Here is a 144,179-nt window from a genome sequence, read left to right on the forward strand (position 1 = left end):
TTTTCCCAATTTTATTGTTAAAGGATTTCTTTTCTTCTTTCAGTTTTTGTGGCAAGACTTTAGCTTTCTCTTGCATTTCTTTTCGCAATTTTTGCATTTGATTTTAAAAATACTTGCTGAGCTTTTCTTAGAAGTCTTTCTATAGTGAAGAAGATCAATTCACACTATCCTCCAAAGCTTCACATGTGGCATGCTTTCTGCCTATCCTTATCTCCAAGGTAACTTTACATAGATCTTGCTTTTCTCTGACTTTTCTTTTTCATTTTGGGATTTGTTGCCTATCCCAGTTGTTTTGGCTTGCTCACAGCCCTTCAGTGTTGAGAATCCTAAAGCTTGCTTAGTGGCCCATAAGGAGTCTGAGACTCTCGTTGAGCCATCTGCATTGGGATGTCAACCACCACTCCCTAGGTCATTGGGAATTCCTGGAGCCGTCTCTGGGTTGTCTGCACTGGCAGCCCAGTCACTGGACGGGGCCCTCTGGACTGGAAACAGAGAGAGAGAGAGAGACAGTCACTGTTGAAGAAGTAAGCCACCTACTCCCTGGACTGTTGGGAAAGGTGGGAACACATGGGACTTCTTTCTCTGGGATGTTTGCACGGGAATGTCAGGCCTTCCCACAGGGGTATGCTAGGGATTCTGGGCTCTGGGTTGGGTCATATAAACTAGCCATGTTGGCTGAATAGGGTTCCTGGGCACCTGTCCTGAAGCTCTCTCAGTCCTTTCACTGCCCAACCTGAACTGCAATAGGCTCTGTTCCCACTACTGAGGATCCCAGATTAATCTCCACTTCACCCAGCCACTGGTGCAATGGATCTCTGCTCTCAGCCCTAGAGCAGTGTTCTCTCATTCCCCCCAATGACATATCTCACTGGAAGATGTCCTGCTCTGTTCTTTTGTGGGTTCCATCACTATAAAATTTGTTGAGAGACTTGATTAATGTTGGCTCTGAGGAAAACCTAGGAAAACTTAATCAAGTTCCTGGCTTCTCTCTACCATGTTGACCACAAGTTCCTTGTCACCAAATCTTATTGTTTCTGCCTTACGGCTTCTCTCATACACATCTCCTTTTCTCCTCTTGCATTGCCACCACTTAATTCCCTCTTATACGGACTTTCATGTTAACCTTCAAATTGGACTCCCTGCTTCATTTCTCTCTTCTCCATAACACATTCTCTGCTGTGCCATAAGGCTTTCATTTACCTGGCTCTCCCACTTTTTCTGTCTTCTCACTTTCCCACTTACCTTTTGCAACTCCTGTGTTGTTGTTCTTGAGCAGGTCACTTTCATTATGGGACTTTTCTGGTTATGCTTCTAATTCCCTCCAATCCCCTTGCCTTTGATATTTATAGATCACAAAGGTCATATAGATCACAGAGGTCATATCAATAATAAGGTCATAGCTTTTGAGTTTTCAGGATCCTCAGAAGCATCTAATTTAAACTCCTAATTTTACAGATGAGGAAACCAAGGCTGAGGGAGGCTGACTGTCTAAGTTCACATAAGTTTGTTACCATCAGAAGTGGAATTTGAACTCAAGGCCTTAACCTCTTTGAATCAAGATACAATACACTTTCCATTGTATCAATTTCTAGCAGCTGACTTGACAGTGCTCCATCTCAAAGGCTAGAGGCATGGGAAAATCTCAAAGAGGCATATTTGATTTTGATGTAAGGAAAAACTGCCTAATAGTGAGAAATGTATATAAATGGGATGGGCTACCTCAGGATACAATGGATTATCGATTACATTTCTCATCTTTCAACCCCTCCCCGAACTAAAAAAAGTTGGATGACAACATAATCATATTAATAATAGAAATTTGCAAGATATATAAAAATCAACTCAAATTATCTCATAATAATCCTGTGACATTAAATCTGGGAGGGAATAATATTGTCATCCCTATTGCATAGATGAGAAAACTAAGACTTGCCCTGTGAGAGACAAACAGCAAGTTTCTGATGTAGGAATTGCATCTCAGACTCTCTTGATTCCAAATTTAGTATTCTTTTCCCAGTTTCAAAGATACTTTGTCCCTTAAGGGTGACTGAAGGATTAGAATTAGAAGGGACTTTATGAATCATCCTATCTAAGCCATTCATTTTCTAGGTTGTGAAACTGAGGCTCAGAGAGAGGAAATTCTTCAATGTGGTCAACACTGAAGGGTTTAATTATACAGATATATATTGGAGTTGATAGCATGGGACATCCCAGAAACAGAGGCAGAGAGTTATGGACATGGCACATGCCCTTCTTGTGTAAGGTAGAGCAAGTTGACCAATGTCATTGGATCATAGAGTATGAGGCACAGTGGCTGGGGTGAGGGGTTGAAGGGGTAAGAAGACTGGAAAGATGCCCAGATCATGAGGGAATTAATGGTCAAACAAAAGATTTTCTATCTGATCCTGAAAGTAATGGGGGGGGGTCATAGGAATTTATTGAAAAATGGAAAAGCTTTGTTAGCCATGTGATTTAGGAAGACATTTTTGATTGCTGAATGGAGCATGACCTGGTGTGGAGAGAGAATGAAGGCCGGGTACTGCAGTAGGCTAAACTTGAAGAGATGAGGACCTGTACCAGGGTGGGGGCAGTATCAGAAGAGAAGGGGACATATGGCAGAGATATCACAAAGGTAGAATCTGCATGACTTGGAAACAGATGGAATATGGAGCATAAGTTATTATTCATAGATTTCTATCTTTGACTCATTCAGTGTCCTTGTGTAAATCACATCTTTTAACTGAGTCTCAATTTCACAACCTGCAAATAACTTATAGATTGGACTAGATGATTGCTGAGGTGCTCTCCATTTATGAGTCTAGAGGAGATTCTGCAACAAGTCTGAGGCCACATATTTTAATATTTGATAATAATGAGACCAAGATATGAATTTTGGCTATATTACTTCCCCCAAGTCCACAGTGCTCCAGTTGCTTCTGGTAGAGTCAATACCTCTGTCCCCTGAGTGCCTTGGACTGTGTTGTATGATGAAGGAGGTAAGCCTTGGGAATGTGGGTGGCTGGAGAGGGAATATGTCCAGGCTTCTACAAAATAGCACCAGGTATGCCAATGGAGGGGAGGAACAGTTGGTGAACAGTTGGTGAATGGATATTTTTATGCAAGGGTTGCCTAGAGGAAAAAAAAAAGAGAGAACTGAAAAACCTGTTCAAGAAACCACAATGAAAAAAAGGTCTTTGTTTGCTTTTTGGATTTTTAGCTTTTCAAGTCTTTTGCTTCCATTTCTAAAAGAGAGTGATGATGGTCCCTGAGAAGCTAAGTTCCCGAAACACCAGAGATATTTAGGAAATCAATCCAGCTTGGCAGGGGGTGGAGTGTTTAATTATTCAGCAAAGAGCCCAAAGACATTGGGGACTTGTTTGGATGTTTTCATGTCAGAATTGTTTCTGTCCACTGTGTATGTGATTCATGCACCTGTGAACTGTAAAGTGACAAGTCACAGTGTCGAAGAGGACAATGAGGATTGTTACCACCTAGAACAACACAGACTGACTAATGAGATGAAGAGGCTAGAGGAATGTGGGCATGCTTCCCCTTCATGAGAATATCATCCCACTCCAGTCTCAGAGATTCTCAGTCACAAAAGGCTGCTCAGAATTCAGAATTTTAGCAGAACTGAAACTAGGGTGGAATGATATGGGTTTTGAATTTAAAAGTCTATAAAACTTACCTCTCTGTTGGCAAGGTATGTGTATTTATGTGTGACCACAAGTTATTTTTATTATTAAGATGCTGCTAAGTTATATCATGAATATGAACACTGGACCTGGAGTTAGGAAGACCCAGATTCAGAACTGGCCTCAGATAGTTACGAACTAGTTGACCCTGGGCAAGTCACTTAAATTTCTTTGCCTCAGTTTTTTAATCTGTAAAATGAATTTGAGAAAAAAAAATGGCAAATTACTCTATTGTCTTTGGTAAGAGAACTCCAAAAGGGGGTCAAAAAGAGTCAGATGAGACAGCAAAATAACTAAATAACAAAGTGGCCGCACTAGTGATAGCAATAGAAGCAGCAGCAGCAGTAGCAGTAGTAGTAGTACTAGTAATATTAGTGGTCATAGTAGTGGTATTAGTTGTAGTAATAATAGTAATAGCATTAGTGGAATAGTAGTAGTAGTAGTAGTAGTAGTAGTATTAACAACAGCAGAAATAGTAGCAACAGCAGTAGTAGTAATAGCAGTATGGTAGTGGTAGTAGCAGTCAGACTAATAGTAATAATAGAATGTGTAGTAGTAATAATAGGGTGGTAGTACAGTGGTAGTGGTAGTAGTAGTAGTAGAGGTAGTAGAAGTAGAAGCAGCAATAGCTGCAGCAGCAGCAGTAGTAGTAGTAATAGTAATATGGTAGTGGTAGTAGCAGTCAGAGTAATAGTAGTAGAATGAGCAGTAGTAATAATAGTAGTAGTGGTAGTAGTAGCAATAGCAGTAGTAGTAGTCGTAATAGTATGGTCGTGGTGTAGCAGTAAGAGTAATAGTGGTAATAGAAGGAATAAGAGTAATAATAGTGTGGTAGTGTAGTAGTTCTCCTGGCAGGAGAAGTTCCCAAACACTGAGGTCCTTTCTCAAGCTAAACTGCATAGCATTGCAACATTACTTCAGAGAAGGCAACTACAATGGCCTGGACACATTGCCAAAAAAATTATTTTCTGGAGAACTCACATAAGGGAAACCTCTCATAAGGGCATTAGAAGAAGTGATACTGAGATGCCCTGAAGGTCTCATTGAAGAACTTTAAAACTGATTGCAGAACATGGGAGACACTGGCACAGGGCCACCCAGCATGGCATGCCCTCATCAGTGAGAGGGCTGCATTCCCTAAGGAAGGCAGAATTGAAGCAACTCAAAGGAAACGTGGCATCCGTAAGTTTAGAGTAACCAGCCCAGGTTCACATGGACTATTTGTACCCAACCTGTAGTACAGCAATCTGAGCCTAAATGAGTTTGATCAGCCACAGTTGGACACACTCATTTGTCTCAAACAGAGTGATGTCATTTTGGTCTTCTTTGATAGTGAAGGGCAAGAACCTGATCTAACCTATTATAGTAGTAGTGGTAGTTGTAGTAACAGCAACAGCAGTAGCAGCAGTTGTAGTAGTAATAGTTGTATGGTAGTGGCGGTAGCAGTAAGAGTAATGGTAGTGTGGTAGTGTTGTAGTAGTAAGTAGCAGCAGCAGCAGCAGCAGCAGCAGCAGCAGCAGCAGCAGCAGCAGCAGCAGCAGCAGCAGCAGCAGTAGTAGTAGTAGTAGTAGTAGTAGTAGTAGTAGTAGTAGTAGTAGTAGTAGTAGTAGTAAATAAATAATAGTAATGTGGAAGTGGTGGTGATACTTAGAAGTTAGACTGACACCATGACTTGATTTCAGAAGTACTTGGGTTTAAATCCCAGCTCGGATTCTTACTGACTTTGTGATCTTGGGAAAATCCCTTAACTTCAGTTATGCTCAGTTCCTTTATCTATAAAATGGGTGTAACAGTGCTATCTATATCATAGAATCATTGGAAGGATCAAGTGGAACAGTGAATGTGAAATGTTTTTCAAGACCCTCATGCCACATATAAATGCCAGCTATTATTTCCTAAGCCATCTCTCGGAATATACAATTCAGGGGATCAATCCTATAGTTATACCCATTGCAGATGATGTACACATTGCTTCTGTATTGTTTCTCTATCTGACAGAAAGATTAATAACTAAAAGCCTGATCCTGGTCTCTGTGACTTTCCCCATCGATTTTTGCTCATTCTTTCCTTCAGTTTTCCCAGTTTGGGACAACATGCTTCCATGGGATCTGTAAAGCATTGTACTCTATAATTTGTAGTCAGATAGCTTCCTCATTACTTGGAGTGACTGTGGGGCTAATTTTGGCTGTATTCTCTATTTCAGTCTTTTGTTTCCAGTTGTTGAGAACAATGAGGCTCCTTGTTTGATTGCTTTCCTTTATGGGATTCTAAGGTCATTCTAGAGAGCATCAAAATCTTCAGAAGTTCATTTCCATTCATGTGTGAGATAGTATGTTCTATGTACCACTCCATCATTACTGGGAACACCCAAAAGTCATTAACTACATAGGGAATTTAATAGACATTTATTAAGCCTACTATGACCATGGCATTGGGTACTTAATAAGTGAAGTATGGTTGTGCTAAGTGTTGGGCATGAAAAAGCCCCTGCCCAAAAAAAGTCCCTGTCCTCATAAAGCTTATATTCTATTAGGGCTATATAAAACATGTGCATAGATAGAGAAAAGCAAAATTTATACATATGTATGCAAAGTAATATAAAGAGGGAGAAGGGATGAACTAGTTTGTGTCAGTGGGAGTGTGAGTGTGAGAACAGGAACGCCTCCTATAGGAAATGACACTGTGTCTTTCCAGAAGTCACTGAACTTCTTGACCCTTCTTCCCCCATCTCCCTGCCCAAATCCTCCAATTGATCAGCCTTCTCACATATGATTACTTGATCATCCCTGCTCACCAGCCACAAGTCTGGTCATACCCTAACATTTTCTAGTTATGAGATCTAAAATCCCTGGAATTCCTCTCTCTGGAATTAATCTCCTATAACTCCCTACTTTACTCGTTCTCAGGTTATTTTATTTTTATCTTCATATGATGCCTTTCCTCCAGGATTCTCTAAGGTTTTACCACCTACTTCTGCTTCATTTTTTGTCTTTTCCTCACTGGCTCTCAGGTAGGTGAGCATCTTCTAGGTGAAGGGTCAGCATGTTAAGGCTGACTCTGGCAAGAATTTTGTTGTTAATGACTAAGAGAGCAAGAAAATCTATTTCCTTTTCCCTTACAGATATAGACAATAGAAACATCCTTGATCTTCTGGGGATAACCTCCTCTTGCCATATAATTAGCTTTTGTTTAAGTAGCCCATTTCCTGATTTTTACATCTCTACTGGAATGGCACCATCACCAGAGGAACCTAATGGAATTCAAAACCAATTCTTTAGTTGGAAATTTGACTTCTACTAAGGTATATGGTTAATGTCTTCAGCATTAATTGATACTAATCTTCTGGGGCCACTATGGTAGTGTTTAGCCCATCTGTCCATGATCATGCTCTCATCAGTAACCAATGTGGTTCCATCAACACTGAGTGGTTGAGATGCACAATAATCCTTTGGTCTATAAATAGCCTTCAAAGCTATAGAAATGTTTTGGATTGTTATCATCAGTGTATAACTGAATCTCATCTGTCTTCTTACTGAATCAAGAATCCTCTAATCCTCTAAGCTATTTTACTTTTAAAAGAGTTAAAACACTACCTTCTTAAGGATAGATGAATTATCTTGCTGGTAAATCCTGTGAAGTGTACATTCCAAACAAGGCATGGAGTCCTTGCAAGGAATGGAATCAGGAACAGCAATAGCAAAGGTCATTTAATACTGAGGACTTGAGTATCTCATGACCTCATCTCCAACAGTGCCTTCCATTTATCTAAGTACAATTAAACTTCATGGATTCACTCTCACAGCAAACATTAGGTTTCAATTGACTGTCATTGTAGGAAGAGTTCGACAGGATCTGAGAGTGATGAAAGTGATATGTGTGGTACAGAGTGCTGAACCAAATTTAGACTTATCCTCTCTAAGCTTAAAAGTTCTCATTGAACAGAAGCTGAAGTTCCAAGGAAAGATGATTACCAGAAGATTTAATGGCAACAGGTTAGAGTGTTTCTTCTTGCTTCAAGAGTTTCCTGCTGACTTAGAGGGATTTGTTGGGCAACCAACACATGGTTGATGTCAGTGGAGCAGAAAAAGATTGAACAGCTTCCAGAGATTTGGTGTATTTTCTTATCTGGACCAGAACGTTTCCAAATATCAAGATTGGTTTGGTGAAAATTATGGAGAAATTCAGTACTAGTTAGAAGAATAACCACAGTGGACTGTGATCATTTCCCAGGTGGTGGACAAAGGCTCTAGCAGATGATAGGAGGTTGCCTTCCTTAAAAGTCAGTTTTACTATCTTCAAACAGAAAGGCAGGATGATATTAGAAGATGATTTGTCATCTTGAAATCATCTTTGATTCTTTCCTCTTTTTTATCCTATTATCAGGAAGTTGTGAAATCTTCTCCATTTCACCTTTATAATCTCTCTTGATCTGTTCCTTTCTCACTACTCACCCAACTATTGTCCTTTTCATCTTTCACCTATAGTATTGCAATAATCTTCTCATTGGCCTTCTTGCCCCTCGACTCTTCATTTTCCATACTATCTTCTACCCAACTGCCAATTGATGTTTCTTAAATCTAGTTCTTACCATGTTGCCCCTCAACTCAAAAAACTGTCAGTGGCTCCCTAGGTGGCACAGTGGATAGATCACTGGTTTTTCAGTCAGAAGGATGGAAGTTCAAATCCAGGCTCAGACACTTGTCACGTACTAGCTGTGTGACCTTGGGTAAGTCACTTAACCCTGACTGTCTCACATCCAGAACCATCTCCAGCTGACCAGATTCATATCTGGTCTCTGGACCCAGATGACTCTGCACAGCACCGCCTCACTCAAATCCAAATCATATGCTTGTTGTGACATCATGTCCCTGATGTTGTGGTCTTCTTCAAAAATGAAGGACAAAACATTTGTTATTTATTACCTATAGCATAAAATATAATTCCATAAACTGATTTTAAAGCCATTTTTAATTGTATTTCTTAAAATTTCCTTCACATTTTTTCTATGGCGGTTCCCTATAAGTAGTATTTTATCTCTTACCTCTATTCATTTTTACAATCTGTTCTTTGTTGATAATATACTCCCACTACCAATCTGTCTTTGAGAATCACACCCTTACTTCCTTCAAAACCTAGTTTAAGATACCTGCTCCTAAATGAAGCCTTCCCTTGCCCCCCAAATTAGTGCTCTCTCCATCTTTTAAATCACTTTGCACATACATTATACTGACTTATTTGTGAACATGTCATCACAACAAGTAGAATGGAAACTTTTTGAAGGCAGGGTCTGTTTTTTGTTTTTCTTTTGCCTTTTTATGCCTTACTCTTTTTTTTTTTAGGTTTTTGCAAGGCAAATGGGATTAAGTGGCTTGCCCAAGGCCACACAGCTGGGAATTATTAAGAGTCTGATGCCGAATTTGAATCCAGGTACTCCTGATTCCAAGGCCGGTGCTCTATCCACTGCACCACCTAGCCACTCCCTTTGTGCCTTACTCTTAAAAAGATATTTAATAGTTGTTTTTTAAATATAATACAAAATATAGTTTACTTGAAGTTAGTGTACTTGAGTTCAAATTTGGACTCTGTTCTGTGACTTTGAACAAGGCTGAAATTCTTTGTTTCTCAGTTTACTATAAAGTAAAGGGACGGTATTTGATGTTTTCTGGTCTCATTTATTCTGGATGGTATGGTGGTCTTCCCTTTCCTTACCTCCTCCACATATGTTCCAAGCTTCTACCTATCAAACCATTTTGGGAAACTAATCATTTCATGATCTTGAACAGGAGAAAAATTTAGTCTCATTGCTCAGTTTTATAGCATCCATGTAAAAGGGGAAAATGATCAAGAAAAATCTTCTTTTCAGTGAGTTTCGGAGAGCCATTCCAGTAGATACTTTAAAGAAAGATACTTGGCATATATAAGCTATCAACAATTATGTGAAAAAATACTACTAATCAGTTGTCAAAGTATATTCTAGATTCCTGTGGAGATCCATGAGATACTTTCAGAAGGTCAAAACTATTTTCATAATAATAGTAAGATGTTTTTGCTTTTATTATGAGAAATATAAAAAGTATAACCCACATAAACAAAACCTCTTTGGGGAGTCTTCAGTATATTTGAGGAATTTTAGAAGGTTATAAGATGAAATGTTTTACTACTACCATTCCAAATTGGTAGTAATATAACAAATGCAAATTAAAATAACTTTGAGGTTTCATGTCATTTCTCAGATTAGAAAATGTGATAGGAAATAGGAACTAGATTTGTGATTTTTGTTGAAAAGGGGCATTCCTCACTTGACAAAGGGAAGTAGACACTTTCCTGGCAAATCATGAAATTAGGGGTTTGCCTACAATATTGAGAGACTGTGACTTTTCCAAGGACACGTAACCAGTGTGCATCAAAAATGGGACTTAAAGTTGGGTCTTCTTAACTCTGAAGCCTACCATCTCTCCACTACACCATCTTATATGGAAATGATCCTAGATAGAAACAGGTAACAGACTCCAGGTCTGGTAATCTCTTCAACCACCTAGCTGCCCTAAACCCTAAATATACCCTAAGTATGGACTTAACACATGTTTATTGACTGGCTGATAGCTCTCAGTTTCCTCTATTGTAAAATGAAGTGCTTAGAATGGACAGTTTCTAAGCCTGTGGCCCTATGGTTTATAAAATTAAATAGTTTGACTCTACTGCTGTGTTCTAAAACTCTATATCTGTGCTCTAGAAAATGACTCCTAGGTTTCTCCCAATTGTAAATTTTTGTTCCTGAGAAATTGTAGAGGGGAGGATTTATCAATTATACCTTTGACTCACTCTGTGACCCTGGACAAGACCCTTCTCCTCCAAAAACTTCAGTTTCCTCTTTTTTTTTTTTAAAGGAGGAAGGTGGGTCGGATGATTCTGAAATTATCTTCCAGACCTACAGTTCTGTGATGTCTAGACTGTTCTGTGTAAACATGTGGTGTAGTTTCTGATCTCCCAGGTTGCTATTGGCCTGGAGATTTAAGCCACCTCTCCATTTCACTGATGCCACATTTCCATGCTGAGATCTACCCAAGGAGTGATCGCTGCATGGGGTTGGCCTCCCCCCAAGCTTCTTCATTAGTGGCCTGCCCCTTGCCAGCATGAAACTTGGGCATCTGACAGGCATCCAGAGATGGGCAGATGCTGAGGAGCTGTTTCAGTTTGGGGAGGAGGGCATGCTCCCATTTGAAGGGGGGGTACTGAGAGCTGAGTCTGGCTGGCAGTGGCCATCATCGATTTATTGGTGTGAGGAGTTAGGGAGGCTTTCCACTAATGCTGTTTAAAGGGGAGGGGAGAAGAGGAAGGGGAGAGAGTGACCCTCCCAAACAGATATAGAAGAGAGACAGAGACATTGCGACAGAGAGAAAGAAATAGAGACAAACAGATAATGGAAGATGGATTACCAAGGAGGCTAGTCACCCTCCTTCCCAAGTCCATCCATAATTGTAACTTTTAAGAAGCAACCAGTTCAATCATAGTTGTCCAATGGGCTCTGTATCTGAATCTTATATTATCTAAATCTCACAGATTCATAGAGCAGAAGAAACCAAAGTTCCCTTTAATAACATTTGACAGGTAAGGAAACTGAGGCCCAGAGGACTTATGGCTTGCATGGGTCCACACAATTCATAGCAGAGCAACCCCTAGATCCCAGATGTTCTGACTTCCAGTTAAGTCATGTTTTCCTCTTCCTACCCCTGGCTTCTGAGCACTTATAAACACTAGGTTATCTTCCAACCAGGGAAGAATAATTCATTAACAATGGCATTTATTTTGTTTCCACTTGAATTTCTAACAATTAAAAAATTACTAATTTAACTATTCAGTTTTGATTAGAGGCTCTATCTCTAAAGCAAATGATTGACTGGACCTGAGTGTGTTCATACAGGAGAATTTAAACGTGCAGAATTATAAACTCTATTTTATGGGAAGATGGAGGCAGCATATATTATTATAATTTTTTATTCCAAATATTCCAAATATTTTATGGAGGCAGCATATATTATTAAAAGTAAAAATGCAATTTATTTTTAGAAATAGAGAAAAAACTTTACTCCAAAAATTCTTTCTTAATTTCCTGAACCTCAATATCCAGAACAACAAAATGGGCACAATAATTCTTGCATTTCTCACCTCTGAAGATTGATGAGAAGAAATTAGGTTTAAGCTCCAAAATTCTCTGGAAATATTCTTCTTAGTTTTGCCTGAACCGAGGGACTTTTTGGGGGTGGGGAATTCTGGTGGGGGCTCAATGTAGTGGTAGTTCTAAAAGATCAGATTTAAGTACAGAGCAAGCTTTCTAGATGCTACAAGTAAGCAATGGCTTGGAAAGATTGATTGATTGACTTTATAACTCTGTTGTCCAAGGAGCAACTTAGAACTAGTTTCCATCAAGGGAAAAATAGAGAAGTGAGAGAAAGAAATCTTGGATTAATTTAAACTGTTGCCATGTCCAAGGTAATTGCTTGTCATACCAAGAGATAAAAAAGAGTGTAAACAATCTCACAAATGGCAGGGGGGACTATCTTACTGCCTCATTGGTCACTGTGAAAAGGATCCTGGTCATTACAAAATTATAATGGAAAAAAACCATGAAAATAAAACTGGGAGGGGAAAAATATCCCAATACAAGGGAATGAATGTGACTTACTCAATTTACATTGAGTGGTAAATAATTCTAAAATGACATCTCTCACATCAAGAACATAAAACTCTTAGGACCTTTTTTTTGCTTCTATTCTTTTCTAACAATTTAGATCAGCATCTATTCACATTTTATACCCTTAGAACTTAGTCTGGGAGCATTGAGAGGATAAATAATTTATTTAGGGTCATATAATCAATATATGTCAGAAATGAGGTTTGAACCCAGAACTCCCTCACTCCCAAGACAAACTGTCTCTCTACTATTTTTCAATTTAATCATCACATTTTATTCTTTTATTATTTCTTCCTCTTCTTCATTCCAGATTCAGGGCTTTATTCACTAAACCAACTATTTCACCTCCTTGTCTCTGTAAGAAATCTCATTGATTTAATAAGGAGATGGGGGTTGTTCATACACTGAATTTCTCTCTATAAATCAGGAGAAATTGCCCCTAGTCTTAGAATGGCTCTAGTGCTGTTGTAAATCTCTTAGTGAATGCAGTGGATGGTGGGTTTGGATAATTACATAATATAAAATGGAGTTTCCCTTTCTCAACATGGAAAGAATTGCTAGCTGTGTATCTGAGTTAGTGATTTATGCTATTTTCCACAAGCTGATCATTTGCAGGCCCACTTCATACAAATCACGGGCATCCCCACTAATGAAAATTTCTGATGGGTGATGACGATCATTTCAATTTCTATAGGCCATATTGAGATGTACACAATCCTTCCATCTCTGTATTATCAAGAAAGACGGTGAACATTGAAAGGAGAACTCACTGCAAACAGAGGAACTGGCTCAGATCTTGCCTCTGATGCTTAGCTGTTTGACCTAAGTCAGATAATCTTCCTGGTCCTCAATTTCCTTATTTATAAAGTGAAGGGATTGGGCTAGATGGCCTCTGAGGCCCTTATGACTGAGTGTATGAATCACTAAGTTTTCACTCAGGCCCATTTGGGGAAAGATCTGAATCCCCAAATCTCACAGAAACCTTAGCAGCCACCTTGTCCAACTGGTAAATGGAATAAAAGACCCTCTCAGAATCATACTCAGCAAGTAGTCCTCTAGCCTCTGCTTGAAGACTTTTCTTTTAAAAGAAAGAGTTTATTTATTTTTAGTTTTATAATTTTCCCCCTAATCTTACTTCTCTCCCCCCACCCCCCCCACAGAAGGCAATCTGTTAGTCTTTACATTGTTTCCATGGTATACATTGATCTCAGTCGAATGTGATGAGAGAGAAATCATATCCTTAAGGAAAAAAAATAAAGAATGAGATAGTAAAATTATATAATAATATATTACTTTTTTTCCTAATTTGACAGTAATAGTCTTTGTTCAAAGTCCATAATTCTTTCTCTGGATACAGATGGTATTCTCCATTGCAGACAGCTCTAAATTGTCCCTGGTTGTTGCACTGAAGGGATGAGCAAGTCCATCAGGGTTGATCATCACCCCCATGTTGCTATTAGGGTGGACAGTGTTTTTCTGGTCCTGCTCATCTTGCTGCTTGAAGACTTTGAACAAGGGAAATTCTTCATTTCTGAGTTAGTTTTCATGGTTAAGAGATGTTCCCCTTGGAATCTGAGCTACAGCTTTGGCACGGGGCAAGGTTCCTTAGTACTGGATGCTCCTGATATCGTCCACCAACATTTGCTTTCTAGATTCCTTTTGTTTAGTTATTGTTATTGTTGTCTTCCTCCATTCGATTGTAAGCTTCTTGAAGGCAGGGGCTGTCCTTCTGGCCTTTGCCCCTCCAGCTCCATTCCCCCTCCTCTATTCCATCAAGCAAAGGATGTCAGACAAATCTTCCTGAAGTACCAACTCATCTTGTCACCTTTCTGCCCTTCTGTAAGACCTTCCTTAAGCCTTAGACTTGGAATCACAAGGCCTGGTTTCAAATCTTGCCCCTCCCATTTGCTAGTTATATGCCAAGCAGACAGGCAGCAAACATTAATGGCGGGCTTTCAGATACTGTACTAATCACTAGGAATACAAATACAAACAAAAAGAAAGACATCCCCTGTCCCCAAGGTGCTTAGATGCTAATGAAGTTAGTCAATACCAAATGGCAGCCTCAGAAGGCGTTCACAGTGGGAAGAGGGGGGCAGGTGTGGTAGAGGTCTATTTCAGGGTAAGAAGACCCCTGGCTTCCTAGGTAGATCACTTTGTCTCCATGGGTCACATTTTGCTAACCTGTAAAATAAGCTAGTTAAACTAGATGGTTTCTAAAGTTCCTTCCAGTCATATATACCTGTGAATTAAAGAAGCATCAACTACAAATATACAAATTGTTTCACAAAAAAAAAAACAGCTAAATTTTGGGAAGGACACTAGCATTTGGGAAGGTTGGGGGGGAAATCATGTAAAATGTGATATTTAATCTGAATCTTCAAAGAAATCAATTATTCTAAGAGGCAGAAGGTGAAGAGGGAAGGCATTAGGCATGGAGAAAAATCAGTGCGAAATAATGGAGATGAGAGACTTTGCATTCTACTTGAGGAAAAGCAAAATGATCAATTTGACTGGACTGTGGGATGGAAGAAGGAAAATAATATCTAATAATCTGAAAAAGTAGGTTACAGCCATTTTGTGAAGTAAGTCATGTCAAGCAAGGGACTTTATTTTTGATCCCAGAGGAAATAGGAAGCCACTGGAATTTATCGAGGACAATGATAAGCTTCTACGGATACTTAAGAAAATTCACTTTGCCATCTGTCTGAAAAATGAGGAGGAAAAACTTGACGCCAAGAGAACAATTAGCAAATAATTAGTCCAAGCACATGGTCCAATGGTCCAAGCAAAAGGAAATAAAAGCTTGGGTTTATCAGTCAGAAAACTTTATTAAATACTTACGTCCTGGGCAGCTAGGTGACACAGTGGATAGAGTGCCAAGCCTGTAACAAGGAAGACTTATTTTCCTGATTTCAGCCTCGGACCCTTCCTAGTTGTGTGACTATGGGGTAAGTCATTTAACCATGTTTACCTTAGGGTTTTTTTTTCCATTTATAAGAGGGGCTAGAAAAGAAAATGGCAAAAACCACTCCAGTATCTTTGCCAAGAAAACCCCAGATGAGGTCATGAAAGGCTGGGACTAACTGAAAGGAGGAAATACATTCATTTATAGGTTATGTTTTAGGTATTATGTAAAGTGCTAGGGAAAAATATAAACTAGTCTCTGCTTTAAAGGAACCCACATGATAATGGGAGGGGGAACAAAGGACTCAAAAGTATATCTAGTGTGGAAGCAGATACAAAGAGACAGATGTCTAAGTTGTGGTTCCAGTATTTTATTAGTCTGGGATTCAAAGCCTTCAACATTCTTCCTCCTACTTCCCACTCTTCAGATGGAGCCACTTCCTGTTCTAAAAATGCTTTCACATTACCCTGTTTGATACCTTTGTTCATGGGTATCCTTTTAGGGTTCTCAAATATCCCCCCAGTAATGATGATGATGGCATTGTTGATGAAAGTAATTCAAGATTCTAGAATGCCTTCAAGTTTCTAAAGATAATTTTTGTAGTAACCTAGGAAGCCTTGACCTCTTTTTTCTTGATCCACTCTCCACCAAGCCTTCAGTCAGTTTCCTCTTTGCTTTTACCTCTTAGAACATTAAAATAAGAGATTCTGAGCCAACAGCTGATATGCCCATCCCACTTGCTAAAGATTTGACTGAGTCAGTTCTTCCACCACTCATCCTAATCAGGCTCTAAATAAATGGACTTTAGATAAGCGTTCTACCTTTGACTCCCCAACTGCCTGCTTTGTTATGAAGAGCCAATCAGATAATGCACGCAGAGCGTTTTGTAAATCATAAACGGCTCTACAAATGTAAGTGATTATTATTTTATCTTTGGCAAGAGCAGGTGCCCTTCTGTTTCCTTAACTACCTTTGCTAAATGTTTCCCTTGAATGTTAGGAATGAGGTAACAATTACTCTCAAAGTAGTCTCACTTTAACTTATGATTTAGAGACAAATGGTTCCTTTGAGATCATCTGCTCCATTCCCTTCATTTTACAAAGGTGAAATTATAGGTTTTAAAAAAAGAAGCAGTTTCCCAGGCAGTGGAAGTACTAGTCCTGCCATTGTCTACCTTGGTCACTCTCTATTTGGAGTGTGCTCTTTCTGAAAGGGCAATGACAAACTGGAGAATATCCAGAGGAAGGCAATCATCGTGGTAGCAGCTATGGAGTTCAGGCCATATGATGATCAATCAATGGCAAGGGGTGATGTCTAGATTGGAGGAGACTCTGGGGGTGTAAGTAGGGGAGCATGATATCTGTCCTAAAGTACTCAAATCACTGTCAGATGAAAAATGGTGTAGACTGGTTCTCCTTTGTCCCAAAGGATGGAACTAAGAAAAATGGGTAGAAATGAAAGGAAAACAGATTTAGGCTCAGCATAAAGGGAGAAAAGGAAAGAAAAAAATACCTACAACTAAAGTAGTTTGCTAGTAGAAAGGGCCATACTGGAAGATGGTAGGGTTATCCTCAATGGAAGTCTCCATGCAAAGACTGGATGGCCCCTTGTTTGGTTTGTAGTAGATAGGATTCTTGTTTAGGGATGGATTAAATGAGTTCGTCTCAAATGTTTCTTTCCAAACACAGTTTCCAAGAAATTGGGTCCTAAATTGAATTGTGGAAGAAAGTCCAATAACCTATCCATAAATATTTTTATTTTTTGTGAGTCAAGATTTGCAACCATCTCCTTCATCCCTGAGGCTACTCTGTTACTTTGCTTCTCTCCCTTCCCTCCCTTTGTTTTTTTTTTTAAGCTGTACCCCCTACCTCAGGAGGATCCATGTAGAATCACTGATATCAGTGACAAAGGCTATATACCTTCTTTCATGGTCCACTGTGCCCCATTCTCCCCATGAGATTATATGCAATGATTGATATCGACATTCCCATTCCTAGATCAGTCTGGTTCTGGGAACAAATCCTTTCTTGTTTAACTACAGGGTTCTCTGATGGCATTCATGGAAACCTCATGGACAGCAAAAGATACAAGGAAACGTGCTTTTCCCAAACACTACTACCTCTGATTGCCATCTTGATTTTATTCTGGGAAAGCTGAAATTTAACAAAAACCCAGGATGTTATCTATCCGTTCTATGGACCAATTTGAAGTGGGCTTGGTTGGGAGAAAAGAAAAGTTGGGGTCCATGAGGTTATATACTGAATGGAACAAAGGGAGATAACATTCTTTACAAATTTAGCAGTCTAGGGTCAGCCCAACACAGCTAGCTAGCTATGAGTACATCAATCAGTAACAGGTTATATAATGACAAACAGGAGTTTGGTGTCAGTCACTGTAATTATGGATTTATCAGTCATTTTTTTTCTTTTGTCTACACATTACTGTCCCCTCCTTACTCAGAGCATGAAGTCTAACTAATCAGTCAGTGCCAGTTCCTACACCTGAGATGCCCTGACTTCATTTAAGAAATTTTATCCATCTTTCCAAGCCTAGCTCAAATGCCAGTTTCCGCAGCATGACTTCCTTGTTTGCCCTATGAAAATATTCTTCCCATCCTCAAATTTTTATAGTCTGTTGAGGTAATCTGGCATAAAAGAAAGCGCTCATCTTGAAGACTGTTTGAGTTATATCTATTATTTTAGTTTTTGCTTTTTTTTTTGCAAGGCAAAGGGGTTAAGTGACTTGCTTAAGATGACACAGCTAGGTAATTATTAAGTGTCTGAGGCCAAATTTGAACTCAGGTCTTCCTGACTCCAGGGCCAGTGCTCTATCCACTGCCATTTAACTGCCCCCTCTGCCTATTATTTTCAAAATATTTGACCCTTGTCAAGTCAATTTTCCTCAGTATCCTCATCAATGGATTGTTGATGCCTACTTTGCAGGATTATTATTAGACTAAAGTAAAAGTAAAAGTAGGTAAAAGTAGGGTAAATGCTTTCTTTGTAGACCTTAAAGTTATATAAATATCAGTTATTAATTATTATTATTATTATTTCTATGCTTCTTACATTCTCTTCTAGGTTTCTCTTTTGTGTTATAAGGGCAGGGCCCATAACTTCTTTACACTGCTGGACTGTAAGCCCTCTGAGGGCAAGGTCTATATTTTATTTATCTTTGTATTACACCAGTAAATGGCACTGCTGACTGTGCCCGTTTTTTCCTCTATCCCTAATTGTTCCTAATCTTTCCTTCAGGATGTAGACACTTTTTCCTCTCTCCCTTCCCTCTAACCAAATAAAGAATGGAATCTGTTGCTCCACTGCTGAGCTCAAGACCTATCTCTGGACTGTATCTCACATCCGTTGTCTATTTGACAATCATTTTTCAGGCCTCAGTGACCTTTTTGCTAAGACCATTTCAGCAAACTCAATTAATCAATTGATTAGCACAGTTTTTGGTCACCAGTTACAAGTTACAAGGCTATATCCTGATGATGTTTTCTATAACTTGCTAAGGTATCTAATTCACTTCCATATTACAGATGTGAAAACTGAGGTCCAGGGATGGGAACTGATATTGCCTCAAGTTCTAAGGACCTTCTCACCCCTGCCATTTTATATTTTAAAGGTCAGCCCCTTTCAGATCTAATTTTCTAAAAATTTAAGTCCCTTCCAGTTTAGACATTTTTTGTTCTAAGGGCTGACATTCCATGTTCTAACATTCTCTGCTCTAAGACCTCTCTTCACTCTGAAATGATCTATTTCTGTCTTGGGATGATTTGCCTTATAGTATGCCAAAAAGAGCTCTTTAGCAATAGATTGCTCCTGGGCAATGAATATTCATCATTATGCTAAACAGGAAGCAAGATTTGCCTTAACATAGATCTTCCACTTTATAGTCTCTCTTCACAATAAGAGTTTCATTACATGATTCTCGAATTTTACAATCACTAGAAGAATGGAACTTAAAATACACATTCTATGGTTCTGATGGAGATTTCTCTCCATATTGAGTTTTGATGAGAATATCAACTTTTCTTTGATGATACAAAAAGCCATATTTTCTTCTGCAGTCTAGTGATTTAGGATGTTGTCTATCTGAGAATCTTCTCTAGAATCTCCCATTGTCTGAGAAAGAGTGTAGCCCAGGTGGCATAGTCCCTATATTGGAAGCTAAATAAAATGACAATTCTATTATTATTATTATTATTATTATTATTACTATTATTACTATCCACACCTGCCTTATGTCTGAGTCTACATTTAAACCAAGGTCTCCTCATCTGAGTCCCACTACACTCTCCTTTATGTCACACAAGTAACAGGAATGCTATGTAATAAAATTTGATCCTTGTTGTCAACATAGAACATCAGAGCTTAGAGGAAGCTTTAGGACAAAGGAGGAGAGGGATTTGGGAATAAAAACTGTCAGAGTAAGGAGGTGCTTGAGCATTGAGAAGTTCTCCTGTGTTCTGGATTGCAGAGGCAAAGATACTGTTTGACATGGGTATTGCTCTCACCAGGATTCTATGATCTACAAAGAATGGAAGATTCAGAAAACTTATGAGTTGGTGGGGAGCTTAGCAGACATCTAGTCCACTCACGCTCCCAGAAGAAACTCTACTGCAACAGATTTTACCAGTGATCATCCAGCCTTGACCTATACACAAATATAGGGAAGGAAAAAACTAATGAAAGGACCAAGCAAAATGTTGTGGGGGGAAAATATCAGAAGGGATAGAAAGGGAAATCTTCAAGGTAAAATCTGGAGTTTATATTTTATTCAGTAGGATATAATTGGACTGAAGGCAGGGAGAAATACTGATGACTTTTCTGTAGAATATAATGTAATCAAGGGAATGCATTTGGAGAGAGCTAGGTGGTCTAATGGATAGAGTGCTGATCTTAAGCATGGAGAACACCCAAGTTTAAGTTCCCTGTCAAACATTTAGTTGAGATTATTTCTCAATCAATTTCTACATTTATAAAATGTGGATAATAATAGCTCCTACCTCACAGGATTGTTCTAAGGAGTAAATAGGGTTATACTTTATAATTTTATATAAATATATATAATTTTGGAAATCTTAATGTTAAAAATATTAGTTATTTTTATTGTATCTATTATTATTATTATTATTATTACTGAAATTATTCTGAAACTGAAGGAATAAGATTGAATAGAGGGAGAGAATGAATAGAAGCAGAGAAGCTAGTCAGGAAGTTATGCTGCCGTAATCCAGAAAGCATAAATAACTAAATCTCTCTAATTATGGTAGAAATGAAAGGGAAGGGATTGACATGGGCTTAGCACTATGCCTCATAATGCACAATTTGCCTTATATCTTTTAATGTTTCACCTAGTCACCCAACCCTGACTCCTTATTCAGTATCTAACCAAGATTCACAACTACAAGTGCTTATGGGACTGACACCCACATTCATCTATTCATAACAACTAATGGTCATAATGAAGACTGATCTTCTTACATAGAATAATTAACATTGGGAATAGATGTGTCAATATATACATCCTTGAAGGTTTTCTCATTATTTTCCTTGCCTCCGGCTTTAGTTCAGTAGGGGACCAGAGTGAATCCATGTCTCAATTCAACTGTTTGAGTTTACATTTCACAACAGACACATTCAATTGAGACTTAGTTCTTTCCACCCCAGAGAAATCGAAGCAGTAAGAAATGACTTGCCCTAGGGGAAGCAAGCTAGGATCTTCCCTAACTGGCCTCCGATCTTTCTTTCTGCTCCCAGGCAGTGAGCTGAGGCAGCAGAAATTCGACCATCTCCTCTTGAGTTTGCTCAATGGTAATCTATGTGCCTGAATGCCTAAGTAGAATTCCCAGGAGAGAATTCTTGACTCCTGGGGTTTTGTAGCTGGGCTTTTCTGCTGTTTCCCATCTTGTGCCAGGGCCATTGAAGGATAACTGAAATGCTTCCTGGTCACCATCCACTGTCTCCTCTCTTCCCCAACCCCTGTTGCCAGTGTAACTGTGAAGAGAAGACAAAGAAGGATACCAATTAGTAATGGAACTCATCCTGGGGATGCTGCTTGTAATGAACTTTTAGATTTTCTAATTTTTATAGATGCTCAAGCCCTTTTCCTTTGAAATGAATTTCTTACACTTCAAGATTTTGGACAGAGAGAAAACTCAGAGATGGGAAGCTTCAGGAGCCTTGGACAATGAAGGCTTCTTGGGTGTGTTAGATTTTTAAATTTTTTCTCCATAACTTGAATGTCTCATGAAAGAATCTTTATGAGTATAGTCAACTCCTGCCTTATAAAAACTTAGCTTTAGAGATTAATCAGATATAACAGTTTTGTGTGTGTGTGTGTGTGTCTGTGTGTGTGTGTCCCTATATCTGAGCATTAAAGGCAAGAGCATGAGATTGAGTTCCAAGTTCCATAGGAATTGTTGTGGCATTACCCTTTTGTTTCCTAATTCTGAACCCAGGAGGATTGATTAATCCAAGGAGGTGCCTTCTCATACAGAGGTGGAGGTCTGGAGCTTTCCTCTTTATTTTGTTTGCTTTTGTTTTTGCTTTTTCAAGGCAATTGGTTTGAGTGACTTGCCCAAGTTTACACAGCTAGGTAATTATTAAGTGTCTGAGGTCGTATTTGAACTCAGGTCCTCCTGACTCCAGAGCCACTGCTCTATCCACTACGCCACCTAGCTATCCCCTGGTATCCTCTTTTATAATACATATCAATATGTGCACACCATCTCTGATACAAATATATCATCTTCATGTATAGGAATATGGAGGTATATGGAGCTGTATCCCCTCTTACAAGATTATGGTAGTGTCTTCTCTTAAACAGACGGGAAGGTATGGAAATACTTTGTAAAACACCAAAGAAGTATGGAAAATAGTGCTAGATATTGAGTCAGAGGAATTGGATTCTAGCTCTGCCAGTAAATATCTCAGGAACATCAAGACAAGCAGCTTGCTTTGCCTGGACTTCAGTTTCTTAATCTATGAAATAAAGGCGTAAATAATAAGTAAGTAAATAAATAAATAAATAAATAAAATAAAAAATAATCTATGAAATATTCAGAGTGTCTTAGCCCTTTTTGTGGCCTGATACCCTTCAGTAGGTTGGTGAAGCCTATAGAACTCTTCTTAGACTTTTTTCCCAAATAATTGAAGGAAATGCTAAATTTCAGTTAGAGAGCAGTAAAAATAAAGGTGTATTTTTTTTTCAACCAAGTTCCCGGACTTCTAAAGTCTCCATTGACAACTTTGGGGTTTGTGGAACTCAAGGTAAGAACCTTGAGATTAGGTCATCTTAAGGATCCCTTCTGTTTTTTCATTCTCTGATCCTTCTTTTAGACAGGTATGGAATTTTCTCATTTTGTATGGATAAGAAGACACAGATTTGTACAGATCTTTGTATTTGTGCTTCCTTTTGTTAAAAAACTTCATAGATTTGAACGTGGAGAAGGGAACATTTTTTTCCTATGAATATATAGATAATTATAAATTTCTACATCTATCCCTCTTAAAGAGGGATCTACCCTTGTTAAAGATGAAGCCCCCATTCCCTTAGACTACAGAGTGAAAGAATGAAAGGTGCTTCCTTCTTCATCCCTCATTGGAAGTCAGAATACATTGTACCATTAAAACAAGGTTTAAGTGGGGATCAGGTAGAGGGGAAATGATAATGTTTTTATTTTAGTTATTCTGGGAAACCAAACCTACTTACACATTATTTCCAAGGGAAATGGCCTCTCAGATTCAGAGTCATCAATTTGTAAATGGACTTTTGTTTCATAAATTGAAGACTTCCTTTCATAACTATCTTGAATAACATATATGAGATGAGGCTTGTGACAAAATGAAAATAGAAAATTCCGAGGTTAGGAAGTTCCCTATATAGATGCTGCTTATTATCTTCTCTGTAATTTAGAGCCATAAAGAATTGTCCACAACAATGAATGGCAAAATGACTTCCTAGAGTCACACAGCCAGTATGTAATAGAGATAGACTTGAGTGCAGGTTCAACCCTTTATCCACTTTGCAATCCTGCCTCTTCCACCAAACTATCTGACCATGATGTTCATATTCCAAAGCATTTTCACAGCCAAAACTACAGTAGGTTGATTCATCTGCGGTCAGGCAAATATTACTCTCATCATTTGGACAAGGAGAGTTGAGACCCAGGGCATTTGAAATGATCTACCTAAGGTCGCACACCTAGATAGTGACTGATTCAAGATGAGAACCTTGGTCAGTTAGTTCCCTGGTGTATAATCTTTCTTCAACCATTTCTTTCCTCTTATTAGATACTTCTGGACTCTCTGAGTCCAGGCAAATTTACATGGTAGATTTAACCGTTATGTGAAATCATGGATGTACCCGGCGGGTGCCCAGTGTCTGATGTGAGGCTAATGAGATTGAATGCAATTTCCCTTGTGTTACAAAGGAGGACAGTCCTCAGGGGGACAATAATCACAGAGTCTTTTTTTTTTTACTGTGACTTTTATGTCCATGGCTTCATAATCCATCCTCACAATGGGCAACGATTCTTGGAAACTCAAATTTTTCTCAATATTCCTCAGTCATAGGAAGGACATTAGAGATATTGGCCTTGGGTTGTTCAGAGTCAGTCAATCAATCACCATCTCCATCACACAAATGAGAAGAGAACCTTGACTTTTCAGGTGACAGTTGAGGTGGTGAGATGATGACATGTGCTAGATAATGTCTTTTTAAAGACCCCCAAAAGAGTTCCTACAGGGAAGCTAAATGGACAGGAACACTGGCATTCCCACCTTGCATTTCTCCTTCAGCCTCATCTTCCCTTACCTCCCCCACATCTACAGCTAACCTTCCTATCTGATTTGTTTTTCACCTTCTACTCTGTTTCAATCAAAGAGAATTACTCATTTTCCTTTTTTTAAAACAGATATAGAAACCGAGGCCCAGAGAGGTACAAGTAGGTTGCAAACCAAGCATCTCTAAGTCCACATATTGAATTCCTTTGTCTACAAACCAAGTGAGCAAGACTGGGCCAGACAGAAAAAATTGGGGTTCTTAGTAAATCTCAAGCCTATTGAGTCAACAGAGCCTTATAGTAGCCTGCCAACCCAATGCCATCACAAACTGCATTGAAGGAGGCAGGAAACCTTTCCAGATCTCCCTAGCTCCCAGTACCCCCTCACACTCCATAATGCACTGGTGGTGCTGGGTGTGGACATGGCAGCTCCTTGAGGGCAAGGACTATTTACTGAACCTGCATATTATATATACCCTCCCCTTTAAATGGGGCTAAATACTTTCATGACCTTGTGTTTGTGCAGACATAAGTATTATAAACTCACACATAAGTTTAAATATATGTGAAATCCTATGAACTTGTATCTTATCTATCTATCCATTTATACATATTGTGTATCTGTGACCTTGTGTTTGTTACATACATGCTGTAAACATATACATACATATAAATATATGTAGAGCCATTTGGCTTATATTCTAAATGTAAGCATGCACATGTGTGTGTCTATGCACACACACACACACAAGTTCATGCACTCCCAAGTATATATGCAGTGTGCTATTGTTGCTGTTGTTATTCAATCATGTTTGACTCTCTGTGACCCTATTTGAATTTTCTTGGGAAAGATATTGGAGTGGTTTGACATTTTCTTTTCCAGCTCATTATACATTGGAAGAAGCTGAAGCAAACAGGGTGAAGTGACTCTTCACCAAGGGTCATCCATGCAGATTTGACCTGATGATGAGTCTTCCCAATTCCAAATCCAATGCTCTGTCTACCACACCACCTAGTTGCCTCTTATGGGTTAGCTGTAATTATTGTCATTATTTTTATATAGAAAAGATAATATGGAAGAAGAGATAGAATGCTGAACCAAGGAAGTCTGGGATTCTAATTCCACCTCAAAGACTTACTAGTTTATTGACCTCTGGCAAGTGGTCCCATTGCTCTAAGTCATAGTTTCTTTATATTTTTAATGAGATGGCTGTACTTGCTGGCCCCCACATTTCCTTCCAGCACTGAATCTATGGTCCTATTTTGCTGTGAACAAGGGATATTCCCCAGGATCGAACCGGTTATTATGATATCTTTTTACTCAACAGTTGCTGAATATGCTGCTATGTAATTGTTTTTGATATCGTTCTTGTGTGTATTTTGTCTAATTTCCCACTGAATCATAGTTTTTTTCTTTCATTCTCACCAGTAGTCTTAAATACTTTTCTACTGTGGTAGCACATCCCTCATCCACTTCAACACAGGGTCCTGCCTCTCCCTATCTCTGATGTAGTCAGTAACACTTTGTTTCTGTCTTATTGATTCTTCTCCCCTACTACTACTCTCTTCTGTCTTCCTCATGTATTCTTTACCTCATTATATAGCTAGCATGGAAAGCTGACCTTTCTGAGGCTTTCAATCATGGAATTTCATGAAAAATCCCAACTAAGTCTTAGGAGCCAACAGAGATAGACCTAAAGTATAAATGAAGACTTTGAGATGGATTGGAGTCATCTCTGGGGTGAGTGAGGACTTAAAGCATCCTACTTCAGGGGCCACAGGTGGAGTTACAAACCTCCCTTGGTCTGAGTGTCAGTTTTTGGGCTTTGATCTTGTAATAGAGTGGGCAGAGCTTGGGGGGGGGTCCCTCACGGCTATGTCTCCATCCCTACAACCTGTTTCCATCAAGCCAGGCTTACAAAGGCTGGGCCATAATGAAGTGCTCTCTGCATCTCCTGACAAAGTTAAGGCCTTGTGATTCAGGTCTTGCTAAAGGCTAATGAGAATTTGTTGCCAGAGCAGGCTGTGGGCCAACATGTCACTCACATTGGTTGGTCTGCTGCAGTTCTTACTTCCCTTCTCGTTGATTGAGGACAATGAGATTTTCTACATTCTCATTTCCTCCCTTTTCATTCACAGTTGGAAAGCCAAGCTGGGCAAGGATGTAAGCCTCTGAAAATGACCAGTGGGAACCGTATAGTGCCAATTTATATTGCACTGAGACTTGGTCTGCTTTTGGGTCCCTAACAAAGGATCTTGTAATAGGGAAAAAAAGGCCATGTAGAGAGGCAATAGGGATGAGTGGTCCTCAGTGCTGGAGTTGGGGTTTGAATTCCAAGTCATTCTCTTTTCTTATTCAACAATCATTCATTCAATACTTTTTCTGTATCAAATATCAGACCAGATGTGGGAGATTTAAAAAAAACAATAGCCCAGAGTGACCTTATCCTGGAGAGGAGGGGAGAAGGCAAGAAGAGGAGAGGTGAAAATAGCAATGGGCATCAACTGTTAAGGAGATGGACTATGATCCAGCAGAGGATAGTGAGAAGTGGTAAGAATCGTAAGAGAAAAGAACAGGAGAGAATAATCCCTCAAAGAATAAGAGAGGAGAGAGGATCTAGCAAGAATAGATAATTAACACTGTAAAATGTTGCCAAGAGATGAGGACTAAGAAAAACAACAGCATAGAATCCAACAATTAGTGAAACAATTGTGAGCTCAGAAAGACCAAATTCAATTGAGTATTGAGATTACAAATTGTTGAGAAGTGTTTGAGAGGGAAAGGAATAAGTATTTCTATAGCGCCTACTGTGGACTACTAGGAACTGTGCTAAGTACTTCTTTTAAAAATAGACTTGAGGGGTGGTTAGGTGGCGCAGTGGATAGAGCACTGGCCCTGGAGTCAGAGCACCTGAGTTCAAATCAGGCCTCAGACACTTAATAATTACACAGCTGTGTGGCCTTGGGCAAGTCACTTAACCCCATTGCCTTGCAAAAATCTAAAAGAAAAAAGAAAAAACTGATAACTACATAACTTAAAATACACTGAAACAAATATTTGATTTTTACAAAAGCTCTGGAAGATAGGTATTATTAGTCACATTTTACAGATGAAGAAACTGAGGCAATTAGAAGTTGAGTGACTTGTCTAGGGTCACATAACTAGTAAATATCTGGGGCTTTGAACTCAAGACTTTCTGACTGTTTTCCCAGCTGCCCCAAGTGGGAAGAGAGGAAGCAGAGGCAAAGTATTGATTAATGTTAGATTTTTTCCTCTTAAAAGTTTGGTTGTGCAGGAGAAGTAAACTAGAATATGGCAACTTGAGGGGTAAGAGGGTCAAGGGACATTTCTTTAAGGATGGAAGAGACCAAAGTATGCTTCTAGGAAGCAAGAAGGGAAACAGTAAGAGATAAGAGATAGATAAAGAGAGGAGGAAGAGGGGAGAGTAGGAAGAAAAAGAGACCCACACAGATAGAGATAGAGAGACAGAGACAGAGAGAGAAGGGGAGGGGGGAGGAGAAAGAGAAAGTTTATAGGATTGTAGGTTGAGAGCCAGGAGAGAGCATAGATGGTTCAATCTATTCAGTCTGCAAAGGAGGAAACTGAGGTAATCATGGGTTAAAGTAGTTACCTGTGATCATAAAGGAGAAGAGTCGTACCTGGAAATGAGGGTGTCTGCTGCCATAGAGGACTGGACTTAAGGAAAGAATAGAAGTGAATTGGATCAAAGGCTTCTGGAGACTGCGTCTCCTAGGGAAGGTCAAAAGGACTTCAGTGCCTCGGGGAGGTCTTGGCTGAAATTACTTACCAACAGGTTGTGGCAATCTTAGTCCATACGATTGTTTGGCTTTATCCAAAGAGCAAACAGGAACAGAGGAGATGGATCTGGTGGAGGTAAGCCGAGGTTAGAGTCTAACAAGGCATGGCCAGGGATAGGTCAGGAGCTTTGAGAGTACCCTAATGGTGAATGTACTGCTTCTTTCCAAGAGGGGTCAAACTGACTGCGTATTAGTTTGCATCATGGTGATCTAGAAATTATAGCTTAAGAGATAAAAGGGGCTTTAGAAGCCATCTAGTCCAACCTTCTCAGTTTTCATCTGGGGGGAACTGAGACCCATAGAGATTCCATGCCTTATCCTAGAACACATGGTTGCTTGTTGTTTTTGTCATTCTCAAGGAGGACCCAAATGGCATTACTATGTGAGAGCCATGTTACAGCGTGTCCAACTGTGGATGCTCAGACCAGTATGAGTTTGCAATGCTCTCCATGGATCAGACATAAATAATCAGTGTGAACTTATGGGTGGATTCTCTAACATGTGTACCTCTTGTTTCCTTTGAGCTACTTCCATTCTGCCTTGCTTATAGACCACAGCACCCTCTCTGATGAGGGCAGTCCTGAGCCAGGGTCTCCTGCGCTCACAATCAATTCCACAGTTCTTAAGAGACACTTGGAGACAGTCCTTGTATCTCTTTTTCTGACCCCACTCTGAGAACTTGTCTTGTGTGAATTCTCTATAAACAATCTTTTGGCAACTGTATATTTTGCATTTGAACAATGTGACCAGCTATCCGAGTTGTGCTCTCTGCCAACTTAGTGTCAGAGCCCTGACTCCAGGCAAAGTCCATAGTCAACACTCTCCATTTATGAAGTGGAGACCAAAAGGAGGAAGGGGTAAAGGAATAAGCATTTCTGGCATGCCTACTGAACGCTTTATCTCATTTGATCCTCACAACAACCCCAAGAGGTAGGAATTCTAATTATCCCCATTTTACAGTTGAGGGAATTGAGGCGAGCAGAGCTTGAGTGACTTGCCTATGGTCACACATCTACTAAGTGTCTGAAGTTGGATTTGAACTCAGGTATTCCTGACTCTAAGCCCTACCCACTGGGACACCTTGCTGTTTCTAGCTCCTCACAGTCTATAAATAAACAGTGCTAACTGAATGGAACCCAGTTGGGAGCATCAATGCAGATGCAGTCATGGCAACCAAACCATGTTTTCAGTCTCCTGTGGGATAGTGTGCACATCATGATTTCAACAGATAGACTTCTGAAGATTGAGGCTATTTTAGTGATCTCCCAGTAACCTGGGGTGTTTACCCACTCTCCTTTTTTTGCCATAGATTCCTTTGACAGTCTGATGAAACCTATGAACCCTTTCTTAGAATATTGTTTTAAAATACATAAAATAAAATATAGAATACAAAGCAAATAAGTTACATGAAAATGAATTCATATATATATGTATATATATATATATATATACATATATAAAACAGGTTACAGACACTAGGTTAAGACTCTAATCCTCCCTTTTCACAATGAGATCCAGAGATGGAGATCACCTTGAGTTCCCTAGAGGGGAACATGAACCCTGGGCCTTGTGATTCCATGACTAGAGCAAATTCAAATTCAAACTCCTGCCCCAGTGAATCTGAGAGCTTTCACCTGCCTCAATACCCTCATCTGTAAAATGAGACTAATGCCACATGCCTCATGATAATTTCAATGATATATCATAGAGCTAAATGAGATAATACAACTCAAGCCCTTATAGTAAACTTATAAATCTGACTTAGATAGTGAAGAAGAAAGTTCTGTTCTCAGAAGCAGTTATAATTTCCTTTCCACTCAACACTCCTAGAATTCTCTTTTCCATAACCCCCAAAGAACAGTCTTTCCTAAGAGGATTCAGACTTTTTAAAGGACATTTTGGTTTCAATAACCTTGGGCTAGTCACTTCTTTTCTCTCTCAGTTTTGTTTTCTCGTTATCAAAATGATAGAAATAAATTAAGGGATATCTAAATTCCTTCTTGGCTCTAAATCCCAAGATACTAGGTTTTATAAAGATCTCTTTGTAGTTTTGTATATTTTTCTATCTTGAGGATTTCATTTTTGTATCACCAAGTCAATGTGTATCACTCCTCTTTCCCTATCACCCTAATAATAATAATAAAGGAAAAAGACAATAAAGAAATGAGTAGTATGTTTTCCTCTCTCTTTGAGGGAAAACGTGGCCCTCAGAATTACTCAGGTTTTAGTTTCCTTTCATTACAATTGTTATTTGCACATTATATTGTTGATTTCACTCAGCATCAGTTCATATAAAGTGAATAAAAACAAAGACCAAAAGGAAATAAGTTTTGTCCTTAAGCAGTTTAGATTCTTCTGCAAGAGGAGGTTCCAACCCAATAAGGAAATTATTTTTCATTATTTTGATGACTCTGAGAATATAAATAACATTTGTTTCTGTTTTGACCAGAAACTCAGAGTTTTCTCCTTACAGATTTTCTTTTCTTTTTTTTTTACTAGGTAAAAAAGGGCATTCTTTGACTCATTTCTTACGAAGTTATAGCCATTGAATAGGCTTTGTCTCAGTCATTCTGAGACCTGGAAAAGATATTAACTTTTATTATGTTTATTTTATTTTATTTTTTGGAAAGATCTTAACTTTAAAAATATGACCACACCCCAGTCATCTCCACTCCTCCTGTTCTGTAGCTTTCCTCTGGACGCAGATGGCTCTGGAGGAGAGGGTGAGGCTGGTGACTTTGCACAGACTTCCCTCACTTAAATCCAATTCACTTACAAGTCATGGAACTGCCTTTCTGTTGTCATGATCTTCCTCTAAAATGAAGGACATCAGTTCATGACTGTTTTCTCACACTCCCCAGAATTCATAATATTCTTTGTTTGCAAAACACAATAATTACCCATCCTGTTCATCTATCACAATTTCTTTCACTGTCTACCAATTGATATGGCTATGGATTTTGGTTCAAATATTGTGGCCTTCTGAGAGGCAGTTACTTGTTCTACTCATATCCTTGGTTTCTTCTTCCGTAAAATAAAGGAATTGGACTAGATTAGCTCTATAACTTCTTACAGTTCTAAAATTCTTTAAGCCTACAATTAAAAAAATAATTCATATTCACAAAGTCCTCCCTGATCCATCAGAGACCTGATAAGGTTATACTTCCCTCCAGAGTGATTCTGTGCCTGTTTAATAAAGGCTGATGCAATGAGAAGACGCACAGGGTTCAGGATCCCTTGAGTTCAAATCCTGCCCCAGATATTAAAATGAGGGGTTGAGTGGGTTTGCAAACCTCTAAGCCCTCCCCTGCCATTTCAAATCTGTTATACCAGGCTTGTTGGGGTGGGAATTATTGTTGGTATTCTTGTTTTTTAACCACATAACAAGAAGGACATATTCCCCGTAGCCTGGGGGAGCTAATATCAATATAGGACGTGTCCCTGGATCTTGGGCACCCAGGGCGCTGCCTGGAGAGTTGGCAAGAAAACTGGAAGCATTCTCTTTAGAGACAAGCAACTCAGCCGTGGGGAGCCCTCCTTTCCAGATGTCAAAGGGCTAACCGAAAATTCCACTCGGAGACAGGCTAACAGTGTATCATTAGGCTGTTTCCCCATAATGTTAGACTTCAGACTTGTTCTCAAAAAAGAGGCTCATTCTGGAGATTAACTCCTGCCACATGTGGGATCTTCCCCTTCTAAGCTGAGCTAAAAATTGGACAATTTGTTGGAAATAGTATGCGCAGGCCTCTGAGCCACAAGGATCACACGCATTTCCCTGCTCCTTTCATTCCCCCACTTCTGTAAAGCTTCCCCCTGCCCCCAACCCTGTATACCCATAATATAAGGTGTCCAGGCCATTTCTGACTTTAGCCTGCTCCCCGAGCAGGGCTTGGGTGGAATTCAGTGCCCAATAACTCCCGAAGATCAAGGGCTTTCAGGAAATATGTCAGCTCAGAAGATGAGCTAGAGAGAATTGAAAGCCTGGCTGGATGCTTTGATGTCTTAAGTATGAAATTTCAATGGATTATGGGCCAAGGAGCTGTGGTATGAGAACAGTCAGGGTAAGATTTAGGGCAGTCATCACATCTGATATCCAAGGGTCGGCTAGGGCATGGAGATAGGGGGTGGGGAATCTCAAAGCCAGTCCCTTCGGAGTATTCTGAACTATGCAATGTCACAGGCACACAATGTCAGAGTGGGAAGGGTCCCTGGAATATGAAGTTGGAAAATAAAGAATGCCAGTGATGGAAAGGGCCTCAGAGGATATGGGGCTAGAATAGAGAATAATGAATTTTAGATCTGGAAAGATATTTAAAATAAATTATAGAAACATAGAATAGAGAAAGGGGGTTCACAGAAAAAAAAACCATTTAACCATAAGGTCACTGAATATTAGAACAGAGAAAATTCAAGCTGCTTAAGTGGTTAGATTATAGACCGTTAACATGTAATTCATTGATAGAATTGCATGGTATTTTTTTTCCCAGTATATGCTGCTTAATGTGTTTTCATGTACAATGCATTCTTTTGACAGTCTGGGAAAGTCTTTGAACCCTTTATCATCATCATTTTTTAAAATTCATAAGATGAAATACAAAGGTTTGTAAAGGAAAGCAATTATGTTGAAATACAATTATCAATATGAATTTTTTTTCTGTAAATGCCATTTGATCCAGTAATACCACTGCTAATCTATATCCAAAAGAGACAAAAAAGGGAAAATAACCTAATTGTACAAAAATATTTATAGCAGTTTTTTTTTTGTGGTGGCTAAGAAATGGACATTAAAGGAATACCCATCAATTGGGGAATGGCCAAATAAGCTCTGGTATATCATTGTAATGGTATATTGTTGTGCTGTAAGGAAGGATATATAGGATGGTTTCAGAAAAATCTGGGAAGACTTATATGGACTGATGCATAATGAAATGAACAGAATCAGACCGTTTTGTATATAATAACCACAATATTGTTCTGTGAAGAATTGTGAATGACTTTCATTATTCTCAGCAATACAATGATCTGTCAGTCCCAAAGGATTAATTAAAAAAGTGTATGAACCTTCTCCAGAGAAAGAAGTGATATGAATTGAATACAGACTGAAGCTTTCTATTTTTCACTTTCCTTTTTTTGGTCTTTTATTCAGTCTTCTTGAACAAAATGACTAAATGGAAATGTTTTGCATAATTGCACTTATATAATCTATATCTGTTTACTGTAACAAGGAGGGTGTGGGGAGGGAAGGATGAATAGAATTTGGAACTCAAAACTCCAAATAAAAATGTGAAACACCTGGAAAAATATGATTTATTTTTTAATTTATAGACCCTAGGTTAAGATCTTTGATCCATCCTGCTGAAATAAAAAAAAAAAAAAGGGATGTGTCAAAGATCAGCATAGGAGGGGCGGTTGGGTGGTACACTAGCTGGGTGGTGCACTAGATAAAGCACTGGCCCTGGAGTCAGGAGTACCTGGGTTCAAATCCGGTCTCAGACACTAAAATAATTACCTAGCTGTGTGGCCTTGTGCAAGCCACTTAACCCCATTTGCCTTGCAAAAACCTAAAAAAAAAAAAAGATCAGCATAGGAATTCAGACCTTCTAACTTTCCAGTCTATTATTTTTCATTATAGAATTAACCTAAATTTACATTTTTTAACCTGGGGCTTATGGAGCTGTGCATAAATTTCACAAGGTCCATGAACTTGGATGGGAGGAAAATCACAACTTCATTTTGACTCATTCTAATTGAAATTTAGCATTTCTTTAAATGATTTATTCAAAAATAAGATTCTGAGAAGGGTTATATAGGCTTTACCAATGATCACATTTGACTTACCATGGTCAAATGAAATAATAGATATAAAGGTGTTTTGCCAACTTTTAAGTTATATGTGCTTGCATTCTCCCTCCCCCTTCTCTCTCCCCACTCTAATTCCTCCCCTCCCCCCTCTCATCTTCCTTTTCTCTGTCACTCTCTGACTTTGCCTGTCTCTGATTTCTTCTCTCCCTCCCTCTTTTCTCTCTGTCTTTTTACTTCTATCTCTCCCTGTCTCTCTCTCTTCCTCCCACTCTCCTTTCCCAGATTCCCAGAGAGATCAATAACACACAAAAGTTGAGAATCCCCATTGAAAGAGTAGTGATGCCATAAATTCTTAGGAATCTTTTACATTGTTTTTCGTAAAGTCTTGGTGACCCTCCCAGCCCTTAGTGATTTTTGTCTTTCTCCAAACTCCAATGGCAGCACTCCTCTGTTGACTTGAGGAAGCCTGGAGTAAAGGGAAGCCTGGAGTCAAGAAGTCATGATCCAACCCCACCTCTACCATGCACGGGTTGTGTGGCTCTGGAATTTCAAGCCCCTCATGATTTGATTCTGCAGTGCTCATTCATTATGGTATATTATAGAGTACTGAGTAACCTGATCCCATCTCTGGGTCACTAGATATCAATCTATAAAGGGAGAGAGTTGGACTAAGTCAACCAACCAACTAATCAACAAATTAGTATGCATTATTAATTATAATGTATACAAATTATAGCCAGGAATCAGGCTAAGAGTTGGAAATCCAAAGCAAAGAAACAAGGACCCTATTCAAGGAATTGAGAATTTAATGGGATAGATAACATGCATAACTGAGAACATACGAGATACAAATGGCTCTTAATTTCTAAATTCTATATTCAAAATCCTTACAGTTCATTGCTTTTTGTTCTCAGATCTTTCCTAGTTCTTATAGCCTATGCTTTTTAAAGTTTTTTTTTCTTTTTACAAGGCAGTGGTGTTAAGTGACTTGCCCAAGGCCACACAGCTAGGTAATTATGAAGTGTCTGAGGACAGATTTGAACTCAGGTACTCCACTGCACCACCTAGCTACCCCTATAGCCTGTGTTTTGATGAAATAGTTTTCCATTTCCTTCTCCAGTGGATTAAATCTGGGGCAGCTAGGTGGCACAATGGATAGAGCACTGGTCCTGGAGTCCAGAGGAGATGAGTTCAAATGTGGCCTCAGACACTTCATAATTACCTAGCCGTGTGACTTTGGACAAGTCACTCAAGGCCATTGCCTTGCAAAAACAAACAAAAAAAAAACAGTGGAGTAAATGAAAAAGAAGTTAAGTGATTTGCCCAGGATCCCACAGCTAGTAAATGTCTGAGGTCATATTTGAACTCAGGTCTTTGCCCAGCATGCCAATTTTATCTTCTTTTTTTCCTAAGACTTTTCCTAGTTGTGATGTCTATATCCTAAGGTGTTTTTAGACCCAGTATTCTGTGTTCTAATGTCCCTTCCAGATCTGACTTTCCATTTCAGCATTGTATGTTTGAAGCAATCTTCCAATTTGATTATTCTATTATTTTAGCCATTCCCAGCACCCAACATTACAGAGCCCTTGTAGGGAGTGAAAGAACATTTTTTTCCTGTGCTTACCCTAGGGAGAGAACATATCTATTGTTTCTAGGGTCAGGAACTAACACAGTCACAATTGGTCTGGAAAAATATGTTTTTGGTCCAGAAAGCAAGATTTAAAGGCCATCCCTCCGTCGTGCACAGAGGGTATGTGGGGAATGGCTTGTAGAACAAGGTTAAGCCCCTGTTGGGCTTATTGGTATTCCTTGTAATGCCTTCCTTGAAAAATAGCCCAGAAGGTGGCTGGCCCGCAGAGGCGGATGGATGACAAAGTTACGGCTGGAGTACAGAAGGGATCTCTGGGCTGATGCATGTGCTCTTGGACCTGACCTTTGCATAACCCTTGATATTTTATGGTTACCTTTATTACTGATGGCTTTGCAGGGCTGTGTAGCATTGAAATAAAAGAAAAAGAGGGGAGGAGAGAAAAAAAGGTGGGGGGAGAGAAAATACACCACGCAAGAATAGCTCAGTGGAATGGTTGCTTCCAAGGTATTCATCTTGGAAAGTCTTAACACCTATAATTAAACTTGCTTTGGATCAGGTCTTCTTGGAACAAGGGAGAAGAATCAATTCCGTGATGGAGTTCTTTGTAGTGGCGGCTCGTCGGGAGAAGATGCTGAGAGACGCCCAGGTGCCAGGGCTCTAGAATGCAATTACCCTGCCTCTCAGGGTAAATGGATGACGGCTGGGCTAGGACAACATCTGGGGGTGAGGGGCATAGCATGGGGCCAGCAGTGATGAATCTTGGGCCTTCCTTCATCCATCTTCCCCCTCTTCCCCTCCCATCCCATTCTCCCTGCTGGCTTTTTTTTTAAAAAAAATTATTATTATTGTATCTATTGGAAACAGTGATAACAGAGTATCTTTGTGTTAAGCAGCTAATTAATGGGGACTCAAGGCAGCTGTTCTATTTATGGGAGTCTGGGGCAGACAGAGATGCTCTGCTCATCTAGAAAAAATAATTTGGGAGTGGGGCGCAACTTCAGGAGGAAAACGGTGGGCCTGCCATTAGGAGCCCACATGTACCAGCAGATTCTGTTCCTTCTTCATGAATCACAGAGAAATGACCCAAACCCCATGGTCCGGGCTGATGATAGTTAATGTGCATCATTTCATCTTGTGTGTTCAGAGCTTCCTTATGTGCCAAGCCTGCCATGGAGATAGAACTCTTTATTAACATTTGCTTTTTAGATAATATATGCAATTTATTTGGGCATGAACTCATTGGATGTAAACTCTACGTAATTAAGATACTAAACTTGAAAAATTGTCTTTTCTCTCGAAGTAATTTGCCCCTTTCTCAAATGGCATCTGCCCTGACTTCTTTACCTGGGAAATACTCTATTGGGATCCACAGTGACAATTGCTTTCCTGTGATGCCCATTAAACAAACGTAACCCAGGCAAAGTTTCAGTCACATTATTCTGTTTTTTGTTTCTTTTATTCGTTTCGCATTTTATGATCATCAGGTATAATGAGCAAGAAGCTGAGGAAAATAAGAGGGGGGGCAGAGCCCAACTCTGCCTCTATTTACTTGTTGTGGCATGACTGGCAGCTAGACGCCACAGTCATGTAGAGTCTCATTGACAAATAGACTATGGATGGTCCTTGATAAGAAGCTTGTTGCTAGGGAAGTGCAGCTAGGTGACCCAGTGAATAGAGCACTGACCTTGGAGTCAGGAGAATGGGAGTTCGAATCCAGCCTCAGATACTTGTGACTTACTAGCTATGTGACTTTAGACAAGTCACTTAACCCTGATTGCCTCACATTCTGGGCCATCTCTAGTCATCTTGATTCATATCTGGCCACTGGGCCCAGATGGCTCCGGAGATAAAAATGAGGCTGGGGGCTTAGCACAGCATCCCCTAACTCAAATCTAATTCATGGGCTTATCATGGCATTACCTTCCTTGAGAATGAAGGACAGACATCATCATGACTGGGCAACTTGTTGGCTTTTCTGGAAACTGGGGAAAAAGATACCATCAATAAGAGTATGATTAAATGATCTTGGAGATTTCCCCTAGCTTTCATCTTAAATGATTCAGCAGAATAAAACCTATCTCAGGGCAAGAACCATTTTTCTCTTTGTCTTTGAACCCCAAGTCTTTGCATAATAACTGTTACATAGTAGGATGCTTAATAAGTCTTTTTAGGATTTAGAACTTCATTGGTCATTTATCTCTTTATTTATTTATTTATTCATTCATTCATTCATTTATTTACTTAGCTATTTGTTTGTTTGTTTGTTTGTTTATTTTTTGTCCTGCCTTGTGATTCCATTTTTCTAGGGCCTTCCTGGTCGAAGGAGCTCCTCTTAAAAAAGACTGCTACTATTCAGCCCCTTTCTGGTCTTGGAGAATAGCCTGGGGCACTGAGTCATGGTGACTTATCCAGGGTCACTCCACCAATACATGTCAGAAATGCTATTTTGATCCACACCTTCCAGACTTTGTATTCTACTCTTGATTCGTTGTTCTATCCTGCCTTTCTAGATACTTTTTCAGATGTCTAAAGTTAAAAACAGAGTACAGAAAATCCCCACCCACAGAAAGCTACTGAGGAATCCTTCCGTTTATTATTGAATTTAAAGGGAGGATCACTTCTACATTCAATGACTTTATTTAAATGAATCAGCTATTTATGGGCTGTGTACTGAGTGAAAGACTAGCTGTTGGAGCAGATGTAAATTTAGAATGGTAGAAGCAGAAAGGATCCTTACAACATATAATGTTAGTATGTAGCATGTGTGAGCTGGAAGGAATCTTGGAAAATAATCTACTGGGAAGTACTATCATTCCATCAGAAATTATTTATTAGTCACCTATAAGACAAAAAATGAACAGTCCTAGACTTCATGAAAGACAAGCACATATGCACATATATTTATATCTATGTGTATTTATGTCTCTCTCTTTATATATATATAGATAGATAGATAGATATAGATATAGATAGATAGAGATAGAGATGAGATAGAGATAGATAGAGAGAGAGAGTGAGAGAGATAGAGATAGAGAGATAGAATAGATATAGGTAGATATAGATATAGATATGCACAGAATAAATACAAGGAGAACCAGACTTGGCTCCCTACATTATAGTAATGGTAAACTTACTTACACTACCTTGTCCTGCCTGGTGCTCCTTGCCCAGTCTTCCTATGCCTGCCGCTGCCTTCTGTGAGGCAGGCCTCCCTTGTCACATCATCACCCATCCCAAGGATGGATGGAATGACCTCAAAAAATCTAAATGTGAGCATCTGCTCACTTTCACTCTTCAATAGTTGAAGTGCTTTCACTATCTCTTACTCTCACTATCTCAGGGATTCTGAACCAGAAAAAGGAACTCTGATTCAGTTTCAGAAAGATTCATCTGCAAATGTCAGCAAAAAACCTGGAACTAGAACCCAAGAACAGACTACAGTCTGGTTAGTATACTGTGCTTATGTCCCCTCTATCTCCCTTTCCTCTATAAGCAGCTTCCCTTCCCCATAGTCATGATATCAGTCAGCCCTTTGACAAGGGCCACGTTTTTCCCATCCTCATGGAAGGCATCCTTCATTTGAGATGTGGTCAGTTAGGACTGTATTTCTATAGTGTCAATTCTTGCATATCTACAGCAAACTGCTAATTAGGATCAGCCATTGCCTATTGGCGGCTGCCCATCAGAGCAGGGAGCGAGGGGCACTTTTCCTCCTGGCTGTGCAATAAATCCATATTGGTTAAATTGTCTGTTGTTGGGTGATTGGTTTGTAGAGTCATGTCAGGTTAATGGAGTCAGCTAATGTATGGGTGTCAGAATGAAGGGACTCGATGAGGCATCATAATGGGAAGATGCCACAACTCAGAGAAAGAGTTCCCTTGAACCTGAGAGATTAGGGAAGTCAGTGAGGAAGATAGGTTTTAGAGAGGGATTGAGGGAGTACATGGTCTATTGTTTTGCCAAAGAGCTTTTTTGAAGTGTAGGGAAGGAAAACACCATCTCTTTTGAAAACAATATTCTTTTTATTGATGTCTTTTGTTTTAACATCACATTCATTTCTGAATGTATTCCTCTCCTTTCCATGGCTCAGCAAACTATCTCTAGTAACAAATGACAAAAGCAAGAAAAACAACCCAAAACTAACCTATACATTGACAGAACATAGAAAAATATTCATTGGAGACACAAGACATGCATTTGACTCCTGGCTTTTCAGTTTAATACTTATAGGAGCTCAAACAGATTCCTTAACTTGACTTTGGCCTCAGTTTCTTCTAAAGAAAATTGAGGGTGGGGATAGCTAGGTGACACAGTAGACACACTCCTGGCCTTGGAGTCAGGAAGACCTGAGGTCAAATCTGGTCCTAGACACTTACTAGCTGTGATCCTGGACAAGTCATGTAATTCTGATTGTCTCAAAAAAGGAAAGAATAGAAAATTGGTGTTTGACAGGATGACTTTTGAATTCTCTTCCTGCCCTTAATCTATAAACCAATGGACTGTGTCTGAATCTTCAGGCAAAGACAAAACTCCTACAGTTCCCATCACTGCAATAAATGGAAGCAAGTGTATCTTCCAATTCTTCTCTTGGGTCCAATTTATCCTTAAAATAATAACATCATTGATTTTATTTCCAAATAAAAGATACAGAACTTTATAAAATGAAAAATGAATAATTTTGATGTCATTAAATTTAAAAAGCTTTTGTACAAATGGTCTAAAACAACCACGATTAGAAGGAACACAAAAAGCTGGGAAATAAATTTTATAGTGAGCATTTCTTATGGGCTCCTTTCTAAACTACGTAGAGAACTGAATCAAATTTATAAGAATGCAAGTGATTTTCCAGTTGATAAATGATCAAAGGATACAAGGTTATAGTTTTCAGATGAAGAAATAAAAGCTATCTCTAGTCATATAAAAATGGTCCAAATCATTATTGATTTGGGAAATGCAAATTAAATGCAACTCTGAGGTACCATATCACATTTATCAGATTGGCTAATATGATCAAAAAGTGAAATGATCAGTGTTGGAGAGGAAGTGGGAAAACTGGGACATTGATGCACTGTTGGAGTTGTGAACTGATCCAACCATTCTGGGAGCAATTTTGACCTACTCCAAAGGGCAGTAAAACTCTATAAACCTTGATCCAGCAATACCACAATCAGGTCTGTTTCTCAAAGATAGCTTGAAAAGGAGGAAAAGATCTACATATACAAGACTATTTATAGCAGTTCTTTTTGTAGTGGCAAAAATTGGAAATTGAGGGGATGCCCATTAATTGGGGAATAACTGAACAAATTAAAAGTATATAAATGTGATTATATACTTTTAATTTGTTCAGGTGGATTTCAGAAAAATCTGGAAAGACTTACATGAACTGATCATGAATGAAATGAGCAGAACCAGAAGAGCAATGAACACTTTAACAGCAACATTGTGCAATGATCAAAATTATAGACATAATTCCTCTCAGCAGTTTAATTATCAAAGAGAATTCTAAAAGACTGATGATGGAAAAAGTCATCCACATTCAGAGGAAAAACTCAGGAGTCTGAATGCAGATCAAAGCATCCTATCTTCACTTAAAACTTTTTTTCTCATGTTTTTCCCTTTTGTTCTGATTTTTCTTTTATAATATGACTAAAATGAAAATATATAAAACACGATAGTACATGTGCAACCTATATGGGATAGAGGTAGAAAATGTGAAACTCAAAATCTTACAAAGAATGAATGTTGAAAATTATCTTTACAGTTAATGGGAAAAAAGAAATGAAAAAATGAAAATAAACAATAGCAATAAAAAATACCAATCATAGTGCATGAGATACCATTTATGTTTTAAGATTTGCGTTTCTTCTCTCATTCAATCCCCACAATAGCTTCTAGGAATTATTGTTGGCATTATTATTATCCACATTTTACATGTGAAGAAATGGAGGCACCCAGTGACTATCTGACCTAACCAGGATTATACAAGTTATAATTGAGGCAAGATTCGAACTCAGGTCTTTCTGACCACACGTGCAATTCTCTGTGTGCTATAGGAGCTGGTGACAGTGGTAGCATAAGTACTTATAACTAGAAGTAGAAGAGACCATTTGGTACAGTCTCCTCACTTTACAGATAAGGAAACTGAGATCCAGAAAGATTATGTGGCTTGGCTCAGGACTACATAGTAAATAATAGGGATGAGACTTGAATTGAGATCCTTTAACTCCAAAGCTATCACTTGTAAACAGAATTAATTTATATTCCTCAGTGGATTGAATCAGATAAACTACAAGATCCATTCCTTGGGACATGTGAGCTACATCTTTCCAGATGTGTTCTTTTTATTGCCATAAGCTGTGTTCCTCCAGGTTCTTTAGATTCATGGCCACATAATGTTGAAAATTGAAGATGCTCCCATTCCAATAAGTCATTGCCCCTTTCTGACCCTCAGTTTGCCTATCTAAATAAAGATGGCAGACTCTAGCCTCCTTCCAGTTCTATGACTCTTAGTTATTTTGGAGTATAACAACTCTCCTTTGCCTAAGACAATTTGATTTATGGGACCCCCAGCCCCCCAAACCCTCATTCACCAGTATTATTCATTATCTCATTATCTTTGTTGGTGAATCATGGAAGCTGTGATTTCAACACCAGCTTTTTTTTTTTAGGTTTTTGCAAGGCAGATGGGGTTGAGTGGCTTGCCCAAGGCCACACAGCTAGATAATTATTAAGCATCTGAGATTGGATTTGAACCCAGGTACTCCTGACTCCAGGGCCAGTGCTTTATCCACTGCACCACCTAGCCACCCCCACACCAGCTATTATTTACCTGACAAATCCCTGGATTCCATAGCCAAGTCTAAAGTCAATGCATCCCTTTTGAAGGGTATGAGAACAAGGGAAGGGTAGATTAAATTGCATCTGGATACCATATATCTGGAAACCATGTACACTAATATCTGGGTAGCTAGTACTTAGGAAACTCAGTGGAAAGAGTGTCAGGGCTGAAACAGAAAGATTCATTATTCTGAGTTCAAATCTGGACTCAGACACTTACTAGCTGTGTGACCTTAGTCAAGTCACTTCATCTTGTTTGCCTCAGTGTCCTCTGAGGTAATGAAGGGTAGAAGGAAGTGGAAAACTATTTTATTATCTTTTCCAAGAAAACCCCAAATGGGATCACAAAACTTTGGACAGGACTGAAGCGACTGAACAATAACAAAAACTCTGTAGACTAAATGGGAATTTTAATTAAGAGTCATCATTGAATAAAAGTAGGAGCACTTCTACCATAGCCCTGCTTTGATCTTTTATCTGACTGAGAGCAAGAAAGGGAGGTTTGTACCTACTACTGGGGCATCATGACAGTCATTCTCCTTCTTGAATGTATGTAAGTAAGCCAATGTAATTGTGCAAATCCAGCCCTAAAAATATGCTGGCCGTATGTCGATTATTGCTGTCGATATTGATAATATTATTACAGTTTGTGAACGGAAGGATTTAGAATGGAATTACAGACATCGACGGACAAAGTAGGCAGGTCTATTTCAATAAATACAATCGAAAACAAGAAAAACAGCAACTGAGACAGGCATTTCATCTTTGAGAAAAGTTTAATAAATCTACATTGAAGACATCTTAGCTCCAAGTGCTAGAGACATGCAAATGGTGAAGGGAAATGCCAGTGGCTGTTAGGCCAATAGCACGTAAGAACCAGAGCAAAGGGCTTCCTGTATGTTTGTTTGTGAATATTTTCCCAGCTAGTGAAAAAGGGTAGCCAAGGGAAATCTGTACCTTCCTATGACTGAAGGCCATCACACTGTGTTCAAGGACTTCCATAAACCACTTGAGCAGTTCCATTTGCATACAAACAATGGACTTACTTATTACAAGTGATTCTTGGTATATCTTAAAGCAGTTATAAGAGACTTTAGCTGGTCTTCCTGCTCCTCTCTCAGGGATGGTGCTGAATATACTTGAAAATAATTTCATAGAATCACAGAATTTCAGAGTGGAAAGGGATTTCCAAGGCCATTAGGGACAACCCATTTCTGCTCTTCTATCTCTTCCAAAAGCTTAACCTCTGGATCATTCTTTCCTTTATTTTTTTTTTTTTTGCCTAATCTAATCATGATCTTGCCCCTCACCTCCTCCTCCTCTGCTATCTGCAAACAAACCCAAATCAACTTCATCTTTAAAAGAAAGTTCTCTCTGGACCTTATCAGAGTACCATCCTTTTCATGACAAAATACATAGGGGGAAAATAGCTGTCTACACTTTCCTCCATATCTTTATTTCATATCAGCTTCTCAATCTCTTACACATATCTTTGCAGTTTCTCAACCATCATGAACCTTCTTGGGAAATGTGGTAATAATGAACTAAAAACATTTGATTTGAAGTGAAACCCTGCCTTTGGCCATGCCCATGTGCCCCCATCCCCAAATCTTCCTATGCAGCACTGACTTGCCATCTGGGCATGATCAGAGGCATACTATATAATATGGAGTTGTGAACAAAAGCAACTGACCTAAGCCCTTTTCTGTAGATTAGGGAAGATTTTGGAGTCAAAAGTACTTCATTACGTTGAAATTACCTTGGACGTTTTACCACAAAATCTTTTAAAAATTGATGTCAGCGAGGGTAAAGGAGAAAGTAGATGGCAATGAATTGACCCTCCCCTACATATAAAACCATAACATAGCCTTAGTCACAGAAAACTCCAGAGAGAAACTAAGGATGGAAGAGAGGCTAATGATCACCAACTTGTCAGCCCTGGTGAACAGGCCCAGGCACATTTCAAAGTGTTAATTGGGTTGCTGCAACAAGCTTGGAGAGCATCAGAAACCGGTAATTTCCCTAGTTACCTGTCTTGTTCAGAGAGAATATCCAGTTCCCACCTGGGCTCTGGTCCTAATTGGACAGAGCAACAGGTCAGAACAGTTTTAGCCTAGCTTATATTAGAAACTAGAAGGCCAAAGTAGGTTGCTTTATGTTTTGTTGTGTTGAGAAACAATGGATGCTATTTTGAGGAGATGGTAATGTTATATGGGTGTTTCTTAAGGACAGGGATGACTGACTAACTTTGTAGGGACTAGAGGCATCATTGAAGGAGTCCTGTGGGGTCAAATATACTTCACCCTTCCCATCTCTACTTCTTTCTCCCCTCGTCCAGTGGGTGGGAAGCATGGGGGGCTAATGCAAAGAAGAATAGGACAAGAACCAGAAAAACTGAGTTTTAGTGGGGTTTTTTTTTGCTATTATTAATTTACTGTATTACCTTAAGAAAGGTGAAGACCTCAGTTTCTTCATCCACAAAATGAAGGAACTGGACTTGAAGATATGATTCTCTTGGGCTCATGATGGAGCATATTTCTTTCCTTGCCATAGAAAGATGTTGGGTTATTTATGTGGCCTGCTTTGTACACTGTCAAACATAGTTGATGGTCTTTGCCTAATAATTTCTCTTTCTTTGGAAAGGTAATTGTCTGAGCAGGGGTGTTGGGAAGGGGATGTCATGACAAAACAAACATCAGTGAAGAATCAAATAAAATAAAGGGAAGAGACTAAATATGTAAGGTACCATCCTAGCCCCAATCTTTTTGGATTTGGCAACCTCACTTTTGACTTATGAAAATTTCTTTTCCTTCTTACTTTCCTTCCTTTTCCTCCCTCCCTCCCTTCCTTCCTCCCTCCCTCCCTTCTTCCTGTTTCTGTATTTTCTGCTCCCCTCTCTCACACACTCTCTTTATATTCCTGGTTTTCTTTCTTGGAGCATGCTGAGAAATAAAAATGATGTAAAAACAAAAGACATCAATTAAATATACTTAAAAATTATACTCACTATAAGATTTGGTTCAGAAAAAGGGAAATGATGGGATTTTTTAAAAGCTTTAGTGGTAGGTATAAAATAAATAGGTCACTTCTCCATCCCAGAGGCACAATATAGCAAGGTATGACAGAAGGTGCCCAACGTTTGAAGTCAGAGAACCTGAGTTCAAATCTTACCTTAGTTATGATGTATGTGTCCTTAGGCAAGCAATTTGATTGGTCTGGACCTAGTTTTATTTCTAAAATTAGGATATTAGGTTAGGTTATATGAATTGGTTTATATACACTTGCATATATGTAAATTATATACATATATACTTATGCACATATATTTACAAGCAAACATACACTTGTATTTCAACAAAATTGATTTCCTATATTAGCCATTTTATGTGATACTTTTAAAAACATTATTCTGAAAAGGTGTATCCATTGGCTTTCCCAAACTGAGTACCAAAGGAATTCCATGACACAAACAGTGTACAGAATCTCTGGGTTAGATATCATCTTTGGTTTCTTTTAGCTTTAAAGTGATGCTCTTAGGTGCTAGCCCAATAATACTGAGAACAGAAAGCATCCAGATAAAAGCTTATATTTCCATAGGTTGCTCACACTTTTCCTGTACAGTACTATGAGGTAAGTAGGGAAAAGTCTTCTTGTCACCAATAGAGATGAAGAAAGTGAACCTGAGAGGGAGTTAACCAGTTTGACCAAGGTCTCAGAGTTGGTCAATTCCAAAGCATTCATTGAAAGTCAAGATTTCCGACTCCATGGCCAACTGGTTCATCATACTAAGTTGAATTTTTTAAAATCTAGAGAATCCCATGTTCTTATCCAGGTCCTACAATTGACTCTCTGATTCTTTCTTAGGCTTTAACAAATGGCTGTGGGGACCTTCAGGCTTTGTCTCTGGAGGCAGTTCTAGAATGACACTATAGAACAGTTTAGAGGAAGCTAGATGTTTTATCTCTTCTTTGCATTCTGGTGGTAGCAATTCAGCCTACTGTAAAATGGTTCTTTGTTCAAATGGACCCAGATTGGTTATAGTTTTCCCATATTCAGCCACTCAACCAACCCTCATCAAGGACCTAATATGTGGTAGACACTGATGGTGTTAGGGTGTACAAAAACATCAAGGAAAACAATGCCCTTACCCCAAAAGGCTTCCCTCCACCAATACAGGTCATTAGTTTCCCGGATACCTCCAGTTTTAAGGAGTTGCTTGATTTGTCTAAGATCTCGTGACCAGCATATGTCAGAAACGGGACTTGAACCCATGGGGAATTCTCTATATTTTAAGGCAGTGTAAGCAGAGTGCTAACAATTGGAAGAACCAGAAAAGGCCTTGTTTGTAAGGGAAGGAATTTAAGTTGAGTTTTGAAAGGAACTGAGGATTCCAAGAGATAGAAGTAAGGAAGGAAATCAATCCCAACTTGAGTGACATGCTATTCTAATACAGAGAAGTGCTTGAGGAAAGTTAGCAATCCATTTTGACTAGTCTGTAAAGTATATCATGGGAAATTAATTTGACAAGATATACCACATTAAATTCCAAACAGAGGAGCTTGGTTTTGATCCTTGAGAGTAATAGGGAGTCATAGAAAGTTTTTGAGCAGAGGAGGGAGAGTCATATCATATCATATCTTTCTAGGGGAATCACTTTGAAAACTCTGTGGAAGATGAATGAAGAGAGGAGAAAGACTCAAAGTAAGATGACTGATTAGGGGTAACCTCCTTGTTTAGGCAAGATGGAATCAGGGCAGGAATCTAAATAATGACTGTTTAAGTGGAAAGAAGGGAAATGGAATGTAGGAGATACGTGTGGAGAGAATCAGAAATCTTTAGGAGCAATGAGTTTAGATGGCCATTAGTAGGAATGCAATGGATGCTAATGGGGCCATCACTGTTGTCTGTTCTAGCTTTGCAACATAGTGAATTGCTGATTCCCTACCTCCCCCCCTCCCTATTAAAAATGGTATTTGGGTAGGTGGGGGATAAGGTCCCAGTTGTGAGGCTTCACCTCATCTGTGTCAGAGTAACAAGAATGTGTCATTAAAATGTGAGACCATTTCCTACTAAGGGAGCAGAGATGATGCTATAATTGGAGAGAAGCAATATTGCTAAACGGAAAATTTTGTGAAATCAATTGAGGGAAAAATCAATATGGGATTTTTTTTTCCAGGATGAAAAGACAAGATACCCATACAATTAAGCAAGGGGACAGGCTCTGCACACACTGCCTGTCAGGTTCTCCAGTTTCCGAGGCTCGACTGCTCATCAGAAATAATTAAACTTTCTCCCATGGGCAACAATTACTAGCTTAAAATATTATGAGTAAGAAGAATACATTTATAATTACCTAACCTTTCTGAAGGTGAAAATATATATTATCCTTTGATGGAATAGAAAAGGGAGTTCCTGGATATGCCAGGCTATTGTTACTTTATCTGTCCTGATTATACTAATTGTCAGAAGAAATATAACAATCCTTCATATGCTTTGTAACCAACTCTTCTATTTACTGTAACTTCAAGAATCCAATAACAACATCCTTTGTTCTCATTCTCTCTCTCTCTCTCTCTCTCTCTCTCTCTCTCTCTCTCTCTCTCTCTCTCTCTCTCCCCTTTCCCCTCATACCTCCCCCACCCCTTTTTCACTCTCCCCTGTTTTTCATCTCTCTTCTCTGGCTTCCTCCTCCACGTTACTTCTCTCTTTCACCCTCGCTTCTCTAAGATTTTGTCTCTCTCTGTTTTTTCCTTCCCCCATCTTCTTCCTTCTCTCCCCTTCTCCTTCCTTATTATTCCTCCCCTTCCTTTCCATTGTTTTTTGTTTTTCTTTTCCTCTCACCATCCTTATCACTGCTATTCACTTTTTATTTCTCTACTTATCTTTCTTCCTCTCCTCCTCTCCTTTCTCTCCCCACCACTTCCTCACATTTTCTTCTTATCTCTTTAATCTCCCTTCATCTTTCCTTTCCCCTTTTCCTTCTCATTTCTGTTTTCTACCTCAGCTCATCTCCCTTTGTCTTTCATCTTTGTCTTCTACTGTCCTTTTATTCTCCTTCCTTCTCCCTCCTTAATTCCTTTGTCTTTTCTCTCCATCCTTTCTTTCTCCCCCTCAACTCTCCTTCTCTCCTCTCTTTCTCTCCTTCTCTCCTTTCAACTTTACCTTCTTTTCCTGATTTTTCTTTTTCCCTGTGCTTTTCAGGGAGCCACTACTTTACATATTTGTATTTATTCCTTGTTTCCACTAATATATAAGCTCATTGGCAGGGAAGGGAAGAAAATGGAAAGGAATCAGCTTAATTATATAGGATCTTCTATGGGTCAGAAACTGTAGTTAGTGCTTTACAAACATCACATTCAATCATAACAACATCCTTTCAAGGTAGTCTCTATGATTACCCCCATTTTACAATTGAGGGAATTGAGACGAACAGAAGATAAGTGACTTGCCCAGGGTTACACAGCTAGTAAGGGTCTGAGCCTGCTTTTGCACTTTGTTCTTTCTGATTCCAAGTCCATATACATCGTCCACTCAACACATGGTAAATAAGGGTTTATTTCATTCCTGGAACTTGTGTTATCAGTGTCTAACCTGGGGTCTGATTCATATGGTCATTTGTTAACTTCAAGGTAGTTTGGGAGGGAGGACCTAGCAGTTGGAGGGGATTCATGTAGAAGGCAATGTTTGGGCTGAATCTCAAAAGGAAGTGAAAGAGTGAAAGACTCTATTAGTCTATGATGGAGATGATCTACATTCTGGGCATGAGAGAGAGAGAGAGAGAGAGAGAATGAACAAAAGCTTAGAGAGAGTGGAGAGGAGACTTCCATGAAAGAAAAACAGAGGAAGGGTTAGTTTGATTTTTCAAGGGGGTAGCATGAATACCATTGTAGCTTGAGATAGAGGCAAGATCTAAAGAACATTCAAAGCTGAACAGAATTCCTATTTTATCCTAGAATCAATAGGGAGACAGTTGACTGAGTCAGGGAGTAAATTGGCAAGATCTTTACTTAAAGAAAATCACTTTGAGGTCAGTGTATGGTATAGACTAAAGTGGTGAGAAACTTGAGGCAGAGAAATGTTGCCATGATTTAGGCTATTGCCTAAAGAGTTCATTTTTGTTGCTGCTTGTCCTTCATTCTTGAGGAAGACTATGACATTAGGGAAGTGATGTTGACATGCATGTGAATTGGATTTGAGTGAGGAAGGTGCTGTGTTAAGTCACCATCCTCATTTTCTCCTCCAGAGTTATCTTGGTCCAGCGGCCAGATATGAATCAGGATGATTAGAGATGGACCTGGATAGAGGGCAGTCAAGGTTAAATGACTTGCCCAAAGTCACATAACCAGTAGGTATCTGAGGGCAGATTTGAGCTTAAGTGCTCCTGACTCCAGGACTGGTGGGCTATCCACTGCACCATTTGATTCATAATCTGAAGGAGTCAGCTATGAGAGATGTTAAAGAGAGCAAGATTGGGCAAGTGATTGAATGTGTTAGAAGCTGAGCACATCATTTAGATTACCAACCTGAGACCCTGGAAGCTTGATGGTACCTTCAACTGATAATAGGGAGGTTTGGAAGAAGGGAAGGTGGGCAGGAAAAGATGAGGGCTCTGTTAAATATTTTGAGTTTGAGATGTTTCTGGGACATCTGTATTGAAATACTCAGTAGTAATTGGTAATTGAAGACTAAAGGCCAGAAGAGAGACTAGAGTTAAATTTTAAATCATCTTCAGAGAGATAATAATTAGACTTGTGGGGGCTGATGAAGTTACAACAGAGAGAATGGAGAGAGAGAAATGGGTCTAGAATAGACCCTTAGACCCTTGGGAAACACGTACAATTAGGATACATATTAGAGATGATGAACCAGTCAAGAAAATGGAGAAGGCATAGTCAGATAGGCAGGAGGAGAACCAGGAGTGAGTACTATCACCAAAGAACCCAGAGAGGAGATAGGATCCAGGAGGAGAAGTTGTTCATCAGAGACCTTGCTATAGAGAGATTAAAGGAAAAAAAGACTGAGGAAAAGGCCAAGATTTTGGCAATTCAGAAATCACTTTGGGTAGGGTAGTTCCAATTTATTGATGAGATTGGAATCCAGATTGAAAAAGAGTTTCAGATGTACTGAGAGGAAAGGAAGTAAAGGCAGCAAAGTGTACATATATCTTTTCTAGGAATGTGAGTGAGAAGGGGAGGAGAGATATATAATGGTTGCTTGAGGAAATGGTTGGTTTTCATGAAGATACTTTTAAAAATCTGGAAAGTCATGGACATTTTTGAATGCAGCAGGAAAAGAAATTAATTGAGAGGGAGAACAGGAGAAGGGCTGTGAGGGAAGATGCAATCTGTTGGAGAAGACTGAAAGTCAAGGGATCAAGTGCCCCAGGAGGAGGGTGGCTCTTGAAAAGACAAAAAGGCCAATCAGAGACTGGGGAAATGGAGATGAGAGTGGAACATGATTTCTAGGGATTTTGAAATGAAGAAAGTAAGTGGAGGGGGAAGATCAATGCAAATGACCTCAATTTTCTCAGGAAAATAAGAGGCAAAATCCTTAGCTCTGAAAGGGGTGGAGAAGGAGAGATGAGGGAAGCTTGAGGAGAGAGGAGAAGCTATGGAATAACCTTTATGGGCATTGAAATTGGAAATCGATTAGAAAGGACTAAAATGATTGCCTTCCTTCAGGGATGGCCCTAAGGAAGCTGAATAACACCCCTGCTTTCTCTCTCTCCTCAATTCTCTAGTTTCTTTCTTGCCTTGTTAAATTCAGTTTTTTCCTTCCTCACCTTTCATGTTCCCTGCTCCTCCTTAACTCTGTCTCCTCCTCCCCTTCTTTTTCCTCTCTGTCCCTTTCATTCCATCTCTCTCCTTTCTCTCTATTCCTACTAAGTATCCTACAATCTTCCCGAATGCCTGAACCTCTGCTTTCTGTTTAATTGTCTGATCTTGGGATGCATGTAGGAGGGAGGATGAAAGGTGAAGGAGAGGGATCCCCTACCCCTTAGCTATTTCTTCTTCACAGAATCACCCAACATCAGGACTGCAATGGAACTCAGGGGTCATCTGACCCAAATCTGTATAGGAACCTCTTTTACAATTCACTTCTGTAATATTTCTAAAGCTTGTTTTCTCTTCTCTCTCTCTCTCTCTCTCTCTCTCTCTCTCTCTCTCTCTCTCTCTCTCCTTCCTTTCTTTTTTCTTCCTCCATTCTCTTTTCTCTCTCATTTATCTTCCTCCCTCTTTGCCTTTTTTTTCTCCCTAGCTTCCTTTCTAGTCTTTTTTTTTTCTTCCTTCATTTTTACCTCTCTGATTTTCTTTTCCCTTTCTCTCCTTTCCCATCTCCTGGTCTCAACCTATAACTATTGTTATGTCAAAGAGTATCCAAACTGGTCAGGTCTCTGGTGAAAGTGCTGATTGTTCTCCATTCCCCATCTAACTTGAGGGTCGAATTAACATTATTCTTTATTCTATGGTAAGCAGAGGTTGGGCATTACACCCTTCAGAGCTTGCTTCATTCTTCATAACCTTGATGAAGTGAAAATAAATGAGTGAATAGATGGATTGGTATCTAGTTAGTGTTTTTGAGCCAAAATTTTCAGTGAAGTATAAAATTCATTAAAGAAAAGCAATTCATCAGGAACCAGACCCCCAGCTTTCCTAACTAATGCCCGTCATCCCTCCACACTACTGTTCCCCAATTTGCAGAGTTTTAAGGTCCTTTTATATTTGACTGCTATACAAGTTTCTATCTTACTGCCATCTAAAGATTCTATAAGTTCTTAGAGTCATGGAAAACAGAGAATTCGGAGCTGGGAAAGATGGTGATTAATTAGAACAACATTAAAGCCAGAGAGTAGAATGTCAGAGCAGGGAGGATCCTTAGAACAAAGAATGTCAAGGCTGGAAAGGTCTTAGAACAGAGGATATCAGAGCTAGGAGGAGACTTAGAAATGAAAAGATCAGAGCTGGAAGGGATCATAAAATCAAAGAAGGATTATAGATTTTAGCTGGAAAGGATTGTAGAGGCCATTAATTTTTTTAAATTTTATTATTTAAGGCAATGGTGTTAAGTGACTTTTCCAAGGTCACCCTGCTAGGTAATTATTAAGTGTCTGAGGTCAGATTTGAACTCAGGTCCTTCTGACTCTTGGGCCACTGTTCCACCTAGTTGTCCAGAGTCCATAAATTTCAACCAACTTTTACAAATGTTAAATGTCTTGCTCCAAATCATGTAATATACGAGCATTATTATACATGAGATTTGAACTCAGGTCTTCTCAATTCCAAGTTCAGGGCCTGCTCTACTATGCCATAAAGAATCCAATATCAGATTGGAATGGTTCTTGGAGACATTTGGTCTAGAGTTATTAGAGAAGGGATTGTTTAATGGACCTGAAGATGGTTGTTCTAGAGAAGAAATCTCCTAAGGACATAGCGTGTTTCTCCAAATGTCTGAAGACGTAATCTGAAGACAAATGATTCATCTCATTCTTTCCTACTTAACCCTGTGGGATAAAATCAGAACCAATGGTTGGAATTTATATCGAAGAGGTTTTTGGTCAGACCCATCTGACCCCCATTTGCATTCTCAAGATTGGGTCCCCAGAAGACACTTGGGGTCATAGTGCTCATAATGTTGAATTTTGGAATCAGAAAACTAAGCTCAACTCCTTCTTCAGATAATTACTTGCTATGGAACCCTGGATCAGTCACTTCAACACTGGGCCTCAGTTTCCTCACCACTTTTTTTATGTCTAAACCATACATTTAAAGTTGAGAGTGACTTTAAAGTTTATTTTAACCAACTTCATTTTACAAATGGGAATACCATTGATCAGAGATTTTATTAACTTGCTCAAAGTCACCTAGTCAGAACACAGTGGAGGTGAGATTCCAATCCACATCATTTTCCAATGTATCATACGAAATTCAAGTGACACCACTAGGGTTTATGATACTGTTGTTTTCTCAGTAAAATTTATGTTCTAACCTTTTGTACATCTCATTTTGCAAATCCATGTACGAGACAGAAAGGACCCTGTCATTTTGACAGCATGAACAGTTATTCTAAAGGTCAAGTGCCCATATGGAAATTAGCTTCCAGTTATTCAGTAGCAATGGCCTTTATTATTTGTTAAAAAAATAATCCTGGCAAAAAATGTGGATTCAAGGGACACTAGTCATTAACCCATATCAGAACTGCTAAGTTGTCGGATGGATTAAAGGCAAGATTCAGCATTTACCAATTTACTATGATGTCTTGGCTCATAAGTAAAACAGAAATGACCCTTATATTTTAAAGAGGAGAGAGAGAGGCAAATTGCATTGTGGGAAGGCTCCTGAACTTGGAGTTAAGAGAGACTTGGGATCAAATCTCACTTCTCACACTCACGTGGCTCTGGGTAAATCCCTTTACTCTCTAAGACTCAGTTTCCTCGGCTCTAAATGGGAGGATTTATTTTTCAGAGACCTTTGTGAAAAATTCAATGATTCTTTTGTTTAAAACCATCCTTCCAATGTGGTGTCATGGAATGAATCAGGATACCTGAGCTCAAAACCTATCTCCTTAACTTATTATCTGGATAACCTTAGTTTAACCACTCACATATCTGAGCTGCTGTTTTCTTATGTGAAAAATAAGGGTGCTTTTTTAAATTGACCTCTTAAATCATTTCTATCTCTAAATTTCAAATCCCAAGGATTATGTACATAGCACTATTATTAAATTCATAATCATCACCATTCACAAATAAACGTTTATCAAGGCCCTGTGCTGTGAAGTAGGGAAGACATTCTATTCTAGTCAATCACAGCTGATTCCAGAGCAGGGGGAGGTTTGGGACATCAAAAAAAAAAAAACTCATCAATTTCGGTATGTCAAAAATAGGCAGCCTGTAAATGATACTTTTTTCCTTTTTATGGATCATAAAATTTTTGTTTTTAATATTACCTTCATTTCCCAATATATGCCTCATTCCTCTCCCTGTCAGAGAGCTATCACTTACAATAATGAATAAAGAAGGAAGGGAAAACAGTTCAGTTCAGCAAACTAGTCAATTCATCAACCAAGTGTGACAGAAGATAATAGTCTTCCAGACCCATAGCCCCCTACCTCCTCAAACAGGGATTGGAGGCCTCTTCTCATGTCTCTTTTTGAGAACAAGCTTGGGTGCTATAATTTTAGAGCATTGAGTTTTGATTTTTATTTTTCCTGTTTGTTTTACTTCCATTATGTGTATTGTTTTCCTGGTTATGCATCAGCTCATGTGAATCTTTCTATGCTTCTCTGTATTCATTATTGCCATTGTCCTCTGCAGTAAAGTAATATCCCATTTATTAGCCATTCCTGAATGGATGGACATCTACTTAGATCTTTTCTACAACAAAAAAGTATTGCTATAAATATTTTCCTGGCTCCGTTGTCATCTGTTGGAGGTATCCAAGCCTGATCCCCTGGTCAGGTTGATCTCCAGTTCACAGCAGGAATAAGAAGGGAATTGGTGACTAGTGAGAGGTTATGTCTGACTCTGACAAATCCTTGTAGTCTAATGGGGCTATTCCTCTTTGGAGATCAGCACCATATACTTTTTTAGGGAGGATCAAGATCTTGTTATGTCTGATCAGTTTTCTACTAGAAAAAAAACTGGTAGACCATTGGAATTGATGTCAAAAAGATTTGTGGTGAAATCCCCCTTCAGATATTACTAGCTCTGTGACCCTGAACAAGTTACTTAACCCGGTTTCTTCACCTATCAAACAAATAGGTTGCACCTGAGGACCTTTAAACTCCCTTGAAGTTTTAAATCTATGATTTTAAGATCCTTGTCCCATACTGATTCTTCTAATGTTCTTCATGAAAAAAAATCAATGTCGGTTTGATGTTACTGGAGGGACTTCTGAAACAGGTAGGAAGCTAGAAGTTTTTAGGTTGGAAATTTCCAATATGGAGGCAAAGAGAGGGGGTAGGGGTTGGTGAAATACTACACTGAAGCTGAGGCAGATTGTCACAGGGATGGCTCAGCTGAGGGAATTGTTTTGTTGTTGTTCAATTGTTTCAGTTGTGTCTGACTCTTCGTGACTCCATTTGGGGTTTTCTAGTAAAACATACTGGAATGGTTGTCCACTTATTTCCTTTTTCAGATCCTTTACAGATGCAGAAACTGAGGAAAACAGGTTTAAATGTATTACCCAGGCTCACACATCTAGTAAGTGTCTGAGGCTGGATTTAAACCCAAGAAGATGAGACTTTAAGATGCTACTTCCAGGGCTTTATGGCCTTTGCCAGAACAAAAGGGGCTTTTTTTTTCCCTGGAATGGCACAGATACAAAAGAGATTAAGATTTTTTCTCTTCCCTCAATTGGGCTTGCAGTCTGGTGGAGGACACAGGACATGTACACAAAGGGACAAATGAAGTGACAAAGATGAGACAAGTCACAATAAAGTGAAAGATGACAGGTCAGGAAAGATTGTGGTTGGAAATGAGGAAGATGGAAAAAAGAGAGACATAAACTAGACCTTGGTAGATATGTAGAAATTAACTAAGGAGAGAAAAGGTTGATGGAAATCAAATGACTTTGGAAGATACTGGACATTTCATGGTAAAATGAATGGATGAGTTTGGTTGGAGTAGAGTGTTTGACAAGAATGAACATTTGGAGTGGTTGATGGGAGCTGTAGAGGACCTTGAATGCCAGAAGAAGGCACCCAATGTAGCACTGGAAGCAGAGACAATATCAAGTAAAGAGCAAGGCAAAGGAATAGGGAAGTTTAGGCTAGAGAAGAAAAGTCAGAAGATGCAGATGAGAGATTTAACCATGTAGAAGAGGCAATGGATTAGGAGGCAGGTCTTGATGCAATGGATGGATTTTGCAAAGGGGCCAAATTGATGGTCACTGTGAAGAAAATAGGCTTACGATTAGATCTGTCCACAAGTGGATTGAGAGGTCCTAGGAGGAGGTGGGTTCTCTATTCCCTTAAGATCTTTAGTCAGCTACTGGATTGAGCCCCTCTTAGATATGCCCCCCCCCCCGGGGGAGAAGGAGTCATTTAAACATATGGCATCTGAAGTCCTACCCAGCTTTGAGATTCTGTCCTTCAGAGATGGATGGGGCTTGCATTTATCTGGTGGACAGCAAGGAGCATCAAAGGATTTATACCAAAGATAAGTGAGAAATCCCAAGCCATGCTAAGGGGCTGAAGGAATGAATCCCCTGCTTATTATGAGGCAAGTTCTAAAGTTGGTGGGTGCCTGTTAGCTATGAAAGGGAAGGGAAGGGAAGGGAACGAAATTAAGGGAAGGGAAGGGAAGTAAATGAAGGGAAGGGAAGAAATAAGGGAAAGGGAAAGGGAAAGGAGGGGAGAGAAGAAGATAAAGGAGAAGAGAGGAAAAGCCATGCCTTGAAGATCTTACATTTGAGCCTGGCACACATATAAGGAAGTCCAACATACATTCAAAGTCATATACTGAAACAGAGTGTTTTGAAGAGAATAACTGAAATTTTGACCAGAGCATACATAGATTTGTAAATTGATACCTGTTAATTCAAGTAAAATTAATATATTCACAAGGAGCCAAATTCTTTCTTGGCTGATTTTTAAAAAATTATGGATATCCTTTTTTAAAATCACTTTCCTTTCCCTTTCCCTTGCCCATAAAACTATCCTTTGGAATAAACAACTGAGTCTGATGGTATCTTCAATGTTTAGCAATCCACACCTCTGTAGAGAAAGGAGAAGGATGCATATGATTTGTCTCTCCTTCAGAGCAAGGATGGCTTTTTAAAGAGTATCTTCAACTGAAGAATCATTTGGGGGTAGAAATTTAAATCTACCATTTGTTTTGAAGTTGGTACCAATTTGGGGGGTGGGATAAATTGTACCCTTTTTATCATTAATCTTGGTTCTCTGACTGTAATAAGATTGCATCCTGGACAAGGAGAACCACATAGGATTACACATTTAGGACTGGAAAAGATCACAGAAACCATCAAATTCAACCCCTTCATTTTCCAGATGATGAAATTGAGGCCTGAGACTTAAAGTAATTTTCCCAGTGCTACACAGCTAGTAGGTAGGTGTCTAAGGTAGGATTTGAACCCAGGTTTTCCTGAGTCCAATTCCATAACACTATCCACTTCACCATACTTTCTGGGTTAAAGACTCTTATTCCATCATTGGTCCCCCAATTGTCACGTTCCCTGATACTGTTTTGAAAACTGAATCTTTCAGAAAAATGTCTATTTTGATCTATCTGAGCCCAGAAGAGTCATAACAAATGACTTCCCAACCAGAAGGCACCCTGGGAAATAGCACACCCTCGAGTCACCATTTGTTTCCTGCCATTTTGAGCCCCATCTCACGGTTGTGAGTGTAAAGAGTTGTCTTTCCAGAAAGGCATCCAGGGAATAGAGAATCAAGGAATAATTGACTTGTCTTGCTGTGTTTGTGAGCACGCATTTGTATCTGATGGCAAATGCGAAAGCAGTCTTCTGCGTCAGTCGCCCGCCATCAAATTTCCCCATCTGAATGCGCCAGGATGGGGAGGCCAATCCCAAAAGGGAACGTTGTGAATTAGCATTAATCACACCATGCCTTACCTAGCCCCACAAACTGAGCAGCCTGCCTAAGACAGACAAGAGAGGGCATCATTGGGTTGGAGTGGGAGTTGGGGAGGTTGGGCAAGGCAAGATTTGCAATGTAATTTAAATGAAGAATCTGATTATTTTCCTTTTTCTCATACATCAATTGCAAGACCCATTGTCATATACTCAGTGGATGTGAATCAGTCTGACTGCTATCTCAGAAAAATGAAGTTTCCTGTGACATCTCAAGCATTCCTCATTTATTTTGTACTTTCAAAGTTAGCTTTTTGAGCCCCGAGATGGACAAAAGATAGGCATTCATTGTGGTGGTGGTAACCCTATTGGTCACTTAGCCACAGATTATTGATTAATTTTTGTTTCAAGAAAGGGTTGCTTCTTTTTTACTTTGTAGTTGAGTTATTCTTGTATTCTTATGGGGAGAGGTGTCTCAGATATTCTGACTATAGAAACGTCTGCCTGCTAATTTTGTGAGGTTCTGTTTTTCTAATTACATTCTACATTTATAAAATGTGTGGCAAACATCAGAAGATCCCAGAATTTTGAGCTGAAAAGGACTCTAGAAGCTATCAAATTCACACCCCATATGAATGCTCCAGGATGGGGAGCCTGATCCCAAAAGGGAGCATTGTGAATTAGCATTAATCATACCAAGCCTTACCTAGCCCCACAAACTGAATTGCCTGCCTGAGACAGACAATCCCATTGTTGGTTTATTTTGTTTTAAGAAAGGGTGGCTTACTCACTGACAGGTTGTTGGTGTATTTTTTTTCCAAGAAAGGGTTGTTTCTCTTTTGCTTTATAGTTGAGTCATTCTTCTATTCCTATGGAGGGAGGGTGTCTCAGACATTCTGACTGCAGAACTCTCTGGATACCAGAGAGCTTTAACTAACTCTTACCAGGTCACAAAGCTAGTAATTTAATGACAATACTAAAAGCATCTAAAAGATACACAGCACTTCCAGGGTAACAAGACTTTATTTGGCCTGCCTTGTTTAATCTTCATAATAACCCTGTGACATGGGTGCTATCATTCTTTCCATTTAAGAGGAGACAAGAAGAAAAAATACTTGCCCAAGATCACTCTGATGTTAAGATGATAAGAAGTCTTAGGATCTGATCTAACACACTTTTTAGTTTATCATATTTAATTTATTTTATCCTTTTGCATGTTTTTAGACTGAGTCCCCCATTTCATCTAGACTGAAAGTGTGGGGCTGCTCATAGATCAGATGTCCCTATTGATGGGCACAAGAGTTTTGCTCTTCTCCGTTGTTGACCTGGGACTGGTTCACCCTTCTTCGGGCCACACGGCAGCTTCACTTTCAAGGGGTTCACCATATTGATGCCTTATTTAGTGTGGACAACTTAGTAGATCCCACTGCAGCTCGGAGATCCAGAGCCTCGGCATCCCCAATAGCTGGAAATCCAGGCTCCAAAAGTGGATGTGATCTTCATACTTTGTGCTGTAGGTAGGGCAAGTTTTGTTACCCTGCCTTTATAATAAGATGGAGAAAATACTTTAAGGTTTATAAAACACTTTATAAATTTCATCTTATTTTTATCCTCATATCAACCCTGGGACATAGGTGGCATTATTATCCCCATTTTCCATTTGAACAAACTGAAGCTGAGAGAGATTAAGCCCAGGGTCACTCTAGTTGGTAATCATCAGAACACAGGTCTTCCTGACTCCAGTTCCAGCGATACAATCACTGAACCACCTAACTCCCCAGAGGGAGAAAGGTTAAATGACTTCAGGTGACTTAGTATTATTTATAGATTTCTTTTATTACTAAAAGAAGCTTTTTAAAAAAATTTTTTGCAAGGCAAAGGGGTTAAGTGACTTGCCCAGGGTCACACAGCCAGGTCATTATTAAATGTCTGAGGTTGCATTTGAACTCAGGTCCTCCTGACTCCAGGGCTGGTGCTCTTTCCACTGTACCACCTAGCTGTGACAGAAAGAAGCCTTTTCATTACCCTAATAGTTCAGATACCAATCACTGTTGACCAGCCAGCACAATCTCATTTATAACTTGCCTTGATTTGCATTGGGGTTATGAGATAGGATGATACTTGGTTCTTAGTCTTTTTCCCTGCCTCTTGTATCATGTGTGAATATATGTCTGTTTGTGTGTGTGTATGTGTGTGTGTGTGTGTGTGTGTGTGTGTGTGTGTGTCCATCCATCTTATTTTCACTGCTTAGAGTACTCTGCTCCATACCTGAACACATACTGGAATGGTCCATTACCACCCTCTTGTTATTTCCAATGCAGAGCTAAGTCATCTTTCCCCAGTCAGATTATGAAATCTTTGAAGTGATGAGAGCTTTCTTCACTGCTCAAGTGACCAAATACCTTAAAAACCAGAGGAGACTAGAGTGTGTGGCAGGAATGGAAAACAGGCACATGTCTCAGGAGATCTGCAGAGACTTTTCATGATAGTAACTCTGGGAGATGGCTAGACCTGGAATTCTCCTTATTGCCCCATTTTAGAGCAGAGAGAAAACTGAGGTTTGGAGAAGAAAAAGTGATTTGGCTCCTATACAGATAGTAACTCTCCAAATCAGAATACAAATCTAATTCGGGACTTATCACTATGGCACACCGATTTGAATAGCATTGTTTTACAAAAAATAATGAAAGCCTGGATGCTCAATGTGGAAAAAACCAGCTCCCTTCTAGCAGGCTGCCAATGAATTTCTATCGTTTTTTTTTCCAGGATCACTCTAACTAGTAATCATCAGAGGTGGGTCATGAATACAGGTTTTCCTGACACTAGATCTAGTGATCTAATCTAATCACTGTACCAACTAGTACTCCTGGAGGAGAAAGATTAAGTGATTTCTGGGAACTCAGCATGATTTAGAAAATGCTTTTTCTAGTGAAAAGAGATGAGAGAAGTCTTTTCATTATTAGTTCAACAGCACATTTTCATTTCATAACTTGGTTCTACTTGCAATGGGATTATGAGATGAGATCTTATGATGATATTTGATTCCTGGTCTTTTTTTTCCTTGCTCTTGTACTGTGTGTGTGTGTGTGTGTGTGTGTGTGTGTGTGTGTGTGTGTGTGAAGAATGTAGAAAGTTGGAGCTAGAAGAGACCTTTAACTATTGATTGTTGGAGTAAATTAGTCAATGTGCATTTATGAATCATTTATTATTGGAATAGGCACTATGCTAACCATGAGGGCTACAAAGAAAGACAAAAACATGATCCTACCCATCACCCTATCACATTTGTGAGTGGCTGGATCAGATTAAAATGTAATTGGGCAATATTTAACAAAGAAAGAAAAATACAATTACATATATCTATATCATCACATTCTAAAATGGCTACTATTCAGCCCTCGGTGACACATGTATGGTTGAGAGGTTTCTGTTTTTGTTTCAGTTTGAAACCATTGCTTTAGAACATAGCCTTTTGGAAGAAATAAGCTTAGTTATCACAGACTTATCAAAATCTATGCATCCTGCCATCCTACCAAGAGATACAAAGATACAAAATTTAGAATAAAAAGCACATCTTATCAAAAAAATCTTAGAGGGGGAAAACCTTAGACCTTGTCTAATCCAACACCATCATTAAAGAAATGAAAAAAAAAGTATTGAGGTATAGATTCACTTCCCTCCATGGCACAAAGCTATTGGGACTTAGAACAAGGTCTCTGGATCTCAAGGTTGTTTCCCCACTGCAGAATTCCCAGACTCCCAAGGATGGTCTTAGCTAAGTAATGAGTTCTCTCTGTTTTCAGGATCTGTGTCTTCTCAACTCCCATACTGTAGAGGTACCTTTCCTTGGGCACTTTCCCATAGGGGAGACTCAAGGTTTTCCTTGGTTTCTTTAAATCACTAACTTATCCAAAGAGGTGATGGCAATTGGAATCTCAGGACAGAAATAAAGTAGGTCCATAAGCATTAGCCTCCCCTACATATTGACAGCATGCACAAGGGCAGATTGGTGTCTTAGTGGATTAAATAAAAACCTTTGTATTCCCCCCCTAAAGAAAGACATTTCTTGAGTGAGGAAAATCAAGATCCTTGCTGTTTCATGTGTCTAAGATCTTCAGCCTACATTCAAGGAGTTTAAAAAAAATTAATGTTTCTTATCATAAATGGCAGAAATAGTCCGTTTTCTGCATCAATAGATATGAAGATTAAAGGGCTGGACCACATTAAACAATTCTGCACTGCTCTGGAGCTCAGGGCTTCGCTCTCTCCATTATTACACTTCATCTAGTGGCTATTTCAGGCCCAATTTAAGAATACAATGCAGTCTGGCTTTGTAAATTGACATCCTCTAATTTAAAGTGCCTTGTGAAAGAATTAAGAAATTATGAAACAATTATTTGCCCTCTCTGAGAAGCTGGATAGCATCCTAAGAGTCCTGGCCTACCCACCATTTCAATTGATTCCGTAACAGTAATTGAATTACACCTTTGCCCTCGGTGAGATGGGGCCTCACATAAGTCAGCCATTTAGACTGCAGACGCACCTCCCCAAACAGAGAGTTGGGGAGAAGGTAAAAGATTGATGCAGAACCATAGTAAAAATCATAATAATAATAATAATACTCCCAGTGTCTACAGTACTCCCTCCACTGACACAAGAGAAAAATCTACCTCTCCCCTCCTTGATAGACTGCAAGAGGGATGTCTACTAAAAGATTTAGCATCCTGTTACCCAACCTGTGATGATCCACTTTGTTCTTAATTTGACTCATCCTCAAATATTTTATTCTTAGTCCATTGTTAGGCTCGTTGCAGAAGTCTTTTCAACTTGGTAGAACCACTCCCTCCATGGGTATGATCTTTGAAAAACCAAGGTTCAGCTTTGTTATAAGATAGTGCACCAGAAAAGAACTTTAATGGAGGGATAATATGGGCTTTGGGATCTCATTGCTAGAGGAGATTTCCAAGTACGAAGAAGTGCATCTATTAATCTGTGATGATACTTTCTCTTCTAGCTGTAGTCTTTGATAGTCACTTAGATCACTGAAGACTTGCCAAGGGTTCCACAAGCAGTATATGTCAGAGGTAAGATCTGAAAGCAGAGCTTCCCGACTTCAAGGCTATCACCCATGCTACACTGTCTTCACAAACACTATCCATGATAACTGTTCACATTTATCTAGCCATCTACAGTGTCATTGACTGAATCCTCCAAGATGACAAGATCGAGATCTGGGAAGAGGTTGGAGCTGGGAGTACCAAATTACACAATAATTGTTCTTTTATCCGTTAAAAATGAAGGTTGACTTAGATACAATCTTTGCTCTTAAGTTTCAGTTATATCAGTCTCTGAGCGATGTGTTGGGAAAAATGATGGACCACATCTTGATCCCCTTATTGCTGATTCTGTCTTTTGAAACCTCAGAATTAGGATCAGAGACAGAAAACGATGGTCAAAGGTCTCTTAACCAGCATACACTGCCATTCTTGGGGGAGGAGGTACTGGATACTTGGTTGGGGGATTTCATTGATCTAGCCAATCAGAATGATTCTTTTTTTTTGGGGGGGGGAACAGGAAACATGATTTCCCATTTGTTTCTACCCTGATTCTTGGGTAGCATGATATTCCTCTCCTGGCCTCAGCTTTTGCTTTTCTAAAATGAAAGGATTCAATTATATCATCTGCATATTCCTTTAGAGTTCTAGTATGCTATTCTAAAAGGCCTTTCTATTGGAAAAATTCTGTCTATACCATTCCATCTTCTAAGATACCTTCCATATTTCATATTCAGTATCCTTTAGTGTTCTTTGCTCCAAGGTGTCTTCCTATTTTAATATTCTGTGCTTTCTGTTCTCATATTTTCTATTCTAACATCCCTTCCATTTCTGATGTTTTCATTCCAAGATCTCTTCCACCTTTGGCATTTTATGATTTGTATTGATTTTCTCTATCATTGCTCTCTATTAATTTTTTAAATTCAGCTGTGTTAGAAAAGATTAATATTCTGTGGTCTTGTCATGTTTATCTTCCGTCTGAAGTCTATTCTAAAGCAAAATAAAGTATCATGAATCCTTTCAAACAAATGGACAAAGCAGTTCTTTATTTACTAGGCTGTATCTCAAGTATTGGAATTTCATCATTTTTTGGTGCTATTGGGATTTTTTCCCATTTTCCCCAAAGTTCTCCCTTGTCAAAGAGCCATTTGAGTATATTCAGAGGGCGAATCTTCTCATTCATCAGCTTTGGCTGTTATATTTACCCCCCATATCACTAGGAATAATCCTTTTAAGTTATAAAGTTTACTCAGACAATATAGTAATGGAACACATGGGGCAGAATCCCAATGGTAAGTCCCTAGTGAAATACTGGGCTGTTGATTTTCACTACACCTATCTACTTTAGCTCCTTCCTGCCAAGGTCACAGGACAGGATCTTATCTCTTCCCTTGATTCTTTCCTTTCTTCTTAGAGGACATCTAATCATAATATTGAAGTGAGACCTGGAAACTTGAAATGACTTGCCCAGGGTGATACAGTTGCAGAACTGGGATTCAAACCCAGCTTCTCAGTCAATAAATACAAATATTTATTAGACACTTATTATGGGCTAAATACTGTGCTAAAGTATGACAGAAAAATACAATCAGGAAGACTCCTGGCCCTCAAAGAATTTACATTCTAGAGGGAAGACATCACACAGAAGGAAGCTGAAAAGGTAGGGGAGATGAAGGTACATGGGAGATGGAAAAAAGGCCTAATAGAGGAAGTGTCCAACCTGGAAAGTAATGGGATATGGTTGACTCTGGAGCTCTCCTTAAATGGAGATTCTGAGATGAACTATCTAGTTAGAAGAAGAGGCTTCAGGGTGGTGACTATTACCAGTGGATAGAAGAAGTTCATAGTATATAGCCTGGAGAGGAATGACCCTTCTAGAATATTAACCCAGTATTATTTCCATTGTGTCATTATTCTTCCTCCTCTCCTGCTCTATTATATGATGTCATTAGACTAGATGATATTGGAGACAAGAGCCTTGATATCAGAGTGATACAGAGATACATCAAACCTGGTTTTAAAGCTGGCAGGTAGTGTAAGGGTCATTTGATTCAACTTCATCTTTTATATGGAGGAAGTGACTTGCCCAAGTCCTATAACTGGAATGGGCCAGAGTCAAGGAGTCACACCCGGGTCTTCTGGCTCCACCTGTAGTGGCAAGGTGCCTCTGCCAAAAGATTAAAAGCAACTTGGGCATTTGACCAATATAGCAACAGGTCATGGTTCAATAGAATCAACAACACATTACCCACAGAAGAGACAGTCATGGAGATGTGGGCCCCATAGCAAAGCATGAACTTTTTGTTTCAATATGATTAGCCAATTGATTGACCATGCATACTTCCATTGTGCTGGTTGTAAACATAGATCATTAAAGCTTCTAACAAGTCACACTCAGTTTTCCGTGACCCACCATTTGTTTTATGTTTTCCATTAAGTTCAGGGATTGAGGAGATCTCTAGGAGGTTTGTAGTTTTCATTCCTAGTCTAGTTTTTGCCATTCATAGATGTTGCACATTCGATTTTGACGATGGCATGGAAGTTAATATATAGGGGGAAACCTTTACCCACCTACCCAGAGAACCATACAAGAAATGGGCACATTTTATTTCTCACTAGGGAAGGTGAATTGTTTCCCTGTTTTATGTTTGGAAAACTGTAATTCATAAGAGAGAAAAGAGGAAAAGAGACTGTATAGGGAAGTATTCTGATTTGCTGCTGACTTTATTTTTGGTAATAGATGACAAAACTTAAAAAAGATCCTCAGTTAATTCAACACTTCAAAGATTATAAAGTATATTAAATCCACCAATGCCAATAGACATAGGTAGAAGGAGTTTCTCCAACCAAAGATTCTCCAGTTCAGTGAATCTCAAGTCTACATCCCTGTTCCTTTTGACCAATGTAAGCTTTTCCCCTTCAAACAGTTCTTTGAGGTAGGGCTTTGTAAAAACATGATTATTCTCATGTTCGAATAATACTAATCCAGTGATTTAGGGGTTGGACCAGTGATGTTATTGGTATAGAGAGCTCAGAGATGAAATGGCTTCTCTTCTGCCAATGCAGACTACCAGTTCTTCTCCAACTTAGAATCCTAGAGAGTTGATTGGATGAAATTTTAGGTTTAGTTAGTTGTCCACGGGTTTATAGCTAATATGCCTGATGGTGACAGAAACATGCAATTTGATCTCACTATAATCTTGGCACCCAACAATTTCCATTAAGATTTTCATTCAATTCAGATGCATGTCAACAATATAATATTGAAAAGCACTAATGTGATCACAGCCTGTATTAATACAAACATAATAAATACTAATTAGAGCTAGAATTTATATAATGTTTTTAAGTTGGCAATGTATTGCATATTCCATATATACACACACAGACACACATATGAAAATATATATTTACATACATAAACATAGATATTTATATGTCTAAATATAAGCATATTCATATATATAAATATATAAAATATATATAAAATGATCCTAGATTCATCCTACCATCTTTTTTAGCTAGTCAGTCATTCTCTGGAACATTCAGTCTCATGAGCTGTATGACTATTGTCGTCACAATCTATATTTGCTTCCATTCATCAACTGTAAAGTGGAAAAAAATAATAGCATTTCCTCCTTGAAGTTATTATGAGGTTAAAATGAAATAATATTTGGATGGTGCTTCATATACTTTATCTTTCTAATCTTTCTATGTAAAATTATTATCGTGATCATTATTATTATTAATATTTATATATCATAAAATAAATTGATAAACTAGAAAATGTTTATGAAAGACATCAAATACTTGTTACGTTGAAATGCTTCAAAAAACTGAGGATGCTTTTTTTTCTCTTGAAAAGTTGGAGAAAATGATAACTATGATCCATTTTTTGAGGGACTGATATATGGAAGAGGGATTTGATTTTCTCTGTTTGGACTCCAAATTTAGAGATGTTTTGTATGTGGAGGGTAGGTAAGAGTGGGGGTGGGACAGGAAGGTGTCTAATAATTGGAACTAATAAGTGAAATGATTTGCCTCAAAAAAATAGTGAGTTCTCCATCACTGGTGATCTTCAAATAGTCAAAGAATGTCCAATTGTTGGAAGTCTTATTGGGGAATTTTCTTAAAGGTTGAGTTAGATGATAGCTGAGTTCTCTTCTAACTGAAATTCTATGAATACAAGGATAAAGTTGGGAGATAAGGAAAGACCAGGCCTACTTCCTATTGCAGATGCCATTATCCTCTGATGATGACACCCCAAGAGTCCCTGATTAAAGCTCAGAAGGCAAGTTTCTTCTCTGTCACAGCTCTTTTCTGGGAATACTTGACTCAGGTGTTTATTCACCCTTTGAGACTTAGTTTCTTTAACTGTTATAAGGAAGACCTATCCATTTGAGCTTTTGTGATAATATTGACCCTAGGGGAAAGATTATCTGTCATTTGAAAGACAGCACATTTTCCATCAGAATTTAACTAAATGTAGTATTTTATTTCAACTAATAGAGAATCTGATGTTGTAGAATGTTAGAACTAGAAGCAACCTTAGGTCATAGAATGTTGTAGTTTGAAAAATAAACAAATAAACCTTGAAACATAGAAAAGAACTTAGAACACAGTGTATTAGAACTGGAAGTAGACCTGAACCATAGGATGTGCCACTAAGAAGGGCCTTTAAAGGTCTCAAACCTTTATTTAACCAAAACCCAGAAATATGGAGTCAAGTCAAGAATCATGTTTTAAACATCTTTTTATGCTGTATACTGTACCAAAACTTAGAGTGCTAGAACCAAGAACACAGAGGAAATGACTGGCACCTCTGAGTTGGCAAGAATGAATGTTGGGGCTTTGGGGGTTGGGCAGCTAGTTTATAGGGGAGGCTAATTATACCCTGACTCTACAGGTAAAAATTATAAGCAATAACAACCATATTCTAAAATAAAGTTCAAAGGGGTATATGAGGGCAGCTAGGTGGCACAGTGAACAATGCACTGGCCCTGGAGTCATGAAGACCTGAGTTCAAATGTGACCACAGGCATTTAAAAATTACCTAGCTGTGTGACCTTGGGAGAGTCACTCTTAAACCCCATTTCCTTCAATAAAAATTAAAAATTAAAAAAAATAAAAAGGGATTCATGATTTAGACTTAATTGGTAATCAGAAGCAGATTAGGGGAGCATGGACATTTTTGCCTATCAGATTTATAAGTAAGGGTAAGTTTTATGACACAAGAAATAGAGGATATTACAGGAGTTAAAATGGATAATTCTGATTACATCAAATTAAATTCTTTTTTCACAAACAAAGCCAAGACATACAAAAGTAGAAAAAAAGCAGGCAACTGGAAAATTTCATAGCAAGTATCTCTAACAAATGCCTCATTTCTCAAATATATAGAGAACTGAGTCAAATTTGTTAGAATACAAGATATTCCCCAATTAGTCAAAGGATATGAACAGGCAGTTTTCAGATGAAGAAATCAAAACTGTTAATAGTACTATGAAAAAAAATACTTTATTGATTTAGGAAATGCAAATTAAAACAACTCTGAGATATCACTTCACACCACCCATCAGCTAGACTAACATGACAGAAAAGGATAATGAATGTTGGAAGGGATATGTAAAAATTGGAACACTAATGTACTGTTGGTGGATTGTGAACTGATCTAACAGTTGTAGAGAGCTTTCTGGAACTGCATCCAAAAGGCTGCAAAATTGTGTACACCCTTTGATCCATCAATACTCCTACTAAATCTGTATCCCAAAGAGATAAAAGAGGAAAAGAATTATATATACAAATATATTCCTAGCAGACCTTTTTGGGAAACAGAAGGAATGTCATCAACAATTTTCTTTTCTCCTGAAGCAAGAAATATTAGCCTAATTTTATTTTTTCAAATTATATTGCATTATGAATAAACACTAAACTTCAATATACAGTGGACAAGGAAAAAGATTTTTTAGGAGATGTAAATTTCTATAATATTCTGTTTTTTAAATTTATATTAAATTCAACAAGGGAGTAACAAAATTGCCTCATTTGTTTGTTTTCTATTTTTAAATGATTATCTCCTGGTGCCCATCCCTTCATGTCTCTTCTAAAACAGTCTTTTTTGCCAACAATCATTAAATCATTACCTCTCTCATTCATTTTAATCTACCCCCTTTTTATTATTTCCTTCCCATCAACCTATATTCTCATTCCCCCAAGCTACAATATTTTTTCCTTTTGACTCTTTTTCCCCATTCATTTATTCTTCTGTCTCTTTTTATCTCCATCTAATGGCCAGAAATCTGCACAAGGAATCTACAGACAGTGCATTGATGTCCTCCCTTCTGTTTCTTCCTTTCAACCCTTCTGGTTGCTCTTCTGTCTTCACCCTTAGACTGAACTATCTCTATCCAGTGTCACCAGTGACCTCCTAATCATCCATTCCAGATCCCTGCCCTACTTGACCTCCTTGGAAAATTTTGACCATCTTATTCTCCTGAGTTCCTCATCCCAAGACCAAAAATTCTCCTGCTTCTCCTGTATTTCTGACTTTTTATCCATGATTTCCTTCCTTAACTTTTTAAGGAAGGTGTACCCTCACGGTTTACCCCCTTGCATCTTTCTCTTCTCTCTTCCTCACTCATAGTTTCAACTATCACCTATTTATTTATAGATGACTTCCAAAGTTTATCATTAGTCCCATCCTCTCCACAGAACTTCAGAAAGACAGCTTTATCCAACTGTTGAAAAAATAGTTTTATCTGGGAAGTTCATTGGTACCTGCAACTCATCTAAAACTAAGTTAATTACTTCCCCCCCCCAATCTTCTCTTCCTTCTGACCTTACTATTTCTGTAGTGTTTAGAAATGCATATTAGAGAAATATAGACAAACAGGCTGTCATCAGATGATAACAGTTATATAGCACCTTGACATTCTCAGAACACACACCTCCTCTAGCTTTTTGCATTTCATCCTCACAACTATCATGTGAGGTCCATGCTATTGTTACCTCTTTTATACAGCTGGGAAAATGAGACTGAGACAGGTTAATTTGACTTGCCCAGAGTTCACACAGCTAGTAGGTGTCTGAGGTAGCATTTGAACTCAGGTCTTCCTGACTCTGAACCCATCACTATAGCTGCTGCCCTTTAGCTGCCTCAGTGTATGGAATTGAATGTTAGGCTTACAAACACACACCTCCTTTAATTAGCAGAGAAAAGGAAGGAAAGTAAGATCAGTTTGTGTCTTATGGCTGCCTATTATTGTTGCTGTATGGGTGTTCACAGTTCCTTCAGATGAACTGAGAGTTTTTAGGATGGCAAAATCCTAATAGGTCGTCAACACCTTCTTCCTCCCATCTCCAGCCCCAATTATAATTGAATATTTCCATGGTCTACCCCTGATTCCTATGCTTCAAGAACATTCCAGAGAAAAGACCTTTCATTGCAATTTAAACTCTATCCACTCCCTGCGCCCCCAAAGCATTAAGGGCAAAACTGAATCCGTTCAGTTGCAACATCCATATTTCCCTAGATTTGAGGCCAGTTCACAGTTGTATACCCAAGAAGAGAATTCTCTAGTTAGACTGGGCCCCTTCGCAACTTAATGAGGATTAGACTTGAAGCTGACAACTATTTCTAGGCCTGGGGAGCAGAAAATGCAACTATAACACACCAGTTACAGAAATGTGCTTTGCTCCATATATGTGGACATAAAAATATGCTAATGATCAATTTATTATTGAATTTAAAATTTTCAATTGACCCTGAGTTCCCTTTGTTAAGTAATATATGCAAAGCTGTCCCATCCTGCTCTGACGTAAAGACTAATAGAAATGTCAAAACTCAGAAGTATCTATCAATTCAGTTTAACAACTTGATCATTCACTTTCCCCATCACCCTTTCTATCATTTTACAGAGAAGGAAACTAAGAGCCAGGGAAGATATGACCTTTACCAAGGTCATTTTACAGAGAAGGAAACTAAGGGCCAGAGTAAATCTGACCCTTACCAAGATCCCAAGAGTACTAAGTAGCAGAGGTGGGATTCAAATCCAGGCCCTTTGACTCCAAAGTCAAGACATTTTCTGTTCTACAACATGCATTGGGGAACCTTTCTATGTATAGGATTTGTCTTGAACCCCAAAGAAGGTATAAAGGTTTCATTAGACACAGTGCTTACCTTCATGGTGCTTACAATCCAGTAGATGATGCACACACAACCGTAATTTTAGAAACAAAGCAATTTTACAAAAAAAAACAAAACAAAAAAGTCCATAAGAGACTCTAAGTTCTAATTCCACAGCTAGGTGCTGCAGTAGATCATAGCCCTCGAGACAGAAAGACATTAATTCAAATCCAGACTCAGAGACTAACTGTGGGACCTGGAGTGAATCACTTCACCCTGTTTGCCTCAGTTTCCCTATCTGTAAAATGATCTGGAGAAGATCCAGTATCTTTGCCAAGAAAACCCCAAATGGCATCACAAAGATTTGAATGTGACTGAAATGCCTGAACAGCAAGCTTTACCTCAGATATGATCATCTTCATTTGAGACAATCAGGAGGACATTTTCACAGAAGAGGTGGTTGAGCTTTTTCCACAGATGAATATAATTTCAGTTAGAAAGTAAAGGTAATTAAATTCTTGAATCAGTGCCCTTACTTATTAAAAAGTGGTGTTATTAATACCTGCTCTGCCTTATTTTCAGACTGTTGCCAGAATCCATGAATAAAAATAAATAATGCATATGAAAGTGCTTGGAATAATTGCTGTATCAATACACTCGTATAATACATAATAATTTTCCAAGTAGCATTATATGCCTTGGATCTTGAGTGTGGAGAACTCACAGTAAGGCAGAATAGGGTTCTGAATAGAAGGCTAGGCTTGAAGTCAGGAAAACCAGATCATTCTTTTGAAATCAATATTGGAGGGGTTTAGGAGAAGCAGCACACTAATAGATTGTTGGTGAAACTGTGCATCGATGCCAGAAGTATCTAGAAGATACTTAGAATTATACAAATAAAGTAGCTAAAATGCCAATACTCTTTTATTCAGATATTCCACTTCTTGAAAAATATTGTTCCACAGAGAACGGTTCCAAATACCACATCTGGCTACTGGACCCTAATGACCCTGGAGGAGAATGTGAGTCTGGTGACTTAGCTCAGTACCTTCCTCATTCAAATGAGCATGTTTTGGTATCACCAACCTGATGTCAGTCTTTTTTTTTTTTTTAAACAAGTATCAGCAGCAGCAGCAGAAATATTTATAGCAAGCCCCTTTTTGTATTAGTAGCAAAGAACAAAATAAATGCCTATCAATTGTGGAATAGCTAAACAATTTGTGATTTGTGAATGTAACAGATTATTTCATTGCTATAAGAAATAATTAGGGACGGCTAGGTGGAGCAGTGGATAGAGCACCGGCCCTGGAGTCAGGAGTACCTGGGTTCAAATCCGGTCTCAGACACTTAATAATTACCTAGCTGTGTGGCCTTGGGCAAGTCACTTTAACCCCGTTGCCTTGCAAAAACCAAAAAAAAAAAAAAAGATATAATCAGCATGCTGAAAACAGAGAAGCATGGAAAGACATATATAAATAGATGCATAGTGAAGTAAGCAGAGGTGGGAAATCAGTGTTTCTGATGAGTACTGCAATAAATGGAAAGAACCCTAAATGAACCAAAACTGGATTCTTCTTTTTTTTAGTTTTTGCAAGGCAACGGGGTTAAGTGACTTGCCCAAGGCCACACAGCTAGGTAATTATTAAGTGTCTGAGACCGGATTTGAACCCAGGTACTCCTGACTCCAGGGCCGGTGCTCTATCCACTGCTCCACCTAGCCGCCCCTAGATTCTTCAAAATTATAAAGAGCAAGCTTGACCATAAAGAAGATATAAGAGAAGACACATCATTCCTTTGCCAATCTGGAGGCCTCTGGGTGAGGGACATTGCACTTAACATCAGATTTTTTAAGATGTGTTCCTTAGTTTCACTGAATTTTTTTTCTCATATAGTCCTACTTTTGTACTTCTAAATGCCTTGTGATACAGTTATATTTCTGGAAAGAAGAAGGAAGTAATGAAGGGAGAAATGGAAAGGATTTAAAAACCCAAAGCTACTACTAAAATTAGAATGTGGAAACAGCAAATCAAGGTGTTGGTTTCATATATAGAACCATGGACTGTCTCATGATAAAATGATGTTTTCAAATCTACTGATAAAAGAACCCGCAAAATAGAATGGAAGAGTACCCCACTATATTTTATGGGTCCTTTTATCAGTCTCCTCATATTCTCTCCCTGTAGCACAGTCAGGTTGCGAGTGTCATGGTCACAACGGGAGCCCGTGGTTTCTAGACTTTTGGTTTATAGAGTGTATTGCTTTAAGCACACAAATATGCCATGGAAGATATTATTACTACAAAGTAATGGAATACAAAATTCATTCTTTTAAGAAGTTTCTAACATTGTTAGAAAAATTGAATACACATGCACACACATCTGGAGAACCACCACCAACACCACAAATCAACTCAAAATAATACTATTGCATAAACTCAGTATTATGGTAATTCCCTTCCCTAAAAGTTATTTATCCTCTTGTTTTCATTTTCTTCACAGTCTAACAACCTACTTTGCCACTTTTCTTTTGCATTCCCCCTCTTTGCATCCTGTTCAATCTAGACTTGTGACTGTTTCTCATGGCATTCCATCTCTTAAGTTCCTGTCTTTGTACAGTTTGTCTTCCGTACATGGGATAGTCAGGATACTCCTATTTTCATCTCAATCTCTTGGAGTTTTTCCTTCAAAGTCAAATTGAAATGCTGTCTTTTACAAGGGATCTTTTAAGACACCCTTCCTCAGCTCCTATTAACTGCTCCTTTAAGAAGAAAAAATGATTCTGCATTGCTTGTGTGCATTTTCTTAAAAATCTCAAATGCCCTTTAAGCTTTTTACAGGAATCAGACAAAATGATACATATTATATTAAGAACTGGTAATATTTTTAGGGCAGCTCAAAATGCGTAGCATGATTACAGAATTACTGATGTTCTAACGGCATATTTTGAATTTCAGATTAATTATACAGAAATAGGCATAATTCATATATTTGTAATACAGAAAACCTTACTCCCCATAAAAATAAAAAATGATAATTTGAGACTAAATATCTATTTTTACTAAAACTGTATAAACAGAATAAACATAAAAATACAACTTTAGAATTTATGAAATTTAGCTATATAGTCACTTTTTCTTACAAAGGTACCCTTTATTATCACGCAAAATATTTTCTACATGAATAATTGTTTTAAAATTGTATTATTTTTAACCTGATAAGCCCTATATTAGATTTTGATTGGAAAAATACTTGGCTATGTGTCTTGAGCTGCTTTTTAAAAATCCTTTACAATAATTTAAGGGACTTGTAGGCTTTATATGTGCATTCTTCATCATGAGTACCTTTCTTCTCTTATAGAATAGAAATGGGGTAGCTAGGTGACACAGTGGATAGAGCACCGACCCTGGAATCAGGAGGACCTGAGTTCAAATTCAGACTTAAACACATATTAATTACCTAACTTGGGCAAGTCACTTAACTCCACTGAATTAAAAAAAAAACTTACAGAATATAAACTCCTTAAAGTCAGACATTATTTCATTTTGTACTTGTATACCTCCTGCCAGGGAACAGAGGTGAAGTCTAATAACATGTTTGGGATTAGTTAATTAATTTTTCTGTCCTTTTTAAAAGTACCTGGAGCAGAGCCAGGGCCTCAGAAACACAAACACAAAAACAATCAGGGATTAACTTAGGGAAATAGCATAAAGTCCTGGCTCTAAAGCTCATACCTTATCAAGCCAGATTCTTAAGATGCTTGCTCAGTGCCTATTTACTCTTCTTCCAGGCACAATTCTTACAAATTGCTATATCAATACAACCTTAGAATACTTAATGATTTTCAGAGTAATTTTATAGGCCTTTAGTTGGGCTATCTGGTTTCCAAAGCCACAGAAGAGCAGAAAAAGGAATCCAAAGTGGACAGTGGAGGGGGCTGACTTGCTAAAGGTAGAAAGAGGTCTCAACTGACCACCTAACTGTGATATTGGGGACAGAAATATAAAAAAGTGGTGGCCAGTAAATACTATTTGATTGACTTGCCTGAGATCACACAACTTTTAAAGAGAGCTGGGATTTGAACCCAGATCTTCTGACTGTTGTCAGTGTTTTTTTTTTTTTTATGATTGTGTTACCACAATGACTGCTAGTATATATTTTATAATATTTCCAGGACTTATTTCATTTTGACTTTTTCTGTGTCCCTATGTCTCTGTCCTAGTGAATGGTAAATTTCTCGAAGACAGGGATAGTTTCATTGTTTATCTTCATTTTCCCCAATTTCTAGCCCAGTGCTGGTATATAGACACCAAAGAAAATTGTGTCTGAAAAAATGACACTTTAAATTATATATCCTCTCCCACCCAAGGATACCAGGGAGGAGATAGGTAAAGCCTGGTAAGAATTTAGTTTCATTCAATCCAAAAGGGAGAGGAGGGCAGAATTTTATACTGAATGAATGAATGAATGAATGAACAAATGAATGAAGAATGAAAAAAAAATCTTATTAAGTGCCTAATGTGAACAAAGATAGCTGGATAGCATGGGAGATAGAGCACTAGATTTGAAGTCAGGAAGATTCTTCTTCTGAAGTTCCAATCTGGCTTCAGACATTTATTAGCTGTGTGACCCTGGACAAGTCACTTACCTTGTTCACTTCAGTTTCCTCATTGGAAAAATGGGTTAAAGAAGAAATGATGAACCTCTCCAGTATCTTTGCCAAGAGAGAATCATGAAGAGTTGGAAATAACTGAAAAACAACTGAAAATAATATAGACCAACATTGCACTGAGGCTAAGTCTACAGACAGAACAGTGAGACAGTCCCTGCTCTCAAGAAGCTGCCATTTCCAAGTGTACAAGACACATATGGAAGTTTCAGTTGCAAGTTGAGCCGAAGGTTCTCCCGGTCCTTAGGGTACAGCAGCAAAGCCGATGCTCATACTTTATTATTAAATATCACTCTTCCCAGGAACTTATAGCAACACCCAATGTGTAGTGACTGAATTACATTCCATTCTCCCTGAAACCTCATAAGATAGATGGGATTCACTTTATGAAAGCCATTATATGCACAAGGAAGCAAAGATCAATGGACATTTGAAAGGCAGAGGCAGCTGGTTGGGTCTTCATCACTTAAAGCACCAGGCCTGGAAGATCTAAATTCAGATCCAAACTTAGACACTCACTGACTGTGTGATCCTGGGCAAGTCACTCAGCTTCTATATGCCTCATTTTCCTCAACTATAAAAAGAGGATAGTAGAATTTTTGTGAGGTTTAGTCCACAGAAGATTGTAGGTGACCTATAAATGCTCCTTCCATCTCTTTCTCTTCCCATTCCTTCTCCCTGCAGAAAATCTGCCAGGAATTCAATGGATAAGTTGGGAGTAGAACTCAGATCTTTCCTTCCACCAAAGACAGGGTCTAAATCACCACATAACAAAGGTTTGCTGAATGAATATAAAAATGGGCAGTCCACTGAGAAGACTAAATGTGCTACAGATGTTTATTAACCAATTAACTAATGACTAAAATGGCACAGGCTGGGTCTCTTCACTCCTAGCAGAGGCAGAAAGAGCAAGTTGAAAATTCCCCCCTCCTACAAAATCATATAATAATCACTGACAATTTTAGAGCACTTTTAGGTTTATGTAAATCATCTGAGTTGACTATGTGGCCTATGAGGTAGGCAATTAATCAATCAATCTACCAACAAGCCTCTACTGAGCACCAAGTATATGGCTAATAATGACCAAGGAGTGCTGACCTAGAGGATCTTACTTTCTATGGAGACCATGCAAGCATATGCAGAACAGACCCATGGTGATTTGGAATGGGAGCAGGGTCCTGGAAGCATGATACTTTGGTAAGGTCTTATGCTGAAGATAAGAGGGGGCTGAATTTTAAAGGAAATCTAATCATTTAACATGTATATAATTGTGCCACAATTTTCTTAGGTTCCTATTGTTCTTTTCTTTTTACTCATTAGTGGTGAAATTTTGCAGCATTGTTTCCCAGCCTCATTTTCCCCATAAGTCCTATAGTTTTTATTTCTGGATTTTGCATCGCTTGGTACTTTTGTGTTTTATATGTATCACACTACAGCAGAACCGACTGTCCAATACCACATGAAAGAGAAAACCTTAGTGAGGGTAGTTGGGGAGGTACCTGGGGATTCACATAATTTGGCTCAGACAGTTCAAAGAAAAGGGGGATCGTGTAGGACATAAAATACTAGATATGGAGTCAAGAAGACTTAGCTTACATCCTTAGTTGGCTCCAACCGTGTTTGGGCATTTTGCCATTTGGTCTCTCCATTTCTTAGTCTATAGTAGGATATTATCTGGAACTCCAGACCATCCAATGAGGAGGCTGGACCAGAAGCTTCATCTATTTAAGCCTCAGATTTCTTATCAACACAAAGAAAATGATAATGTTATCAACATGATATTGAGTTGTTGGGAGATTCAAATGAGGTAATGTTTTGAAACATAAAAAACCAGATAGATATCCAATACTATTATTAGTGTACTTGTTTTCAATGGAGTTTTGTCTTCCTGAAGTTTGCTCAGTGACCACCATCAGGGTTGATTTATCGGCGATTCCCTTTTCTCCTTTGCACTCCCCCCCCCACTCCTACCTTCTTGCCTCTATCTCCTCCTGGGGAAGCAGACAGCTATGATGTAGCTGCCCCATTCCCCTCACCTGCTGGCATCTTCATGCTTGGCCTAATAGCTTGTTAACTGCAAGAAGGACAGCCGCTCCCCCAGTTGACTACCATTGGAAATGGTCTCTATGGTAACCACGTCACATCTGGAGAGCTTCTCATCCTTCATGCTTTTATTCCCCATTTTTCTCTGGTGGCTTCTGGGTAACCTGTAATGACCAAAGTACTCCCTTCCCTCACCAGGCAGTCACTGGCTGATTTAAAACCCTAGAAAAGAGCTCAGCAAGACACGTAGCTTGTCTTCCAACTTGAGCCAGGATTGAGGGGAATAGACACGTGCCTTTGTGCTTCTTCCTTCTCTGGGGTTGCAGGGTTTTTCTTTCTCTTTTGTGTCTCTTGATGCTTTTTCTACTGATCATGCTCATTTCTGTTTGTCTCATCTTGTAAAGATCTGATGTTCATTCTGTCTTTCAGCATTTCCTTCATTTCTCTCCCTCCCCATTTTCTTTTCTTTTCACAGTTGACTCATTCCTTTTAGATGTGACTTCTACCCTGTCTAGGCTCTCCATCCTCACTGCAGTTTGAGGGCACTGAGAGTCGTATATATATTGTTCCAAGACAAAAAGAGAAGAAATAGCAGATTTATATCTGAAAGGATTAGTCTGAAGTTTCCCAGGTCCTGGTTGAAGTCTGAATTAATTGTCGGAGAATCATAGTAGCCGTTAAAGGGCTATAGATTTAAAGTTGAAAGAAACTTTAAATGACCTTGAGTCCAAAGCCCTCATCTTTACAGATGAGGAAACTGAGACCTGTAGGAGTTAAGTGCCTTGTCCAAAGTGACATGAGGCAAGATTCAAGCCAAGGTCTTCTTGATTTCAAATCTAGCAACAGGGAAGTAAAACATTTTTTTTTTTCAAATTTTGACTCTGGCATTAGCTTCCATGCATGACCTGACCTTGAACAAATCTTCCAAATTCCCAAGTCCTAACTTTTCTCATCTGAAAAGTAAGACTCATGAAATAGCTTGAAATAAGATCAACTTTGGATAAAAAATCCCTTGCTTGTTAGCAAATAGATGACCTTTTTTTCGATTGATACTTTATTTAATTTCTTCAATTACATGTTATGAAAGTTTTTCAACATTCATCCACATGACTATGCATGTTTTTGTTCATAATTTCCTTCTACCCTCCCTTACTACCCCATCCCCTCAGCAATGAACAGTAAAGTGAATATTGAACACACACATATATGTTTAATATTTTATAGATTAGTCATTTTCAGTATGAGGAATTAGGATTAAGGGAAAAGAAAAAAAACCATGAGACAGGAAATAAATACATAAAATAGATTTTTAAAAAGTGATTGTAGTGTTCATTCACATTCTGACGGACTGTGTTTTGTTTTTCTTCCTCTGGATGGGGATAGCATTGTCCATAGTCAGTCTCCTAGGGTTGTCCTAGGAGTTCTCTGAACACCAGAGAGGAGCTGCATCCATCAAGGTTGATCGTCACTCAATGCTGATAATGTGTACAGTGTTCCTTTGGTTCTGCTCCCTTTGCCCAGCATCAGTTCCTGTAATTCATTCCATGTTTCTCTAGAGTCTGACCACTTATGTTTTCTTATAAAACAATAGTATTCCATAGTATTGATATACCATAACCTGTTCAACCATTCCCTAGTTGATGGATATCCCCTCAGTTCCCAATTCTTTGCCATTATAAAAAGCTGCTATGAATCTTTTGGAATGGGTGGAACTTTTCCCATTTTTATGATTTATTCTGGATATAGGTCTAATATTGGAATATTGGGTCAAAGGGTATGATCGATTTTATTGCTCTTTGGGCATAGTTCCATATTGTTCTCCAGAATGGTTGGATCAGTTCACAACTCCACTAACAATGCTAGATGAATATGTTATAGAATAATCCAATTCAATTTTACAAATGGTTAATAAGCAGCTACTTTGCACAGAATACTGGTGGGAAGATTAAAAAATTGACATAGGGTAGAATTAGGACCCTCAAGCAGTTTACAGTCTAGAAGGGACAAGAGTCACATATATGGATAGCTACACCACAAGCTAAGGTCCAAGATGGGTTCTCATCTCTCATGTGCATGCTTCGTTTTTCTCCAGTTAGTCCACAAGATTTATGGAATGGGCTTTTTAAAGTGACACAGAAATGAATGAATAATGATTGATCCTGTGACAAATTCAAGCTCTACAAAACAAAGTTCCTTTGCTCCTCCTGTCTTCTTAGTTTCTTTCTTTCTTCCACTATTCTTTCTGTCACATTAGTTCAGAGCATCAAAAACAGTATTGAGGCCTCCATTTTCTTGTTCTGAACCAGAAAGAATAATGGTGCTTCCTTGGTCAATCACTGCATAAATTATTGAGAAAATGTTCTGTTCTTTGGGAGTTGTTGATGACTGCCAAAATCCCTTTCAGCACAGAGATTTTGTGACTCTATGCTCTGAATTATCTATGAGTTAGTCCAACCTATCCTATGTTTGTGTGTGTGTGTGTGTGTGTGTGTGTGTGCATGTGTGTTTTCTTGGAGGTGAAAACATCTGGTCCCACATAAGTAAAATAAGCCTTGCCTTATATATACCTAGGAGAATGAGGACCCCTGGTGGGAATCACCTTGGTCTGGATCTTATAAATCTTTTTTCAAGGGTATATAGATATTGAGAGGTTGGAGCTGGCCAGGTTTCCAGGGGCAGCAGCCACTGATGAGAACTGGCCTCGGGCTAGTCTGGTTAGATGCATGTCTGAGTGGGTGGTTCTGAAGCCCACCTGTGTCTAACATAAACGAGAGCTAGGGGGAAAGCAACAAGCCCCTCACAATATTATTACTGTTACTATGCAACAGATACTTCTCAAATCAGGAGTGTAAATACAATCAAAGTATTTTCTGTTCACTTTAGAACCCTAGCAACCTGCTCTAGGCAGTCTAACTTGGAGGAACATCGCATAATAAGTAAGCTCTAATTAGCTTCCTTCCACACTGAAACCATCTTCACCTGTCACCATTTCACTATCAGGAGAGAAAAACAATCTACAGGCATCTGGACAAGGAAGAAAATTGTTTTAAATGTGGTCTTTGCCACATGTATGGCTCTGGGCTCTGTTAGCCACACTGATGGCATCAGGTGAAAATGAATATCAGCTCTGGGTTATGGGCAGGGAGGGGGAAAAAGTGGTACAATCATTCACGTGTCTATGTATGATATATACACAATACATATATACACAGAAAAATATATACACACACCTATGTATATGTCTGCATACAAGTAGGTGACATAAGGGTCCCAGATTCAGGAAGACCTGAGTTCAAATTCGGCCTCAGAGTCTAACTAGCTGTGTGACCTTGGGCAAGTCACTTTACCTTGTTTGCCTGAGTTTTCTCATTAGTGAACGTATCTGGAGAAGGAAATGGCAAATCACCCCTGGATCTTTGCTATTATAACTCCAAATGGGGTCATGGAGAGTCAGACATGACTGAAAAATAACAAGGACAAATGTATGGATGGAGGTGGGGGGTATGGATACGTGCGTGGGTGGTTGTGTATACATCTGTCTAATGAACACAAAATGTGTGTACGTACTCATAATGAATGCAACATATTGTATCCTGTCTTCCTATTTCATATCCTATCTCCAAGCCTTTACAATTCTCCCATACCTAATATGCTCTTCCTCCTTGCCCTTGCCTCTTGGCATTCCTCAATTTTGCCATCATTCAAATGTCTCCTCTCTTACAGAAGACCTGCCCTGGGTGTTCTGCAATATTCTATCCATTCTAGAATTTCAGAGATATGCTAAAATTAGGAGGGTGCCCGGTAATGGTTCTATTAGAGAATGCAATTCTATTAGAGAATTCTCTTAAGAGAATGCAAAGGGAAGGGAAGAGGAATAAACTGTGGTGAAGGAAAAGGAAGGGTAGGGAAGATTGCCTCACTTAATCAGATGGGGCAACTATTTGAAGGCATATGATTTGCTGAAGTCTCCTCACCCATGTCCTTATTTCTCCCCCAACCTTCTTTAAATCTTGTCTTCCCCCATTAAAATCTAAACATCTTAAAGGAATGGATTGTCTTGTTTATTTGTTTCTCCAGTATCTAACATATAGTGTTTAATAATTGTTATCATGATATTTATCTAGATAAATTTATGGAAATATAAAATATATGAAAAATATTCTCATATACACAATGCACATAAATAGTCATACATATATAATACATACCAAGATATAGATTTGCAAAGCAGAATGAACAATGCTTTGTTCCATGTAACATGTATGGAACACACAACTGTATATACTGCCTACATAAATGCATACATGTACACACATAGGCAAATATAACTAGACACATATGAACGAGATGTAATACTTGGCTTACAATGTTGGCTTTCCCACTGACTGGCCAAATAGTGATTTTGGACAAGCCATTTCATAATGAGTCTCAAAATGAGACAGTTGGAATATATAGATTTAAGGTTTCTTCTCTTAAAATGTTACTTCCTCAGATACTTCTAGATTTGACTACATTCTAAGGTCCTTCCGAGCTCTGTTATTCTAGGTCTTATGAGTTTTCCCAGTTGGCACATTCTATTCTAAGATCCTCTGGTTTTCTGCGCTTAAACATATTATATGTTCTGTTTTGGAAAATCTTCTTGTTGGGATATTAAGCCAGGGTTGTGAAGTATTATGTCAAATAGGAGAGGCAACTAGGTGGTACAGTGCATGGAGCACTAGCTTTGAAATCCATAAGGTCTGGTCTCATATCTGGAGTTAGAGTCTTACTACTTGTATGCTCAGTTTGTTTGGACTTCTACATAGGTGTAGTCATCTCCATGGTGTCATTTTCACTTCTCACTCTCCTTATCATGAGCCTCAATGCAGATCTTCATTCTTGTTTATAGCCAAACTGTCTTCTCCTCTTTGGTCTTCAAATACACAGTCTCATGGGAAATGAATTCCTTTGAATTCTTTCAATTGGAATTCATACTTTGGGTCCACCCATTCTACAAAATGTAGTTCTCATCCTGATACATGTTTTATATAAGAAAAGGTCTTTGAAAAATAAAGTATTAGAAAAATATTATTCTTTTTCTTATTTTTGTTATTCCTGTTTTTATATTTCTTTTAAATTAGAGGGCAAGACAGAGATGGGATTAGGAAGGACCCAGGAGATTATAGGTAGAAATTCTTTGCTTAGGGAGACTTGTAAAGTCTGGCAGAATGATGCTTGCCTTTTCCAGGCTAGTTGATGCTATAAAAAGGGAAAAATAAACAACATCCTTTCAATTGAGAATGACATGCAAGCAAAGAAGAGAAATAGGAAAGAATGCAATGCGTTTGCCTCCAATCTCTTTTCATTTGGGCACTGGGGTTAACATGAATGTGTTCCTCCATACTACTACTCAGCACTACTTGAGTTTTATGAAAACATATGCACCAAGAAGAGGGAATGTAGTTTTGTAAATTGAATTAGGCAAGCAGCATTATAGCTGAATCTCAGTACTGGTGACGAATTTATTATCAACTGCACAGCCCTTTGGCCAAGTATATGGAACAGAAGAAAGAATGGTGGCCTCAAAGTAAGCAGGTGAGGGGTTCAAATCATAGTAGTTCAGTATGATGAAGACTGCATTGGAACCAAAAGACATTGCCTTAGGTCTCAGTTTATCTCCTGCCTGGCTGGCTGAACTTGGGCAAATTGTTTCATAGACTTAAGTCTCATCTTGCAAAGGGAACAAGATAAGACTAAAGTTCTAGACCCCTTCTGATTCTACCACAATCCAGAAATGTTCTATCTGTGGAAGTTTGGGAAAATCTTTTTTCTTATTCTTGACCTCTGATTCTCATATGTTAAATGAGGGGTTGACCAAGATGATTTTTATTTGCAAGGCAAATGGGGTTAAGTGACCTGCCCAAGGCCACACAGCTAGGTAATCATTAAGTGTCTGAGGTCAGATTTGAACTCAGGTCCTCCTGATTCCAGGACAGGTGCTCTATCTACTGCGCCACTTAGCCACCCTCCAAGATGATTTCTAATGTCACTTCTGGCTCTAAATCCTTTGGATCCTAGTATTTATTTGAGACAATGTAAAGAGAAAACAACCTTATGGAGGTATTCTGAGAAAATTGATTTATAAATCTTAAATGAGTATAGAAATATCACCTAGGATATGTTCTTGGAGAAGATGGAGGAGTGGAGGAAGAAGAGGATTGATTGAGGTGGGAAACAGGGAAGGAGTAGCTAAAAAAAGGAAGGAGAAAAGAAGAAGAGGAGGAGATAACATTTAGAATTCTTCTGGCCTTTAGAAATTCCAAAGCACAATAGCTGAGCCAGATGTCTATTTATTAAATTAAGCAATATTTAATGGGCACATCCTCAGAGTTTAAATGCAGTGCAATATAACTGCTTTTTAGAATGGAAGTCTACTTTTCATTGTTAACTCAACTAAGTACACCATCATTTGACTTTTCTAATACTGGATCAAGTGAAGCCCATACTTGAATTAATAAGAGCAGTTTATAAATTTAGGACTGGGGAGAGAAGGCATCTTTCCTCTACAGTGGGGAAAATTAAAAGATAGGCATCTAGGTATTTCATCACCACACAGATGTGCCTTAAGGGTGTGTCTGCATCCTTGTGCAAAAGAGTAAGGTCTGTTTTTATGGTGATTTATTTACATCTAAATTCTAAAAAGGATGAAAGAAAAAGAAGAAAGAAACAAATAAGAGTCACATGCTAGCCAGAGGCTTTTAGCTTATACAATAGCAACCTGGGCTCTAAGTACTGAGTAAGGAAAGAAGGTGAGCTATCCATGGTGCTGAGGGAATGGGAGGGAGAATCAATTAAGAGGGTCCTTCTGGAGGCTCCCAACTGTAGAGGTAATTCCTGTAGGGAGATCTGTATTTTCACAAAAGGAGGACAGCTCTCCTCCCCTAAACCTCCCCCATCCCTTTAACCCATTGGCCCAGGGAGTTGGAGTTTTCCGGGATGAAGTCCATTACTGGCAATGGGTAAGCCTCAGGTGATTAATGGCCCCAGTTATGGGCCTGTTACCAATGGAGAGCTCAATCCATCTCACTTCGTGGAAGCTGTGCACACCATTTATTGTCTGTGGTGAGGATGTGTTCTTTGGCAATTAGGAAAATGCTTTTTTTTTTTTTATCCTGAACATAAGTGGTAATTTCTCCATTAGCCATCCTCTCCCCACTTCTCTGCCCCTCCTCTCCTTGATCCCAAAGAGAAAGACCTGGGAGAAACTATAGGGAGAAAAAAATGAGAGATTTTCCTTCTCATGCTAAGCCTGTCATGTCAATTTTATGTTCTAAAAATAAGTTAAAACCAGATGCATTCTTTCCTGACTTTTCATTGCAGAATGAACATCTGGGCCCCAGGGAATTACATGTAATGAGTGTGTGGGGGGGTAAATTTACTAGGCTCAGAATCATAGGATCATAAGATTAGAGTTGGAAGAGAACTCAAACATTACAAGATCAGAGATTTAGTGTTATTTAGAGTCAGAAGAAGCCCTAGAGGACACATCCAACCCCCTCATTTTACAGATAAGGAATTAGATGCCCAGTCCAATTAAATGGCTTGTCCACATTTAGATAGTTGATATAACATAGATAAGAACTGAATTCAAGATGTATACTCAATATACAATAGTTTATAATGTAATACTTCTCCATCTAGGCCAAGGCCTTCAACTGGCAGAGATAGAAGATAAAGAAGTCCCATATTTTTGAGTTGCAAAATCAAAGACCTAATCAAAACAGAATTTCAAGTCAGGAAGCCTAAATTTTAAACTTTGCTTGGCTACCCAGGGGGCCATAAGATGTTGAGGAAAGGAGGGGTGGCATGATGAACAGAGCTTTGAATTTCAGTCAGGAGACATGGGCTTGCAGCCTAACTTTTAACTCTCAGCCACCGAGTCTTGACTTTTCTACAGCTTGTTTCATATCTGTTAAATTGAACAGTTTTCTTGAGACCTTAAGAAGGAAAAAAAGGCCTAGCTGTTATGAGCAATTGGGCCTTACAAAGGTCATATGGCCTGGTTTAATCTCAGGTTTCTTCATTTAATAAAGGAGAATAACATTTCTTGTCCTAGCTATGGTCAGATTCTGTTTCCAACAGTAAGGACTAAAGTGAATCAGGTACTCCATTTGGAAGTTTCTTCTTCTGTCTCCATTACTTAAAAGTAATATGACTATGATGACTATGAGCAAGGCAATGTCTCACTTGGAGACCAAGCTAGAGAAGAAGCTTAGGAGAATGCATAGGGTTCTGCCCTTAAATATGGAAGTCTCCCCTTCATATTCTACCTCTCATATTTGGCCTTCATTGTCTCTGGTAACTCCTTTGGACTTAAATAATAGGTCTGAGATGGGTTCAACATTTGTGAAAGCAATCTCCATATCAAGAGTTCCCTGTGTTGATGTAAGCACAGATTCAAAGCGCCTCTCCCCACCCAATGCATCTCAGTTTGTTACCAAAGGAGAAAACAATCTATCTCACTTCATTGAAGCCTTCATTTGTTACTTACAGCAAGGATTTTTGTTTTATAAAGAGGGAAATGCTTCCTTCTCTTCCTCCCATACAGAGATGGTAATTTCTCCATTAGCAGTCCTCAAATTACAGATAGAAGACCTGGGTTTGGGTCCCAGCCAAGGAAACCATTTTGCAAACCTTTAAGCACAATAGAAATGTAAGCCATTTTAATTATCAAATGAGCTACTGTATTTAATTTGACTGGTAAATATTGACAGAGCATATAAATGTGCCACATGGGGCAGCTAGGAACTACCAATGGGAAACCTCAATGCTTCATTGGACACAAGGACTGGATACTGAGGAGAGTCTCAAGGAGCAACAAACCAATTAATAAGCATTTATTAAATGAATGACACTATGTTAGGTATTGGATGGATAGGCAGACACTAACAGGTGGTGATGTTCATGGACATCCTCACATTAATAATGTTATGGAGCCATCAAATAGCAGAAGTACTACTAATAAATACGATTACTGTTTTGTAAGAACTTGAAAAGCAGAAGAGAACTAAGGGTAGAACCGCACTGGAGAGTTCACTGTTTTAAAGAACTCCGAGAGAAGGAAATAATAATTTCCACCACAACAATAACAGTAACTGGCATTTATATAGAACCGACTATGTCTCAGACATTGTTCTAAGAGCTTTAAAAATGATGCTTGATCCCTCACAACCACCCTGGAAGGGAGGCGATGGCATTATCCCCATTTTATAGATGAGTTAACTGAGGCAAGCAGAGGTAAAGTGGCTTGGTCCAACTAGTGAGGTGGAAGCCAGATTTGGGACTCAATCTTTCTGACTCCAGGCTCAGTGCTCTGTCTACTGTCCCACATCGCTGCCTCTGTTTCCCTACCAGGGCCAGTCAGTATTTACTTTACATGGATAGCCTTAGGGAGCTTCCTAAGAGGTTAAGTTACTTGTTGCACAACTAGTGGGTATCTGAGTGAGGAAGTGAACTCAGGGCTCTCAGACTACAAGTTCAGAGCTCTGTGCACTATTCTACCTAGACTAAGGTATTTACCAGCTGTTTGACCCCAGCAAAGTCACTTCTGTCTGCCTCAATTTTCTCAACTGTAAAATGGGCATTAAAAATTGCACCTGTCTCTCAGGGTTATTGTGAGGATCCAATCAGATAATGTTTGTGAAATGCTTTGCAAACTATAAAGGATGACAGAAATACTATTGTTGTTTCATTATTGTTACTATTATTCATCCCTTATATATGCGTGTGTGTGTGTGTGTGTGTGTGTGTGTGTGTGTGTGTGTGTGTGTGGTTCTGTGCGTATTACACTAAAAGTGGAATCGGGAAAATGATTTCAAATTCTAAGCTCCTGATTATTAGCTATTTGACTCTGTACAAGTCATGTAACCTTAATACCACCAGATAATTCTCTAAGCCTGGAAGTGCAAGCATCCTGCAATGACAGGACTATAGAGACAGATGATAGGAGCAGTTAGATTGCTCAGTGGATAGCGTGCTTGTTCTACAGTCACGAAGATCTGAGTTCAAATGTGATCAAGGGCAAGCCACTTAACCCTGTTTGCCTTGGTTTTCTTAATCTGTAAAATGAGCTGGAGAAGGAAGTAGCAAACATTTTCAATATTTTTGCCAAGAAAACCCCAAAAGAGGCCACAAAGAGTCAGACATGCTTGAAACGACTTAACAACAAAAATATACAGATAGGGTTCAGCTAGGTGGCACAGTGGATAGAGCACCGGCCCTGGAGTCAGAAGGACTGGAGATCAAATTCAGCCTCAGACACTTAATAACTACCTAGCTGTGTGTCCATGGACAAGCCAATTAATCCCACTGCCTTGCAAACACACACACACACACACACACACACACATCTTTATAAAACAAAAATCCTTGGTGTAAGTATATATATAGAGCAGCCAGGGCTTTGACCCAAGATACTGACATTTGAAAGGGAGGAGCAGCATGACAATAGTGACTGCTAACCCTCTGCCCCAAATTCCCGGTCATTCAGAAATTCAGGGCATAGCCACTTTTAGGCATCTCCATCCCATGATCTTTCCCCACCCTGGGTTGAAGATAAGGGCTAGGACTCTCTGGAGGATGAGCCACCAATCTTGGAATGCTATACCTATAATAGCAGTCCCTAATAGAATTTGCTCTAGGCTCCATTTTGGCTAGTTTCTGCTCTTTGTTCTAGATTTATTTAGTATTTTACTCTAACCATTCTATGTTCTAAGGCCCCTTAACCCCATTACATTCTTTGCCCCAAGGGCCCACTCAACTCTGAAATTCCATGTTCTGTATTCTAATACATTCTGTGTTTCTAAGAAAGATGAACCAGTTCCATTTCCCTATCTTACTCACCAATGTGCTGATTTCTGCCTCCAGCCGGGATTGCTGTGATCCCTGAGGCCCTTTGGAAAGGATTCACAGTTTTCACAGCAGGCAAGGATGGTCCTGGCCTCTGTAACTGGTTCATTGAGAGCAGCAACTCCAGGACCGCATTCACACACGTGCCCTCAAGCCCAACCAAGCTGTTCAGGCTGACAATTAGGAGAATGGAACCATCCATCTTCGAGTTGGAAGCAATGCCAAGAAATAGCTGGTTTAGGTCCTTGCCTTCAGGAAGGCATGTTTAGTAAGAGAGAAATATTAAGACACATACTATTTCAGAATTGAAAGGGAATCAAAATCATTTTGTTAGTGTGATATTATTTTTATCTCCAGTGTTTAGAAAATATCAGATGCTTAATAAATATTAATTAAATCAAATTGAATGATTGACTTGCTCTAATCCCATGATTTTACAAGTGGTGCTAGGGAGACCAGGGAAGGTTCCAGGGTGGGGGGGATGCCTCTTGAGCTGGGATTCAAAAGATGGCACCAAAGGCTTTGGGGAGGTGGGAGAATGTATCTGAGTTTGGGGGTTCAGGGCAAGTTGTGACATAGAAGCAGAGTAGCTGAAAGAGAATTCAGAATTCAAGGAGAAGTCTAACATGGCTAAGCATATGACTCACTTGCGTACGAGGGCAGATGTTTACTCGGCTGAATGGGCATGGGCAACCCAAAGGGCGTCATCTTGATAGAAGGAGTCAGCATAGGAATTTCATCATGTCACTCCCGGTGGGGGCTTCCTTGACTTTATTCTAAACCTGAAATTTGCTTCCTTGAACTTTGCTGTCCAGCTTCCTTTCTAGGTTGAGCTGTACTTTTGAAAGGAATTTCAGTATGCCATTGCAGAAACTCAAGGTAACCTGCACTCTGATTCCTAGTACATGCCCAGCCAGTGTTCATTTTAACTTTGCTTTAAAGACCTTTGAGGAGAGGGAACTCACCACCTCCCAAGGCTGTCCACTTCACTATAGGACAGCTCTAATTGGTGGAGTTTTTTCTTGACATTTGGCTTAAATTTGGATATGTATGCATGGATATACTAGTCTTCCTTGGTCCCAAGGGGTACAACCAGAGCAATGAGAAGATGTTGTATATTTTTCATCTTCTCATTGCTCTGGTTGTACCCCTTGGGGCCAAGGAAGTCTAGTCACTTCCTAGTAGGAAACACTAGCCCTTCAAAAGCTAGAAGATACTTAATAAACCTGACCTCCCCTCCTCTGCCCCCACTCTGTTCTTTAGACTAAATGTCTCTAGTTTCTTCTTTCACCCAATCTCCAAGTCCTCTACCCTTTCTAGTCCCTCCCTTCATGGATATTGGAGCTTTGGAAATTTATTTGATACTTAGAGAAAAAAAATAGTGCAGCAAAATAATTCTTAAACATGACATGACAGATGTATAAAAAGAGTATGAGCCTTGAGGAAAGAAAGGTTCCTTTGGATTGAGATAACCAGGGAGGCTTCTTGGAGAAAGTGGGATTTGATGTGCCTATGTGTGAGGGAGAGGCTGAGGGGGAGGTTCAAGCATGGATATTGTTCAAGAATAGGGAACAACATCAGTAAAGGCAGGATGGGAAGAAGAAAACATGAAGGTATGGTGAGAGTGTGGGTAGTGCCCATTTGGTTGGTGATTAGAGCATGCAGTTTACAATTGTGATCCCAAGCAAGCCTTTTAATTTCTCTGAGATTTAATTGCCTCATCTGTAAAATAGGCATTACAAAACTTAAACAGCCTAAATCACAGGGTTGTTATGAGGAAAGTGTTTTGGAAATCATAGTGTTCCGGAAACATTTATTATTACTTTTATCGAGATGATGTGGTGATGATAAAGAAGGGAAATAAATGGGCCTTACTAGGAAAAATGCTGCATTTGCATGAATGAGACCCCAAAATCTAATCTCAATTTTGCCACTTCAGTTCTGTGTCCCTTTCAAATCAGCAAGCCTCCTCAGCCCTTAGTTTCTCCATCTTCAAAATGAGGGAGTTAGACAAGATGACCCATAAAGGGAGGTCATCTTCCAATTCTAAATTTATATTCTTATTATCTCTAGGGGCTCTCCCATGATTCCCTGATTCTAGATATTAAATGAGTGTAGAGATGTTACACTACAGTATAAAGAGGTTTAGCAAAGGAGAAGGGTTTCCCGACAGTCTTTGTCTCTTCCCTGGAACAGTCCATCTCTGTCTCTCTGAGGCCAATGGTTTGTGCTTTCCCCCAAAAGCAATTCATCTGGGTCTATAGCCCCTAATCCTAGATTGCTGCAGGCATCACCCCTGGCTCCTTTTTGTTCATTCCTAGGGCACAGGGGACCAGCCTATGGTGCCCCCTCCTCATTTAGATCTCCTACACCTGCTCCCTGTCTGGCACAGAGAACTACATGGCAGAGTCAGCTTCCTAGGGGGAATGGCAAATACAATGAACAGTTGGAACAGGCCTCTTTTCCCTTTCTTCTTGGCATGTGGACTGTTTGTTTATTTGCTTGGGGGTGTTCAGAGACATGGCAGCTTTCTCTCACATATTAGTACTCCATGTTACCAAGTTGGATGACCCTCCAGGCATCAAAATTTACCATTTCTTAGCAGTATTGTTGGACAGGGGATTGCTGATCACCATGGGTTGCCTCCATAAGAGATGAACTGATCCTGGGTGCTGTGAACTCAGCTTCCCTCATCACTGTTGCCCCACCAACTCCCATTATTGAAGACAACATAAAAATCCTTGGCCAATTTTGTTAACCTGAAGTTACCTAGCAACACCATGGAGAACTTAGAATAGAATTTGTGCCCACAAAATAACAGAACTGATTCTGGGAAAACATGAATGGAATTCTAGGCACATATTAACTAGAATGGAAACTGGAAAGACTGTCTCCCAAAGTTCTGCTCTGACCCTGTCATCTCTCTACTCAATAAATCCGAATTGTTTCATGTTCTTTCAAAAAAAATTCCAAGTTTCTTTGTTATTTAAAATCTTTCACAATCTAGCCTTCTCTATCTTTTAGACTTATTGTTCATTCCCCTTTCTTTATCCTCTCTCCTGTTGAATCAAACTGGTCTTTCTACTGATTCTCATTTCCCACCTCCATGCCTTTACATTGTCTGTTCATATGTGTGGAATGCAATCCCCTTTCAATTCTACCTCTTAGAGTCCTAATTGCCTTTAAGGATGAGTTGGAACTCTCCATGAGACTTTTCTTGGTCCTCCTAGTGCTAGCTGCCCCAAATCCCTCCTAATCTATTTTAAATATTCATCCACTTTCTGATTGTGCAGCCTTTATCCTGTCAGTTAAGATAGCAGAAAAGCAAAGGAATGCCCAGTGCCGGCCACTTCAAATCAACAAGGAATTCTCAAGTCCTCAGAGGCTAGATACTAAGGTGGTGAAGTGGATAGAGCACAGGAGTTAGGAAGACCAAAGTTTGAATCCTCCATCAACACTAACTGTGAGCAGGTTCCTTAACGCCTGTTTGTCTCAGTTTACTGTTCTGTAAATTGGTATTATAATAATAATAGCCTTCACCTCACAGAGTTGTGGTGAGGATTGAATGAGACAACAGAAAACATATTTTTCAAATATTAATGTGCTGCAGAAATACTATTACCACTACTATGATTATGTATTGTTATGAATTGCATAAGCTCCTTGAGGCTAGGGTCTTCTTTACCTTGGCTTTTGTAACACCCTCCCCCCCTCCCAATGATGAGCCTAATCCTTGTCTTACAGAAGGTACTTAACATCATTGTTGCTAGTGATGACATCATGGGGGGGGTTCTTGACTTTTTCTTTTAAGTATGGCAGCATTATACGTAGTTATCAGTCTTACTTTCTCATCCAGAAAGAGGTCCAATGCCTGGAAAAATCCAAGATGGCTGGCAATGGCCCTGGTGGCAGTGAATAAACTGGTGCTTATTAAAGACATATTGATGATTTTTTTTACCAGAGGGTCACTATTTTGTAGCTGTGTGACCTTCATCCTTTTCCAATTTCCTTCCCTCTTTTGCTTTTGCTTTTGGGAACCATAGCGCTTTCATTACCATCTCTCAAGGCTTGAGGCAATATAGGAAAGGAGAGGGGAGAGGTAAAAGTGTTCTGTAAACTACAAAGCAAGGGACCAAGTCTTGAGGAGTGTGGAGCCAGCCAGTGGCTTTTCACAAGTGGAGAAGTTCAAGTCTTTCCAGATCATTGTAGACTATATACTGGTGAATCCCGTAACAGAGCCATGTTGGGAAACTTTAAGGATCCTCAGAGACCATAGTTCAATCTCATTTTACAGAGGAGAAAGTTGAGACCCAAGGATGGGAAGTGATTTATCCAATGTCCAATGGGCATCATGGCAGAGAGGTGATTTGAACCCATGTCTCTTTATACTTCACTACATTAGGGATTCATTTTAGGGTCCTCCCTCAATGAATGACATTAGGAACCCATATAAAAAAGAATTCCTAGCACAGGAAGAGGCAAAAATAGTGTCCCATTCAGTTCTAAACCCTGGCTAGCATCCTTCATAACAATTGAAAATTCACATGGCATAGACTGCTTCTGCCCAGGCTGGAGATGATGGGTCTACAGCCTCCCTTTTCCTCACCTTTGTACACGTTTTATCTAGGTCACATTTTATCTAGTTCTTTTGAAATGCTTTGAGTTCGATTAAATCCTCTAAGTACTCCTCCTTTCCTATTTCTTAGAATGTAAGCTGTTTGGGGCGGGGGTCTGGTTGTTTGTGTTTTTGCATTGTCAGAAGGTGGCAGAGAAATGTTTGTTGAAGTGAATGAAGTTAATGCCATTGGATTGCATCTGAACTGTTTGATATAGATAGAAGTTATAACATGAGGCAGTGAGTTCTCCATTACTAGACATATTTCAAGCAAAGAATACACTGTCATTTGATCAGACTACTATTAAATGAATCTGAGATTTAGAAAGGGAAGGGAATGGGGTGTGAAGCACATATCTTCCAAGGTTCTTTGAACTCTGATGAAGAAGAAAGCAAACTGTCTCCGACTCCCATACTCTAGAGCCACTGCAGTGGGCAGACCATTTTTAATAAATACTTCCTTGACTAATCATCTAATTTTGGGAGGATCCTGGACCCGATCAACCTGCCTATGGGGACTCACAGCTTGACTCCACGGAAAACTGATTTTGCATCTGAGATTTGGTGTTCAAATCCTGATTCCATTACTATTTATATAACTTTGAATAAGTCACTTAACTTACACAGGTCTTGGTTTTCTCATCTGTAAAATGAAGTCAAAATTTATGACTTGATAATCTAAACAAGGGAATCATAAAATACCCCAGCTAAGAGATCCCTTTCAGGGAACCTTGGCCATTCCACTTATTTTATACATAGAGTGAGACTCAGAGAAAAGGTATTTTTTTTCCTCTCAAAATCCTGTAATGAGTCTCATGGCCTCTCTAGGCCAAACAAGAGGTGTCCCTCTACATCACTTCTAAAGAATGTCAACCATCTCTTTAGCCATTCAGGGAAGGATTCATTGTTCTCATCTCTCTACCAGCTGACCCTTCCCCTTTCTCCTTTGAGATTTGAAATACCAACCCCTGAAAAAATAGCAGGTTATGTGTGGGGAGGACATGATGTTAGCCAGAAGGACGGCTAGACCACCCTAGATTTCCCATTCTGTCTCATCATAAGTGATCATTTCACAGGGAAATTACATCTTTGAAATGTCAGATAGCATCCCCCTCCCCTTCCTTTCAACCCCCCAGCAGGGGTGCCCATATGACTAATCATCCCTCAAGTTAGTACAGTAAAGGGAACTGTTTCCCACCTCCAATTTCATCTTAATTATGTAGAATTCAGGCACATCTAGGCTGCCTTATAGCTATTGTCTTCCTGGCTCCTTACCCCAGGGGAGCCCTGGAAAAGTCCTATTCACAGTGAAGAAACATTCCAGGTAAAGAGAGAAAGCTTCTACTGATGTGGGAAAGTGGGAAACCTGCTGGAACTTAGTCAGAAGAACTGACTGAAATAGATGGGTCTGAGCCCTTCTCTGTGCCTCAGTTGACTTCTTTGTACAAATGAAGGATTTCGATTCAACAATGTTTCTGACTTTCATATTCTTTAATTCTTTGTGGGATATCCAAATGGGTTCATGAATTTTCATGTTTGTGCAACTGGTGAGTTTATCCTCCGTTTTCCCAATTCTACATCCTTATTGATGGATTGATAGATGAACTCATTCATCTCTTTGTTGAGGGTTCTGTGACTTTTTAATACTTAAGCCATCACAAAGTATATTTCAATACCTATATCTATAACAGATCTATATTTAGTATCATTAGTATATACATGCATTAATAAAGTTGCTGATATCTGTCTCTTCGTTCATATATTTATATATATATAAGTATATATATATACATATATATGTGTATATATATATATACATATATATATATATATATATATATATATATCTGTCTCTTCAGTATCTAGCTGGCTAGCTAGCTAGCTAGTTAGCTATAGTGGATTTTTGATACTGAGGCCTTCCTCAAAAATACTTTATTGGTTTTTTTCACCTTCTTTTCTCAAGAAGTGCATTGTGGTCAAGGACTCAGCTTTTTTTCGCCTTTGAGGAATACCCAGCAAAGCCACTTTGAAGTTCCCCCGGTTTGAAACCCACTGTCTGCCATGATGCTTTTCTGCCCATATGCAAATATGTCCTTCCTTTCCTTTCCAGGGTCCTCTCTGTTATAGTAGAAGCAGATTCCTGGCCTTCCAGCATGCCATTCCTTCTTGTTAGTGACTGAGGAGCAATAAGGCTGTCTATGCACAAACATTTACTGCTGCCAAGTTCATTTAAATCACCCTAAGTGAATGGGATTGTTGTGATGGGCTGAGAGTCATGCCTTCCCACCCCCACCCCCTCTTCCCATATGCTAAATCTCCACTTAGTGAGCAAGGCTGGTTAGTGCAGCAATTAGGGTGCTGCTAACCTTTAAGAATGGAAAGGAAGGATGTGGTTTATTATCCCATCTGTTTCCATAGTGTGTTTCTTCAGTAACCCCAAAACATCCGATCTAAGAACCGGAGATCTCAAAGATCTCAGGGTCCATCCTGTTCACTACTGTGCCTTTATCTGAAATGACCTTCCATTCTCCCTGCATAGGATGAATGGACAGCATGAATGGACAGAGTCATGTATGTGCTTTCTCCCCAGCTAGAATATACCTTCCCTGGGGATAAGGTCTGCATTTTTGCCCTTCCTTGTATTCCTCAAGATTTAGCAGAATTTTTAGTATATAAAAGGAAGTGATTAATAAATACTTATCTGTGGACTGAGCACCCCAATTCAAAATGCTTCATGTGGAGTCTAATGGGGCCATGTTTTATTCCCAGCTCCTTGACATTCTGCCTTTATGACTGTGATCAAGTTGTATCTCTGGATGTATTTTATAACCAATAAAACAAGAGGCTTAAATTAGAAGAGGCCTTAGATCCTATAATAACCAACAGCTAGGGCAGGTAGGTTGTACAGTGGATTGATAGATCACTGACTTTGCAGTCAGGAGGATGGAAGTTCAAATCCAGGCTCAGACACTTGACATTTACTAGTTGTGTGACCTTGGACAAGTCACTTAATCCTAATTGCCTCACATCCTGGACCATCTCCAGTAGTCCTGATTCATATTGAACACTGGACCCAAATGGCTCTGGAGGAGAAAGTGAGACTGGTGACTTAGCAGAATGCCCCCCACCCACCCACTCCAATCCAATTCATGCTTGTCATAGCATCTTTCCCCCTGATTTCTTGGTCTATTTTGAGAATTAAGGACAAACAAATGTCATCATCATCAGCCAATAAATATGATGGAAAGAAAACAACAACACTGGGTATGGAATCAGAGGAGCTGGGTTTGAGTTAAAATATGCCATGTACCAGCTTGTGAACTTGATCAAGTATCAATCTTTCTGTAACTCATTTTCCTTTTTAGCAAAATGCTGGACTTGTTCCTTAAAACTCCTTTCAAATCTAAATTCACAATTCTCCAAGTCCTTCCTTTAAAGTCTTGAAGGTGATAAGAGATCTGAAAATAACAAGAAATTCCCCACCCCGGTGAAAAGGGGGGGATGAGAGCACCATGACTGAACCCCAGACTGATGTCAATGAAGATTTCTTTTCCCTAAATCTGCCCCTTGCCTCACATTGGATAATGGAGCTACTTTGGCTATATGTGATCCCTCATCACATCCAGATTCTCATGGCCTTCCTGGTCTTAGTGAGGGAAAAAAGGTCATTTCCCTCTAAACTGACTGGGTCAAAAATTAAACTTTGAACAGTTAAGAGGGGAAATAATAAAACAAAGAAGGTAGAAACCGTTAATGATCAAATTACTCCTCACTGCTCTAAACTTTATCTGAGCTGGATTATCAATCCATTGATGCCTTCCTTTTTCCTTCCATCAGTCCTTCTGTTGATCTTTCAGTAGAGTGGAGGCAGGGAAGGACTGGCATGACTCCGTGATGCCTATCTCTACCATTTACTCTTTTAGCTGTAACTCTCTTGTCACACCTGAGACTCCACTGCTCTATGTTAAACATTCCCTATTTCTTTAACTGACATGATTTGAGAGGAATTATTTTAGTTTTTCCATTTGAATCCTCAGTGTCTAGTGAATACTTAGTAGTTACCATATGTTTGTTGATTGAGTGCTAGATATACTCAAGTCCCCTCGTGAAATTGGTTGTCTTCTGGAGGTTTTGCAGTTTTTCAATGTCCCTCTTCAACTGTCATACCCAGAACTGCATGCTAGGCTCCATAATTAAGTCTCACTAGGGAAGCATAAAGCAAGACTATTTTTCTCTTAATAAATACCAAAATAAAATTAGCTTTTTAGCATTATAATATCATGATATTTATTCAACTTCTAGTTAACTTAAAAAGATCTTTTTCAAACAAATTGGTTTCCACCCATGCCTCACTATCTTGTACTTGGATGGGAAGTCAATTATTTTTTGAGCCTGAATGTAATAGTTTACATTTATTTCCATTTCAATTTATTTGATTTGTTCAGTGTTTAAATTCAGACTCATGATAATCCACTCCTTATGGCAAAGAACCAGAATCACAATAAAGGATATGTACAATAGGAGAACGATGCTTATCCAAAGAATGAGGCTGACTTTGTGACCTTCTTTCTGATTATATATTGTGCATTAATAGATTAAATCCTGTGTCCTTTGCCTTGTCTGGAAGAGGGAGTCTTCTGTTAGTTTTCCAGAAATATTTCTGAGAATTGCTTCTATGTTCCTTGGGCTGGATTATGACTACTCATAGTAGGAACTAGAAAGCTCAGTCACAGTATCACTTATGTTGTTCAACAGAATTGTAACTAGGACAGGTCAATTGGTACTTTGCCCCAGGGCACCAGAGCATACTACACACAGTTTTAATGCATGCATTATTTCATGGCCATCCAATAAGTATACACAAGACAATTGAATTTGCCTTAATTATTATTTGCATTTATTTCTATTTCATTTTATTTTTTATTATTTTTTGTATTTATTTCAAATAATGAATTATGAAATTTATTTGATAACTTTTTGCTTTTGTTTTTTTGTGGGACAATGGAATTAAATGACCTGTCCGAGGTCACACAACTGATAAGCATCAAGTATCTGACACCAGATTTAAATAGAAAGACTGAGACTTGGCTAAAGTCAGAAGATGGTACATGGTAAATCTAAAGTCAAACCCAGATTCTCTGATTCCAAACCAAGTTGTTGCTTTCTTTCCACCACAATTCAGTACCTCAATGAGCTACCCATCATTGGAAGTTTCATTAGGTGACCATTTATTGGTTGATGGTGATTGAGCTCAGGTCCTCTTGACTCCAGGGCTGGCGCTCTATCCAATATGCCACTTGGCTATCCCTGATGACCTTTTCATGCTGAAAACATTGTATATTTTATCATACTTGCCCAGCATAAAAATAAGATAAAAACAAGATAGATTCTTCCCTTAAGAAGCTTACATATGGGGCAGCTAGGTGGCATAGTGGATAAAGCACTGGCCTTGGAGTCAGGAGTACCTAGGTTCAAATTTGGTCTCAGATACTTAATAATGACCTAACTGTGTAGCCTTGGGCAAACCACTTAACCCTATTTGCCTTGCAAAAATCTATATAAAAAAAGAAGCTTACATATGGTGGTAATTTGGAGGTGGAGGGTAACAACATTTATAAGAAAATTAAATACAAAATATGTACAGTCAGAAGATAGGGTAGTGCAACTGAGGATTGTTGAAAAATAGAGGAAACTACTTGCCGAAGATGTTGTGGGATGAATTGCAACTAGATGTCCTTGGAAGCTGCCCCAACTCTGGCATCACATGTCTCTCCTCCCAGCCTTTGAAAGTCCTTTGAAGCTCAGATGTCCTATGCCCTAAGGTTCCTAAGAGCCCTGACATTCTGAGTTCTGAGATGCCTTCCACCTTAGCATGCCGTGCTCTAAAACACCCATCAAGCTTCTTACCTCTGATCCTGGGTGATCTAAGTTCTGTGGAGCACTAATAGTCTGCATTCCCAAACTGTCCCAATTACAGTTATAGCTGTTAATAAGTGATACAATCTTTCAGAACACCTGAATTCCTCCACCAGAGGCAGAGTCTGCTGGCTGTTAAATCTTTCCTGGATAATGCTCTTCAGATATAAGTAGCCTTGCTGTTTCTCCTCCTTCTCTCATAAGTTTTGTGTCTATGCCTCCTCCTTCCTCTCACTCACCACTCTTCATCCTTCTGATAGGGAAATCTAAGTCAAAGGAAGGGAAGGTCAAAGGAACAAAGGGAGGAAAAAGACAAGTAATAGCAACCTTCAGGGTGGAAATAATAACATTTGCTTGAGAAGAGGCTGCAGATCATGTTGATGTATGCAGATCCTATGCAAATATACATGTGGTCCTCCTAACTAATTTATGCACCTGTATCTGACCCTTGGGAAAATCCCAGTGTTAGATGCTATGTTTCATCTGGGAGTAACATTTGTTGTTGAAGCATTTTGGGTTTTTGCCTATTTTAAACCACAATTAAGAAATGTATTGATGGCAACCGGGCTTTAATTAGCTTAATTGAATGTTGAAATTGATTGGGTCTTGAGAGGGAGGATGTTTCTGAAGCTCAGTCCCAGCGAGATTGGGGCGGGGGGCAGAATAGAATGGATGCATAATGTGAAAGCACCTACCATAAATGAAATGGAATAGGAGAGGCTCTGTTGGGAGCAATATTAAGGGCAATGGGATTTTAACTGAAAGTTAAAAGAGTCACATTAATGGCTCTAGTCACGTGCTGTTATTCTAGGTCAGACAACTACACTTGGAAAAAAAATAGATGCTAGGAAGCAGGGCTATGTGAGAAGGAGAAATGGGCTGGAATAGGAGGGTTGGGAGGATCAGATAATTGTAGGATGTTAGATCTGGGTGAGCCTTGAGCTTCAGGGGCTTAATCCTATCAAATGATGGAACTCATCCCCAAGGTGACCAAGTTCCACTTGCAGGGGTGGGGTGGATAGGCTTATTAGATCAGTTCATGAACAGAAATATTATTTAATTATCCCACCCCCTGAAAAAAAAGTTTTACTTGGTTACAGTTAAGAAAATAGAAAGACAAAATAATTCAGTTGGTCCTAACAATAACCCTAGGAGTTAGCTGTTATTATTATCCCCATTTTAGAATTATGGAAACAATGGAAACAGACGTTATGTGACTTGCCCAGGGTCAACTGGCTTGATTTGAATTCATATCTTCTTGAACTATCCACTATGCTACCCAGCTACCTGAAAGCAGACTTAGAATGTCTGCATTGGAATCACACCTTTACTTAGTTTCTGACATGGACTGACTTAACTTTGATAATTATGAAGCAAGTAAATAAAGGTGTTATTATACCCATTTTACAGATGAAGAAATTGAAACTAACAGAGATAAAGTGACTTGTCCACATTCTCATAGCAAAATAAATATCAGTTCCTTCTGATGTTCACTATGGCATTCTACCATTCCACACATGCTGCTTTCCAAGAAAAAGTGGTAGAGAGAATTTAGTTGTCCAGTAGGTAACTATTGGGGTCAGGAGTTGAACTCAGTTCATTAGATTTGAAACTTTTACCATTCTAACTCATAGAGACTACAGATGACAATATATTGATTATCTGTGATTTCAGTTCATGATGGGAGAACTCCAATCGTACATCAAACTTCTAGCCATGGTTTGCCAACAGGCATTAGGAGAAGACAAATGTCACATTAAATTGGATAATAGGGGACACTAGAGTGGGCAGTATACTGGACCTGAAGTCAAGAAGGCCTGTATTCATATCCTACCTCAGGCATTAGCTATGTAGCCTTGAGCACATCTTTGAATCTTTTGTCTGCCACCAAGTTTTTAATCTATGAAATGAATATGATAATAGCACTGACCTACAATTGTTAGAGGATCATTTGAGATAAGATTTGTAAAATGCTTTGTAAACCTTAAAACACTATCTAAATGTTTTGTTATGAATTATCAATTGATAGGTGGCACTAGAGTGGGTGGTAGTATATTGAACCTAGAGTTAAGAAGATTGGTATTCAAATCTTACCCCTGATGTTTATTAGTTGTGTGACCCTGGACAAGTCATTGAACCTTTGTCTGATACAGAGATGTTAGCTATAAAATGAATGTGCTAATAGCACTTCCCTTCTAGGATTGTTAGAGGATTCAATAAGATAAGATCTCTAAAATGCTTTGCAAACCTTAAAGAACTATATAAATGTTGTTAGGACTTACTTATTGCTACAGTAAGAGTTGGTCTTCTTAATTCTGTGTACCATATCATTCTCAGACTATATCATGACTATGTATAAAGGACTCCATAGTCCACCAAATAACCTTTACACAGATAATTGATGGATGTATATAGAGGAGCGTGTACTCAATCCAGGGTGAGCAGGTAAATTCTCTGCTCCATCCCCTCTTCTTAAATGCCTCCAGGACCTGGGAAGGAGCTCACTACTTCACTACTCCATTTCTCAGCAGATGCTATGGTATCAGGAACCTGGAGGGGATTCCCCTTTACCTCTTGGTTCTACCTTCTGGAGTTGCTTAGATTTACTCAAAGATTTTTTCAATATGTTGCAAAGCAGTTTGCTTGAAGAGGACAGATCCTCAGTCTTTCTTCATTTCTCCAGTCTCAACATCTCCAACTCCTTGGATGGCAGGCTTCCAGTTCTGTCCCTATCTTGGTTGCCCTTCTCTGGCCCTAATCCAGCTTGTCAATGTCCTTCCTCCAACATGGGCCCAGAGTTGAACACAGTGCAATTAGAGAACAATATAAGACAGTCTATATAATCAAATCCTAAATTACCCTCCAATCACTGAGTACTCTTCTGAAAGGTGATTTAAGACCCAAGTGCCTTATGGGTAATCCACTGATTTGTATTTTTTTTTAATCTTGGGGGAAAGGCACCTCAGAAAACAATGTGAGCTTTATTTTCCTCTCTGCCCTATTCCCAACTAGAAAAAAAGGAATCAGACTATGTCTGCAGAGATGTAGAACAATTCAGCCTGCCTGGGTCACCATCATCCTCTCAGTTCTATTGTGTTCCTTCATGTGGGCCAGCCAGCCTGGGCCAACCCAATCCTCCCACCCTTCACTGGCTCAATTTCAGACTTGCTGATCGAGAGGCCACAGTGAGGTTTTTGGCAGTGGGACTGTGTCTGTAGAAGTCATTTTCTCCCATTGCCCCTCCTGCACAGTGAATGACTCTGTCACTCAGCTTTAGCTTGGGCAGGGATATTGGCAGCAGCCTTGAAGGAGAAATAAAGTGGGAAAGTGGCTTACCTGATTATTTTCAAGAGGATTAGAGATTTAGGTAAACTAATCTGGTAGACTGGATTGGGAGGGAGAGACTATAGCAAATCACTGGGGCAGAACCAAGTGGGGACAATTGTCAAAGCAATACCAAGGGGAAGTGGGCTTCTATTGCTCAGACCTGTTCTCCCTTCAGATGAGAGGTCATAGGATATCACTAAATGATAAAATTGCATCACTCTGTTGGGAGTCAAGGCACATTGTGTCCAATTGTGGCTGCTCGGATCAATATGAGTTCAGAAGGCTCTATAATGTAAAGCGCAAATAGTCCATATGAACATTTGGAGTGGAGACGGCTCTAAATTTGCACATTTTATGTTTCTTACACCTTCTTAAAATATGTTTATTGACTAACTCTCTTGTATATTGCTACTTCCAGCACATTCTGACTCCAAATCCAGTAATTAGAATATAGTTTATATGCGTATGGATTCCTATGCTTGTTATTTGATCAGCATTAAAGGTCTTTCCACCAATAAAGACCTTCAAGTCATCGGATACTTGGTGAGTTAGTTGTCTGGGACACCAAGAAGCTCAGGGATTGGATCCCATTGGCTCCACAGTCAGAATGTGTCTGAGAAGCAAGTCTTAACCCAGGTCCTTATGACTCTCAGATTAGCCTTTTCTCCACTAAAACATACTCCCATAAAATAATGGTGTAGTGTAAATAAAGAGATAACAGGGTTGGAACATGCTGTTAACACATTAACACCTCATCATCTGTGTTTACATCCTGTGACCACATCAACTGAGCTGTGGCTGGGGGATACAAAATTCCCTCTCCCTTACAACAATATATCATTTGATGGGTGGTATAATAAATTGAATATACTGGAAGATCTGGGCTCTGACTCTTACAAGCCATGTGATCATGGAGCAGTCACTTTAGCCCTTCGAATATCAGGTAATTGTGGACAAGATGCAATGATTGAATTAGAGATGTATTGAGGATCTGACATGAAAATCAAATTCTCATAATGATGAAATTAAATATTCTTGACATAATACTATATTGTGTCTACCATCATGGCGAATCATAATGGATTGAAAGTTGGATGAGAAATCAATATGATTTGGGTTCACCTCTTACCTATATGAATGACTTACTGACATTGCGTAAATTATTGTAGCAAATGAATAGAGCTAGCCTCAATACAAAGAAGATTTTGGTTCATTTTGACTTCTGAGACCCCCTGGATGGATGACCCTTAATCTTTCAGTGCTCCAGGTCAGTGGTGTCAAACTCAAATAGAAAGAGGACTATTAAATAGAAAGAGGACTATTAAACCACATAAAAGGATCCCTATGGACCACATATTGACATAGACATGGATACTATTATTTATAATTTATTGTGTTTTTATTTATAATGTTCACTATATCCCAAAGACATTATGGATTGAAAGCTTGATACCTCTTCTCTAAGCAACTCTCTCAGACTATTGATTTCAGAGACAGGGACCAACATGAATCACTTTATGATTCTCAATGAAATCACAAGTCTGTTCCCTATTCCCTATTCCCTTGGATAATCATAACTCACATTTATTTTGGGTTTTTTTTTTGGTCTTTGGAAGGCAATGGGGCTAAGTGACTTGCCCAATGTCACACAGCTAGGTAATTATTAAGTGTCTGAGTCTGAATTTGAAATTATGTCTTCCTGACTCTGGGGCCAATGCTCTATCCACTGTGCTATCTAGCTGCCCCTCCAACTCACATTTCTATAGAAGTCTGAGGCTTACCCATTGTTCTGCTCACCTCAATATGAAAAGTTTGGCAGTCTGATAAACATTTGCATTCCCATTTTACAGCAGAGGAAAGTGAGGTGAGGCAAGATAAGGTGGAAACTAATATTCTTTGGGGTCTTACTTCCCTTCTAGTTATATCCTCCTGCTTCTACATGTTACAAGCATCAATTTTACAGCTGACTTGGAAGCATTGATTGACCATTGGGTTGCCTTCCAAATATAAACCAGTGGAGGATCAACCTCTAGAGATGCAGTTGTAAAGAGACTATGCCAAGGGTGGGTTCTATTTTTTTTTTTTTTGATGAATGATTTCTATAGGGCTGGGTGAAGTGACATCTCCTATTTCCAGGGACAGGGACCTAGGCAGTTGACAGATTTGACACGACTACAGAGGCAAACAAAATAACAGTAAAAACAGAATGGTAATGCACTTCCTAATGGCCGCCTTCACAGCTGTGTACACTGATTTAATCTTTCCAAAGCACTCGATTGTTTATGAGGCCTCTGGGTACAATTTTATGCCTGAATGAAGAGGTTGCTAATAGCCACCATATTTGTGTTTAAGGACCTGCAAAGTATTAAAGGAAGCATCTTAAGGCAATGAGCCATTATACGCTAATAATATATCGCAAATAATAAATGTATTTAGCCAATAATTGACTAAAAATGTTGAACTTTAAATGACAAAAAATACTAATTAAAAATATGCTAGTTTAAAAGCAGCAAAAGAATAGGAGGAATTCCCCAGACCCTCAAAAGCAGCAGGTGTTAATGGAATGGACCAAATCACCGTCATAGAATTAGAGAACATTAGAGCTGGAAGTCTCTTAGAAAATAGAATGTGAGAGCTGAGATGGTCCTCAAGACATGAATGAAAGAAAAGGAAGTGATTTGGGATCAGAAACTGTCAAAGACAGCAAGACCCTCAAAATATAGAATCTAAGAACAAAGAACCTGAAAGGCAAGTTTTCATTTATGATTTCAGAGTTGGGAGGTATCTTGGAACATGGACTATCAGAGCTGAGAGAATTTAAAATGGAGAATTTCAGTGCTGGCAGAGAGGGACCTTAGAACATCAATTATCAGGACAATAGATGTTGGATCTGGAAGGAAATGTGGAACATGGAATGCCAAGGTTGCAAGGGACCTTAGAACATCAAACATTAGTATGGAAAAGCATATTGAATCTTAGAAGTGCAAGCGGTCTTAGTATAAGAAATGTTAGGACCTAGGACTGTACAATGTTAAAGCTGCATGAAACTGTAACACACAAAATGGAAAAATATGGACTGTTAGGATCAAGTAAGATATTAGCAATTACCTATAATTATACCCTCATTTTAATGATTGGGATAATGAGAATACATTAGTTTTACCAAAAATAGTGAAACAAATTTCCCAAAGCTGTAGAATCCTGTATTTTTAACATCAGAATGCACCTCATTGGCCATTAATTGAATCTCTTCCTCCAAAGAATTCCCTTTTGCTCACGTTCATATAGCTGACAAGTAGTCATTTTGTCTTTGCCAAATGGCTTCCAGTGCTCGACTTGAGGATGAAGCTCATTGCCCCTTGAGCTAGTCCATTCCAAATTTAAATCTCATAGGGAAAATAGTTGAGTCTAGAGCCCTGATCTTAATCCTGAAATACCAAGGGTTCATAGTCTAGTTTGAGAGAAAGTAAGCTTGATGGTCATTCCATGTGATTTTATCTGTCCCAACTCAACATTATCCCCCTCCATATTGTCTCCATTCAGAGAACAGGAAATACTTGTGATCTGTTGGTCAAAAAGCTGCCTTTTTTTGGTTCCACTTTTTCCAGGGGATTTTGTGTTGGGTGAAATACCTAGTGACTTTACTCCTTGCTCCTTCTGGTGACTTTATATCTCTTTTAATCATAAATGATGAGGTCATACTAGGAGGTTTTAAGATTACTTCTAGTTCTAAAAATCTCAAATGTTTCTCTGATTATGGCCAAAATTGTGTTTTCACTAGTCAATCTATCAAGGAGTTTGCTAGCATATTTATGTATATATGTCAATTAGGGTTAAGTGACTTGCCCAGTTCAAGTGGCTGAAAACTTTGGTCCACCGGACTCCAGGACTAGTGCTTTCTTCACTGCACTACTTAACTGCCCCATCTGCCAGCATATATTAAAGTCCTGACATATGGCACCAGATGTACTAGACACTGGGAATGCATAGACAAAGAGCCCTATTTTCAAATTCTTATTGCCACATCATTCACCCTCCTTTTCCTGTACTCCTTGCACCCTCTAATCTCAGACATTTGTTCCTTTTGTTCTTTCTTTTTTTCCCTACTTCCTCCAAAAGAGATTAGATTTTATTAAAAAAAACTTAAATTGAAATAATTAAGGAGTCAAAGCCTGTTACTATGAGACAAATTGTTTAGACAAATAAAAGAAGTTTCAGTGGTGAAATCTGAGCTATCAGACAACCAGCAGGAGGTATGATGGGAACTTTCTGCAGTTCTAAGGGCATGGGTAAGCATTTCCTTCTATGGTCAAGTTTTTTTTTTATTTTTTTAGGTGGGGAGGGAGAAGAAGATCCATATGAAAAAGTTCAAAAAATGTAGACTATGTGAAGTATCATATACAACCATAGGGTAGACCCTGATGATGATACAGCATTATGCTATGAATAGATATAATTCATAACACTTTAAGGTTTGCAAAACTCTTTACTTAAGATATACTTTCATTTTATCCTCTAAACTACTCTTGGAAGTAAATACTATTGTTAAAACTATTTTGCATAGGAGAAAACTAATTCTGAGTCTTAAATGAAACCCAGAGACATACAGTTAATGTCCTTCCTAGGATTGGAACTGAGGTCTTCCTAACTCCAAGTCCTCAGATCCAAGATGTAGCTATGTATTGATGGCAGCACCATTCTTCAAAGAAGTTTTGTAGTCGTGACTAGGGATCCACAGCCCCAGTGAAATCCTCAAACATACCTTGGGTTTCCTGACCTTGGCTTATTTTTCATATAGATCAAAACTATAGCCTCAGCATTGGTGAGAGTATATATAGTGAGAGGTAGGGACTGGGCATGGCAGTGAAGAGGGACACAATCCCTTGAACTCTCTTTGATTCTTAAGAATTCTGGAATATTTTCCCCCCAAATTTATGCTAAATGTTTAGAGCAATAAATATGAGATTGAACACTTACCAAATGATCTGAATATGAAAATTGGTGGGCCACAGAGTCTACTTTTGCTAGCATAGACTTTGGGGAAGGGAGGCAAGTGAGATAAGGCTAGAAATGGAAGTTGACATCAGGTTTTGGGGAACCCAGAATGTCAGCCAAATATGTTAATCATTGTTAAGTGACTAAAACAGTCATGATTAGACTCGAATCAGTTCAACAATATTTATGATCAAGGACAATTGATCTTCCAGCAGCTTTCCTTCCCGCTGGGGAACAGGAATCCCATACTGTCATTCAAAGTAGTTTTGAAAATATCCCTCATTTCTGTAGCACTTCAATGTTTGTATAGTGCATTGTGTAGATTGTCTCACTTGTTCCTATTTTACTGATGGGGGGAAAAGATTGGACAGAGAGAGTGGAAGTGACTTGCTTAGTCACAGATCAGAGCTAATAAGTATGGGGGGATCTGATTTAAAATTTTCCAGAATCCAGGACTTGTTTTCTATCTCTTATGCTACCTCACCACCTCATGTGATAGTTCTAAATGGGGACACAAGAAAATCTTCTCATGTAATGTAGCACCTGAAATATACTTTAAAGGATGCTAGAGATTTTAAGAGGTCAAGGTGAAAGGGCATGCATTCCAGATATCAGAGAAGGTCTCTTAAATAATTCAGAGGTGGGAGATGAAGCTCTCTGCTTGAGACAATTAGCTACTTTGGGAAAGAACATAAAGGGAGATAATATAAAACAATATTAGAAAGAAACTGAGACAGAGACAGACAGACAGAGACAGAGAGAGAGAGAGAGAGAGAGAGAGAGAGAGAGAGAGAGAGAGAGGCAGTCATTTGTCCAAATTCACTTAGTATATGTTGAAGGTGGAAATTGAACCTTGATTTTCCTGATGATCCCTAAGTCCATCATAATTTTCTTAAGAAAGGTGGAGGAGAAGGGAGACTTCTCTCACCCAGCTGGGACAATTGCTTGTACTTCAGGGTTTTTAGGGTGATTTGTACTTCAAATTCTTGGATTAAATTATGTCTTTCAACTCCTCCTCTTTCACCCATTTAGAGATTGCATAAAAGAGGAATGGGTTCTCCTTGTATAGGGATGGTGTTGAATGTTAAGATGGTGAGATCCCCATGAAAACTGGCATAATAACATGTATGTGTGTGTTTGTGTGTATCTTTAAGATTTGCAATTTTTTAAAAAATCTATTTTCTTTCTTCTGCTATTTCATTTTTGTCTTTGAAATTCCAAAACAATGTTTGGCCTAGAGTAGATGCTTAACAAATATCGATTGACTGATTGAACATATTCTACATCTACCACCCCACTTCCCACCCCGTTCAATTGGTTGGTTCTTGTTAGTTCTCATCCTTCATTATCCAAGAAGTCCACAATGACCTCACTATGTTAGAGACCTCATTTAAAAAACTCCAATGGATCCAATACAGAATAATCTGTTTGGCTTTTAAATTAATGGCCTTTTATAGTCTTTCCTCTTTATTCCCTTTCCAGTCTTTTTTACATCTTATACCCCTTTACAGATGGTGTGGTTCAGTGACATTGGCCTCCTTTCTGCTCTCACACATAGATCTCCATCTGTGAACTCTGATCACAGTTTCTCCCTGGCTGGTCTCATGCTTAGATTTCTCTTTCTGCACATTGTCATTTCCACCTGCTGACTTCTCTTGGTTCCTTCAAGATCTATCAGAAATCCAGTCTTTTTCCAGAAGACCTTTCCTGATCTCTCTTTATTCTTTGCCTTTCTTTGCCTATCTCCAGTTTCTTCTGACTGTATTTTCTTTAGTACTAATTGTTTACATATTGTCTCCTCCTTTGGAAGGTGAGCTTGATGAGAGCAAAGATTCTTTTTCTTTAAAACAAATATTCTTTTTATCCCTAGTGATTAGTATAGTGCCCAATATATTCTTATTGCCTTACTTATTTCTGTCTTACTACAATCTTGGGAGGTAAATACTAGTATATATTATTATCCCCATTTTTGAGATGAAGAAACTGAGACTTTGGGATACTAAGCAACTTTTGCCCATGACCAAATAACCAGTAAAATTGCATTTTGAATCCAATTTTTTCCCAACTTTAAATCCAGAGTTCTTTCTCCAGCACCATGATGACTCTTTGCCAAATCACTGGCAATATTAAAACAGATGATAGATGATAGGAACATTTTAGGAGTTAATGACCATGATGTTGATGGCTTTGATGGCAGTCAACATCTTCATAGTGCTGTGACATTTGCACAGTGTTTTTATATTAGATCCCTAAATCAGAATCTCACAGCTGGAAGGAACCACAGAAGCATGTAGTTGAGTCTATACCTGAACAGAGAAATCTTTTCTATAAAATACCTGATGTATGGTCATCTAACTTCTGTTTGAAGATGTTCAGTGAGCAGGGGCACATTCTATCCTGAGGTAATCAATTCTACTTTGTGATATCTCTTCTTATTAGGAAACTCTCCTTATGTTGAACCTAAATCTTTCTTTCAATGGTTGCCATGCTTTCTCTTTTCTGTCCACTGAAATCATGTCATATAAGTCTAATATATAATTTTTACATAGAGAAGCTGCTTAATAAATATTTTGCTTGATTACTTTTTTCCAATGTCACTTGAAGACATCTCTAATGGGACCTCAACATGTTCTTTTCTTGAGAAAAACAGTTCTATATTCCTCAGTTATTCCTTAGCAAATGATATCCACGTCTGTCACTGTGCTCATCCAATCTGATAAACAATTATTAAGTTATATTATTGCAAAGTATAGTCTAAATGAAATATAGTCCCTGTTCTCAAGGAGTTTCCATTCTACCTAGGGAGATATGTTTTATAAATAGGTAAGAATGCGAATGGCCATTCAAGTAGCTCATTAAGCAGAAATTGCCTATTCAATCTCAAGTACCTTGAAGCAGGAACTCTTTCCAGCGTGAGTTCAATTAGAGAGTCCTTTCAGAGTTTTCATTTTGTGATTCTGTAGGAAGGACATGAAGTATGATAAGAGTCAGGTCTTGAAGGAAATTAGGATTTGTATGAAGTAGAGCCATGACCACTTTGGTAGGACTTTTCTTTAAATGTCATGCCCAAAACTGACCTATATAATGGGGCTATGATCTCCCTAGTTGGATATTCATACTCTCTTCATTAATATACTCAAAAATGAGTTTGATATTTTGATGGCCACACACTATCACGATGTCTTATTAACCTCACAATCCACCCAAATTCTTCCATCAGTTTTATTATAACTAATTTCTAGTCACCTTCCTCTATCTTCTACTTCTGCAATGATGCCTCAGGAGTTTTCACAGTCTCTTCCATCCTGTAGATTCTCTGGTAAGTTATAGAACCTAATTGGGAAATATTAGGATAACAAGAGGCTTTGCTCAAACTTTGAGATTGTCTCTAAATTGTAAGATTTGCAAAGTCTGCTCACATTCCTTTTTCTTATCTGCTAAGTTGAATGTTTACATTACACAGGGAAGGCAAATGACTATGATTTTTATTTTGTTTGGGGGAGATTGGACCTGAGACAGAGAAGGAAAAAAAGGTCCCTGTTAGCTATTATGTGAGGTAGTAACACTTGCTGTGTTTATTGCCTATTTAATAGAGTTTAGATTACAACCCACAGCGATAATCGAGATATGGAAGGCTCTGAATGAGATGCAGAGATACCACGGCTGGAAAATATATTATGTTCCACCATTGTTAAAAGATTTTCCAGTTAGGAAAATGAACCATAGTCAAATGAAGGCCAATGACATCCCCCTAAATGTGGCAAGATTTGTATTCCAGATGAAAAACAGGTTCTAACCTTGGGTTCTGTTGGGCCTAGTGAAATTCACATATCCTTCCACTGGAGGTTTTTAGTGATTGGTTGTCATGCCCAGCATGGCAGAAACTCACTGTTGGCAGACAGTGAGCCACAAGATTGGACTCTAAGAGAAGTCTTGGGATTTCCTTAGCTCAGGCCTTATGAGTCCTGACATTGTGAAAAGCTCACTTTGGGCTGTTTGTTGGAAAGGGCTCTGCCTGGCGGCTAAACAACCAAGCAGCCATGTGGCTTCTGACTTTAGGGAGAGTTAATCATATACCCCTGCCCGAGAGAAGCATCTGTGTTTCTCCAGGAGAACAGCAGGGACTATTAAAATAGCTTTTAGCCATGATCTATCTATCACTTCATTGTCTTTCCTTGTTTGTAAAGCCTGAGAAGTGGAGCTTAGAATAGCATCTGGTTCAGTGGATAGTGGGAATTGGAGGTAGAACAGTTGAGTTGGATTTCCAGCTCTACCAATTGCTGGCTGTGTGTACTTGGGTCATTGGACTTTTGTGAGGGAACTATTTTACACATATGAATCAATGAGCAGGCCTTTATTAAGTAGTTCCTCTGACAAGTACCATTTGAAGTGTGGTGGAGGTGACACAAATCTCTGAATATGATATGATTTGGAGGGAAGCAATAACAACTGGGGGAATCAGGGAGGGTCACATGTTGAAGGTGACATGAGATGATCCTTAGAAGAAAGGGAGAGATTTGATGAAGTGATGAGTATACATATATGTGTGTATGGGAATAAGTATTAGTATTAGGCTAAATTAGTACAAGTAGGCTATATCCTATTGCCGACATCAATTTCTACAGGAGCAGTAGTATAAACAATACAATTCATGAAAAAAATGCAAACGAAGGTGGCTTAGCACTACCCATTCTAAAATTATATTATAAAGCATCAGTCATCAAAACTGTTTGGTATTGGCTAAGAAATAGAGTGGTGGACCAGTGGAATAGACTAGGTGTAAAAGCAGGAGAGGAGTATAGTAATCTGCTGTTTGATTAACCCAAACAGTCCAGCCATTGGGATAAAAACTCCCTCTTTGATAAAAACTGCTGGGATAATTGGAAGTTAGTATGGAAGAAATTTAGATTAGACCAACACTTCGCACTATTTACCAAGATAAGATCCAAATGGTTACAGGACATAGACATAATAAACAATACTATAAGCAAATTAGAAGATCAAGGACTAGTCTACCTGTCAGATCTATGGAAAGGGGAACAGTTTATGACTAGGGAAGAGTTGGAGAACATCAGTAAAAACCAATTAGATGATTTTGATTACATTAAATTAAAAATCTTTTGCACAGATAAAACCAATGTAATCAAGATCAAAAGAAAAGTAGTAAATTGGGAAACAATCTTTACAACTAATGATTCTGACAAAGGACTCATTCCTAAAATATACAGAGAACTGAGTCATATTTTTAAAACAAAAAGCCATTCCCCAATTGACAAATGGTCAAAGGATATGCAAAGGCAATTTACAGATGAGGAGATCAAAGTAATCCATAGCCATATGAAAAAATGCTCTAAATCATTAATTATTAGAGAAATGCAAATTAAAGCTTCTCTGAGGTACCACCTCACACCTCTCAGATTGGCCAGTATGACCAGGAAGGATAATGATCATTGTTGGAAGGGATGTGGGAAATCTGGGACACTATTACACTGTTGGTGGAGCTGTGAACTGATCCAACCCTTCTGGAGAGCTATTTGGAACTGTGCCCAAAAGGCAACAAAAATGTGCATACCCTTTGACACAACAATACCACTACTGGGTCTATACCCTGAAGAGATGAGGAAAAAGGGTAAAAACATTACTTGTACAAAAATATTTATAGCAGCCCTGTTTGTGGTGGTAAAGAATTGGAAATCCAGTAAATGTCCTTCAATTGGGGAATGGCTTAGCAAACTGTGGTATATGCATGTCATGGAACACTACTGTTCTATTAGAAACCAGGAGGGATGGGATTTCAGGGAAACCTGAAGGGATTTGCATGAACTGATGCTTAGTGAGATGAGCAGAACCAGAAAAACACTATATACCCTAACAGCAACATGGGGGTGATGTTCAACCTTGAAGGACTTGCTCATTCCATCAGTGCAACAATTAGGAACAGTTTTGGGCTGTCTGCAAAGGAGAGTGCCATCTGTATCCAGATAAGGAGCTGTGGAGTTTGAACAAAGTACAAGGACTATTCCCTTTAATTTGGGAAAAAAACAGATATCTTATTGTCTGATCTTGTTACCTCTGAGAATTCTGTTCTCTTTAAAGATAAGATTTCTCTCTCATCACACCCAAATTGGATCAAGGTAAAACATGGAAACAAAGTAAAGACTGATGGAGAGCTATCTGTGGGGTGGGGGTGGAGGAGGGAAGCAAGATTGGGGGAAAAATCATAAAACTCAATATCTTTAATAAAAATTAAAAAAAAAGAAAAAATACAATTCAATATTGAGGAAAGAGCTCATGTTTTGTAATCAGGGGTTAGGTCATTTGAAATTTGATTTTCTTTTCTTTTTTTTTTTTTTTTGCAAGGCAATGGGGTTAATTGGTTTTCCCAAGGCCACACAGCTAGGTAATTATTAAGTGTCTGATGCTGGATTTGAACTCAGGTCCTCCTGACTCCAGGGCTGGTGCTCTATCCAGTGTCTATCCAGTGCGCCACCTAGCTGCCCCTAAATTGTGCAGGTCATTTGAAATTTGACACCAACAATGACTAATTGTGTGATCTTTAGCAACTTCCTTCTGTTCTCTGAGCCCTTATCTGTGGCCACCTGGTGATCAATGGTTAAGAGTGGATCTGCCCTTGCTAAGTCAAGTCCCCACCTTAGAAGCAGCTTGGGAATAATAGAAATAGCCCTGAAAATTACAGCTTGGGAATAATAGAAATAGCTATGAAAATTAACTTCTAAGAGGTAAATCTACATGCCTGTGGTCTCTCAGTCACTAGGAGCCAAGATCTCAATCCTTGATCAATGTTCTTTCCAATAACCATTGTCCTTTGGTATTGGCATGGTCCCTATGAGCCTTGCTCCATATTTCCTTTCAGTTGCCCAGATATACAATGATGCAGAAGGACCAGATTAAGACTTACCTAGCACATGGCTACTATAAGAAAATTCTTTCCAAGGAAGAGAACTTTCAAGAGAGCAGTAATGCCTACTGCTCTTGTTTTCTGAACGTGTTGTCTTTAACTTATACCATATTCATCCTTCTAGATTTTAGAATCTATGAGCTCCCACCAAGTCCATGGATTCACACTTTTAAAAAGAGCAGAATTCTATTCTGTTCATTCTTCTATAGTAACATTTGGATCATCCTTTCTTTCACTAAAGAAATTTCCTTCTTAAAATCTGAACCTTATTCTGGAGATTGGAGAAGAAATCTTTTTCAGTTTTACCTTTGTGATGCTCAGGGTCTGTTAATTGCCCCTAAATATCAGCAGGCATCAACCCCATCTTTCATAGGGGGATAAGGTTCTCACTTTAACTACCCTCTTGGGGGAGGGATATGAAAACACTCCTGAAAAGGAGGGAAATTTTTGATAATTTCTGTTCTGAATGCATGGTTTGAGGTAGAGCAAAAATATGTTGCAAATCACCACCAATCTGAACCTCCAATCATTCTTAGATTAATGAAGGCCCAGGACTATCCCAGTGGAGTGAGAACTTGACTTTGAAGATGCATAGACAAGCAGTATAATTAATTATTCAGAAGAGAAAGTGTCTGCAATCTCCAATGCTCACTGTGCCATTACTGATAGTTTGACTTAACCATGGGGAAGCAGTGGATTGTTGCCTTTCAGAAGAACTCTGTGGAATCAAAAAGGAAATCCTCCCCTCCCCCACCTATTAAGGTACCTCTGCAGGTATTCCTTACCTGCTCTGTTTCCCTTAGAGTTTCATGCTCAAATCAATCTTGAAAAGTTTTATTAAGCATCCACTCTGTAGGAAGCCAAGCGCTTGATACCAAATTAAAATAAGCCACAGTCCCTAGCTTTACATAGTCTGGAAGAGAAATAAGATATATGTTGTTTTGCACAAGGCTCAGGATTATATTGGTTTAGAGAGTTCCAGGTAAGGAAATGCCTTCCACAAGAGCTATTAAGTACATATGCTTTGTGACACAGAACACAGGATGTGAGATATGGAAGGAACTTAGAATAGAGAATGTCAGAATGGGAGGAGCTCTAGAGCAGGGGATGTCAGACCTGGGAGGGGCCTCAGAATTGGGGATGTCAGAGCTGGAGGTGTCTTAGAACAGGGGATGTCAGGCCTAGGAGGGGTTTTAGAACAGGAGATGTCAGAGTTGGGAGGGAAATTAGAACAGAGAATGTCAGAGCTTAGATGGATCTTAGCACAGAATACAATAGAAGTAGTAAGAACAGAAGAACATCAAATGCTATGGTGTATTATAGTTGAAAGGCATCTTAGAAAATATAAGAATTTTAGAGCTAGTAGAAATCTTAGGGCATTTATGCCTAAATTGGATCTGTGATTTAATCTGTTTAGAGAACTCCTTTTGATGAGTTCTCTCTCATTTTTCAGATTAGCACCTTCTTTGCCCCTTGTTCTCTTAGAAAATGGCTTTAGCATATTTAGAAGTTACTTGCCCATGGCCATACAGTCAATATTTCTCAGATTCAGGACTTGAAACCAGACATTCCTGACTCCAATGCTGAACCTTTAAAGGTACTCCAATATTGTCTTTGCCTTGCAGTTAGTATCTCTTACTAAGTACCTTCCATAAGCACCTGGGAAGATGGAGAGAGGAAAAAGGGTCCTAAATATTTTATTTCCCAGAAGGCACCGCTGTATGCTTTGAACTCAGTATCTGCATATAGTTGTGACATTGAGCAAATTGAACGATTCTGCTCACTCAGAATTTCCACTTCAACAATCATTCCTTTCACTTCCCAAACATCCCTTAATTGATGGCCCTACTAAGTGCTCAGCACATCATCATATAATCCTGGTTGCATTGCCATTCCATTCCATTTCATTTTTTCCTCCTGCCCCATTCTCAGTGTTTCAATTCCTTGGTCCCTTTTTGAGATTTTAAATACATTAATAGAATGCAAACCCAAATAGCATTTCCAGTCAGTTGCCAATATCACATCCAGACATTTCCATGTTGTTTGGGCAAGATGTAATGAAATGTAATTTAATTTGATGCTTGCAGGTATATTAAATTGTTCCTGGGGGGGTATAGCCAGGCTCTAAACTACATTAAACCCAAGCGGATACACACTAGAGCAAGATGAGTTGTTTTCTAGATTGTGCTGAATGAGCGGAGCTGGTTTGATGACTTAGCTAAATGATATTGAAGCTTCATGCAGAGATGCTACGGCTTGGACTGGGTGAGATTGGGGTTCATTGCCCAGGAAATTTCTAGCAAATCCTCATGAACTTTATTTTCTGAGACTGAAATTGGAGGGAGAAGCCATTAGGAGCAGAGTTTCAGAGCTGGAAGGTACCTTGGATATTTTCTGATCACAGATTAGCATTTGAGTCTAAATCTTGAGACGCGTTGTCCTCTAACTCTTGACTCTGACTTTTGGTCCACTGCTTGTCTGCCAAAATGCTCTCCTTCCTTACCTCTGCCTCTTAGTATCCTTAAATTTCTTCAAGACCTAACTCAAATTCCATATTCCATAAGAGGCAATCTTCTAGTGATTTCCCTTTGAAATAGTTTTCAAGATGCATGTATGTATCTTGTATGTACCTTGTCGTTTGCATGTTGTCTACTCTATTAGAACACGAATTCTTTACAGTTATTTTCAGGATTTAGTACAGTGCTTAAATTGATAGTAAAGTGTTTAGAAATGTTTGAAAACTCACTGGCCTTCCAGAATTCCTGGGATGCTTGTCCTCTCCCTAGTCTGAATTTTCCTGGTTTTGTTCAAGGCCTACTTCATGTTTGGGGCAGCTCCATGGTGCAGTGGATAGAGCACTGGCCCTGGAGTCAGGAGGACCTGAGTTCAAATTCAGAATCAGACACTTACTACTTACCTAACTGTAACCTGGGCAAGTCATTTAGCCCCATTGCCTTGACAAAATTAAAAAAAAAACCTTTCCTCATGTCCCACTTATCCCAAGAGATCTTTCTAGGTTCTCCCATGCTACTAATGTCATTTCATATTGTCATCTACTTTGACTACATTGTTTATATCCCTATTTATCAATATGTTATCTTTCACATTGGAATGGGTTAGCCTTTTGAGACCTTTCTTTTTTTTCCTTTCCCCCCTACATCCCTAGCACTTAGCTCATTACCTAGCATGTTCTAAAGTCCCTTTCACCTCTGACAATCTCTGTTATAGGTCCTTCCCAGTTCTGAAATCCTCTACTCTAAGGTCCTTCCCAATTGTCACATACCGTGCCCCAAGTTCCTGTCCAGGAAGGACATGCCTTGTTCTGAGGGGTCTCCTAGGTGCTACATTTCTCTGATGTCTCCTCCTTCTCAAATCTTCTATGTTCTCATATTTTGGGATCTAAGGTCCTTTTTTTCTTGCTCACATTTCAATGTTATATAGTAGATATTCATTGAATGTTTGCTGAATTTCTGAATTGACCTGTGAATCTTGTTTGTCCTTCATGTTCAAAGGGGACCAAAAAGGCATCAAGAAGTTGGACTGAATATACATTAGTGTATGGACCTGTTGGAGAATTTTCTCACTTTTCTCCCAGACTCTAGAAGGTGTAAACTATATATAATTTTGACAAGGGAACCTGCACACAATTCATAGATAGAGAATGTTAAATGTTTTGGGAACAGTTGATGGAGAAATCATCTTTGAGTGGTGAATCAGAGAAGGCTTTATGGATATGATGTTGGAGCCAGGCCTTGAGGGATGAAGAGAATGGTGGCAAAAGGAAGTAAGAATGAAAACTTACTAAACACACAAGGATATACAAAGGTGTATAGGTGGGAGTAAAAGATTATAGTATACAATCAGAGAACTGCAATTGCTTAGGTTTACTTGGCTCAGACAGTATGGATTGGGGAAGAAGTGAAGAATGGGAAGCCCTGTGGAAATCAGATTTCAGGGTCTTGAATTCTAGAATGTCATTTGTACTTATTTGGAATCATTACAGAAGCAGTGGGAAGGGAAAAGAAAAATTATGGCTGTAATAGAATGTTGGACAGCAATATAAAACCACAGAAAATGGAAGTGAACTATAAAGTAAAAAGGCTGGATTCAAACCCTGACTTTGTTCTTGCTACCTGAGTGATCTTGGGCAAATCACTTTCCTTGTCTAAGTTTTTTTAACCTCTTTTTTAAATTGAGAGAGTACGTCTCAGAAGATCAATTCCCATCCAGTTTGAAAGCTATGATGTTTCTAATCTGTAAATTAATTGAGGACAAGATTTCCTCTATTTTGTGTCTCCTCCTACCCCTAACCCAATGCTTTGCATGCAATCGTTGCTTAATAAATCTTTATGAAATTGAACTGAAGGGTCCCATCAATGGATCAATCAGCCAGCATATTCTAAGTGTATTCTAAGTGAAATCCTGTCCTAAGCTGCCATTAGAATGAACTGCCACAGGGGTGGCTAGGTGGCGCAGTGGATAGAGCACCGGCCCTGGAGTCAGGAGTACCTGAGTTCAAATATGGACTCAATACTTAATAATTACCTAGCTGTGTCATCTTAGGCAAGCCATTTAACCCCTTTGCCTTGCAAAAAAAAAACCCTAAAAAAAAGAATAGAATGAACTACCATATTAATTTATGAGGAAATTCTCAATTTCTCCTTTACCCTGAAACTGCTTGAATGAGATCCCTAGGTAATATTCAGATTTCCTAAATACATTCATATTTAAAGACCAATAATATTAGTGTCTCATGTTTGTGCAGAGACTTGGCATGAAAGTGAGCAGCAGCCCTATAGGTATGAGAAAGGAGCACGACATGTCATTGAGTTTATAAATGCATGGAAGCCAAGTGGGTAGTGTGAGCAGAAACCCAAGAGTGGGAAAAAATAGCTAAGTGAGTGCTGATTAGATCATCTGGAATCCACATTGTATCAGCACCCTTTAAAACACATTTTCAATATGACAGATTATCTGAAATAAAGTTATTGAAATGAGAAGTCTTTCATTACATGGGAATTGCATAAAGCTGAAAGCTTTTCATAACATCCCAGACACAGGCCTCGATGAAGTACTGGGAGTGAAATTCACCCTCCTGGTCGCCATCTTCTATCCTTCCTTTTCATCATCATGATTCATAGCTTTCACCACTGGGAGGACTGGGAATTTTCTTTCTATTTTATCACTTTGCCTTTGATTTCAGTTTTCCTGATAGTCTCTTCTGTGATGGGCAGGACCATTTGTTTGCCTTCTTAAGATGCTTGTTGTCAATGGATTTAGGCTAGGCTAGATGACTGCTGAAGTCCCATATATCTATACTATTCAATGACTTAGCTAAATGGATTCTAGCATGTCTACCTATTTCTTTCACTTCGTTTCAGTCCCTTTCATAAAATCCTGGAATCCTAGACTTGGGACCTCCTCCCTTCCACAGTCCTGACATCAAAGAATTAGAGTTGAAATGATGGTAAGAGCCTGCTCAATCCAACCTACTAATTTTAAAGATAATAGACTTAAAGGTTAAAGACACTTCAGAGACTATTGAATTGGATAGATTGAACATTTAACAAAGGAGGAAACAGACTTTTCCTCTTTTGGTGAAGCACCTTGCTCAGGATCACAAAACTAGTTGAGTGACTGAGGATTTGAACTTCAGTTTTCTTGACTTCCAGTCTAGTATTGTCTCCCCTGAAGCTCATTGCTGCCTCTGCAGTCCAGAGAAAGAGATTGACTTGGGCCAAATATTTCAGCCTAGACTGGATCCTAGGTATTTCGACTCAAATAATTGCAATTCCACTTTTCCTTATACCGCTTTGACTCACTTGACTTCCTTCTTGCTTATTCAATTTCTCCCGCAAGTTGAAAACTTCCCTAAAGCATCCTAGTTCACATTGCATTGACTTAAGGTCAAACCGGTGATGAGGGAAAGCAGAAAGAGTTTTGCTGTTGTTCAACATGACCCCATCTGAGTTTTTCTTGGCAGACATACTGGAGTGATTTGCTATTTCTCTGTTTCTCCAGTTCATTTCACAGATGGGGAAACTGAGGCAAGCAAGATTAAGTGATTTGCTCAGGGTCACCAATCTAGTAAGTTCCTGAGGTCAAATATGAACTCAGAAAGAACAGCCTTCCTATTCCAAGCCCAGTTCTCTATAACCGCTGTTCCTCCTGGTTACCCCTAGAAAAAATCATAGGTTCTTGACCCAGCAAAACTGGGTTTAAATCCTGCCACTGATACTACCTATGTGATTTTGGGCAAGTCACTTCCTGACTCAGGGTCTCAGTTTCCTTATTTGCAAAATGAGGAGGTTGAACAGAGGAAATCCCTGGCAGCTCTAGATCTATGGCTGTATTATACTATAACTTCTAGGGTCAGTGGATTGATTGTCTCAGGCATCAATAAATCAGTCAGGTTTTTAATAAGAACTGCCTATATGCCATACAGACAGTCAGTCAACCAGTATTTATTGATGCTTATTATATGCAATTATTATCTATGGGCAGCTCGGTGCAAGATGGTCACTACATCATCATCATCATCAACAGCAACAACAATCATCTTGTTTGTCCTTTATCTTTGAAGAGAACCAATAGCATCAAGAGACTGTACCATCAAGAGATGGTTTCTTGAATTGTGTATGAATTAGATTTGAGGCAGAGTTGCACAAAATTGTGAGTTTCATTTTCTCTTAATAATAATATATACCTAACTAAAGATATCCCAAATCTAAAGGAAATCTCAGTATAGGAAATTTGGGGCCAGATCTTGGGCTACTCACTAATTCTCCACGTGACTACAAAACACTTGGAATGCCTCAACTTCAGTTTATTTTCCTGGAAAGTGAAATGGATGTACTAGCTGATAGTATTTTTATTGCTATTACCTCGTAATTGTTATGTCTGTCCCCACCTTCCTCTTAATGGAAATCTCTCTCTCTCTCTCTCTCTCAAATATATATATATATATATATATATATATATATATATATATACATACACAATATATATCACATATATCTATATCTATTAATTATATATGTATGTAGATAGGTAAGACAGGAAGAATTTCTGAATTGACAACATCTATAAAAGCTTGCCTTAGTCTTCCCCCTGCATTCCTAACTTTTCAGTTGGGAGGCAGGTAGCATCATGCTTCATTGGTTCTTTAGAATCATGACTGGTCATTGTATTGATCAGAATTCTTAAGTATCTTCAGACTGGTAGCAGATCATTAATAACCTTTCCCAGCTCTAAAATTTTGTTTTGTTCTAACAGACTTCATTGAAAGATCCTTATCTTTTCTGCATTCTATGTTCCAAATATCTGTATTCCAATATATTCTGCCTCCACATCATATCTTGCGTCTGTCCCCTCTTGCACTTGTCCCTTTCTTTTTCTCCACATGATGACCATTTTAGTTCACCCCTTCATCACCTGTCACCTAGACTATGGCAATGGTCTCCTAATTGGTCTCCCAGTCTCAAATCTCTCTCCACTCCAATCCATCTATCATCCAGCTGCCACAATAATTTTCCTAATGTAGAAATCTGACCATGTCAAACACCTACTCAATAACTTCCCAGAAAGGGACTCTTGGATACACCTAGAATAAAAAAATAACCTCTTTCATTTGGCATTTAAACCCATTCCCAGTCTGGCTCCCACCTACTCTTTTCAACTTAATTCATAAAATTCCTTTCCATACAGATGACATTCTAGTCAGTCTAGCCCATCTCCCATCCCTGTGCCTTTGCACAGACTGTGACTATTACCTGTATATCTCCCTCTTTATCCCTGCTTCTTAGAATCCCCAGATTCTTTAAAAACTCATCTCAAGTGCTATCTGTGGAAAAATGTTCCTGAATCAAAAGGTTTTAGTGCTTTCTTCTTCCTTCTCCTCAGATGAAGGATAGGACAGGGTCTATGATTTCCTGACTTGAATTCCTATAAGAGAAAACTCCCTTTATCCATACTTGCTTCATAATTTAGCTTAGATATTCCAGGTTCAGAGCATGTGTCAGAGGCTTCCTCCTGGCTCTCTTTTTATTACAACATGAATATCATGTTTATATTTTTCCTTTGATATTTTTCCACTCTATTCTCTCACCTTTGTCACAGAAGGATTTAAACCTCTTGAGGGTTAAGATTTGGGGGAGTGGAAAAATTATCCTTGATATCTATGTCAGCTAGGAGACACTACGGTGGACAGAGTTCTGGGCCTCGAATGAGGAAGACTCATATTCCTGTGTTCAAATCCAGTCTCAGATACTTACTAGCTATGTGACCCTGAGCAAATCACTTCACCCTGTTTGTCTCAGTTTTCTCATCTCTAAAATTAGCTACAGAAGGAAATGGCAAATCACTCCAGCATGTTTACCCTCAAAGCCCCAAATGGCGTATGAAGACTCAGACAGAACTGCACCACCACCACAAAATCTGCAGTACCTGGAATAGGGTGACACTGTATGAATAATGCTTGCTGCATCGGATGACATCATTCCCTTCCACTGATAGCCTAAGTCTGCGTCCCAACTTTCTTCATTTAGAGACTCTCTCCAGTTGTAACATTTTATAGTCTCGTCAAAGATTCTTTATTTGACAATTCCTTTTAGCTCCATCAGACTCTATATTCTAGCATTTTCACTATGAGATTCCTTTCAATCCCCTATATTCCATGATCTAAGTTTCATTATAGTTCTAATAGCCTGCTTGATTGTGTGATTTCTGTAAGAGAAGTCAGAACTATGTAGATGAAAACATTGTTAACTCTTGAAGGTAATCTATGGCAAGTGCCCAGACATTGGCAGACTGTTGCCAAAGGAGTGAGAGGGCCCAGCTGACTGGACTGATATATAGTCGGAAGGCGTCATGGAGGATATTTGAGCTTTCAGTGATGGATAGACTTCTCCCGGCTCTTCAAGTCACCGGCCCCCAGTTCTGTCTATTCATTGACTTAAAAAAACCAGCCAGAATATGAAGAGTAGTTATTTTTCCTTAGTCAAAGGTTTCCTGTACCAAAGCTCCAGCCATTCTTCATTTTGATGGGTATTTGATGTACTGGAGAAAGGGGGGGGTTATGAAGGAGAAACTGGCATAACTGTTAAAAAATGAAAATCAGAAACGGTATCTGGCCTTTGGCAGCATTAATTTTTCTCCCAGTAACTTATCTAAGATTTAGCTAGTCTTATATTAAACAATAAGTCATTGCCATAGCAACCGTCCTGCCATGTAACAACACTCACATTCTCACCAACTGTAAAATCAAAACCAGAGGGAAAATAGATACCAACAAATTGTCCAATAGCCTTTCTTTTGATTTTCTTTTATTGGTAAAAATAATTATTGATCAGGTTCTTTATTTGAGGTCAGTGACACGATGAGTTTCTTCTCACTTTCTTCCTTCTTTGCCCTACTTGGAACAAAATGGCAGGTATTACTCAGAGATACATCCTCAAAGGGGAGATAGGGTGAGGTGAGGAGATGCAAAAAGGACAGCACTTGATTTGATGTCATTGTGGATTCAATTGTCAACATTATTGTCATCTCTAGTGGCAGAGCCCTTGACCAGTCCCTGAGGTTTGCAGCATTGGCTACTCCCTTGCAACTCTCCACCTTCCATAAGGAGCTCCCTCCAGTAGGACTACTTTTGCTTTCTATCATGACATCATAGAACTACATGGGACCCAAGAAGACAGGATACTAGAAAACAGAACCTAGAATTTTGGAGCAGGAAGGGACCACAGACCTTAAGAACAGGAAATAATAGGCTGTTAGACAGCTAAGGCCTCAGAACAGAGGATGTCAGAACTGGGAGGGGTCTTAGAATAGAGAATGTCAGAACTGGAACAGAAGTCAGAATATAGAATTTCAGAACTGTGGAGATTCTCTAGCCAAAAATGCCCAATCTGAGAGGGAACCTGCAACAGATAATGCCAGAGCTGGGAGGTATCTTAAAGCAGAGAATAGTAAATTTGGATATAATAATAGAACACAGAATGTTAGAGCTGAAAGAAAATTTTGAACATAGAATGATAACTCTGGGAAGGACCTTAGAACATAGAATGTCAAAGCACAGATGATAGGTTATAAGAATTAAAGCAGATCTTAGAAATGTTTGAAAGCAGAAAAGGATCCATAGAATTATTAAGCAAGTAACAGCTAAGTTGCTCAATGTGTTGGGTCTAGGATCTCAAGAAGATCTGAATTCAAATTGACCTCAGACATTTATAGGCCGTGTGACCCTGGGTAAGTCATTTTACCATGTTGTCTCTGTTTCCTCCTCTGTAAGATGAGCTGAAGAAGGAAATGGCACATCATGCCATTATCTTTGCCAAGAAACCCCCAAGTGGGGTCATAGAGAGTCAGATACAAGTGAAAATGACTGAACAGTGATATGTTAAGTGTTGAGAACAAAAGGCACAAGATCTCCCTATTTCCAAAGAGCTCACATTCTAATGGAAAAGGTGATCTTCCTTTGAGAAGGCATTTGACAGCATAAATGGAAGTTAATCTCAGAAGAAAGGCAGTAGCAATGGGGAAATGGGAGAGGATTTTTGGAAATGACCTAAGTCCTGACAGATGCCAGGGAATTCAGAAGGTGAAGATGAGGAAGGAGAGAATTTAAGATATAGGAAAGGTCAGGGGAAAGGCAGCTGTGATTGGGTGATGAGATCATGACTAAGTATCTAGATCTGAGAGTATCTTTATGGTGATGCTAATTGAAGTCATGGGGGATGATGAGATCACCAGGGAATTAGAATAGAGAAAGTAGAGAGCAGGGTCTAGGACTGTGCTTAGGGGAAAAATATTAGTCTGAAAAGTCTCTAAAGTCTATTTTTAAAACCTTATCTATAATTTCATCAGGGTAGGGAGCTGCCAGTGGGGAAATAACTCTCCTGGTTCGGATCAGCACCTTCTTTATAACTCAAAGTTCAAGATTTCTTATTGCTTAGGGGTACCAAGAAGCCAGCAAATTGGTGCTGTGGATAGAGCACTGGGCTTGGAGTCAGGAAGACAAATCATCCTGCATTCAGATCTGATCTTGGCCACTTAATAGCTATGTGACCCTGGCCAAGTCATTTAATCCTGCTATCCCCAGTTTCCTCCTGATCTGGAGAAGACATGACAAACTACTCCAGGCTCTTTGCCATGAAACCCCCAAATGGGGTCATAGAGAACTGGGCATGATTGGAATGACTTACCAATTACAGTGAGAAGTGAAGTCCCTTTGAGTTAGTACAGCCAGAATCAAGTCTTCCTGATTCTATGGACTGGAAGAGAACTTGGCATAGAGAAGTTGAAATTTTAAACTGGAAAATATATTACAGGACAGATTATTACAAAATAATTTTTTGTAAGCATCGATTGGGTCATGTTCCACCCCTATTCAGTTAACTCCTGTGGTGATTTACTATCTCAAGGACTGGATATAAACTGTTGTTTTGAACTGTTCAAACCTTTTACCAACTTCAACCTCCATTTCCAACATCATTTATATTACGTATTCTATGAATTTGTATGTAACTGTTAACAGTGAATGGTATACACTCCTTGTTCATCTTTGCCTCAGGGAACTCATCTCTTTTTTTCAAGATAGTTCAAGGGTCAGCTAGGTGGCTAAGTGGATAGAGCACTGGCTCTAGAGTCAGGAAGACCTGAGTTCAAATCTGGTCTCACACACTTAATAATTACCTAGCTGTGTGACCTTGGGCAAGTCACTTAACCCCACTGCCTTAAATAAGCAAAATTAAAAAAAAAACAGTTCGAGAACCACTTTCCCCAGGAAGTCTTTCTTGCCAGCTTCCTCACAATTGCTCAGGTCTTCCCTCTTGACTTCCTTGGATTTGATTACTTTTTATATTTTGGAGTCAAATCTCTTTTTAAAGTTTCATACATACTTATATATTTATTAGTCTCTTATAGATGATCGTGGTTTATTCAAGCTTTGTATTTGTATCTCTTGGCACATAATAAGTGTTTACTAGATGAATGTTGCCAAATTGAAAGTAAATTTTTGAGCTGGAAATAACACCACAATAATATGCTATAATATAAACTATAGAAGGTGAGGATTGAAAAGCATCTTGGAGCAAAGAATGTACAACTTGGAAAAAGATTCCTAGACATTGACTAATCCCAAGTTTTCATTTTTTTCCCCCAGTGGAAGAAACATATTTGTAGGAAGTGAAGGAACTTGGTCCAGGTCATGTGGACAATCAAGGAAAAAAGTATGGATGTTGCTCAGCTGGCTTTACTCCTGAGTCCACATTCTACCTCCTGAACCAAGTCCAAGGTTTTATCATATACATTTTTTGTTTACATATGTCTATTTATCTTATTCTCTTATGTTATTATATATATATATTAATTATAGATTATATAAAAGGAAGTTAGATAATGCAGTGAATAGGCATCAGCCTTGGAGTCAGGAGGACAGAGATTTGAATCTAGCCTCAGGCATTTACTAGTTGTGTGATCTTGGGCAAGTCATTTAACCCTGATTGCCTCACATCCAGGTTCATCTCCAGTTGCCCTGATTCTTATCTGGCCACTGGACCCAGATGGCTCCAGAGGAGAATGTGAGGCTGGTAACTGAGCACCCCGTCACACAAATCCAATTCATGTGCTTGTCATGGCATTATCCCCTGATGTCATAGTCTTCGTTGAAAATGAAGGACAAACATTATTAAAGATTATAGAAACTACAGAGAAAAGGTCCCTATTTCCGCTCAGTTGGTAACATGAAGGAAATGATATTGATTTGATTCAAATCCATGAGCACACAAATATCTGAACTCTTTCTACATGTTCCTTCAGTGGATTGGATGTAAAGCAAGTTGATTTATCTGTGGTCTCCCTGGCTAACTGCAACTCTGAAATATCATGCATTACAATGATGATACACCAGGCTTGTGACTATACGATAGCTTGCTCTCTTGTATTACTCAAATGATGTTGCAATTGGTTATATTAATTTATTCTGGAAAGTCAAAACCAGGAAATCTGTAAGAGCATGGAATTCCCCATGACCACTCCCCTTCCCCCATTCCTGGGTGATAAGACTGTCTTTATTCTCTCGCTGTTGTCCTTTGAGTCAGAGATGTGGGGATCTGAGTGTCACTGTTTCTGACGAATCTAATAATTCACTGGGGTGTGGGTTGTTCTTAGGAGTGACCATAATCTTTGTCAAGCAAAGGAGCCCTAGCCCTTACTGTCATCCGTTACTGTCACCAACCAACAAAGTGTCCAAGTTCTTCCAGATCCTCAAAGACAGAATATACTTTCCTTATTCTAATCTCAAATGAACAGATCCAATGAGAGAAAAATCCCTTGAGTGGAGGCTGGTTTGGAGTAGGAAGAGACTTGTTTCAAGCAGACTCCTCAGTAGCTATTACAGAAATCTAAGCATGAGGTGATGAGGTCCTGTCACAGGATGGTGGCAGTATCAGAGGGGAGAAGAGGATATATTCAAGAGCAGGCCTTTGCAACAGATTGAATATAGGAGGAAAGAGATAGTGAGGGTTTGAGAATACCACCTAGGTTATAAGCTTTGGGACTTGGATGATAGCAAAGTCCTTCATAATGATAAGTGAACTAGGAAGTAGGGGAGATTAGGGTGAAATATAAGGAGCTCAATTTTGGACATGGTGAGTCTAAGGTGTCCATAAGAGATAGAATTGGAGATGGAAGACAGCTGAAGAGGTGAGAGTGGAGGTCAGAAGAGAGGTTAGAACTAGAGATGATTTGAGATTCTTCAGCATAGAGCTTACTATTTTATAGTGTCAAAAGATGAAAAGGAGGCCCAGAACAGCACCCTGGGGGATACCCATGGTATCTGTCCAAGGAGATGAAGAGTATGATCACCCAGGCAGAAAAAGAAACAGAGGAGAGATTTAAGTATTATAGAGATTGGATTTATGAGAGCATGAGAGAATCATGACAGTTCATTTTTACCATAGTCTGTTTTGGTGTCTGGATCATATTGTTGTCATTGTCGTCGTCATCATCATCATCATCATCATCATCATCATCATCATCATCATCAGAATTATAACTAGTATCTATATATAGTTGATTAAGGTTTGAAAAGCAGCTCACCATTATAATTTTACTAGAGACTGTTGTCCTTATCCCAATCAAGGGTAATAGGTGCTATTTTACAGATGAGGGAACTGAGGTAGCCAGATAATAAGTGACTTGAACAGTATCATAACTTTAATAAGTCACTGAAGCTGGAATTGTACTCATCTTCCTGACTTCAGGTCCAATATCCAATCTTTGCTATCTAACTTCCTATTCATGACAGGGACTATGAAGATGGTCCCAGGACAATGGAGCAACTTTTCTTTTGATGCTTTTTTTTTGTTACTCCTTGTCATGTAGAAATTCACTTAGAGTAGATCATAGTCAAAAAACTACTGGGGGAGAGAGAGAGAGAGAGAGAGAGAGAGAGAGAGAGAGAGAGAGAGAGAGAATGAGAATGAGAACGAGAACACAGACATAGACACATAGGCACACAGGCACACAGGCACACAGACACAGAGAGTGAGATGGAGTCAGAGACGTAAAAATTCTGTGATTTCTAGTAGACTAAAGGTTCATAGGCAGAGAAGCTGAGAGAATACTCCTTCCTTTGACACATGATGAAACTCAGGCTAAGTGAGTTTAAGTGACTTCTCACAGGGCATCCATGTAGATAGGAATAGAAAAAGGATTTTTATCCAGGTCTTTCAATTCCAAATCTTTGGCCTTTTCTACCACACAGTCTGGTTTCCCACAAATTATGCTTGTTTTGGGTAACCCTGACCTGTCAGTCCAAGGAATTCTCTACTTTGTCCTTATTGGCATCTTCTCAGATGCTTGCCCAAGAACTCAGAGGGGGGCCAATGTTTTTTTTAGGTTTTTGCAAGGCAAATGGGGTTAAGTGGCTTGCTCAAGGCCACACAGCTAGGTCATTATTAAGTGTCTAAGACCAGATTTGAACCCAGGTACTCCTGACTCCAAGGCCGGTGCTTCATCCACTATGCCACCTAGCCGCCTCAGGGGGCCAATTTTTATGAAGGTCATTGACAAACTATCTTGTCCAGACAAGGATGATTGGGATGACAAGGGACCTGAAATACATCTCAGAGTTGGAAGTGGTTTCAGAGGCCCTAACAGAATCCATCACAATATTGAGAATTATGATGATAATAGTTAAAATTTAATTAGTACTTTTTAAGATTTTTCAAAATGCTTTCCATAAATTATTTAATTTGATCAATAACACAACCCTTCTATATCATGGCTAAATGTTCTATTTTAAGACATCCATTGGGAATAAGGTAGAGAGATCTACCACCATCCAGGTAGCTCAATCCAGCTTTTGAACAGTTTTAATTGTTTGGAAGCTTGAAAATGTAAAGACGTCGCCCCACCTAGCTTTCCAGCTGTAGAGCATCCTGATTCCAATTCACTCTTATAACAGTCTTATTAATGTCCCTTATACACAATGCTTCATCTACTATCTCCATTCCTTTGTACTTTCCCCTATTCCTAGAAAGAACTCTCTTCTTACTGCTATACATTTCTTACAGTCCCTGTTTTCCTGCTGGACTAAGTGTACACAACACCTTCTCCAGGAAGTATTTCTTCTTTGCCACTCCCCGATGGCAAATGTCTTTCTCACAAAATCTTGTATTTTTATATTTATTTTCTTATACTACAATATTTCCAGGTTATCTTTCAAGGCAAGATTGTAGATACCTGGGAGCATTTTTACTTCCATCATTGTATTCCTAACGTCTCGAACAATGTCTGGTTCTATAGTTATTGACTGAGTAAAAGCAATCATTATCTTAAAAAGGGGAGCAAAGCCCTTCCCCAGTCTCTCTTATTTCTTGTGCCTTCCGCCTGCTGGTCATCTTCAATGTATTTGGTTTTCATATCTTAATTCTATGTAGTTGTTAAATGTTGTTTCCCCATTAGACTGTTATCTGCTTTAGGCTGTCTTTTCCTCCCTAACACTTAGAGCTTGGAATATATGTGGAACTAACACTTAGTGAGTGATTGATTGAATATTTGATTGACCTGTAAAAAGAAGAGATACTAGGTGGCACAGGGATAGAGCTCTGGTTCTCGAGTCAGGAAGACCTGAGTTCAAATTTGACCTCAGATACTTATTACATATATATATATATATATATATATATATATGTATATATATATATATATGATATATATCCCTGAGCAAGTGACCTAATCCTATTGGCCTCAGTTTCCTCCTCTATCAAAGGGGCTAAAGAAGAAATTGAAGGACATCCCAGTGACTTTGACCCAAATGGGATCACAAAGAATCCCCAATAGCAAACAAGAGGAGGAAAAATGTTCCAGAAGCAAAGTAGTTTTAAAATATTTTTTAAAAGGCTGTCCTATGGAAGGAATAAGACACTTCTGCATTTTGTTTCTTTTTCCAAAAGGCCGATGTAGGCAATGGTGGGGGGAAGGGCTATAAGAAATGGATTTAGAATCAATATAAAAGACTTACTAATAATTAGAGTAGTTTAGAAATGAAAGCAACCTTTTGAAGCATGAACTAGCTATCACTGGAGGTATTCCAACAGAAACTGGATGACTACTTACTTGCTAGATTCAAGAGCATGGATATCTATATCTGTAGCTAATCTCTCTATCTTTCTATCTCTCAAGCTATCTATCTAATCTATCTATCTATCTATCTATCTATCTATCTATCTATCTATCCATCCTATCCATTGGCAGAGAGGTAGAAGCAGGTGCCAGTGAGCTACTATTCAGTTCTCTGATGGCAAGTCCCCTGCATTTTTGAGAAACAGGTATGGGTGCTCATTAGCCAAGCCTGAGCATCTTCATCTGTCCTCACTGGAACCTCTGGCTGATGGTATCCCCTTTCCCAGCTCCAATGGAATATTTGTGCTACACTGCTCCCACTGTCATAGGAATCTCTAAAGCCAACAGTGAAACTCTCCCCATTGGCTAGGGCCATGGATGAATGCCATAAATATTAGCTGCAGGCAACGAGTGACTGACACAGGGAATAAATATTTGTTTTCTGTGAGAGGTGACGCTGAGCTGTTGGTTAAGAAGCATATCCTACTATTGGCTTTAGGGAAAATTGCTACTGAATATTTGACATATATCATTCTCAGTATGTGTTCTTGGGTGAAGCAGGGAATAAATCCTTGGCTGATGAGTTTCTCATGTCCTCTTTCCTTTCTAACGAGCTCTCTCCCTGCCACCCCCTCAAATACTTTCCGAGTGAGATTTAGAGCCTCCTTTTGCTCTCTGAGTCATAGTTCAAAATAAAAATTACTTCAGCTGGCATTTATTAAGTACCTACTGTGTGTAAGTGCTGCTATATAAAGTGCTTGAGAGAGGATGAAATGCGAGGTCTTTGCCCTTAAGGAGCTTATAGTTTACTATGAGGCAAAGAGGTAGGGAAGGTATCCAATATATCCATGAATCACAAAATTTGGATGTTGAGGAAAAAACTTCAATATCAATCTTGTCCAACCCATATACAAAAGGTATTATCATCCTAATGTATCAGAGAGATGGCCATCTAGTCTCTGCATGAAGATTCCTCCACCCAATAAGAGGTAACTCACCCCCTCTCTTGATACTCCATTCTACTTGGGAACAATTCTGGGAAAGGTTCAGATATAGGTCTGTCTTCTTATTCTTCACATGAAAAATGCCGTCTCCTTTTAAAAACTCATTCACATTCAAAGTCTTATTTTGAGGCTCAGTTTATTTCCCTCAAAAGATGGGACTGACCTGGATCATTTTTATGGACATTCCTCATTCTGTAACTATCTATCTATCTATCTACTCACATACCCATCTACCCACCTACTTATAATCTACATCCTTGGATCTTGTTACTTCAAAAGCTTTTCACTAGCTTTCATTGCCTCCCCCATCCCTAACCCATGACAAAGATGTCAAAATTGTTTGTTGAATTGAATTGAATTACTGACATCCTTCCTTCCTTCTTACTTTTGCCTTTTTGATATGTTGGGTATCTGACACTATGGAGCCTTTAACAAGTGGCTGCTTTCCCATGATTTTGAAGGAAGCTGGTCAATTATAGAGTTTGAGAAAATTGGTGCTTAAGCATCAGTTGGGGTTTGTATTCCTCCCCCTCCCCTCCCCCATCTTATGAGTTTTCCTTCTGGTGCTCTCTCTCCAAGCTTGCTGCATCATTAGATACTAGGGTGTTATGTCTTCATTCCAAGTGAGTGGTTGTCTCTGGGGGCGATGGTGCATCTGTGGAAGGTGATCTGGAAAGCACAGAGGAGGTGTTATGTGGGTGAATTGTGATGGCATATTTAGGGAAACAGTTTCCCAGATGCTTTTTGGTGGTGGAGGGAAGGATGGTGATTTCATTTTAATTTCTCATCTGCAGTCAAATGTACAGTGTCTTGGCTACAAGGCTCGCTAATAAAAGCCCGGCCCATTTCAAAATCCTCAAGTGACAGGGAAGAAGAAAATTTAGTATCAAGGAGAATTCACTCAACTTGCATCTGGCTCTTTCCTGGGGATGCACATAAGCCAGGGAGCGATCTCCTTATCACTTGCCACTTTTCTTTCAGCTGCCTCTTAATGTTGACTAATCCTCTTTTTGACGGAGAGGGGTCTAAACTTAGATGGAATTAGAGTTTAATATTTTAATGTGATTCCTCATGAAACAAAAAAAGAAGAGAGCTCTGTTCAGTCACTGGAGAGACGGGCAGCAAATAGGAAATAGGCAACATCAGGACCAGTTTCTATGGCAACAGGAATGTCAGCTATCCTTTTGCCTGATTCTATTAATCTCGGATAGAAGTAATGATACTGACACGTTTGGAATTTATTTAAACAAGGAGGTGAAAAGATAACCCTGCTGCAGATTAAAAACAAGGGTGAAGTTAAGTCACTACTACCTGCCATAGATACACCAACTTGGCAGAACAGGGAAGAGAGGAGGCATCTGCCAGACAGGTGCATGAAGTTTAATCAAGGGGAGGAAGACCTGTTCTCCAAGAGTTTTTCCAAATCGATGAGGAGTTGAATTGATGTGCACAGGGTGATGCCTATCAGCTTTCTCTATTGGAATCTTGGATGTAACATATATATATATATATATATATATATATATATATATATATATATATATATATATCTCATATGTTACATGTTATATATGTGTGTTACATATATATGTTTTATATATATATATATAATATATATATGTTACATATATATGTATAGATTTGATGGAGGCTGAAAAATTGTCCTGTGAGGAGTAGCAGAAAAATCAGAAGTCCTCATGACACTGACTAGCTCTTTGCCTTAGGGAAAGTGGAATAAACTTTTGTTTATTTACCCATCTGTGAAGGAATACTAATCCTGTCCTGTTTGCCCACCTTGGTTGTTTTAAGAAGCATAAGAAATAATATGGATCTGGTTTCTAACTTTGTTAATGGAAAATGTTTCAACAAAATATGGGAGAATTTGGCATCTTAAAGAAATGTAAAGAAATTGTGATGATGATGATGATGATGATGATACTTAGCAGTTACCATAACACTAGAATACAAAGTGCTTTACATCATATTTGATCCTCAAAATAATTTGTGAGGTAGGTGCTGTTATCTTCCTAATACAGATGGGGAAACTAAGGCTGAGAGAAATGAAGTTATTTGTTCAGAGTCATAGCTAATGAGACCTACCTTATAATTTATTATTAATTAGAAGTGCTGTGGTACAGAGAGGAAACACTAGATTTGAACCATGAAGTCTTAGTTCAGCTTTTAGGTCTAATACCTGTGAGACTCAAGATAATTCATTTCTCTACTATAGCTTTTGATCATCTCAGTTTAAAATAAAAGATAGAACTATTTCAGGGTCAATTGAATGATAAATTAGGACCCCCCCAAGAATAGATTTTATTTTTTTATTTTATTCATTTAAGGCAATGGGGTAAGTGACTTGCCCAAGGTCACACAGCAAGGCAATTATTGTCTGAGGCTGGATTTGAACTCAGTTCCTCCTGACTTCAAGGCCTGTGCTCTATCCACTGTGCCACCTAGCTGCCCCAGAGGATAAAATTTTTAAGTTGCCTTCTGGTTCTAAATCTTAAGATAATGTTTATCATTCTTCACCAGTAAGCCTGATTCTGCCATGTTCTAGCTGTGTGACTGGTTAAGTTACTTAATATTTCTGAATCACAGTTTCTCTCTATTAAAGGGGAGATCATAGTTACATCTGCCTCACAGAATTGTTGAGAGAATCACATGAACTAATAACTCATAACATTGATTTAAGACTTTAAAGTTTTCAAATCAATTTACATATATTATCTTGAATGAAATAATGTATTGAAAACACAATGGAATCAGTCAGTCAGTGAACATTTATTATGCTAAGCATTGAGGATACAAAAACTCACAAAAAGAAAGATGACCCCTTACCTCAAGAAACTTACATTCTAATGAGGAATACAAAACATAAAGGAAAATTAATAGTTAGTATTTCTGTGTGTTTGTGTGTGTGTTTGTGTATGTGTGTGTGTCCATGAAGGGTCATGGTGGCTGACAAGTGAATCAGGGATGGATGGTCTGAACCTTTCTCTAAAATGAACATTCTGGGAAGAACTCACCAATGGAAGAAAGGACCCCAGCTGGACATGGTGCCATGGTTAGGAAAATTATTATAAACCTAGAAACAGTAAATGAAAATGAGTTGTCATTGTCATAATCTTCACCATTATTTGTGATCTTTAATTTCTTCATCCATAGAATAGGGAAAATTACAAGATACTTTGAATTCAAATACAATGTATTATAAATGATGAATGGCTTGTAATTATTTTAGTTTGCAATTCTATTATTATTATCATTATTATTAATATTTTGGCCCAGATCTATTTTAGAAAATGCAAAGGACTCCAATATGGAAAGTCACTGTAGTAATGATGCTTGTATACTTGCCTTAGAAGGTTGTCTTAGAACATTGAGAAGTGACTTTGCCTGCCCACAGTTACATCACTACCATGACATCACCATGGTCAAATGTATGAGAAGAGAAATTTGAACAGACTTTTCTGACCCCAAGGCCAGTTGTCAATCTACTACAAAATCTTCCTTTACTTTAGTCATTACCACAGAATAATAAAATAATGATTGTTGCCTAAAGAACACTAGTTGCAAGCTCAGTAACCCATTATAAATTCTGTCAATCTGGGTCAGCTTGCTGTGGTATTTTTGTTTATTTGTTTATTTTTTCCCCCTCAGGATGCAGCAAAGAGATTATTCTGTGTTATTCCCCCAGTGGCCCCTTACTCTCTTCTCTCATTATTTAAATGGCTAAACATCTTCCTACTTTCCAATGTACCATGACAAGATCCAGTGTATTTTGCTGTTGGAGCACACAATAAATATGGATGTAGATATTGGTCCTTATGATAAAACACCATCTTTTCATCTTTATCTTAGAATTTCAGCCTCCTCTGGAAAAATGACCGCTTCTCATTATAGAAAATGAATTTTCAGGAAAAGAAAGGTATCTCTTAACAGGGCCTCAATTTCTTACTATTGGCCAGAGGCATATGGGGAATTAGCTGTTTTCTGTATTCTTGGCTTATTCTTATTAAAACTCTGATTCCCCCCTCCTTTCCAAGACAAAAATATCTCTGTATGAATAACTGTTGGACAACTGCAAAGCATGAAATAGAGGGAAGCGTAACCAAAGCAACTCTAAGATTGTATTAACCAGGAACTCTTCTACATTTCTTTTAGAAATATGTATCAAAAGGTCTGTGTATTTATTTCTGACTGCTTTTGGGCACACTTTTAATGCAAACACAACTTGACGTGAAATGCTGTTTTGTAAAAACTGAGGCTTGGGAGATGTGGTGAGGGCACACTGAAGCTCCAGCTTTCTGGCTGGCAGCATGAACAGTTCCTGACACTCAACACTGTGGGCATGTCTATTTATCAGCACATCCCACTTAAATAAAATATCAGAATTAGACACCTCCACATACGCACAAAAATATTTATTGTAGTTTATGTTAACAAAGATCTGGAAGCAAAGGAGATGCCTATTGATTAAGGAGATGCTAAATAAATGATGGTACATGAATGAAATGGAATATGACTTTTGCCATAAGACACAAAAAATGTTGAATTCAGAGAAGCATGGGAAAACATATATGAACTAAGCAGAATGAAATAACCAAAAATGAGTAGATAGTGACTACAGCAATGTAAATGGAAAGAACAACCCCAAAGTAATCAAAGGTAAATGCAAAATTTTATAAAACCATCTTAACCTCCAAAAAGATGAATGTAAAGGTAACCCCTTTTACATGGGTGTAACAAATCGACTTCTTCAATGGATTGTTTACTTTTGCTGATTTTCTTTTCCTTATCATCAAAAATATTATTTATTATTTGGCAGGCTCTCTAGGAGGGGGAAAGAGATAATGAGAGATATTCTGGGATATAAAAAATATATCAATAAAGTACACTTTTATCTAAGCAAACAACACATCAAACTGCCATAGGGGATTATCTTGTTTTTCTTTTGACATCTTCAAGCATGTGACTACTTTGTCTAGTGCTATAGTGAGAATGTGTGTGTGTGTGTGTGTGTGTGTGAGAGAGAGAGAGAGAGAGAGAGAGAGAGAGAGAGAGAGAGAGACAGAGAGACAGAGAGAGAGAGAGACAGAGAGATAGGTTGATGAGCTCCCTTCTACCTCTCAAATTCTATGATTTTATGAACTTTTAATTTTACATTAGTGTTACCTTTCAAAGTAGTCCCCACAGTCAGACCTAACACTTCTTCCAATTATGCAATAAGTCAAATCAGGTATGATTTTTTTCTTGGAAATGATTTTTTTTTCAGATTCAGTTGGGGGGAATACAGAGAAAGTAAGCCCCAGTTTTCTCATTTATAAAATTTGACATCGTGCTATTTGTACTCCCTCTCTCTCAAAGTGATTGTTGAGAAAACACACACACACACACACACACACACACACACACACACATCCATAGCCTTTGAAGCACTGTAATAATAGGAATGATCATTATGTTAGCAAACAGGTTATAATGCTATACTGGATTTTTTAAGTGATTCTCTCAGTAAGCCACTGCCAATAGTGTTACCTATTTTGGCATTTGGCCTCCCAATACCTCCTAATGAACCTTCTACTTCCATTCTCAAGGTCGGTAGTATCTGTCTCCATGCCTACCTTAATAATGTAGAATGGAGCTACTAGAAACATAATCCACATGCCAAGTGCTGTCCAAGGTACTATTCACTTTACCTGCCAAGAACCTGGAGAAACCCCTCTGTGTCATTGGGAGTTTGACACTGATGCCTTCAAGGTAAAAACTCCTACATCTTCCCAAAATAATCAGGTTCTAAAATCCCATTGTGAAGGACTTGTCTAAGAAAGACTAATGAAAAGGCAGTTTAGTATTAGATTTCTGGACCAGAAGTCAAAATCTTGGTTTCAAATCCTGCCTCGGATATTTACTTTTGTGCAGCTCTGATTTATTTTACATTTCTGATCATTGTGTTTTGTATGCAATGAGGGAAATGATAGCAGTCCCTTCCCACCAGGGTATATGTGTATGTATGCAATGCACATATGTATGCATGTGCATGAATGAATGCATTTGATATTATATAACATGATAATGCATGTAATGATTTGTATTAACTTGAGTAAATACACCCTATACATGTATATATTTATACATGTGGATTCACATGTAGACACACATATACAATATCCCCTCACATGTTAGAGTAACCAGAGGGGAGGGACCTCAGGATTCTAGACATAACTCCAAGAGTTTTTGGAGTTTTCCAATGCTTTTGCTTATGACCTTTCCTCTTTTGCTCTCTTTCTCTCTCGCTCTCTCTCTCGCTCTCTCTCTGGTGTATTTCTTCTGGATTACCTACTGGAATTCATAAGTATGTAGAGCAATGCTATATTACAAAAACAGTTGTATAGACATTTCCCACAAACAGTTGTGGAGCCCCTCTCCATTGAGTGTACATAGGTTCATAAGAAATTCTCCAACTTAGATTCCAATGATGTATACAAGTATACAAGGTACACTTGTAAGGTACACTTGTAGGAATCAGGTATGCCAAAGGGAAACCTTAAGGATCAAAGTTACCAGAAGTCTGTTTCTACCTTTGAAGAAGCCTCATAAAGTCCCATTAAATACACGTCTCTCCTGAACTCCCAGAGGCCTGAAGCTAATTTCCTCAGTAGTGATGATGAGGAGAAGGAGGAAGAGAGAGGATGAGGATGTTGATGTTTGCCTTTCATTCTCAAAGTCCAACTTTTTCCTCTGGAGCCATCTGGTTCTCGTAGCCAGATAGGAATCAGGATGACTGAAAACAGTAAGAGTTAAGTAGCTTGCACAAAAGTCACAAAGCTAGTGAGTATCTGAAGCCTAATTTGAACTCAGATCTTCCTGACTCCAGGACTGATGCTCTATTTCTTGTTTTTCTTAGTGGATCTAGTTCATCCTTCAGTGCCCAACTGAATTCATTGCCTCCTACTGATTCATTTTATCCAGTGATCAATGATGGGGCCAGGGTTGGGAAATATCAAATACTCCTGGAGATCATGCCCTTCCTGCTTTGCTGCCTCCTGATATGGGCATAAGTCTATTTGTCCTAATGGGAAGAATGAGCAAAGACTTTTCCAAAATTTAGCAAGAACTGGCTTGTTGAAGTACACAATGACCCAGAGCAGGGATCATGTTCTTTCAGTCGAGTACAAAATATCTTCTAAATGGAATCACCTGCTTTCATCTAATGATCCAAATGTTTTACTTCTTTCAAGTTATAAGGACTTGTTCCTAACTAGATGATACCTTTGCTTGATTATTCCCACTCAGGTAGAGATAAAAGCTGCAAATGCTATCTATATCTATATCTCCATCTCCAACCCCACCCCCACCTCCACCTCCACTTCCACCTCCACCTCCATTTCCATATCCAGTCCTTATCTATGTCTATATCTATCTCCATCTCCATCTCATCTATATCTATACCTATACCTATTCCTATGTCTGTCTATATCTATCTGCATACATATATATGTATAGGTTTATAAAATATATATTTATGTATTTACACACACATATATGAATATATATTCACATATGTGTGTTTGTGTGTGTGTTTGTGTGTATTTGCATATAAACCTTTATGTAACTGAGAGGTTAAGTGAGTTTGAGAGACAACATACAGTCGGAAAGACAGACAGAACCAGTCAACAAATTTTTTCATTTGTAAAATGAATGGTTGAACTATGGATACTCCTTGAGTTCTAAAATCTATGTACTGAAGAGAAACAGCATGGCATATTGAGTGAAAAGTTAACCTTAAAACCAGGAAGGCCTGGGTTCAAGTTCTACCCTGATTTTCACTGACTGTGAGACTCTGGGCAAGTCATTTCTTTTCTTAGTTACCCAGGCACCCCTGTAAAGAATTAAATGACAGAGTAAATATATTATGAGATTTCAGGGTATTTCCTAAATTTAAAACTCCCTATAGTAATGAAATTGTGCATCTAACCTATTCTTTTGAATTCCCAAACAAAAATAATTGCAAATGGCAGTTGAATCAGAATTTGCTTCCACTCAATTTTACCCAATAAACATTTATTTAATATGTCTTGTATGCCTGTTACTGTGCTAAAAGGAAAGAAACACAACAGCTCCTGTTCAGGGAATACCCAAATGAATCACAATATCATGTGTACAAAGTCACTTTTAAGGTGGACAAAAAAAAATCAACAAACATAGTAATAAAACTTTTTCATAGGAAACTATTTTTGAAGTGAGCCACAAATGAAATTTAAAAGAGATAGGAGTGAAAATAGATTATTTCAGAAATAGGAGGTAGGGAGAGATACAACTTGTCAAAAGTCACAAGGGTGGGAGATTGTATGGTATTGATGGGTGAATAATATGTCATTTAGTATCTGAAACTCTAAAAACAGTGGTTGTCATTTGATCTTCCACCAATTCAAGTCAAACTTGTGAAAGAGCATTCTGGGAACCTGGTACCTGAGACCTAATTCAGCCAATTCCTACATATGAACTATAGTTTTCTCATCAGCAAAATGGGAAGAGGAATAATCAATGGTATAATCAACAGAGTTAGAAAACTTTAGGTTTGCTGATTCTGTGTTTTCAGTTGAGACTTTTGGAAACTCTATAAGACCATAAAGTAAAAAACAACCAACCAAACAAAAACAAATCAGGAATTAAATCTACATTGAAAGAGGAATTTAGTTCATTGAGAATGGCCTATTCATATAAGTATATTCCATAGACATGCAAATGCAAATATATGTATATATGTACATATATATATATATATATATATATATAGTCATTTATCTGATCCTAAAATGTTAACAACAAAGCAAAGATAATAATGCCTGCCTCTAGTTACCTTGCAGAACTGTTATAAGATGAGATATTTCAAGAGAAACATGATTAACCATGATGATAATGATTGGGAAGACATGAGTTCAAGCACCCTTTCTCATACACTGGCTGCATAACCCTGGGAAAATCATTTGTCCACTCAGTTTTCTAGACAATTACATTTAAAGCTAAATTTCAAATTTGCTGTCCTACATTGGTAGAGGGAGTTTCTTCATTTAGAAGTTTTATATCCTGGTTAAAGCTTTTACTTTTATTAAACTTGATGGTACAGACAATAGTGTTGAGCCTGAGGAATACTTGAGTTCAAATCTACTTTCAAGCACAGACTTTAAAAAAATCACTTCTCACACACAATTTCCTCATCTACAAAATGGAGATAATAACAGCATCTACTTCCCACCATTGCTATGAGGATCAAATAGTAAAATGTTAAGCATATCTTAGAACTTTAATATTTTTGTTCTTTCCATTATTGTTATTGCTTTTATTGATAAAGAAAGGGGGCATATTCAGATTTAGATATCCCTATTACTCCAGGGACACTATTCTCAAGAAATTTATTATCTCATGCTATTTATTTGGCAATGGATGTCTTCTTTTTTCTAAAATTTTATTTATTTAAGGCAGTGGGTTCAAGAGTGACTTGCCCAAGGTCACACAGCTAGGCAATTATTTAGTCTCTAAGGCCACATTTGAATTTGGATGCTCCTAACTCCAGGGCCCATGCTCTGTCCACTTTACCTACAATGCTGCCCCTACAATAGATATCTTCTGTGACACTATCCTTCACTATGCCCCCTACCTCCAAATTTGGGGGTTCTCATTTAAGACTCTACCATAAATATGAAAGTGGATTTGAATGTCCTTTCCTTCTGCCAGTGGCCAGGCCCGACTCAGAGGAATTGAGGGGAATTGTATCCCAAAGGCCATTGCCTAGTTTTGGTAGCATGGAGGTCCATTTCTTCCTTACCCACAGCTCCAACCACTTCAGCTGCGCTCCCTGACCCATAAGAAATTCTGCCAGTGGGCTCCCTAGGAATCCCCCCACTGCCAATGGGTCTCTGAAAGTTTAATCAGATCTAGCCCAAGCCCGGAAAATATTTCCAACTTTCTCTGTGGCCAGATGGATTCATTAGAGACGCTATGTCTACTTAGACTAATTCTTTCCAGTTCAGTGACAGAAATGTCACATATGAAGGCGTTTTGGATCTGGCTATAAAAGCTCATCTAAATGCCAAAGGTAAAATATTCATTTGTTTCCTCAGTGTGGGGGATTCATAATGGCCCTTTTTATTTAGCGAGGCCCAGACCGAAATGAGGTCCTGATTAAAAAATAATAGATATAAATTGCTCTCTTTTGATTGGCTGTTTATCTTTGAAATAGATGCTTCTTTTCAGTGGGGGGGGGTTGGGGGGTTGGGAAGATGTTGGCACTGGGAGTCAGTAGGTATGATTTCCCCATGCCATTGCCCTGACAGTGACTCAGGCCTGTAAGGTTGTCTCCTCCTTACTATTTCTTGGAATCCCTAATTTCCTTCAAGTCTGTCTGCTCTACTGTTCTCAGCTTACTCTATCAAGAGGACTTTCTTATTCCACAAGTTTTAATTCTAATATATCTCCACATATTTCCTTTGAATTCACTTTATATATATTTTATAAAATGGTGGTAAGAAGTAGTTTCTATGTATCCAACCATAGAATAAGGAAACTCTGGATTCACTTATCGCCTCTGACTGACACTGATCTTACAACCTTTTCACACTGGGTATTCCCTATACCAAAGGAATCATAGGTCACTTTTAAAAAGTAAATTATTTTGTTTTTTTTAATTTATTTTTTTATTCTCATTTTGTACAAATGTTTTTTTTTACATTAATAAAATATTCTTGTTTACAAGTAAACAAAATACCCCTCCTCCCCCATGAATATAGATAGACTTGCTTGGGCGAAAAAAAGTAAAGGGGAGAGGAAAAAAATTAAAATAAAAAAATAATAATAGTAATAATTGTAGGTATGGCCAGGTGGTGCAATGGACGAAGCAACAACCCTGAAGCCACGAGCACCCAAGTCCACATCCAGCCTCGTAAATCCAACAATCACCCAGAGCCGTGTGACATGCAAGCCACCCGATCCCCACTGCCCTGCAAAAACCAAAAAAAAAAAAAGAAAGAAAGAAAAAAAAAGACCCAAAATAAAATAAAATAGTAATACTAGTAGGGGTGGCTGGGTGACAGACAGAGCATTGGCCCTTGAGCCAGGAGCACCTGGGTCCAAATCTGGCCCCAGACACCCAAAGATCAACCCGCTATGTGGCCCCAGGCAGGCCATCCAGCCCTACTTGCCCTGCACCCTCCCCCAAATAATCATACCAAAAAATGTGCTTGAGTCTTTGTTCCAACACCAACAACTCTGTCATGGGTGGATCTCATTCTTTATGATAAGTCCATCACAAAAGTTACTTCCATATTTTTCCACCATTGCTATTGTTGATCGCAACTCCCTCCTTTCTTATTTCTCCACTACCATGTACTCTATTTTCTCTCTCCTTTCACTCTGACTCTGCTGTAGGGTAGCTGAGTGGCGCAGCAGACAGATCCCTGGTCCTGGGGCCAAGGAGCCCTGAGCCCCCATACCACCCCTTAGGCCCAGTATCCACCTGGCCCTGTGGTCATGGGCAGGCCTTCCATTCCCAGCCCCTTGCAAGAAGTAAGAAAGAAAATGTGTTATATCTGGCCACTCTCCCTCCATGGTCCATCCTCTCCTCCTTTGTTCACATCCCCACCCCTTCCCCCTGCTCCCCCCTCCTTCTTACTCCAGATGCCTATACCCCATTGAGTATATTTGCTGTTTCCTCTCCTAGCCATCTCTGATGAGAGCAAAGTTTCCCTCATTCCCCCTTGCCTCCCCCCTTCCATATCATTGCAATAGCTCATTGTAATAAAAAAAAATCTTATGTGAAATATCTTGGACTATTCCCCCTCTCCTTTTTCTTTCTCCCATTCCATTTCCCTTTTTTTTCTATTGACTCCATTTTTACACCATATTTTATCTTCGAATTCAGCTTTCTCCTGTGCTTCAATTATAAAAGCTCTCTCTACCTGCTCTATTAACTGAGAAGGTTCATATGAATATTATCAGTGTCATTTTTCTATGCAGGAATACATGCAGTTCATCCTCATTAAGTCCCTCATATTTCCCCCCTCTCCTCCAATCTCCATGCTTCACCTGGGTCCTGCATCTGAAGATCAAACCTTCTGTTTGGCTCTGGCCATTCCAAAAGGAACCTTTGAAATTCCCCTGGTTCATTGAAAGTCCATCTTTTTCCCTGGAAGAGGACATTCAGCCTTGCTGGGTAGTTCATTCTTGGCTGCATTCTAAGCTCTTTTGCCTTCCGGTATATTGTATTCCAAGCCCTACAAGCTTCCAATGTAGCTGCTGCTAAGTCCCGTGTGATC

This window comes from Macrotis lagotis, chromosome 2 (genome assembly GCF_037893015.1).
Source record: "Macrotis lagotis isolate mMagLag1 chromosome 2, bilby.v1.9.chrom.fasta, whole genome shotgun sequence".
Taxonomy (NCBI): domain Eukaryota; kingdom Metazoa; phylum Chordata; class Mammalia; order Peramelemorphia; family Peramelidae; genus Macrotis; species Macrotis lagotis.